At 38.9% G+C, this 144,179-nt stretch overlaps 4 protein-coding genes, 2 long non-coding RNA genes and 1 pseudogene across 6 annotated transcripts; 6 read left to right on the top strand and 1 right to left on the bottom strand.

Annotated features, from left to right (window-relative positions):
• The first annotated feature begins 8,270 nt into the window (after positions 1–8,270).
• Positions 8,271–10,099, top strand: LOC141631759 (uncharacterized). Its single transcript, XR_012537704.1, has 2 exons — positions 8,271–8,357; positions 9,794–10,099. It is a non-coding gene; the product is annotated as an uncharacterized LOC141631759 (long non-coding RNA).
• Positions 10,100–14,364: 4,265 nt separating this feature from the next.
• LOC141631765 (uncharacterized) lies at positions 14,365–16,195 on the top strand. The gene is made up of 2 exons (XR_012537705.1): positions 14,365–14,451; positions 15,890–16,195. It is a non-coding gene; the product is annotated as an uncharacterized LOC141631765 (long non-coding RNA).
• A 33,994-nt stretch (positions 16,196–50,189) lies between these two features.
• LOC141643835 (NADPH-dependent pterin aldehyde reductase-like) lies at positions 50,190–55,402 on the top strand. The gene is made up of 5 exons (XM_074453155.1): positions 50,190–50,689; positions 50,785–50,854; positions 52,098–52,291; positions 54,131–54,303; positions 55,117–55,402. The coding sequence occupies exons 1-5, from the start codon at positions 50,444–50,446 to the stop codon at positions 55,184–55,186; spliced, it is 753 nt and encodes a 250-aa protein (XP_074309256.1). The 5' UTR covers positions 50,190–50,443; the 3' UTR covers positions 55,187–55,402.
• On the top strand, positions 55,402–58,090 carry LOC141641798 (pentatricopeptide repeat-containing protein At3g26630, chloroplastic-like; annotated as a pseudogene).
• Positions 58,091–62,219: 4,129 nt separating this feature from the next.
• Positions 62,220–62,963, bottom strand: LOC141641799 (uncharacterized). The gene has a single exon (XM_074450446.1). The coding sequence runs from the start codon at positions 62,961–62,963 to the stop codon at positions 62,220–62,222; it is 744 nt and encodes a 247-aa protein (XP_074306547.1).
• Positions 62,964–93,709: 30,746 nt separating this feature from the next.
• On the top strand, positions 93,710–97,222 carry LOC141643836 (NADPH-dependent pterin aldehyde reductase-like). The gene is made up of 5 exons (XM_074453157.1): positions 93,710–94,098; positions 94,193–94,262; positions 95,179–95,372; positions 96,307–96,479; positions 96,907–97,222. The coding sequence occupies exons 1-5, from the start codon at positions 93,853–93,855 to the stop codon at positions 96,974–96,976; spliced, it is 753 nt and encodes a 250-aa protein (XP_074309258.1). The 5' UTR covers positions 93,710–93,852; the 3' UTR covers positions 96,977–97,222.
• Positions 97,223–97,945: 723 nt separating this feature from the next.
• Positions 97,946–103,271, top strand: LOC141643837 (uncharacterized). The gene is made up of 13 exons (XM_074453158.1): positions 97,946–98,025; positions 98,095–98,177; positions 98,889–99,038; positions 99,138–99,320; positions 99,778–99,860; positions 99,959–100,157; positions 100,504–100,625; positions 100,740–100,806; positions 101,059–101,109; positions 101,719–101,771; positions 101,906–102,116; positions 102,777–102,947; positions 103,059–103,271. The coding sequence occupies exons 2-13, from the start codon at positions 98,100–98,102 to the stop codon at positions 103,125–103,127; spliced, it is 1,437 nt and encodes a 478-aa protein (XP_074309259.1). The 5' UTR covers positions 97,946–98,025; positions 98,095–98,099; the 3' UTR covers positions 103,128–103,271.
• The last annotated feature ends 40,908 nt before the right edge of the window (positions 103,272–144,179 follow it).

Here is a 144,179-nt window from a genome sequence, read left to right on the forward strand (position 1 = left end):
AAGCCTTTCAGCTGCTGATCCATGAGATCATTCGGCGACGTTCTGCGATCACGGGTTAGAGCCTTAGGATGCAAATTAGCAACGGTCTTATCCTTGTGCAGCCCCATTCTCCGGAGGATATCCTCAGACAGGTCCGGTCCAAAGTGGTCTGCAAAGGAAACAAAGCAAGAGTTAAGTAGAAGAAATAAATCAAAGTTCAAGAAACAGAAACATGGAGAGCAGAGATGGGCCTCACACCGACCCCACTCACCCTGTGCTAGGGCCGGTATGAGGCCGACATGGCAGAGCAGCTCATCCTGAAGAATGATCTGCGTCGGGGGAATCCATCTTTTCGGCACCCCACTCTTGTCCGCCTCAAAAAGCCTCATCGCCGACTTTCTCATCCGCATTAAGAGGGACCTTGTCAAGGCGTCCATCTTAAGCTTACTCCGGTGACCCATTTGTCATGCTCCGCCTTAGTCTCGCACCGCAAATTAACTTAGTGCTGGAAGGACCGGGGGCGTGCGGATAGTCATCCGGCAGACTCAACATACACCCACCGATCTTTCCAGTCCTTGCAGGAGGAAAGCTTATCAACGGAGACGTAACCCGGCTCCATTTGCACGTTGTACCATCCGACGCGGCCAGGAAATGACGGCCGAAGGTGGTGAAGCCGACGGAATAAATTAACCGTTGGGACCTCCCCTTGAAGAGACAGAGCGGACAAAGCCGACTATGGTTCTAATAGCCAACGGGTGCAGTTGGGCCACGACGACGTTCATGGCTCTAATGATGGCCATAACGTAATCATTCAGCGGAAACCGGAGCCCGTACTCGGGTGTCGGATGTATACGCCGGTGCAACCCGGGGAGGGCAACAGACGGCTGACCCTCCTCGGGGATAACAATTTTGTATCCCCGCCCAAGTAGAAATGGCCCTCGAAAAATGTTTCACCGGAACAACTGGCGAACTTATGGGTCCAGGCACGGTCAGGGCAGACCTTACAAGGTTCGCCGTGATCCATGATGTACTGCCTCCCCTCATTAGGACGAGCCCTTTCAGCATCATCATCGTCATCATCAACATCATCATCATCCTCCCAACCCTCCAAAGCTTTTGGATCAACTTCGGGAGAAGGAGACCTAGGGCCCCCAAACCTTATCGGGACGGCGTCTAGTATCTCCTCCTCATCAAGACGCAACGGGGAACCCCCCGGCGCACGGTTACTAGGTCCGACATCAGCAGAAGACATGGTAGCAACAATTACTTAACAAAATAAGTGAGAAAATTTGTTTGTTTACCTTGAAGAAAAGCACTAGCCGAAGTAACGACTCTGAAGATTAGAAGAGAAAGAAGTCCTTGAAAGTTTAGAGAGAAGAAAATTTTAGAGAATGAAATTGGTGGCCAATTTCAGGGACTAACTGCCCTATTTATAAGGTAAAGCCCATGAAGAAGGACCAATCAGGGCACAGCCCATGAAACGTCAGCCAATCAGCGAACAGAAACGTATCAGACATGCAACCACGGAATGTCAATCGTTGCAACAGTTGAACATCAATCAATGCAACAGTGACCAAGCGTCTTCAACACGCCCCTTCATATCTCTCTGCCTATCCATCTTCCTCAACAAATTCCTAAGTATCTGTTCTCCGCCGGCCACGTGATCAACCAAGCTAGGTACCACCGGCCAGGGGCAATAAAAAACAACCGGCACTCTCAACCCTGGTCTCGGCCAGCGTCACTCTCTTTTCCACATCGGATGCCCTTTACACATCCATGTGGAGGGGGGATATGGTACGGCCTAAGCAGAACCAAGCCGAGGTAGAAGAGGCCGAGAAAGAAGATTTTTACTTACGCAGAATATACGCTCAGCATACATCGGAGCCCATACCACGGCATAGACTACGCTGGGGGCAAATTGATGGGGCATATTCTGCACCCGCTGACCGAGTCAACATACTGAGCAAGGTCAAAGATATCCACAAGCAAGTCAACGACTTAGACAGCCTAGCCGACGCAGCATGTCGGCCTGTCTCTTGTGCCTCGGTTGGGACAACTAGCCAGCCGGGGCACATATCCGCGAACTCATATCCAAGACCCCTCGGCGGCGAGTCAACAGGGCCCGCCGGCCTGCCATGGGTCCCTCGGCCGAGGGTAGATCAGTCTTTCCACCTGCTAGTCACTTGGCCACTTGGCCACTACGTGACAAAAGGTGAAAGTCTATAAATACTCCTCAACCCTCATTGAGGAGAGGATCCACAATTTAACCTAAGAATCACTATTCATCTGGTAATATCTTCCTTATCTCTCTACAATATATACTTCGCCAAGTAACAACAACTTCTCTCTTTAAGTTTACTGACTTGAGCGTCGGAGTGAGTTCGCTCGGTCCAAAGTCGAGCCCTCAGTTTGTTCATTATTTCAGGAGACCGAGAGGAGGATTCAACCAAGGACGTCATTCTACAAGCACGGGTGGTAACAAATAACTGCTCTGGAATTACACCCGGAACACCTTAAATATTCAACGTAAATCTGCAAATTTTACAAATTATCATTAATCAGTATAATTCCTACCGGGAAACAATATTTTCCATAATCTAATCATGTGAAACCCTTCAGTATTAATACGCAAATCTGCAAATTTTACAAATTCCTTATTATATACTAAAATATTAACACAACTAAAAAAACGCTCAAAATTCCCGCTCACATTTTTCATGCTGACTAATTGTTCTAACTAATTGAATGACAAGTAGTGGAGAGCTCGTGCGAATACACGGTATTTTAGATTGATATGTGTAGAGAACTTAATAATTAGAGTTAATAATAATATATAAATGAACTTTGAATTTTATTTTTAATTATCTACAATTATTAATGTGTAAAAATATTAAAAATTAAAATAGAGCGATTTTATATTTTTACTCGGAATAAGTTTATGATTAAAAAAAAATAAGATTGTTAGCATTTCAAAAATATGCTTATTTTTAAAGCATATAACTATTTTTGTAATTTTTGTTACAATATACGGAGTAAAAAAATTAAAGAATAAAAAAAGTGAAAAGCACACAGTGATTTTAATAATATGAATAAAATCTGCATACGTTTTAAATATAATATTTACGACATTTAAGTAGTCATATAGGACTAATGAGATAATAACGAATAAAACACATTTGGTCCAACTATAAAAGTGTGTTGTTTGATTAGATATTGTGATACATAAATGGCATACATGAGGTCCAATACGTATCTAGATAAAGTTAGACACTTAGGCCCGATTTCTAGCTAAAAACATTTAGGCGGGAAAATTTTCAGTTTTCTTATTCTTTTAGTATAAGGGGGATTGAAGAAAGTGGGCCCACTATTAATTTGGTCCATTATTAGGATTTTAGTGAATCCCCCTACTACTAAGAGAATAAAAATTCTCTTAGTTTTCCCTCCAAAAAGCATCTACCTAAATTAGGAAATAAGTATCATAAAATTATATTTTCAATAAATATGTTTTAATAAGGATTATTTCACAGGAATAATCCAACCTATGGCTGTTCCACCTATATTAATCCATCCTTTACAATAATCCATAATAATCCCACCTATTACACGACTTACCCTGTTTGCACCAATGTGAAGGGCTACCTGTTAAACAGGTAAACCCTAATACTAATGAATTAAACCTGTCTTTTTTTTTGTTTTACATTCAATCTTCCACAACACACTTCACTCCGTCTCTCTCACTTCCCTTCTTTGACGCCATTAATCTCTTCACTGTCAAGCTTCTAAAAGACGCCATTGATCATCCTCATCTGCGTCATACGCCATTGATCATCTTCAATGGCTCCCAAAGTAAGTTTTCCATCAAATTTAATAAGTGTTAGGTTAATTTGAAATTAACTCGCGAAATTAACTGTAATGTTGATGTTAATTGGGCAATTTTTTCATCAAATTTATTTTTAATCTTGTTAATGTTGATGTTAATTTTCAATTGAAATTAATTTTGACAAATCATTTTGTTTGTTTAACATTGAATTAAATTAGAAAGCCTAATGTGTATATAATGCTGTTTTAATTTAGGAAAATCATTGGCAAACTGTAACCTTGAAATTGTGGTATGGAAGTTCTTTTGTTAAGAATGATAAGGGTTTGAGTTATAAGGGTAGGAGTTTTAGGACTGTTAGTGTAGACCCGGATGAATTATGTTGGTTTACTATACTAGAGGAGGCTGAGAAATGTGGGGATTTTAAGAGAAATGTTGATGGTATCTTCTATATGAACCCGGGTGTTGGCTTGCAAAAAGCTCAAGATGATAAGGATGCTGGAATAATTTGTAAACTGGCAGCAATTAGTAGGATGGCTGAGTGTTGGTTAGTTGTTGAAAGTGATGTGGAAGAGGTAATGAATTTAATAGTGTCACAGAGGACACCTGCAAGTATAGTCAACCCTCCCCAAAAATTGACTCCTAGAAGGAAAACAGTGGCTTACAAAAAAAATGCAAATGCTTCTCATAAAGGGGGACCACCTAAGCCTTCTCCCATTTCTGAAACCCTAAGGGAATCTAATGACATAGCCTCCAGAAAAGCTACCACTCATAATGAAATAGCCTTAAAAAAAGCTACCACCCCTTCTCTCACATCTTTGAATACATTTACTTCTGAGACTTCTGAGGCAGTAAATGAACCACCTCCAAAAATCACTCACAATACTACCCAAGACACTTCAATAAGCAAAAACAGTGGTTTAGATTTCACTCAACCTTCTCATGATTTCACTGAAAACTCTTTTGATTTCAATGACATAAGAATATCAGATCTCTTTGACTCTTATGAAGAAAATGCAGATAAAGCTGGTTTGTCTTATAACTTTGATGAGGAGTGGGATGACTTGAGTGAGGGGGAGGATCCTGGTTTTGAACCTGATTTTGAGGAAGGTGTAAGTGATGAAGAGGATGATTTGAGTGAGGTTGAGTTAGTTGATGAGGAAGTTCCCATAATTGAGCATGAGGATTTATATGAGGCAGTTGAGAACTTTATTGAGAAGGAGGATATTTTGTTGAGTGATAACTCAGATGAAGAGTTGAACCAAGCAAGGGAGAAAGTGAAGGCTTGGAATGCTAAGGCTCTAAAAATAGCAAAACAATTAGAACTTGAAGCTGGATCTACACTCTTACCTGGTCAAGAAAAAGAAGTTGTGAAAGAAAAAGTGGTGCAGGGTAAAAACAGTGGACCTAGTGGAAGAGTAAGTGACTATGATGATAGTGGTGATGAAATACACACACCTGTAGAAAGTGAAGAAGATCCTGTGCCAGGTAAGAGGAGAAGGTCAACTCTCCCAGAAGTGAATGAGAAAACAGACTTTAGTAAGTTGAAGTGGTGTGTGGGGATAAAATTTCCAAATAGAGATCAGTTCAGAGACTGTGTTACTAGATATGCAGTAGCTCAAGGGAGAAACCTAACATTTGATGTCAGTGACAAAGGAAGAGGCCAAAGACTTGGGGTGAGGTGTTTACCAGGCTGCCCATTCAAGTTATATGGTAGCTGGGATAACACACTAGCTTGTATACTGGTGAAGACTGTAGATCCAAATCACACCTGTCACAGAAATATGGAAAGTAACAGGCAGTTGAAGTCCACATGGGTAGCTTAGCAATTCTTAGAAGTCTTTAAAGCAAGGCCTCACTGGCCAGCTAAGGATATCATTGAAACTGTGAGAAGGGCTTACAAGGTTCTAATTAAAAAAAAATTTGCTTACAAGGTCAAGTATCATGCTCATAAAATGCTACATGGTTCAATGAAGGAGCATTATAGTAAGCTTGGTAGTTATTTGCAAGCTCTGTCAGAAGGAAATCCAGAAAGTGTTTTCAAATTGGAAACAAATCCTAATGTGACAAGTAGCATACCTGTTTTTCAGAGATTGTTTATCTGTTTTGATGCTCTCAAAAAAGGATGGCTTGAAGGATCTAGGAAGATCTTATGTATATATGCTTGCTTTTTGAAAACATTTTTGGGAGGGCAGTTGATTGGGGCAATTGGTAGAGATGCCAATGAACAAATGTACCCTCTAGCATGGGCTGTAGTTGAAGGAGAAAACAATGACTCCTATGAGTGGTTTTTTCAGCAACTTAAGGAAACACTTGGAGAGAGAGATGGAAATGGGTGGACAATCATTTCAGATCAACACCAGGTATATTTCCATCCTACAAATGTTCTTCAATGTTCTAATTATACTTACTTAAAACAGCATGCCTCTACTTTGTATAATGGTGGTGTGTTTATGTTTTTAATGATGCAGAGCATATTGACTGTGGTTGCCAACGAGCTCCCCAAAGCTGAACATAGACATTGTGCCAGGCACATTTTTGCAAACTGGCACAAGTCTTATAAGGGAGATGAAATGAAGCTGTTATTCTGGTCTTGTGCAAAGGCATACAACAAGGCAGATTTCAATGATGCCTTAAATGAAATGAGGGAAGTAGATCACAAAGCTGCTGATGCATTCATGGCCTGTAATCCCAACCTATTCTGCAGAGCATTTATATCTGAGATACAAAGACTGATGTGATTGTAAAAAATATGGCTGAAACTTTCAATGCATACATCATAGAAGCTAGGGCAAAGCACTTGATCTACATGCTTGAAGATATAAGGTGTTCCATGATGGAGAGTGTAACACCCCGTATTTTTTTTAAGTTGGATAAAATTCTTTTAATTGCTATTTTGAATTTAATTACATCATTTGACGATTTATATATATATGCTTATCTAATTAATTAATTTCATCATAGGTCGATACGTTAATTTTAGTAATCATTCATAAGTTTATTTAAAGTTAGTTCGAGTTTATTGAAATTAGTTCGAGTTTATTTATTTAATAATTTCCGTTTCTTTACGAGTCCTTATGAAAGTTGTTTTAAGTGAACCCGAGATGGATTTTGGGAACAAAACCGTCCAATTAGCTATTTTGAGCTTATTTCACTAAAATAGCAATTTTTATTAATATCCGTTAGTTTCGTAAAAATCGCTAATAATTCCGATTCAAGCTGATATCGTATTATTTCCGTTAACTAGCTGAGTTTATTTTATTTTCACTCATTAAATTTATTTATTATTGATTCCGTTTTATTACTGAAACTTTTACTTAAATCGGTTAAATTTAACTCGAAACGATTTTAATAACGATCGAAGTTTCTTAACGACGAAGAAACGTACGTATAATAAATAGCAGGCAGGCAGGCTGCTCCCTCATTTCTCACGTATCATTTCTTCTTCTCCCTTCCTTTTTCTTCTTTTACGCCTGTTTCAATTTTTTTTGTTTTTAAATTGATCATGCCACTCCGTTTGTCATCCGTTTTCAACTATTTTTGTTCCATAGCGCTCCTTTCGTCGTTCTCGTCAATCCGTTGTAAGTAAAATTCATTTTCGTTATGTATTTTTACAAACCCAATTTATATTTTTAGCTTTGTTTATTATAAGACGGTTGTATGTACTAAAATAGACGGTCTGGTAGAATATTTGTTAGTCATAAATGATTAGTTCAATCGGAAAAAGGTAATAATGATAGGTTACTCAGTATTACTTGTTAAATTTGTGTATTTTGAAAGCTGGTTAGTCTGTTTTATAGTTGAGACGGTGTATAATTATATATAGGGATCATTATGGATGTTAATTAGTCAGTTGTATAGTTGAGACGGTGTATACTGATATGTGGAGATGATTGAGACGGTGTATACCGACCTCTAGGGATCATTTGGGATGCTAGCTAGTAAGTGGTATATTTGAGACGGTGTATCCGACATGTAGGGATTGTTTTGGGATGCTATTTGGGATCTTGTTTAGTTGTGGTATTGTGCAAGAAATTAGGATTGTTTTTAAGTCCGTCTTTGCGGAAGTACTTTGGGACATTTTTGGGACTGCATTTTGACTCGGTTTAGGACTGGTTTAGGATTGATTGAACTCTGTTTTGGTACCGATTTTTGTAGCCTTCCGATTTGTTTTGGGGATGATCGAAATGGAGGCCGTGTGGGCTGTTTTGGCCTCGGTTTTGGGAGCCGTGACAGGCTGAGTTGGGCTCAGTTTTGGGACGGATAAAATGGTGCTTTATGGGACTATTTCTAGGGCGTAAAAGTTGTGACAATTTTCTGGGTATGCCTGTCAAAAGGGAGGGTCATAATGGTTTATGAACATAAGACAGTAGCTAATGAATATGATTTACATGTTTTGATTTAAATTAATTTCCGTCTCATATTTTATATAACGATAAGTCGTTAATATCGTCCCTTCACATAATTATTTTAGGTGACTCATATGTGGTTGAAGATGAAGAGTAATTTTGGGTTTTAGAAGCTTTCTCAAGTTTATTGCTTGTCTCTTTGCTAGTTTAAGGTAACTATTCCGAGTTACTCGGCGAATTAATGTCACATTAGTAGTAAATGTGGTGCTTGTTGTTTGTTAAGTGTTTAGGTGATTGATAATGTTTTACTTTCATTTTTCACATGATAGAAATTGGAAATAGCGTGAGATTAATATAGCGATAAAATTTGTAATTTGGGCCAAAGTAGGCCAAGACTCTGAGCTGGGCCAGATTGACCAAACGAGTTTGGTCAAACTAGGTTTAAACCAGTCAGCCTCGATTTGACCGATGACCCGTCGCGGGACTCGGGTCGAGGGTTTGTCTTTGAGGTAAGATTAGTTGTTATTTGAGGTTTTATGTTATGCCTTGATATTCGTAATTATCATTTCACATGTTGGTTGTTGGATGAATTGGTTGCCTTATACTTCAGTCTTCTTGTCTTTGCCATTTTAGCTTGTTCTCATAGATTTTGGTATTGTCGGTTAGCTGGAATTTGGATTATTATTGATATTGAGGATTCTGTTGGGATTGTATGCTGTAAATAGACATTTATATAGCCTTTCACATGATAGAATATTAGATTTTATGTTGGTAAGTAGGACTTTTTGCCCTCTTAAGGTTAAGTGGGTGTCTTACTTGACTTGTGTGGTGAGTCTTGTGTGGTGTGGGCTAAAGTATTCAAGTTGGGACTAGCTGGGACTAGGTCCTAGGTGAGTATTTCGGCCTTCATCATAGATAGGTCTTTATAGTCTCTGACGAGTATATGTTCACCGCTTGATAGCCTTTTGTGTTCCGACTAGTGGATTTATATCCAAGTTGGGGCATGACCTCGTTACTTATTTTGATAGTATGGGGTCACTTAAGTACTAGCCAACCCTTCGGTGGTGTCCTTAGGGTACTCACTTCACTTTGTTTAAAAAAAAGTTGTGGGTCTTGGGTGCGGTGGTGTGTATCCGCATGTCTAGGTCTGCGCAGATTTTAGGCTAGGGTTGTGTTGTCTCTTGGCCATGTTTTCTTAATAGTAACCGCCGAGCCAAGATACCGGTTCGATTACCTTCCCTACCTCGTGGTATAGACTCGAGTTACAAAGTGACTATTGACGGGACTAAGAACTTATGCCTGTCTTTGATATATTGCCCTTTCTTGTTTGATGATTCTATGAATCATAGAAGGTGAGATGCAAGCGGCTATGGTTGATAGAGTTTGGATTCCTGGATGTTATGTGATTCACATGATAGTGTAGTATGAGTCGGTCTAGTATTCACATGCTAGGACTATGTGGCGTTATATTGTTGTTCACATGATAAGCACGATTGCCTTAGCATCTATATGCTAAGGCAGTGTGTGATTCGTATTCATATTCTTATGTTTACATGTTATATTAATTATGACATTTCGTGGCTGGGAGAACTCGGAGTTACTCCCCACTGACTGTGGCTTTCGTATTTGTATAAAATGCGAATGACAGGTAGGTGATGCATATATGGGGTACATGGACGAGCTAGCGAGCAAAGTAACCTTGGGACCTAGACTGGTTTTATTTCATTGTGACCCTTAAACCCTTTTTTGGTCACATACATTTTAGGGACATATGTCTCCCTTTCTCATATTTGGTTTGTATAACTTCTCTTATTTTGGACCTTGCATGTTTGACACCTTCCCTTTTGGATATCTTTATAACAGGTTCAGGTTTTAAAAATTACAGGTTTTTACCCAATTGAACCTATTACAAACATATCCATGCAGTTTTATTCTAGAATTACGTGTTTACTTTTCCGCGATAAGTGAGGGTGTCACAGTTGGTATCAGAGCATATTTGCTCCCGACGCACGTTGTGCACCCCCAATATAAATAACTTGACCTTAAAATAATAAACTTGAGAGATGGGTAAGATGGGTAGACTTAGGACCTTATGTTGTAGTCTCTTTGTGTTTGCTCTTTGTTAGGTACTAACCTGTTTGTTGATTGTCATTTAATAATTGTTGCGTTCTTGGATCAATGACCGTGAGCTTATCTATAGCTAATGGAGTTATTACCCTTATTATAAAGTAATTTTGAACTAAAGGTTTTGAAAATATTTTAATGTTTTTCACTGGTTTTAACGTCAATTAGTGTTAAAGCTTGTTATTGGAGACGTCTGATAATTAGTTTTATCATTTGTTGGCGCAAAAATGTATTTTTATGTCTTTGAATTGGAATATTGATGTTCTTGAGTGATCGCCAAGAGTATCTCCGTTCCATTGAAAGGACACTTATATTTTACGAAGATCAAGATTTAGTGCCGATTGCTGAGGATTGAAGATTTGTTCAACCTTTGAAGAATGCTTTTACTTCCTTGAATATGTTTCTCGTTCTTTTTGTATCTCGCCTTATTCTTAATCTCTTGGTGCTTATCCTCCTTCTAAACTCCCTTCAGTTTTACTTTAAAAGCTACGCTTGTACTCCTAACTTGTCTTTTGTTCCTTGCTTATCCTCCCTTAACGCCATTTGATAGTACTCTTTCTTGTGAGGAATGTTGACCTGGGTTGGAAAATTCGACTTTTGAGGAGATTGTTTGTGTCTGACCCTTAACCCTGGCTTTGAGAAGTCGTGATGTTAGAAAGACTTAGGTAAGGTGATGAGACATACTTAGTGATTCTTATACCTAGTTCATTGACTAAGTAAGTCGAGTTGTGATTGGCTTCCATAATCACTTTGGACATGAGAGTTTGATAATGGGTATGACCATATGAGAAAAGCTAATGTGGGATTATTAGTTGGCTCTTTAGAGTTCTTGAGTTGAGAGAGACTTAGTATTGAGAAGAATTTGTTAACCCTATAGTTGTATAGACCTTGAGGTCGCATTGAGTACTTGAGATGATGGGATGATGTCGTAGCTGAGTGTAGTTCCGCTTTTGGGAATCCTTGATAAGTAAAAGGATAGAGAAACTTGAGATCCTATTGATTTTTCAGATTTTGGGATTGATATGATACTACCTTGTTTTGAAATGAGAGCCTTGTGGAATATTAGAGAAACCTTCTCTTGGAGTTTAGAGCTTGGTATTGGGATTCTTGATTGAAGGTTTACCTTTTTGGAGGAATCCATAGTTGACACTAGTTGGATACGAATATAGCTTTGTTGGAAGCCTTGACCTTAGGCTTGTGAAAGTTGTTTCTGGATGTTTGAGGATTTGGAGCGATGAGATCACACTTATAATGGAGTACCTTGTTTCAGGGAATAGATTAGGATGAGGTAACATAAGCGATTGAGGAAACCCTTGGGAGTGATGTGGTTATGAGTTTTGTTGTTAGGAAGTTTTCGGAACCGTTTTGAGTGATGTTGTTGTTTGAGATAAGAGTGTCTGGCGTTTCCTTGTGTCTAAATTCCCTTTCTCCTTGATCATAAGTGTTACCGTTCATACCTCATTTCCTCACTTCATCTTGCTCCTCCTTTAAGTTTGACACTCGTAGCTTGTGAAACTCTATCTTTGACATCCTTATAATTTTAACTTCAATTTTTACCCTATGAAAGTCATTATAGCTCTCTTGTGGCTTAAGTTTGAGCTCTCTTAACATATTTTGTTTTTTTATGCTATCTAAGTTACTTTCCTTTTTGTACAATTTCTAAATATTTCAAGCTACCATTTTTGGTTCGTTGCTAAAATTTTATGTTACTATTACAAAATTTTCCCTACTTGTAAAGATTTGGAAAAATGAAAATTCGATTTAATTCTCTAATTGCTCTTTGAGTATAGACTTCTTTATCATAGTTTTGAGTTGCTAAACCTGAGATTTTTGTAAATTTTATCCAATTTCTATTCACTTTGATCTAATTATGATGCTTTTGTCAAAGTTTAATGTTACACTTTCAGGGATTTGACCCCCAATTGGGTTTAAAAGTGAAACCTTTATTTCTATTTTGGCTTTTTGCAAAAGAAAATTTGGGTAAATTACCTTTTCTTTTGATTTTAACGTTGATCGGATGTTAGAACTCGTTATTAGAAACGTTTAGTAACTTGTTCTACTCTTGTCGACGAGTGATTTTCGGTTTTAAATTTGTCTTTGACTTGGAAGGTTAGCGTTCTTGTGTGCACGACAAGGGCAATTTCGTTCCATGAATGAGACTTATACATTTGAAAACTTTTCATTAAAGTTTCTGAAAGTATTTTGATTTTCGATTTATACAAATGATTTGCCTTTGACCTTATCTTGGATTTGGAATGTGATGTTCTTGAATGCGCAACGAGAGCACTTCCGTTCCTTTGATGAGAATCGGTTTTTCGGAAAATTTTATTTGAAACTTTTGAAAGAATTTTGATTCTTACGATAAATAACCTTTAAAATGTTTTGGTTACCGATTCCAATTCCAGTTTTATTTTTATAACCTTTCATTTATACTTTCAAGTTTCGAGGACGAAACTTTTTAAAAGATGGGGTGATTGTAACACCCCGTATTTTTTTTAAGTTGGATAAAATTCTTTTAATTGCTATTTTGAATTTAATTACATCATTTGACGATTTATATATATATGCTTAGCTAATTAATTAATTTCATCATAAGTCGATACGTTAATTTTAGTAATTATTCATAAGTTTATTTAAAGTTAGTTCGAGTTTATTGAAATTAGTTCGAGTTTATTTATTTAATAATTTCCGTTTCTTTACGAGTCCTTATGAAAGTTGTTTTAAGTGAACCCGAGATGGATTTTGGGAACAAAACCGTCCAATTAGCTATTTTGAGCTTATTTCACTAAAATAGCATTTTTTATTAATATCCGTTAGTTTCGTAAAAATCGCTAATAATTCCGATTCAAGCTGATATCGTATTATTTCCGTTAACTAGCTGAGTTTATTTTATTTTCACTCATTAAATTTATTTATTATTGATTCCGTTTTATTACTGAAACTTTTACTTAAATCGGTTAAATTTAACTCGAAACGATTTTAATAACGATCGAAGTTTCTTAACGACGAAGAAACGTACGTATAATAAATAGCAGGCAGGCAGGCTGCTCCCTCATTTCTCACGTATCATTTCTTCTTCTCCCTTCCTTTTTCTTCTTTTACGCCTGTTTCAATTTTTTTTGTTTTTAAATTGATCATGCCACTCCGTTTGTCATCCGTTTTCAACTATTTTTGTTCCATAGCGCTCCTTTCGTCGTTCTCGTCAATCCGTTGTAAGTAAAATTCATTTTCGTTATGTATTTTTACAAACCCAATTTATATTTTTAGCTTTGTTTATTATAAGACGGTTGTATGTACTAAAATAGACGGTCTGGTAGAATATTTGTTAGTCATAAATGATTAGTTCAATCGGAAAAAGGTAATAATGATAGGTTACTCATTATTACTTGTTAAATTTGTGTATTTTGAAAGCTGGTTAGTCTGTTTTATAGTTGAGACGGTGTATAATTATATATAGGGATCATTATGGATGTTAATTAGTCAGTTGTATAGTTGAGACGGTGTATACTGATATGTGGAGATGATTGAGACGGTGTATACCGACCTCTAGGGATCATTTGGGATGCTAGCTAGTAAGTGGTATATTTGAGACGGTGTATACTGACATGTAGGGATTGTTTTGGGATGCTATTTGGGATCTTGTTTAGTTGTGGTATTGTGCAAGAAATTAGGATCATTTTTAAGTCCGCTGCAGTACTTTGGGACATTTTGGGACTGTTTTGACTCGGTTTAGACTGGTTTAGGATTGATTGAACTGTTTTGGTACCGTTTTTTGTGCGACCTTCCGATTGTTTTGGGACGATCGAAATGGAGGCCGTGTGGGCTGTTTTGGCCTCGGTTTTGGAGCCGTGACAGGCTGAGTTGGGCTCGATTTTTGGGACGGATAAAATGGTGCTTTATGGGACTATTTCTAGGGCGTAAAAGTTGTGACAATTTTCGGGTATGCTGTCATCAAAAGGGAGGGTCATAATGGTTTATGAACATAAGACAGTAGCTAATGAATATGATTTACATGTTTTGATTTAAATTAATTTCCGTCTCATATTTTATATAACGATAAGTCGTTAATATCGTCCCTTCACATAATTATTTTAGGTGACTCATATGTGGTTGAAGATGAAGAGTAATTTTGGGTTTTAGAAGCTTTCTCAAGTTTATTGCTTGTCTCTTTGCTAGTTTAAGGTAACTATTCCGAGTTACTCGGCGAATTAATGTCACATTAGTAGTAAATGTGGTGCTTGTTGTTTGTTAAGTGTTTAGGTGATTGATAATGTTTTACTTTCATTTTTCACATGATAGAAATTGGAAATAGCGTGAGATTAATATAGCGATAAAATTTGTAATTTGGGCCAAAGTAGGCCAAGACTCTGAGCTGGGCCAGATTGACCAAACGAGTTTGGTCAAACTAGGTTTAAACCAGTCAGCCTCGATTTGACCGATGACCCGTCGCGGGACTCGGGTCGAGGGTTTGTCTTTGAGGTAAGATTAGTTGTTATTTGAGGTTTTATGTTATGCCTTGATATTCGTAATTATCATTTCACATGTTGGTTGTTGGATGAATTGGTTGCCTTATACTTCAGTCTTCTTGTCTTTGCCATTTTAGCTTGTTCTCATAGATTTTGGTATTGTCGGTTAGCTGGAATTTGGATTATTATTGATATTGAGGATTCATGTTGGGATTGTATCTTTGTAAATAGACATTTATATAGCCTTTCACATGATAGAATATTAGATTTTATGTTGGTAAGTAGGACTTTTGCCCTCTTAAGGTTAAGTGGGTGTCTTACTTGACTTGTGTGGTGAGTCTTGTGTGGTGTGGGCTAAAGTATTCAAGTTGGGACTAGCTGGGACTAGGTCCTAGGTGAGTATTTCGGCCTTCATCATAGATAGGTCTTTATAGTCTCTGACGAGTATATGTTCACTTCTTGATAGCCTTTGTGTTTCGACTAGTGGATTTATATCCAAGTTGGGGCATGACCTCGTTACTTATTTTGATAGTATGGGGTCAGCTTAAGTACTAGCCAACCCTTCGGTGGTGTCCTTAGGGTACTCACTTCACTTTGTTTTAAAAAAAGTTGTGGGTCTTGGGTGCGGTGGTGTGTATCCGCATGTCTAGGTCTGCGCAGATTTTAGGCTAGGGTTGTGTTGTCTCTTGGCCATGTTTTCTTAATAGTAACCGCTGAGCCAAGATACCGGTTCGATTACCTTCCCTACCTCGTGGTATAGACTCGAGTTACAAAGTGACTATTGACGGGACTAAGAACTTATGCCTGTCTTTGATATATTGCCCTTTCTTGTTTGATGATTCTATGAATCATAGAAGGTGAGATGCAAGCCGGCTATGGTTGATAGAGTTTGGATTCCTGGATGTTATGTGATTCACATGATAGTGTAGTATGAGTCGGTCTAGTATTCACATGCTAGGACTATGTGGCGTTATATTGTTGTTCACATGATAAGCACGATTGCCTTAGCATCTATATGCTAAGGCAGTGTGTGATTCGTATTCATATTCTTATGTTTACATGTTATATTAATTATGACATTTCGTGGCTGGGAGAACTCGGAGTTACTCCCCACTGACTGTGGCTTTCGTATTTGTATAAAATGCGAATGACAGGTAGGTGATGCATATATGGGGTACATGGACGAGCTAGCGAGCAAAGTAACCTTGGGACCTAGACTGGTTTTATTTCATTGTGACCCTTAAACCCTTTTTTGGTCACATACATTTTAGGGACATATGTCTCCCTTTCTCATATTTGGTTTGTATAACTTCTCTTATTTTGGACCTTGCATGTTTGACACCTTCCCTTTTGGATATCTTTATAACAGGTTCAGGTTTTAAAAATTACAGGTTTTTACCCAATTGAACCTATTACAAACATATCCATGCAGTTTTATTCTAGAATTACGTGTTTACTTTTCCGCGATAAGTGAGGGTGTCACAGAGAGACTAGTGTTGAAGAAAACAGAAATGCAAAAAAAGTCAGGGACAGTGTGCCCTAGAGTTCAAGAGAGGCTTGAGTTAGAAAAGGAGAAATCTGCAATGTATGAAGTCCTGCCTGCATCTGACAGAAAATTCCAAGTGAAACTTGGAATTGATGAGGTAAGTGTTGATATTATTGACAGAACTTGTACCTGCAAGAAATGGGACTTGACAGGTATCCCTTGTAGTCATGGGGTGGCTGCCATCTTTTACATACATGGACAAGCAGAGGATTTTGTCCATGATATGTACAAAAAAGATGCATATTTTGCTGCATACAATGGTTGTATCAGTCCATGTCCAGGTGAAAGACATTGGACTAAGATTGATCTCTCCTTGAACCCTCCACCAATTAAAGTAGGGCCAGGTAGGCCAAGGAAAAAGAGAAGGAGGGATCCACATGAGGATCCCAAAAGAAGTGGAAAGTTGACCAAACATGGTTTACAAATGACTGGTTCAATTTGCAAGTCCACAACTCACAACAAGATAAAATGTCCTGACAAGGACAAGGTCATGTCACCACCACCTAAGAGAGGTAGAGGAAGACCTAGGACAAATCCTTGTGTCAGGCAAGATGTTGCAACTGCCTCTACCACCCATCATGAAGCTACTGCACAACCAACTAGACTGGGGAGAAGTGGCAGGACAATAAGAACAGGAAGAGGTGGTGGTAGGGGTGGAACAGGCAGTGCTGGAGCAGGTAGAGGTAGAGGAAGGGTAAGACATGTACTTCAGTTTATGTTTAAGTTTCAATTTCAGTTCAATTGTCATGTTAACTGGCTGTTTAAGTTTCTAATTAATTGTTCTCCTAATTTCAGGTACCACAAGGGATGGGTGTTTTGTTTGATGATCAAAGAAATCCTTTCACCAATCCTCCAAGAACTCAGAGAGGCAGAGGCAGAGGACAGAGAGGCAGAGGAAGAGGAAGAGGTATATTTAACTGGTTAAGCTCAGGTGATCAAGCTTCAACAAGTCAGCCTACACAATCTTCAGTGAACCAGCCATGAAGTGTCCTGAAGTGTAGTATTTTGGAACCTGTTGTGCTATGTATTTTGGAACCTGGTTGTGGCAGAAACTTTTGTGCAATGTTTTGGTTTGATGCATTCAAAGACTGAGTGTTGTGTACCCAGTTTATGTAAACTTCAGAATTCTTGTAACATGTATCAGACAAGTTTATTTTGCCAAGGTTATGTAGTACTCATTTTCTGCAAAGACAAGATCTTTTGAAGCAATGCCAACATTTTCATTAATTTTCCTTCTTCAAAATACAACATTGAATGACAATACAAGCTAATTCAAACACTGGTTTTCCACACCCAACATAATGCATATAAAATCCAAGAGACTAACAACATATTCTGACTCTTTTCTCGCTTTTTCGATGTTTTGATATTTCAATTGTTAATTCCATGATATCCTTCTTCAACCTCGCTTTCTTCATCTCCAGTTTCTTCACTTTCTCTACCAAGTTCTTCTTTTCTATGTCTTCATTGTAATAACCCGTGGACATGCTTGAACTTCCCAACATAGCGTCTTCCACCAATTGAAAAAACCCGCAAGGATTATCCTACAAACAAACAACGAAAAAGAACAATTTCTTAACATAAATTACAAGGAACACATTCAATTACACCAATTAATTAGAAGGAACAAATTCAATTACTTACCGGCCAAAGGGGACACCCATAAAACTTTTTCCCTAAGTGTACTCGCCCCTTACCCACGATCTTCACCACTGCTTCCACATTATGATTACATAAAACCCTATTTTTGCCTTTGACAGATTGGGAATTAGATGAACTTATGTATGAGGAGTTCATTGTACAATTGAAGCAAGTTTCTTTGAAATTAAAAAAGGGGATTAAATTAATGTTGAAGAAAAAGGCAAATGAAGAAGAGGATGAAGAAATAAGAGAATGGAGAAAAAAGGGGATGAAGAAGATGAACTGAATTTGAAAGGGGAAAGGGAGGTTATAAGCTTAAAAGGAGGTTACCGGTTTTATCAGGTAACATAAGTAGGTAAGTGCAAACAGGGTAAGTCGTGTAATAGGTGGGATTATTATGGATTATTGTAAAGGATGGATTAATATAGGTGGAACAGCCATAGGTTGGATTATTCCTGTGAAATAATCCTTTTAATAATTATAACTCTAATCTTTTTATTAAATTCATAATTATTATTTTTTCATTAAAATTAAATAAAGTTAGTATTAAATTATAAATTAAAAGTTGTTAAATTTTTCAATAATGCAATAATTATTATTTTAGAGAATCACTTGACATCCTCTTTTTACTAAAAAAAATAACAAATCTCAAACTTTTTCCGCCTACGTCGCTAACTACTACTTACAGTACTTAGTATATTTCTCTAATTAACTACTCCCCTAATTCATTTTAATGATATTCTGATTTTGTACACAATAAATATATGATGTATAATTGAAAATAGAAAAATATCAATAGTTTAATTGTTAATTTTTCTTACATTTTCATCTAGAAAAACCGTGCTATAGCACGGGAGCTACACTAGTAACATATTATACAAGTATAATAAATAGGGTGATTACGGTAATATGGTAACATCTACACTAGCATATTAATATTAATACTGTTAGTTCTCGTTGATTTATAAACGATCACATCTAATATTCCCATTCAACATATAGCCCGTTTTTGTTGTAAAAATTTAAGGATAAGATTACATATTTGTTTTTTGTTTGAGTAATATGGAGTATGGAGTATTTTTTTTAAAGAATGTAACAATATTTATGTATTTTCTTATTACAAGTAAACTAACTTAACTTAAAGTATCGTTTGATAGTAGTAAAGCTTCTTTTCTGCCTCTTACTAATATTGTATTTAGTACATTATAACATTACATTAAAGATAAAATTAATCTATACAAATAATTTTATTGAGAATGCCCCTTTATAAATCGAATCTAAAAAATACCGTCTAATCGTAATAATACAAAACTTTATAAATAGTAGATTTACTAAATGTAAAATGATTAATGGTAATATTTTAATTAGAATTTTCTTTAACACAGTCTTCTACAAATACCGTATTGTAATACGGGACCTATACTAGTTTAACTTTAATAGATCTACTTTTCCGTAAAAAAAAAAGTTGGAGATGATGATTACCAATTTGACTATATTCATTAATGTCTGGTTGAAATAAATTACGCTACCGTAAAAATAAATACGACGTGAGAATGAAAATGAAGTCGTTGGTCCTAGACTGGCTTGAGTGCAACAATAGAGTGAAACGATATAGTGAAACAGGAGAATATTTGAACCAGCAGAGGCAGAGGCAAATGAATATTTGAAACAACATGGCTACCTGTTAGAGATATATTAGAAAGAATATATTGATTAGGTGAATATTTTCACAGATCAATAATTTCATATAACTAATAGGACTAACATTTTCTTAATTTATGTACAACATCCTAAAACGATTAATAAAAAAAAACGGGAAAATCGTTAATTTTTCAAGTTATAATATTTTTTTATGTGGAAGAAAGAACGATAAAATGGCCAGTATTAATTAAATTTTTACTTATTATAATGATATAATTAATTAAATGTTTGATTTGAAAAGAGGGAAATATCCGTACCAATAACATGTTACTCCGTATATGTAATTTATATGATAACATGATTCCAAATTATCAGTAAACTAATTCAATGTTAAGTATCAACAAAATATTTTTTACCATATTCATCCCATGTATTTATCTTTTACTCCCTCTACACACCTATTTTCACCTTATTTGCTTTATTGCGGTTTCCAAAACGGCACTTTGACCGTATTTTTAGACGTCTATATATTACTTTGTTTTCTTGAAAAAAAAAATCGTAAAAGATGTGATGAATATAAGTGTAAATGTTTTTGTTTTATACTCTAATAACTTTTTTTTCTCCAACTTATTTACTATCGAAGTTCCTGAGACCTCCTAAAAGCAAATGGGGTGAAAAAAGGTGTGTAGAGGGTCGTATTTTCTTTGAAAGAGATTTTAAACATACTCCGTATGTAAACAAATGAAGACATAGGATGTGAACATTAAAGCCTAATAACCTAATAACCTAACATTAAAGCCTAATTATAATTATAACTAAGTTAATTACCCTGTTGTAACGCACGGGTTTTCAACCTAGTATTATAAGGTATCATGATATTATATAAGATACTTAGAAATATTGTTAGAGTGGTCCCCAAAACACTCTAGTATATTGTAACCTGTATTTTCAATAATATGATCAAATCATTCAGTCATTATATAGTCTTACCGCCTCATAATATTGAATGTTCAACATCACATGAAAAAGACAATTACCAATCATACTATAAAATAACACCAGCTTATACAAGGTTGGTTGCAAGAGCGTCGAGAGGATTAACCACCCTCTTAACACACACATTCTTTCTCTATCTCTATCTCTTTCTCTCTTCTAAGAGAATGTCATCTCTATTGTGGAATTAATGTAGAGTATCCTCTTAAAAGGAGAATGTATAGTATTTCATCTAATTTTAGATAATTTTAGAGGAATGTGCACATTAGCCCTTGTGTTATTCAACCAAGAATATTTGCTATATTATATCTAATTTTTTTTTTAAAAAAATCTTGTATTGATAGGTAGGGTGTATTCACGGTAGTGTAGTGGACTAGTGGGTAATGCAACAGGAAGAGGAAAAATTTCCTTTTTGTTGTGAGAAAATATAGGAGGAAAACAAATGAAGAGAATAGAGATAATATAAAATGAGTTGGACGAAAAATGTCTATAAGGTGTCAAAAACGTAAATGGAAAGAGGAAAATTAGAAGGATGAAATGATCCTCTCTATTTTACATGCTCTAAGCGCCATTCAATTTTATTAAATGGTTAATGTGTGGGCCATGTGATCATCAATGAACTTTATAATGATGCACCCTCATATCCAATTGATTGGTAACATACCCTTTTGCACAAGTTTTAAGGTAAAAGAGTCAATAAAAGGTAAAATTAGCCGGATAAAAGAGCATGTGAAAAATAAGTAAGGAAGTAAGAGAATCAGTAATTATACCAATCTATGAGGGTAAAGTAGTCAATTTTTTTACCAAATGAGAAAAGTTACTGATGGGGCATATTCTGCACCGTTGACCAAGTCAGCACACTGAGCAAGGTCAAAGATATCCACAGCAAAGACAACAACTCAGACAGCCTAGCCGATGCATCCCATCGGCTGTTTGTCACTGGTCTCGGCCGACAACTGCGCCAGGGGCACATATCCGCGTACTCATATCCAAGACCCTCGGCCAGGCCGCCACAGGTCCATCGGCCGAGGGTACAATGGTCTTTCCACCTGATAGCCACTTGGCCACTACGTGACAAAAGGTGAAAGTCTATAAATACTCCTCAACCTTCATTGAGGAAAGGATCCAACAACTTAACCTAAATACACTATTCATCTGGTAATATCCTCTTTATCTCCCTACAATACATACCTAGCCAAGTAACACAACTTAATCCTTTAAGTTTACTGACTTGAGCGTCGGAGTGAGTACGCTCGGCCAAAGCCGAGCCCTCAGTTTGGTCATCGTTTCAGGAGACCGCAAGGAGGATTCAAGCAAAGACGACATCCTACGAGCTACGAGTGGTAACAAATATCTGCTCTGGAATTACACCCGGAACAATTGGCGCCGTCTGTGGGGAAAGACACTAGAAACTAGTCACATTCATTCCCAAACAAAAACACAAATCAACAAAAACCCACCCAAAAGCTAAGAAGATGTCGAAACAACAAAACGCGGTCGTGACCGACGAAGCCGCATTCTACCAAGATGATGCTTTCAACAACTCTGGAGTCGTGCAGCCCTCCACCGGCGGAGTAATCCAACCAGAGTTCGGGATGCCAATAATACCCGACACGCCGCCGCCCCAACCAGGTCACCATCATGGGACAGGTGGTTGACGTAGCGAAACTGAAAATGCTCCTGGACCTAATCAGTAATACGCCCGCTCACACTGTCACGCCAACAAGAGAGGCGGAAACCGTCCAGGAGACTGGGGCCCTAAACGTGACTCCAAGAAATTTGAACGGAGCACTAGGAGAAGCTGACCCAGCCGAGACGCCGGGGGAGCCCAAAGTGGGCGCGGTAGACCTAAGTCCTTCCCGCACTCGTGGGAGGACAGCGTCCCCGCCACACGAACGAGGCTCACCCCGAAGGAGCTAGAGGAGTCCGACTCAGCAGAGTTGGAGAAGAAGCCCGAGTCGAACAAGGAGCCCCTCCCGCTACGGGGGGAGGAGCCAGGTTAGGGATGCGAGGAGCCGATCGCCGCGTGTCGTTCGACACGTGGTTAGGCAGCCCCTCAACGCCTACGTCCTAGAAGTCCCGGTGCCAACTAAGCTCAAGTTGCCACCTATTTCATACAAAGGAGATAGTGATCCATCCGACCACGCTGAGGCTTTCGAGTCTTACATGTCGGTATGGGAACAAACTGATGAGGTGCAGTGCCGAGTTTTCCCAACAACTTTGCATGGGATGGCTCGGAGGTAGCCGGTACAAAGGGCTTCCCGACGGCTCGGTGTATTATTACGCTGACCTGAAGGACGCTTTCCTAGCCCAGTATTCCTGCAACAAGAGAAGGGCCGTAGAGACATCTAACCTCCTGACTATCAGACAGGAGGGAGGCGAGTCTCTCCGGAGCTATGTGAAGAGGTTTGATGGAAAGGTCCAGCAGATTCGAGAAATTAATCCGAATCGCGGCCTTCGTGATCGATGAAGGGCCTCCCAAGGGGAGCCTTAAAAATGAGCTCATCAAGAGCGGAGGCACGGGCTTGACGCCGCCGGGGAAGTTGGCCGACCAAGCCATCAAGGTGGAGGACTATCACAAGAGCTGGGTAGATCCCAGCGAGGCCGAGTACTCGTAAAAGAAGAGTCGCGGGAGGACACCAGACGAAAAACGCCGTGACAACAACGGGTCGCAGTCCGATGAAAGACGCCGTGAGAATAATAGGTCACGGTCGGACAGATCCGACCGGAAACAAGACTCGGCGGGCGCCGGGTGGAATTCAGGAACGTACCACCAGAGGCGGTATAGTGAAAAAACCCCTCTCGTCGTATCGGCCGCCGAGGTCTTCGCCCGAGCAAAACGAGGGCCGAAGTGGGAGAGACCCCAAGCCAAAAAGTGACGGTGACACGAGAAGATCGTGAGTACCACGGCCACACCGGCCATCTAACCAACGACGCCGGCATCTAAAGAATGCCATCGAAGAGCCGATCCGGAAGGGGAGCCTCGGCAAGTACGTTGCCAAAAGCCAAAAAGATGACGCCTAGCGGATTCGGATAGGAAATCCGTCTTCGAGCAGATAGGGGTGATCCATGTTGTCATCGGGGGCAACGAGAACGGAGGGTCCGCTCACGGGCACAAACGACACCTAAACGAGCTATATCAGGCCATCAACTTTGTGCCCAACGTAGGGATCCCCTCTACCAGCGTCCCCGACATGACTATTGGAAGGAAGGACTATGAAGGAGTCATCGCTCCTCACAGCGACCCACTTGTAGTCAATTTAGACATATCCAACCACCTAGTCAAGAGGTGCCTGATCGACACAGGCGCATACACGAACATCATGTTCAGGGAATGCTTCCTCGGCCTCAGCCTAAAAATAAAAGACTTAAGCCCCCGCACCAACCCGCTATCTGACTTCTGGGGGCGGCCTGGTGCCACTGGGATCAATCAGACTCCCGGTGACGTTCGGCGAAAAGACGGCGGCCAAGAACATCCTAGCTGAATTTGTGGTCATCGACGGCTCGTCCGCATACAACGTTCTCATAGGCCGGGTTACCCTGAGCGAGGCCGACGCAGTGATGTCCATCCGGGCCCTAACCTAACAACGATGTACGTCTCGGACGGGGGAAGCGCATAAGCTCGTCTCCAAAGACGAGAAGGATGAAGTGATCAACATCCAGATAGCTGCCCGAGGATGCAATATGCAATCCCTCAAAGAGGCAAGGAAGTCCGAAAAAGGAAAAGGTTCGTCCTTACAGCAGGAGGGCGACCTCATGGAGACAACTAGTGGCTGACTGGGGAGGGGTGCCTGTGATGAGCCATTAGGGGGTTGGTAGTCTTGTAAAAATCGATGTAGCGGCGGAGGTGTCCAAAACAGCTGTGGACACCCCGACGCATGTCTTTACCTAATGAAAAATCATCCAAACCTTCCATCAAAGTGTAAATTTTTCCCATCAGTTATCTATCAAGAACCAGACGCCGGCTCACACTGTCATACCGACAAGAGCGGCAGTCTCCATCAAGAAATAAAGCGCCGTCGCAGTCACCCCAAGTAGTAGACGCCACGGCAATCACCCCAAGAGGTAGACGCCGTCGCAGTCACTCCAAGTGGTAGACGCCACGTAACACGCTATCAAGAACAGACGCGGCTCACGCTGTCATACCGACAAGAGCGGCGGTCTCCATCAAGAAATAAAGCGCCGTCGCAGTCACCCCAAGTAGTAGACGCCACGGCAATCACCCCAAGAGGTAGACGCCGTCGCAGTCACTCCAAGTGGTAGACGCCACGTAACACGCTATCAAGAACTGACGCCGCTCACGCTCGTCATACCGACAAGAGCGGCAGTCTCCATCAAGAAATAAAGCGCCGTCGCAGTCACCCCAAGTAGTAGACGCCACGGCAATCACCCCAAGAGGTAGACGCCGTCGCAGTCACTCCAAGTGGTAGACGCCACGTAACACGCTATCAAGAACCAGACGCCGGCTCACACTGTCATACCGACAAGAGCGGCAGTCTCCATCAAGAAATAAAGCGCCGTCGCAGTCACCCCAAGTAGTAGACGCCACGGCAATCACCCCAAGAGGTAGACGCCGTCGTGATCACTCCAAGTGGTAGACGCCACGTAACACGCTATCAAGAACCGGACGCGGCTCACGCCGTCATACCGACAAGAGCGGCAGTCTCCATCAAGAAATAAAGCGCCGTCGCAGTCACCCCAAGTAGTAGACGCCACGGCAATCACCCCAAGAGGTAGACGCCGCAGCAGTCACTCCAAGTGGTAGACGCCACGTAACACGCTATCAAGAACCAGACGCCGGCTCACGCTGTCATACCGACAAGAGCGGCAGTCTCCATCAAGAAATAAAGCGCCGTCGCAGTCACCCCAAGTAGTAGACGCCACGGCAATCACCCCAAGAGGTAGACGCCGTCGCAGTCACTCCAAGTGGTAGACGCCACGTAACACGCTATCAAGAACCAGACACCGGCTCACACTGTCATACCGACAAGAGCGGCAGTCTCCATCAAGAAATAAGCGCCGTCGCAGTCACCCCCAGTAGTAGACGCCACGGCAATCACCCCAAGAGGTAGACGCCGCCGCAGTCACCCAAGTGGTAGACGCCACGTAACACGCTATCAAGAACCAGACGCGGCTCACACTGTCATACCGACAAGAGCGGCAGTCTCCATCAAGAAATAAGCGCCGTCGCAGTCACCCCCAGTAGTAGACGCCACGGCAATCACCCCAAGAGGTAGACGCCGTCGCAGTCACTCCAAGTGGTAGACGCCACGTAACACGCTATCAAGAACCAGACGCCGGCTCACACTGTCATACCGACAAGAGCGGCAGTCTCCATCAAGAAATAAGCGCCGTCGCAGTCACCCCAAGTAGTAGACGCCACGGCAGTCACCCCAAGAGGTAGACGCCGTCGCAGTCACTCCAAGTGGTAGACGCCACGTAACACGCTATCAAGAAACAGACACCGGCTCACACTGTCATACCGACAAGAGCGGAAGTCAGTATCAAGAAGTAGACACCGGCTCACACTGTCACACCGACAAGAGCGGCAGTCAGTAACATGGAGCACTTGCCGGCTGATACCGTCACACCGGCAAGAATGGCAATCACCCTCAGGAAATGAATACCTCGACGGTCACGACCAGCACAGCTGATACTCGCAAAGTGACCAAAACGCCTTAGAAGCATTGCACAGTTGAGATACGCACTCTAAAACTGCCCCGGCCAAGCCGAGGCGGAAACAAAAGGGGCGCTCAATTAGGAATACAGGAAGACAACTCTGACAAAGATGAGATAAAGACCTCGGCCAGGCCGAAGGCGAAAGAGACGAACTATTATTAGAAGATAAGTTACAAGTAAGATTACAAGTGAAAAGAATACAGACGACGGCCGTCCCCACAGGGATAAGCCGAAACACAACCTACCAAGGTTGTACAAAATACAAAAAAAAAAGCAAAAGCTACAATTATGTTCGTGTACCAAAAGATAGCGGGGAGGAAGGGCTGAGTAATTGGCCCCCGAACAGCTGAAACAGATCTGCTGTAAACTTGCTCCCCTAAGCTTTGTTCTTTTGTCGTCGCCGTCGCCGGTAGCCGCATCTTCTTCAGTAGGCAACCCAGCAGCTTTTCTAGCAGCCTCAGCCTTGGCCTCGGCAGCGTCAGCCGCCCTCATCCTTTCGGCTTCCTCCTTAGCCGCCTTAGCCTTCTCAGCAAGAGCTGCTTTCTCCGCGGCCGCCTCCCTCTCCATCTTCGCCCTCGCCGCCTCCTTGGCCTTCTCCGCCACGGCTTTCTCCTTAGCCTCGAGCTTGTCATCGAGCAGCTCGTCAAACCTGACCCACGGGAAGGAACCATCAAGAGGGAAAAGCTCCCCGATCACTTCCCTAGAGGCTCCTTCGGCCAAGTCCCGGAACTCAGCGCACAGTTTGGGGAGCATGACGGTTTGGAGCATCTCAATGTCCTCCTCCTTCTGCTTGATGATGGCCTCTTTGCTCCGGATCACCTCCGCCTGGGCCTTAAACAGGCCCCTGGACTCGTTCCTCTGCTGAAGATAGAGGTCGGCACGCCCCTGAACAAGGTCACATTTCCTCAGCAGCTTCGCAGCTTCGGCCGCCGCAGCCTCGGCCTTAGCCCTCTCAGCAAGTACCTCCTTTTCAGCGTCCTCCCTAAGTTTTCTCTCAGCCAAGAGCGCCTTCTCGGCAACTCCCCTAAGCCTCTGCTCGTTGAGGAGATCCAGCTTCGTCGACGCAGCCACCTGCTTAGTGGCGTTACGCTCATGAACAGCCCGAGCCACGACCTTCTCTTGCTCCATGAGACGAGCACCGGTAACCACGTTCCACCTCGCCAGCTCCCTAATTAGCTTCGTGCCTTCCTCTATAAGCTCGGAGACGGAAGCCTTCTGGGACGAAGGGACGGTGGTGACAATTTGACCACCGCACTGCGGGGCCGGGGACGAAAGCCTTCTGGGATGAAGGGTTGACGGTGGCGCCTTGATCACCAACCTGCGCAGAGGACCCTTCCGCCTGCTGCCCAACGAGAGCAAAAGCCGACTGCGGCTGGTCTGCAGAAATTCAATTAAAACATCAGTATCAACATTGACTTATCAGAAGCACCTAATGGCACGGCTAAATTTAAGCCACAAGCTAGATAAGTACCATGCTTGGCCTTCTTGGCCGAAGGAGGCATTTCCTTGCCAGCAGTAGAGGCTGTCCCTTTCCTCTTACGGATAAGGGCAGATTCCTCCTCATCGGAGTCCCCATCAAGAATATCAACAATCTCCACCGTCTCCTTCTTAGGGGGGGATGGGAGGTGGAACCAGTGTCGACGCGGTCGCCGCCGAAGGTCTTGTTTTCCGCGTTCGACGCACTACACCGCTAACAACCTTCGCCTGGGCCTCCTCCCTGCTCAAACCCTTCAGCCGCTGCTCCATGAGATCATTCGGCGACGTCCTGCGGTCATGGGCCAGAGCCTTGGGATGCAGGTCAGCAACGGTTTTGTCTTTGTGCAGCCCCATTCTCCGGAGGATACCCTCAGAAAGGTCCGGTCCAAAGTGGTCTGCGAAAGAAACAAAACAAGGGTTAAGAAGAAGAAATAAATCGTAGTTCGAAAAACAGGAACATTGAGAGTGGTGATGGGCCTCACGCCGACCCCACTCACCCTGTGCCAGGGCCGGTATGAGGCCGACATAGCAAAGCGGCTCATCCTGAAGAATGATCTGCGTCGGGGGAATCCATCTCTTCGGCATCCCACTCTTGTCCACCTCAAAGAGCCTCATTGCCAGCCTCTCATCCTCCTTGAGATGGACCTTGCTGGCATCCATTTTCAGATGCTTCCGGGTGACCCATCTGTCATGCTCCGCCCTAGTCTCACACCGCAAGTTAACTTGGTCTTTGGAAGGAGCGGGGCGTGGATAGTCATCCAAGCACTTTAACGTACACCCACCGACCTTGCCGGTCCTTGCAAGAAGAAAGTTTGTCAACAGAGACATAACCCTGCTCCGTTTGCACACATCGTACCATCCGACGCGCCGAGATCGATGGTTTAAGATGATGAAGTCGACGGAATAAATTCACCGTCGGAGCCTCTCCCTTAAAGAGACAAAGCCAGACAAAACCGATTATGGTTCTCACAGCCAGCGGGTGCAGTTGGGCAACGGCAACGTTCATGGCTCTAATTATGGCCATAACGTACCCATTCAGCGGAAACCGGAGCCCGTACTCCAAATGCCGCATGTATACGCCGGTGTGGCCCGGTGGAGGACAACAGACGGACTGACCCTCCCCAGGGATAACAATTTCGTATCCCCTACCAAAGAAAAAATGGCCCTCGAAAAATCTCTCGCCGGAACAACTGGCAAGCTTATGGGACCAAGCACGATCCAGGGGAACCTTACAGGCATCGCCGTGATCCATGACGTACTGTCTCCCCTCACTAGGACGAGACCTCTCCTCCTCCTCACCGAAATCATCACCAAAATCACCATAAAAATCATCATCCTCCCATTCCTCCAGAATTTGAGGATCGACTTCAGGAGAAGGAGACCTAGGGCCCCCCAACGAAGGTTTACTGGGTCCAGCATCGGCAGAAGACATGTTCATAACAAATTACTAACGAAATAAGAGATGAAAGAATTCGTTCGTTTACCTTAAAAGAAAAACACTCGCCGGATCAAAGACTCTGAAGATTGGAAGAAAAAGGGAAGCCCTTGAGAGTTTCGAAAGATGAAAATTTTGGAGAAAATTTGAGAAAATGGAATTAGCGTCCAAAATCACGGAAAAACTGCCCTATTTATAGGAAAAAGCCCATGAAGAAGGACCAATCAGGGCACAGCCCATGAAGCGTCAACCAATCAGCGAACATACACGTGTCAGACATGCAACCGCGGAATGTCAATCGTTGCAACAGTTGAATGTCAATCGTTGCAACAGTTGAATGTCAATCAATGCAACAGTGACCAAGCGTCTTCAACACGCCCATTCACATCTCTTCACCTGTTCATCTTCCTCAACAAATTCCTATGTAACTGCTCTCCGCCGGCCACATGGTCAACCAAGCTAGGAAGCACCGGCCTGGGGACAATCAAAAACAACCGGCACTCTCAACCCTGGTCTCGGCCAGCGTCACTTTCTTTTCCACATCGGATGCCCTTTACACATCCATGTGGAGGGGGGATATGGTACGGCCTACGAATGATTATGCATCAGAAGAATCAGGAGAAGCCGATGCAGAAAAATTTTGCAAATTACTTGCGCAGAATATACGCTCAACATACATCGGAGCCCATACCACGGCATAGACTACGCTGGGGGCAAATTGATGGGGCATATTCTGCACCGTTGATCAAGTCAGCACACTGAGCAAGGTCAAAGATATCCACAGCAAAGACAACAACTCAGACAGCCTAGCCGATGCATCCCATCGGCTGTCACACTGGTCTCGGCCGACAACCCGCCCGGGGGCACATATCCGCGTACTCATATCCAAGACCCTCGGCCAGGCCGCCACAGGTCCATCGGCCGAGGGTACAATGGTCTTTCCACCTGATAGCCACTTGGCCACTACGTGACAAAAGGTGAAAGTCTATAAATACTCCTCAACCTTCATTGAGGAAAGGATCCAACAACTTAACCTAAATACACTATTCATCTGGTAATATCCTCTTTATCTCCCTACAATACATACCTAGCCAAGTAACACAACTTAATCCTTTAAGTTTACTGACTTGAGCGTCGGAGTGAGTACGCTCGGCCAAAGCCGAGCCCTCAGTTTGTTCATCGTTTCAGGAGACCGCAAGGAGGATTCAAGCAAAGACGACATCCTACGAGCTACGAGTGGTAACAAATATCTGCTCTGGAATTACACCCGGAACAGTTACCATTGGACTTAATTGCACAAAAATGGAAGGTGTTACCGATGGATTGGATAGTATTTCTTAGAAGGATAACATATGTAGTCCGTATACATGGCAAAAGCATCCCGACCTGATTGACCCAACCCGGAAAGGCTAACTCGAAATTGACCCTCACTACATCATCCGAATGTGATCCGAAACCCGAATGTGATCCGAAACCCGAATTGACCCGACCCGAACATGACATGGGTTTTCTTGACCCGTAACTGACCCGACACAAAAATGAGCCGATCTGAAACCATCCAACCCGAAAATGATCCGACAAAACATAACTTTAATTGAACTAAAACGACTTGAAATGACTTTTTTGTTCTCTTATTCATTGACCAAACACGAAATAACCCGCCCCGCTTGAACAGAAAATGACCTGAAACTCGAAATGACCCGGCCCGACCCGAAATAATCTGAAAACAATGAGAGACCCTAACTAAACCATCCCAAACTGGTCGATCCAAATCCCACCTAATTGACCCTTTGCGCCTTGGCGGGAAAAAAAATGAATTGATTTTTGTTTTATTAGTTTAAAAAATAAATATATCACACATTTGTCGAAAATATATAAACATAATAATAGTGTGTTACAAAAACAACAACTTTTGATTCCCTTTTATCCTTTAAATTCAACCACCACTTAATAAAAATCATTCGTAAATCGTATTTTTCAATCTTCAACTTTCAAAATTATTGCATAGAAACGACGATAATCGAACTACTGCATTTTGATCTCAATTCGAATCTAACAGGTAATGCGATTAATTTTTCTGTAATTTGTTATAGCATTGATGTTCAATCGATGATTTGTAGTTCATGATATATTCAAATTTTTTCTGAATTTTTTGAGTTATTATTTGTTTTGTTGATAGGTTATCGCACACCTATGCAAAGATAAATTTCCTAAATACAAATAAATGTAGTTGATGGGGCATATTCTGCACCACTGACCAAGTCAACACACTGAGCAAGGTCAAAGATATCCACAGCAAAGTCAACGACTCAGACAACCTAGCCGATGCATCCCATCGGCCTGTCACCTAGGTCTCGGCCTGACAACCTGCCAGCCGGGACACATATCCGCGTACTCATATCCAAGACCCTCGGCCGGCCTGCCATGGGTCCATCGGCCGAGGGCACAACGGTCTTTCCACCTGCTAGCCACTTGGCCACTATGTGACAAAAGGTGAAAGTCTATAAATACTCCTCAACCTTCATTGAGGAAAGGATCCAACAACTTAACCTAAATACACTATTCATCTGGTAATATCCTCTTTATCTCTCTACAATACATACCTAGCCAAGTAACACAACTTAATCCTTTAAGTTTACTGACTTGAGCGTCGGAGTGAGTACGCTCGGCCAAAGCCGAGCCCTCAGTTTGTTCATCGTTTCAGGAGACCGCAAGAAGGATTCAAGCAAAGACGACATCCTACGAGCTACGAGTGGTAACAAATATCCGCTCTCCGGAATTACACGGAACAATTGGCGCCTCGTGGGGAAAGACACTAGAAGCTAGTCACATTCATTCCCAAACAAAAACACAAATCAACAAAAACCCACCCAAAAAGCTAAGAAAATGTCGAAACAACAAGACGCAGTCGTGACCGACGAAACCGCGTTCTACCAAGATGATGCTTTCAACAACTCTGGAGTTGTGCAGCCCTCCACCGGCGGAGTAATCCAACCGAGTTCGGGATGCCAATAATACCCGACACGCGCTGCCGCCACCAATCAAAGTCACCATCGTGGGGAATGGTGGTTGACGTAGCGAAACCGAAAATGCTCCGGACCTAATCGAAAAACGCCCGCTCACATTGTCACGCCGACAAGAGCGGCGGAAACTGTCCAGGAGACTAGGGCCCTAAACGTGACTCCAAGAAATTTGAACGGAGCACTAGGAGAAGCTGACCAAGCCAAGACGCCGGGGGAGCCCAAAGTGGGCGCGGTAGACCTAAGTCCTTCCCGCACTCGTGGGAGGACAGGCGTCCGCCACACGAACGAGGCTCACCCCGAAGGAGCCAGAGGAGTCCGACTCAGCAGAGTTGGAGAAGAAGTCCGAGTCGAAGAAGGAGTCCTTCCCGATACGAGGGGAGGAGCCGGACTAGGAATGCGAGGAGCCGATCGCCTCGTGTCGTTCGACATATGGTCAGACAGCCTCTCAGCGCCTACGTCCTAGAAGTCCAGGTGCCGACTAAGCTCAAGTTGCCACCCCTATCATACAAAGGAGACAGTGATCCGGCCCGACCACGCCGAGGCTTTCGAGTCTTACATGTCGGTATGGGAGCAGCCCGATGAGGTCTGGTGCCGAGTTTTCCCAACAACTCTGCATGGGATGGCTCAAAGTTGGTACAAGGGGCTTCCCGACGGCTCGGTATACTACTACGCCGACCTAAGGGACGCCCTTCTAGCCCAATACTCTTGCAACAAGAGAAAGGCCGTGGAGACATTGGACCTCCTAGCTATCAAACAGGAGGGGGCGAGTCTCTACGAAGCTATGTGAAGAGGTTCGATGGAAAGGTCCAGCAGATTCGAGAGATTAATCCCGAACTGGCGGCCTTCGCGCTGATGAAAGGCCTCCCAAGGGGAGACTTAAAAAATGAGCTCATCAAGTACGGAGGCCTGGGCTGGGACGCCGCCAGGAGGATGGCCGACCAGGCCATCAAGGTAGAGGACTATCACAAGACCTGGGTAGGCCCTAGCGAGGTCGAGCACTCAGAAAAGAAGAGCCACCGGGAGGACAACCCGGATGAAAGACGCCGTGACAACAACGGGTCTCGGTCCGATGAAAGACACCGTGAGAATAATAGGTCACGGTCGGACAGATCCGCCCGGAAACAGGACTCGGCGGGCGCCGGGTGGAATTCAGGAACGTACCACCAGAGGCGGTATAGTGAAAAAACCCCTCTCGTCGTATCAGCCGCCGAGGTCTTCGCCCTGAGCAAAAACGAGGGCCAAAAGTGGGAGAGACCCCCCAAGCCAAAAAGCGACGGCGACACGAGCCAGTACTGTGAATATCACGGCCACACCGGCCATCTAACCAACGACTGCCGGCATCTAAAGAATGCCATCGAAGAGCTGATCCGGAAGGGGAGCCTCGGCAAGTACGTTGCCAAAGGCCAAAAAGATGACGCCGGCAGTTCAGATAGGAAATCCGTCTTCGAACGGATAGGGGTGATCCATGTTGTCATCGGGGGCAACGAGAACGGAGGGTCCGCTCACGGGCACAAACGACACCTGAACGAGCTATATCAGGCCATCAACTTTGTGCCCAACGCAGGGACCCCCTCTACCAGCGTCCCCGACATGACTATCGGAAGGAAGTGAAGGAAATGTAGATTCATATACATATTTAACATACTCATATATGTCTAATTAATTTTGTCATAAAATTAAAACGGATTTTATGCATGCAAACATTAATATAAAAGAAGAGAAATAATGTCCTTACATTCAATATTTCGGCTATATTGGGCACAAGAGAGATCACCTTTCTCTTCTTGTTCTTGAGCTATTCCAATGGATGAACAAGATCTAAGAATAAGATCTCTCCCCAAGCTTTATACCCAAGGCTTAACACTTAATCTAATTAATATTATAAGTACTAGTATAATATTAATGTAGTGAAAATTGAACCAAAAACTTTATAAAACCCTTATGTGTTTTCGGTTTTAGAGAGAAGAAGAGAGGATTTTATTTCTCTAGAAAATCTCTATATTTGATGATAGAATTGGAATGAGTAAAATAATACACTAGCTTTAGTATATTATTTGGTAAAATTATAGAGAAAAACAATGACAAATTCTCTTCCCCAAAACCGTGTAAGAGGGGCTTTATGGGTGAGCCAATGCATGGAGAAATTGTTCTTCACAAGGAACAATAGGCTTGCATGGCTAGGTTCCTTTTTCATCATTGTGTTTATCCACTAATTACAAACAACTTATAATTAGTTCAAACCCTTCTAATTTTCGGCCTATTCAATAATATGGATTCCATATTATTTTTGTCAATTGTCTATATGTTACATGTTACATGTCACATATATTTGTTATGTATTTTTAACATATTAAAAATCAACGTATTAATAAAAATACGTCACATACAAAAATTGACTTAGTAATTTCATAATTACTTGTGCCAAAATATTTTACCAATTTATAAATCGTATTTACAATAATTCATTCAATTTCGATTGTTTCTTTAAACAATAATTTCATCCGAGTAATGATACAATTCGATTACTCAGACCGTATCTCATTTAATCACATTTCAATTTGATACGTAAATTTTACTTCCAAAATCGTCCGTCAATTTTCAAGTAATTCAATTAACTCGCAACGTTATACGATTAATTAAATAATCAATTAAGTGTATTGCCCTTTAGGTATGACCTAGGGGGTCAACTGATCACCACCGTCTCACGACAGTAATGTCAAACTCTAGTCAGCCAATCATTACCGATATATGTTGACCAGTTGACAGTAACAATATTACTTCCCAATTGTATTCTTTGAAATGAGATTTAATAATGATATTTAAATCACGTGATCGCACTATTGTTGAGGACACATTTCCCAACAGGAAGGACTATGAAGGAGTCATCGCTCCTCACAGCGACCCACTTGTAGTCAATTTAGACATATCCAACCACCTAGTCAAGAGGTGCCTGATCGACACAGGCGCATACACGAACATCATGTTCAGGGAATGCTTCCTCGGCCTCGGCCTAAAAATAAAAGACTTAAGCCCCTGCACCAACCCACTATACAGCTTCTCTGGGGCCGGCCTGGTACCACTGGGATCAATCAGACTCCCGGTGACGTTCGGCGAAAAGACGGCGGCCAAGAACATCCTAGCTGAATTTGTGGTCATCGACGGCTCCTCCGCATACAACGTTCTCATAGGCCGGGTTACCCTGAGCGAGGCCGACGCAGTGATGTCCATCCGGGCCCTAACACTGATGTACGTCTCGGACCGGGGGGAAGCGCATAAGCTCGTCTCCAAAGACGAGAAGGATGAGGTGATCAACATCCAGATAGCTGCCCGAGGATGCAATATGCAATCCCTCAAAGAGGCAAGGAAGTCCGAAAAAGGAAAAGGTCCGTCCTTACAGCAGGAGGGCGACCTCATGGAGACAACTAGTGGCCGATCGGGAGTGTGTGCTGTGATGAGCCATTAGGGGGTTGGTAGTCTTGTAAAAATCGATGTAGCGGCGGAGGTGTCCAAAACAGCTGTGGACACCCCGACGCATGTCTTTACCTAATGAAAAATCATCCAAACCTTCCATCAAAGTGTAAATTTTTCCCATCAGTTATCTATCAAAAAAAGCGACGCCGGCTCACACTGTCATACCGACAAGAGCGGCAGTCGTTGTGAAGAAATACAGCGCCGCATCATCCCAAGTAGTAGACGCTTGGCAGTCACTTCAAGTGGTAGACGCCACGTAACACGCTATCAAAAAAAAAAAAAAAAAACGACGCCGGCTCACACCGTCATACCGACAAGAGCGGCGATCGTTGTGAAGAAATACAGCCATTGTCGCAGTCACCCCAAGTAGTAGACGCTTCGGCAGTCACTCCAAGTGGTAGACGCCACGTAACACGCTATCAAAAAAAGCGACGCCGGCTCACACTGTCATACCGACAAGAGCGGCAGTCGTTGTGAAGAAATACAGCGCCGTCGCAGTCACCCCAAGTAGTAGACGCTTCGGCAGTCACTCCAAGTGGTAGACGCCACGTAACACGCTATAAAAAAAAACGACGCCTCACACTGTCATACCGACAAGAGCGGCAGTCGTTGTGAAGAAATACAGCGCCGTCGCAGTCACCCCAAGTAGTAGACGCTTCGGCAGTCACTCCAAGTGGTAGACGCCACGTAACACGCTATCAAAAAAAAAACGACGCCGACTCACACTGTCATACCGACAAGAGCGGCAGTCGTTGTGAAGAAATACAGCGCCGTCGCAGTCACCCCAAGTAGTAGACGCTTCGGCAGTCACTCCAAGTGGTAGACGCCACGTAACACGCTATCAAGAAAACGACGCCGGCTCACACTGTCATACCGACAAGAGCGGCAGTCAATAACGAGGAGCACTCACCGGCTGATACCGTCACACCGGCAAGAATGGCAATCATCCTCAAGAAATAAATACCTCGACGGTCTCTACCAACGCAGTCGATACTCGCAAAGTGATCAAAACGCCTTAGAAGCGTCGCACAGTTGAGGAACACACCCTAAGACCGCCTCGGCCAAGCCAAGGCGGAAACAGAGGCAAAAGAAAAAATAACAATAATAAAACAAAAAACGCTATGCTCAACTATTAGCACAAGGGAAAGGAGAATGAGGTAAAAACCTCGGCCAAGCCGGAGGCAGAAGAAACGAGCTCTTATTAAATATGTTCAACAAAATTACAAAAAGATTACAAAGACAAAAGGCAAAATGGTAGACACAATATCCCTATGTCTGTTGCCGCTCGCCACCAGCGGCGGTAGTAGCGTCTTCTTCGTCGGGCAACCCAGCAGCTTTCCGAGCAGCCTCATTTTCAGCAGCCTCGGCCTTGGCCTCGGCATCATCAGCTGCCCTCATCCTATCGGCCTCCTCCTTGGCCGCCTTAGCCTTCTCAGCAAGGGCTACTTTCGCAGCGGCCGCCTCCTTCTCCATTTTCGCTCTCACCGCCTCCTTGGCCTTCTCCGCCACGGCTTTCTCCTTAGCCTCGAGCTTGTCATCAAGCAGCTTGTCAAATTGGCCCCACGGAAAGGAGCCGGCAAGAGGGAAAAGCTCCCCGATCACTTCCCTAGCAGCATCTTCGGACAAATCCCGGAATTCAGCGCACAGTTTGGGGAGCATAATGGTTTGGAGCATCTCAATGTCCTTCTCCTTTTGCCTAATGATGGCCTCTTTACCCCGAACCACCTCCGCCTGGGCCTTAAACAGCTCCCTGGATTCATTCCTCTGCTGGAGATAGAGGTCGGCACGCCCCTGAACAAGGTTACATTTCTCCAACAGCTTCGCAGCTTCGGCCGCCGCAGCCTCGACCTTGGCTCTCTCAGCAAGGACCTCCTTTTCAGCGGCCTCCCTGAGCTTTCTCTCAGCCAAGAGCGCCTTCTCAACGTCTCCCCTAAGCCTCCGCTCATTAAGGAGATCCAGCTTCGCCGACGCAGCCACCTGCTTAGTGGCATTACGCTCAGAAACAGCTCGAGCCACGGCCTTCTCCTGCTCCATGAGGCGAGCGCCGGTAACCACGTTCCACCTCGCCAGCTCCTTAATCAGCTTCGTGCCTTCCTCTATAAGCTGGGCGACGGAAGCCTTTTGGGAGAGGGAGACGGTGGTGACACTTTGATCACCGACTGCAACATGTGCGGTGAGAGAAGGAAACCTTCTGGGATGAAGAATTGACGGTGACGCCTTGATCACCGACCTGCGCGGGGATCCCCTCCGCTTGCTGCCCAATGGGAGCGGAAGCCGGCAGTGGTTGGTCTACAAAATTTAATAAAGGCATCAGCATTAACATATTTCGACTAAATTTGAGCCACAGGATAGATAGGTACCATGTTTGGCCTTCTTGACCGGAGAAGGCACTTCCTTGCCAGCGGCAGAAGCTGTCCCTTTCCTCTTACGGATAAAGGGAGATCCCTCTGCATCAGAGTCCCCCTCATCGGGAATATCGACAATCTCCACCTTCTTAAGGGAGGGGATGGGAGTTGGAACCGGTGTCGACGCCGTTGCCGCCGAAGACTTTGTTTTCCGCGTCCGACGCACTACGCCGCTAACAACCCTCGCCGCGCTTCCTCCTTGCTCAAGACCTTCAGCCGCTGTTCCATAAGATCATTCGGCGACGTCCTGCGGTCATGGGCTAGAGCCTTGGGATGCAAGTTAGCAACGGTTTTATCTTTGTGCAGCCCCATTCTCCGAAGGATATCCTCAGATAGGTCCGGTCCAAAGTGATCTGCAAAAGAAACAAAGAGTCAAGTAGAGGAAATAAATCGAGGTTCGAAAAGCAGGAACATTGAGAGCGGTGATGGGCCTCACACCGACCCCACTCACCCCGTGCTAGGGCCGGTATGAGGCCGACATAGCAAAGCGGCTCATCCTGAAGAACGATCTGCGTCGGGGGAATCCATCTCTTCGGCATCCCATTCTTGTCCACCTCAAAAAGCCTCATTGCCAGCCTCTCATCCTCCTTGAGATGGACCTTGCTGGCATCCATTTTCAGATGCTTCCGAGTGACCCACCTGTCATGCTCCGCCCTAGTCTCACACCGCAAATTAACTTGGTGCTGGAAGGAGCGGGGCAGCGGATAGTCATCCGGCACTTTAACGTACACCCACCGACCTTGCCAGTCCTTGCAAGAAGAAAGTTTGTCAACAGAGACATAACCCTGCTCCGTTTGCACACTATACCATCCGACGCAGCCAGAGATCGATGGTTTAAGATGATGAAGTCGGCGGAATAAATTCACCGTCGGAGCCTCCCCCTTAAAGAGACAAAGCCAGACAAAACCGATTAGGGTTCTCATAGCCAGCGGGTGCAGTTGGGCGACGGCAACGTTCATGGCTCTGATTATGGCCATAACGTACCCATTCAGCGGAAACCGGAGCCCGTACTCCAAATGCCGCATGTATACGCCGGTGTGGCCCGGTGGAGGACAACAGACGGACTGACCCTCCCCAGGGATAACAATTTCGTATCCCCTACCAAAGAAAAAATGGCCCTCGAAAAATTTCTCGCCGGAACAACTGGCAAGCTTATGGGACCAAGCACGATCAAGGCGAACCTTACAGGCATCGCCGTGATCCATGACGTACTGTCTCCCCTCACTAGGACGAGAACTTTCCTCCTCCTCACCGAAATCATCACCAAAATCACCATAAGAATCATCATCCTCCCATTCCTCCAGAATTTGAGGATCGACTTCAGGAGAAGAAGACCTAGGGCTCCCCAACGAAGGTTTACTGGGTCCAGCATCGGCAGAAGACATGTTCACAACAAATTACTAACGAAATAAGAGATGAAAGAACTCGTTCGTTTACCTTAAAAGAAAAACACTCGCCGGATCAAAGACTCGGAAGATTGGGAAGACAAAGGCAGTCCTTGAAAGTTTAAAAGAGATGAAGATTTTGGAGAAAATTTGAGAAAATAAAATGGAGGCCAAAATCACGGAATAACTGCCCTATTTATAGAGAAAAGCCCATGAAGAAGGACCAATCAGGGCACAACCCATGAAGCGTCAACCAATCAGCGAACATACACGTGTCAGACATGCAACCGCGGAATGTCAATCGTTGCAACAGTTGAATGTCAATCAATGCAATAGTGACCAAGCGTCTTCAACACGCCCATTCACATCTCTTCACCTGTTCATCTTCCTCAACAAATTCCTATGTAAATGCTCTCCGCCGGCCACATGGTCAACCAAGCTAGGAAGCACCGGCCTGGGGGCAATCAAAAACAACCGGCACTCTCAACCCTGGTCTCGGCCAGCGTCACTTTCTTTTCCACATCGGATGCCCTTTACACATCCATGTGGAGGGGGGATATGGTACGGCCTACGAATGATTATGCCGACGGAGAAGAAGCCGATGCATCAGAAGAATCAGGAGAAGCCGATGCAGAAAATTTTGCAAATTACTTGCGCAGAATATACGCTCAACATACATCGGAGCCCATACCACGGCATAGACTACGCTGGGGGCAAATTGATGGGGCATATTCTGCACCGCTGACCAAGTCAACACACTGAGCAAGGTCAAAGATATCCACAGCAAAGTCAACGACTCAGACAACCTAGCCGATGCATCCCATCGGCCTGTCACCTAGGTCTCGGCCTGACAACCTGCCAGCCGGGACACATATCCGCGTACTCATATCCAAGACCCTCGGCCGGCCTGCCATGGGTCCATCGGCCGAGGGCACAACGGTCTTTCCACCTGCTAGCCACTTGGCTACTTGGCCACTATGTGACAAAAGGTGAAAGTCTATAAATACTCCTCAACCTTCATTGAGGAAAGGATCCAACAACTTAACCTAAATACACTATTCATCTGGTAATATCCTCTTTATCTCTCTACAATACATACCTAGCCAAGTAACACAACTTAATCCTTTAAGTTTACTGACTTGAGCGTCGGAGTGAGTACGCTCGGCCAAAGCCGAGCCCTCAGTTTGTTCATCGTTTCAGGAGACCGCAAGAAGGATTCAAGCAAAGACGACATCCTACGAGCTACGAGTGGTAACAAATATCTGCTCTGGAATTACACCCGGAACAGTAGTAATAGGAGTCGAACACAAGGAGACGGGAATTGCGTTGTGAAATGCTATGGGAAGATTTCTATCAAGATCGATTTCGTTTTGTTTGTTTGTAGTTTGGTTGATGACTAGCAAATATTAATATAAAAATTATATGATAAAAGAGAGTTTAGGGGAGTCGGGTCACACATGCAAAGGTAAATATATGATCATGATAAACTCAGTAATAATAACATTGTCAATTGTTTAGGCTTAGAGACACCCACCTTACGGTATTAGTGTCAACCATAGACCGAGTCCTAGAGAAACTCTCATCAATGACTAGGTCGTCCTACTACACATGCTTAGTCTAATTCAATTCCGTGCCTCTCGACTTTTAGAACGAATGAACAAACTTAATCAATGAATAAGGCCTTTAAACATAGATTAAACGTGACGATGCAAACATGTGATAGAAACAATTAGACAATATTATATCAACCTAATTTACCATTTTACATATTTGATTTTGCATGGCTTCCCTAGCCCCTAGACTAAGGAATTTACCTACTCATATTAAAGTGTAAACTACAAACTCTGTTGTAAGAAATATTAAACATAATTATAGAAATGATGTAAACTAAATGGTGAAACATATAATATAAAACTAAACTATGTGATATAAAAGTACTAATGATGAAAATTATGCGATTACTAATAATGGAAATGTAAACTAAACAAAGTAGAATTAGAATTACCGAATTGGAAATGAACTTGTATTGAAAACAAGAAAGTAGAACCAAATGCTTGTATAAATAACCAAATGTTTAACCAACCAAATGCTTAACAATCTTTAGACTAAATATGAAAACTAAATGAGAGAAATATTGCTTAAAGCTATTGTAGAGAATACAAGACGTAAGAATAAAATATGCCCCTAATGACGGATTAAGGCCCCTATTTACAAGAAAATAGGGGCATAACGTAAAATAGCAAGAAAGGGTCAACCCCGATCAAGGGCGTGGTTATCCGGGTTCTTTCTCTTCAATTCTTGGTTTAATGCTCAAATAATCCAATGGTAATGTTTTAATGCTCCTTTAATCACCCGGCTAAATGCAATGCTTGGCATCTTAGAAAGGATCTCTATGTGACTTTATCATCCTAGACATTTGTTGACTTGTGAATTATGGGCTTGACTTTGCATTTGTAATTCTTCAAATTAATCCATCATTTTATCCATGCAAGTCCATGCACATCTTCCATGTTGGTCCATCATCTCTTCTATAGCTTAGCTCATGCTTCTAGTATTTGTACTTGAGTAAAATTGGGCTCATTTTAGCTCATTTTTCTACAAAACATGAGAAAACATACAAATGGAACTAGAAAGCAAATATTAGCTCATAAACACTAAAAGTAGTGCATAATACATATAAAATTGAGCTAAATAATAGGGTAAATATGTATAAAATATGCACTTATCATTTGTGAAGTAATTTGAAACATAAGAGATCATAAATATAGTATTATTTGTCGAAAATGCTAATAATTAAGTTGAATTGATTGATTTTAGTGTGGAAAAAGTTGATTCGAGTGTGATATGGATATAAAGGCGTTATGTGAGATGTTATATACTTCGCAGGATTCTGTGCAGAGAGATTACGCTGAGCATAAGTTGAGACGTTATGAGAAAATTCAGCTATGCCTTTACTATTTAGATACTAAAGATACGCCTTATGAGTTGATTTTCGCCAGTTCTACCTTGTTGAATAAAGCTACTGAGCATTCACTATCGTTGGAGTTTTCAATTCATATCAGTAATCATTTGCTCTTTTACATTAGCGTTATTCATTAATGTTTGTTGAAATTAATCTCGTTAAATTGATCCATATTCTAGTAATGGTTGTTTCATGTTAACATCATTATGCTAGATGAAATTGTATAGCTAACCTTTTTGCTTTCTTGTGCTTGCTAAATTGAATAATACTCAGTTAAATAAATATTTTATCATTCATGCGATGATATTCCTGATAATCTATGAACGGCTTGTTTTTGAGTTTCTCAAATAAATCTACAGCATTACCATCCTTGAGAAGTGTTAGCAGATAATCAAACGATGGTGTATACTGTTCTACGAGACTCTCACGAAAACCGATTAGTTTTATCTGGAAAAGAAAAAGTGAATAGGTCGCATAAACTATGCAGTTTGACGTATGTCTCTGTCCCTGATCAAGGGGTTTAGGAATAGCAGGCTTATCTTTAGACCTAAAACTTCTCCAACTAAAATGCCCCTTAGTAGTTAAGGAGGGCTCTGAAAATACCAGCAGCTCTCGGATACTCTTACTCAGTTGAGAATCAACCAAATCATTCATATTGGTGGAGAGAGAGAGGAAGCTCTTAAGAATGAGATTTAGGATTGATAAGAGAAAGTTCTACTAATTAGTAAAGTTTTTGGAAAGGTTTTTTGTGTTTTGATGGAGAAAGTTCAGAGTTTTGGGGGTGTTTAGAGAGAGAAAGGAGAAGATAAAATGGAAGGAAGGAGCCAGAAAAGGTGACGATTGAAATTTAGGTGCTAGCAAATCCTTCCTATCCAACTCCTTCATCCTACCTCAATCAACAAAGAAAAGCACGCACACACTCACACTCACCACACTACTTGCGACTACTGGTTTTGCCGTGACCAATCCCCACCTACGACACCTAGCCACCAGGAGCTAGCTTACGAACAACAGATATATACCAAAAATCCACCCTGCAATGACTGTATTCAACTGTATTCAGAGCTTGAGTCAATCCATCCGACATGAAATAAGATCAAAAACCAACAATCAATTGATTTCGCATCTTCTCAACTCGTATTTCTAATTCATACCCAACTAAATAATAGCATAACCTAAAATATTACGAACAATAGATATATACCGAAAATCCACCCTGGAATGACTGTATTCAACTGTATTCAGAGCTTGAGTCAATCCATCCGACATGAAATAAGACCAAAAACCAACAATCAATTGATTTCGCATCTTCTCAACTCGTATTTCTAATTCATACCCAACTAAATAATAACATAACCTAAAATATTGAATGTATTTTCCATATAATACAGAGTTACCCAAATCAATATAAGCTATGATAATAATCAAATAAGCAAAAACAGAAATAAAAATGCAAAAAGAAACAACATAAAAGATAATTATGTAAGTGGTTAAAATAATTAAGCGGAATGAGGAGGAAAGAAACCCTAAAATGGAAGTGTAGTTGAAAAAGGGGAAATGAGTTTTGGTGAAATTCATTTATTCCTTTATTTAGCTTCTTCTTTCTCCCTCTAAACACCCCCAATACTCCCAACTTTCTCCATTAAAACACCAAAAACCTTTCCAAAAACTTCACTAATTAGTAGATCTGGAGTCCTATAGTCTATCTATCCTAGTAAATCGTCCAAGTTAAGTTTGTGGGTGCAAAATCCTCATTTATTTCATCAACCCTAAATCTCATTCTTATCTCTCTCCATCAATATGAGTTATTTGGCTGATTCTCAACTGAGTAAGAGTATCCGAGAGCTACTGGTATTTTCAGAGCCCTCCTTAACTACTAAGGGCCATTTTAGTTGGAGAAATTTTAGGTTAGAAGATAAGCTTGCTATTCCTAAACCCCTTGATCAGGACAGGGACATACGTCAAACTGCATAGTTTATGCGACCTATTCACTTCTTCTTTTCCAGATAAAACTAATCGGTTTTTATGAGAGTCTCGTAGAACAATATACACCATCGTTTGATTATCTGCTAACACTTCTCAAGGATGGTAATGCTGTAGATTTCTTTGAGAAACTCAAAAACAAGTCGTTCATAGATTATCAGGAATATCATCGCATGAATGATAAGGTATTTATTTAACTGATTGTATTATTCAATTTAGTGTAGTTGTTGTAGTTAGTGATTTATTATCAATTAACTTGATATTATTATAGTATTGTAATAAATTGATGGGTTCAAGTTCTGGTATATTTAGGGCTGTTCACCGTTCCGGAACTGGTATAGATCGGAACCCGAAAAGTCCCAAAAGCATAAACCGGCAGTTCCTAATTTGCATTATTATAGTATTGTAATAAATTGATGGCTTCACCGTTCCTAATTTGCATAGAGGCGGCGTACCGCCGATAGGTCCTGTCATCTGAGCATAGTAAAATAGTTAATACATTAAATCTTTAGCGTTTAACTAATTTCTCTCTCCCGTGAAATATTTTTGAGCTTCAGTTGTTCTGCTTTATTATTCTCACGGTATATTTGCATTTACCATAATTTACCACAATTTTACCACAACTATTGTTATGTTTATTTGTATTTTGCCACGACTGTAGTTATTATTATTGGTATTGTCATTGTTTTTTCATTCTTTTTTTATTGTTACGAAGCTCCTAGTAGGCTAGTAGGATCATCATTAATAATTTAAATGTTGCATGTGCAAACAGTTTGTTGAGCAACAAAATAACATTATTTTACATACGTCATGGTTTGGTAAAAAAAAGTTACTCGTAGTTAAGATGATTAAAAAAAGGGTTATTTGACAGAAATAATCCAAACTATTGATGATCTTCTCGTAATAATCCAAACTCCATTTTAACTCAAAATAAACCGCGCTAATACCTTCCTCTTCTCGAAAAGAACCAAGTAACCGACTACCATCTAATCAGGTCACCCCTTTCAAAAAATATATATATATAGATCACTATAACAATAATAATATAACTTCATCTTCTTCAACTCCTCTCCTTCATCACCAGAATATAAAAACTAAAAATTTTGTCATTTACAATGAACAAATCAATACCCAAAAATCCAGTCAATTCAATTTAACCATCAATTCATTTCAACTAATTTTTAAAAACTGGGATCCATTTCAAGCATGAATCGATGGAAAAAGTAATTACTTTTTCGATTTTGATTTTGCGGTATTTTTATTTATTTTGTTCTCCCTTATTAATTGTTTTATTTATTCATTTATTTGGTAAACGAATTTGGGTGTTTTGAACCAATTTGGTAAATGAATTCAGATTAGAGACCATGGTTATAATGTCGGAGCAATATTTCTAGGGTTTACCTCAAAAATTGAATTGTTATTACTATTACTATTAGAATTAAGCAAAGTGATTGATTTATTGAAATTTGAAATGATGATTTTTTTTTTTTTTGAGGGGGAGGAACAATCTCAGATATACCAAATTTTGAAGCTTCATTTTCAGTCTTAAAAATGTAAGAAATTGGATCTTGAAATAGGGGAGATAGATAATCTATGTGGCCTGGTTGTGTTAACAACAAGTTTTACTCGTCTCTATATTCTCGCGCTTCTCCCAAACCCACCACTATATTCATTTACCATATTTGGGGGAAATTGAGTTTTTCAAAGATCGACTCATGTATGAAATTGATGGAATTTGAGGAAATATTTCTGGGTTTTGTACATTAAAGAAGATTATGAAAGGGTATGATTAGATTTGGGGGAAACAGATTTAGGGGAAAATAATGTGGGTTCTGTACATTGAAGAAAATAGATGATGAATGGTGAATGCTTGGTGTCACAAATTTAAAGGTAACCTGCAAAAAATAAAATTTAACTGGTAATAACCAGTCACACCTAAGGCCGGTGCAGTAGAAGAAAAATGATTGTTAAAATCAGATTATTATGAGTTAAACTATAGTTGAGATTATTTTGAGAAGATCAGTGATAGTTTGGATTATTCTTATCAATTAACCCTTAAAAAAATTGTCCAATTTTTTAAAAATTTAGAGCAAACAAAATTTCGTGATTGATTATTAAAAAGTAACATGTCATAAGTTGTTCATAATTAGTTATTAAACACATATTAATATGAATTAAAAACTAACGATCTAAACTAATTAACAAAAACACATTAAAAATCATGGTTATGAAATATAAACAAGAGAAAAATTAATCAAACAAACATATGACAAAAATAATTACATAAAAAAACTAAACAATGTTAATATTAATAAACGAAACGGGAATAAAAACGATAAACAAATGGAATTAAAAAAGATGAAAAACACGAGAAAGAGATGAGTATTATTGCACCCTCAACTTACAAGTAAATCGTTAACACCGTCTTAGGTCGTAATCGATCGTAGATTAATCTCGAGGGTCGTCGTCGACGAAAGTTGAATACTTGAACACGGTTTTGCAAAGTTGATAATAACGATTTCCAAACACGATTTTTTCTTTCGTTTCTCAACGAATTTTAGATTCGTAAGATGTTATGGACTCTGGGAAAACTTAGTTTCTGAAAGTGTAAACAAACAGAAGTCGTTTTGATGTAGTAGCCACGAAAATCGAGGGTGAACAAGGAGGATCTGCGCGGGAAACAGAACGAAAGTAGAATGTGTATCACTGTTTTTCGTGCCATATTCAAGAGATTTTCTTAGGGTTTTTTCTGGGTATTGAAGCTTGGGGTTGTGTGAGAATGTTAGGAGAGCTTAGAAGATCAAAAGTGTCGAAGATATGAGGTATCTTTAGAGGAATTTCGAAGGGTTTACATAGGGTTTAGAAGGGGATGACAGTGTTCCTCTGTTTCGGTATAACTGCTAGTTCGTGGGTTTCCAGGGCTCGTATAAGGGAATTGATTGGAGGCTAAGACAAGGAAATATGACGTAGGATAGTCGGGTTTGGTTGGTAGTTTATGAGCACGAGATTGATTGAAATCACGAGTATTAAACTTCAGATTTTGAACCTCAATTATTAAAGCTCGATTATTTGATCCTAAGATATCAACTTAAAAGGTGGAGATTTTAGCTTAAAAATGTAACGTTTTTGGGTTGATGCTTTTAAGTTAAATCCATGAGTTTTAAAGTTAAATTGCAAACAATGAAAATTATAGCTCTCACGCATCATCTGAATCTAAGACTTTCGAGTTTAGACGTAAATTAGTTAACATAAATCTCGAAGTTTTAAAACTAAAGTTCTAAATCTATTGAGGTTTCAAATTAAAATATACTTGGGAGCATTTCATGCTAATAACCAATCGTTTCTATCTTAAACCTAAACGACAAGTCTACAACATCGTTTCAAAGCTTTAACGCCAAATATTTTACTTAAAATACCCATATCTCGGCTTGAAAGTTCTTAAATATTGACGATAATAATGCTAATCACCACTGTCAATTATCTCACTCTTTTCGAATCTCTAACTAATCATTGGATATAATGAGGAAATTTTATTAGAGTTAATATGGGATTCGAACCCATATCTCGTGCATTGCATATGTTCTCCCATTTGAACTAATTAGCTTTTGACAATAATGTATTACTACATCTCTTAGCTTTTAGTTTTTAGGGTTTTTATTGATAGAAAAATAAAATAAAAACCTCATATTTTTAATTAAAATCTAAGCTTAACAATTGAATCAAGGAATTTAGTTTAAGAAATCAAAACTAAATTCAACATGAAGTTTTGAAGTTAAGACAACAAGTTTTCAAACTAAAATATAAAGTCCAACTTAAAGCCTCAAATCTTGACATTAAAACATATGGTGTTGGTTTAAAAGATTTTATGGCCATACTAGGGATACTATCTACCATATCCGTGATAATATATTTCAAAACAATTACTTCGCACTTTGTAAATTGATTAAATCAATAAAACATACACCAACATACCATTAAGAAATTAACAAACGTATGTAAGAACGAAACTCATACCGATCATTCATTTGAAAAGAGATCACAACTTAAATTATTGTGAAATATAAAAGTTAAGGCATGAATTTCAAACTGAGCATACAACTAACAAATATACTATGTGGATGATAAAAAAATTATCACGCAAGTTACAAGCAGAAAAAATTAGGGTTATTTCATGAGAATAATCCAACTTAAAACTCCTCTTCTCATATTAATTCATCCTAATGTTTAACTGAGAATAATCTTACCTATTGCGTCATTTAACTTGCACTGAACCTACTCCTTATTTGACTTGTTATAACCGGTTTTCTAACAGGTCACATGTGGATCCAATTTTTTTTATTTCTTCTTCCCCCTTGTTGCTGAAACTCCCATATCTCAAGAAAAAGAAAGAAAGAAAAGGACGAACATTCATCCCCAAAGCAATCAAAATCCTTCCTCTTCTCCATTATCATCATCTTCCAAAATCAAAATCCCCAAATAGAAATGGACACATTGATTTGGAGAGGAAGAACAGATTGCACATCATTCGACGTATTCATCGCCAATGTTTTCACTGTCATTTCCCTTAATTACATTCAAAGATGCATTAAATCTCACATATCAAACTTCTCAAATCTCCCTTTGTACAACAATAACAATCAAATCAACAACAATAATCAAAACTCTAATCCCCCAAATACTCCATTATCAGAAGACAATCCACTCAACCGTTTTGCCCTCAAAACAATGCCCACAATCCCATACGAACCCAATCCCGAAAACGGTAATTCGACAATATAGTAGCAGGAAAATGAGAGTTGTGCGATTTGTTTGGGGGAATTTGAAAAGAGGGAAATAATTAGGGTTTTAACGAAAATGTAAACATGTTTATCATGAAGAATGTATTGATCAATGGTTACTAAGGGCATTACTGTCCAATTTGTAGAACTAGGGTTGTTGATTTCCAACATCATCCTAAAATTTTGAATGCTACTGCTGTTCAAATTTTCAATCATTATTTTCCTGCCGCTAATCTTGTGCTTGTTTACAAATGGTGGTATGTGTGGGTTCAGTTGTGGGTGCTGGTTGGCGTGGGGTTGGGTGAGACGATTGCAGTTGGGTGGTGGTTAGATGACAGTTTGTTGGAGACTTAGGATGAGGGTAAGGTTGACTATTTTTCTCGCCCGCTACCCGTTTTTTTATAAATATTTTTATGACCAAACCCGCTTAAATAGCGGGCTAAGTGGGATTGGCCAAACAGGCCGGCACACACTTGATCAGTTTTAATTGTGTGCAATCAAACCTAATTGACGATAAATTGTCAATTGCTCACCGAAAAAAGGGAGATTTGACACAATAATTAATTGTGATTAACTAAAACACATTATTCAATTTTATATCGACGATTATCCATCTTCGCTGTATTTTTCTATGAACGAATTGTAATTGGTGATTATCTTGATCACATTTCTTCTCTGATACATTTTTATCAATGTGACAACATTTTTTTTCTAGGTAATTAATGACATGTCTTGCATAGTTTTAGTAAGAAACAGTTTTTCAAAAGACATAATCTCACCATTCAACTACACAATCCACACCACACATCTCTATTTCCACCACACCACACATCTCTATTTTTGTAAGACCATCTCTAAGCATAAGGTCGAGTTAATCAGGTCACTAATAATTTTCACATACTGGGATTTGAACCCAGGGCGCTAGGTTGGAAACCAAGGCCTTTACCATTGAACCACAATGTCTATTGTACACTTAATGAGATAACATTTACTCTTATAAGCTATTCAGCAATATTTAGGGTAGCAAAAATCCATTTTCTAAACCAATTTTTTAAAGTTTGGGGTAGCGACCGCCACCCCTTACTAATAGGTGACTTCGCCCCTAATTGTAACATGTACCTATTTAACACATTTTAGAAAAACCCATTAAAATAAACAAATCTCATTTAACACCGTCTCAAGCTTCTCTGTGTCTACGTGGCACGGGTCCACCACTCGAACCTAAGCGGTTCACTTAATGCTTCAAATTTAGCGCACTCAGAAACGCAGTGTACACCAGACACCACTGAAATGCCGACAATGGCGACGAACGCCATGGCTGCTGCAACAGCAGCGGTAGGAGGCCAAAGAACAGTCCTAATCACAGGCGTAACCCGAGGTTTAGGTCGAGCTTTAGCTTTAGAAATGGCGAAACGAGGTCACCGTGTTGTCGGTTGCGGTCGCTCTCAAGATAAACTCGATTCTCTTCTTTCCGATCTCAATCAATCATCTTCTTCTACTTCCGATTCTCCTCATCTTCTCTTCAATGTCGATGTGGTATGGTAGAATTCATATTATATGATGTTTTGTTACCTGCTTATTCTGTGGAATTGGTAATTAGGGTTTGAGGTTTATTGTTTTTTTTTTTGTAGAAATTGAATGCGAGTGTGGAAGAATTGGCGAAGGGTTTGGTCGAAAAGAAGCGGATTCCGGATGTTATTGGTAATTATGTTTTGTTGAATTTGTTTGAATATTATTTAAATTGTTGAAATTATGTGTAGAGAAATTAGGGTTTATGTGTAAGTATTTGCAATGAGGATACCTTAGTTCTTGAAATAGGGTGAAAGAGATGAATATCGTGTCGAAAATTAGGGGGTGTGAATGATTGAGGATATTGGGCAGCAGACATGTGTAATACAGTAGAATTTACAAACAAGGAGTTAATCATAGGGTGAATGCTAAATGTCAATTGATAATTTCGACGCGATGAATTTGGGAGAGGGTAATGCACAAGAATCTCTCTGAGATGAACTGTGAATTATCTTATACTCGTATGTAGAATTTTCGGAGGACGAAATGGGTAAGAAATGTTGTAGTGACTTGCTTGTTTGATTTCTTGCACCCATTAGCCACTGGTATGTTATAAGTTTGGGTAATTGAAACCCTAGCTTTTTATCTAGGGTTCAATCATTAAGTTATGGGTGCTTCCACTGTCAACCAGGGTATTTAGGGGCGTTAGGGATTACTTTTTGTGGATGTCCCTAACCATCATGGTTTGAAGATGGGCCTGTCCAGCCAGTGTATGAGTGGAGCCTGAGGCTAATTCTGTTTCCCTTTCCCCACCTTGGTGGTCAGGGATATAGGTTTCAATGTTTCTGATAGATGAACCAACTCAACCAAAACCTTAAGGTGATGGTTGAGGCCCAACTATTATAAATATTCCTATTACGCTCCCTCACTCAAATGCCCGTCGGGCTTCAAGAGTGTTTAGTTGTGCACCGGCTCTCCCGTACCATGTGCTAGAATTCCACTTCGAAAGTTTTTGAGGGGTTTTGAGGTTGCCAGGATTCGAACCCGTGACCTTCGGTCACACTGGCTTTGATACCATGATAGATGAACGATCTCAACCAAAACCTTAAGGTGATGGTTGAGGCCCAACTATTATAAATATTCCTATTAGTTTCATCATGAACATTTATTGGTAAGGATGGCCGATGGGCGATATTTTAAGTATTGTTTATCATGGTTGAAATACTGTATTTTTTTGGAGGGACTTATATGACTGAATATAATGTAACGGCAGTACGAAATTCTGTAGCGTAAGGAAAAGTAACGGCGGCGAATGTGTATCATGTTCTCAATTGCTCTCATCATTTAATCTTCTCTGTGAAATGTTCTTTCTTCGCACCTGAATCTATCAAACTATCAATGTGCGTAAAAGACTTAGCACCGTTTTTGCTTGCAGTAAATAATGCGGGTACTATTAACAAAAACAACGCTATTTGGGATGTTCCAGCAGAAGATTTCGATAACGTCATTGATACTAATGTGAAGGGCATTGCAAACATGCTCCGTCACTTCATCCCTCTTATGATTGCGAGAAAGCACGGAATGATTGTCAATATGTCATCTGGTTGGGGTCGATCGGCTGCTGCACAGGTAAAGAGAATTATGATGTTCATATTGTGCTCAAAGTTAATTTGTGGCTATATATTTACCCTAGTTATTTGTCGAAATGGACATTATAATTTTTTTCTCTTTTAGTTATTCAACTTCAAACTTGAGACAATTTGCACCATTTGGAATTGTTGGAACAAGAAAACTTAAGAAGTTTAATGGGCTGGCTAAAATGAACCAGAATATCAAGGACTGAGCATTTTTTACAGTTGTATTGGTGGTTGATAAAGACTTCCCGGAAGCAGGATATGTATTATTATGACCACGTCATGTTTTGACACTATCCAGATGGGTGTTTCGTGAATTAGATTTTGGGGATTTTTGTATCAAATTTTGATGGAATGTGGATAAGCTCAATAGAGGCAGTATATCAGTATGGCTAGATTCAGCTTATTTATCCTCTAGCAGTTTGTTCTCTGCCATTCTTACTGACAGAAGAATGTGCATACTAACTCAATTTGTCATTGTCACTCATTGATTGACATGATTTTCAACCTAAGCTGAAATGGAGGCTTAAGGAAAGTGACTTATTGACTTAGCATTGGCCTACTAAGTTGCTTAAAGGATTTGAGTTTCTTGGTGTATTGCTAGCCTTGAGGAAGTAAATGCAAATGGAAAGTCATGATTCATGATGATTCTTATAATTCTATGACTTTATTTAATCCCCTACGGACAAATCACAAATACTACTATACATCCAGTTGTATAATAAGCATTATACAACCACTATTCATTTATCCGAGCTCATGTGTAGTTTTTCTGAGCTTTTTAAAAGTTTATTTTCTTTTATGTTTAAGTGTGTGAGTTCAGAAAATTTACCGTATAGCTCAGATACTTTAAAACAAAACTCGAAAACTTTATTATAGAGCTCGAATTCTAAACCATACAACTGGTGGTATAGTCTATTAATTGCGGACAAATATCTGTGTGAGTGTGACACTAGAAGTAGAAGTTTAGTCTTTGTAGATTGCAGGATTTAGCAGAATAGTTTTCTATTCGGGGAAGTAGCAAATTACCCCCATAAATTTATCATTACGTGCAATTCACCCCCTTAAGTTTTGACGGAAGCAAATTAGCCCCATAACTTTGCTTTCATGTGCAATCAACTACTATCCATAAGTTAATTAAATAATATGCATTATATAAAATAAGAAAAAAATATTATTGTCAATTCTACTTGCAAAATGTCTTAATTACCCTCACCTTCTCTAACCCATTATCAGCTCAACAGTCAACCATAGCCAATGGCTTCATGATTTTGAATGTTGTATTCTGGGGAAAAATAACAACCTCTTTCAATCTTGCCAGAAATTATATTTAAAGGCGTAAAACCCGCAAAGAAATTAAGAATTTTCTTTTTGATAATTTGATTCCATCAAAAGTTCCCAAAAATTCCTAGTGACTAAAATATTTACTCCATACTTTAGATTACCGGACAATGTGTATATTCTATGTTGGAATAATTTTTGTACAGATCATTGATAGGTTCTGATTTAATGAGCACTCAGCGAAAGCGGATGAAGGTTGAGGATGAATGTTGAAGAGAAGGGTAAAAATGACTTTTCCAAATCTAAAAATTGCTAATAACATTTTTGTATGATTTTATAAGTAATTTTGTCATCGGAATAAAGGCTAGTAGTCAATTGCACCTAAATGAAAACTTTTGGGGCTAATTTGCTACAACAAAAACATAAGGGGGTCAATTGCACATACAATCAAACCTAATGGGGTAATTTGCCACTTTCCCGGTTTTCTATGTGTCTACAAGTGTTTGCTTACAGAATCAAATCTCGGTTAATTTGTTTATACTATTTCTGGTAGGTTGCTCCATATTGTGCATCAAAATGGGCCGTTGAAGGTTTGACGAGATCAGTAGCTAAGGAGCTGAGTGGTGGTGTGGCAATAGTCGCTCTTAGTCCTGGAGTTATACATACGGAGATGCTTGAGTCATGCTTTGGCAGTTCAGCCAGTGTCTACCCTACTCCTGATCAGTGGTATTGTGCTTTCTCCTTTATTGTGCAATGAGCAAGTAATTCTTCGTTGTCACAATCGATCGAAACTTGGAAGATATAAGAAAAAAAATATGCTAATAAGCTAACCTGATAATGAACCGATCTGACCCTGACATGGCCTGTCACCCAATTATAAACCCACCTCGAGTTGTTCTGACATGAACCCAACTTGACTCGAAAGATAATACTGACCCGGCAAAACCTGAATCCAATATGACCCAATCTGTAACTGATCCAAAGAACCTGATTGCCTCCGACCTCACGGCATGAACACAAATGGAGTATCAGATGAGGCTGACTAAAAAATGAAAAACTAAGTGATGAATGGTGGTTCTACTGTGACCTAAGTTTGGATCCCTTAAAACATCAAAATTGCATAGTTTGTACTTCCAATATTAATTTCTTAAAAAGATAAATATTCGTCACGAACTATTTTTGTGAAAAATATACTATCGTGACTCCACAAGCCCCTTGGTGCAAGCACAAATCACAAGTCGGCTCATGCATGATGGGACTCCCCCAATTTATGGGAGTACACAACATTTGAAAGTGCTAGTAGTCCCTTTCTTGTCTTCATATTTCTTTGAAAATCCTTGTGTGCTTCAAAGCCTCTTGCCATTTGTGGCGGTAAGGTGGAGTGTGAGTGTGACGTACAGAGCCCCACCCCTATGTTAATAGCAAAATGAGGCCCGTTATCAAATCACCTATTGTGAAAAACTGCTTTCTAATAAAAAGAAGCGCAACCAATTACTTCCCCAAACATGATTATTGATAGAACTCCTTTCTTGCATGCAGGGCTCCAAGGGCAGCAACCTTGATACTCAATCTATCAGCTGCAGACAATGGTGCATCTCTCACCGTGTAAAGACGAACTGTCTGTGAACCAATTTAGTAGTACATTTTAGAGGAGTTTTATGTTAGTTACTCTGTTCAAAATATGCATGATTGTGTAATATAATGCATCAGATTTGTAGTAGTATGATGTGGTGCGTCTGCCTCAATCGGCCATTATGATAGGGCCACATAACACTGCTGACCAACATTTCTAACCGTGTCAAAAGAATCTGTTGCTGTTCTGAAATGGTAAGATTGCCTGGGTCAGCACCGTCTAACATGGCTGATCAACAGACACAACTGCCTGATCAAGCACCATGTGAAACACGCAAGCTGGCCGTATGCAAAGGCAAATCTTATAAGAAGAAATAGATACGAAGTATACCTTCATAGTTTCATACAAGAACCTACCATGGTCCATGGATGAAAAAGGTGAAATAAAAGGGAGAAGTAGCCTGTCAAAGGGGTCGGTCGGTCGGGTTATATGGTCGGGTCATAGTGTTATACAGGTCTCAGGCCAGTGTCAGTTTTATATTTATTATTTCAATAATATTTTTAATTTATCTTTGACCTAGGTCGAACAGGTTGGGTTGTGTTTTGACCCTAAAATAGTGGCTGGTCAAGATTTACGTGTCCGTGACCCAAACAAATTGGGTCGGATTGGGTTTGCGGGTCCATGTTTTGACAAGTCTACCGTGCTCTTGTCCTTCCTCACCAAGGAAACCTCACTCCTTTGCCTACATATTCCACCAAATACATCGCTTTCAGCCTATAAGATGTATTATTGTACTCTCCGAGAGAGCGAAACAAAGTGCACTAAAGAGAGACTCTGATAAACATAACTTACAAACAAGTAGAGTGATTAACGCGAGGAAGACAAGATGATGGTCGATTTGGGGGCCGGTAGTGGTGGCAGTCGGGTTATTGTTTCAACTTCCTGCAAGAACGAGGGTGGTCGAGTTTGGGAACATGTATACCAGTGCCACCTCTATTCTGGTCCATGCTGTCATTTTGTTTTGCATCCTTACTATACTCACTGTTGCTATTGGTTTTCATTTACGTAGTGGCACTGATTAAGTGATTAGTACCCGTATAACCAAAACGGGTTGTTTCTGGATTTCTCCATCTTCTTCTTCTTCTTCTTCCAGTCTTTTAACATGCAATTTATTTTCTTGGTAATACAACTGTAATTTCTTTTGCTTTTATTAGAGTGCTTAGATACTGTTGTAAAGTTTTCCTTTTCGAATCCTATTTACTGAATTACAGCTGAATGATTGAATAAGCTACTTGGTATTTTACTCTGATCAATCAGTCGCGGTTTCTTTATTCATTAATAATTCTGTTCATAGCAACTCAAATGCTTCAAGCTCTGTATCCTGCACACTGATAAACTTATCACCCAAATTATATTCATCTTATGGTAATCTAAATTACCCAACTTCCATCATCAATCAAATGCAATCTCCTCCTACTTTTGCTTGGAATTTTATCATTACAGCTCATACTATTAATGGCCAATCTGTGATTTTGCATAATCTTATGATTGTAATGGTGTTACACCTGATAAATTCACGTTTCCTTTTGTTTTTAAGGCGTGTGTCGAAAAGGGGATGGAGGTTCATGGGTTTTATAGTAGGGATTTGTTTGTTAAGAATACTGTTATGGATATGTGTATTTGAAATGTGGGGAATTGGGGTTTGCACGTAAGGTGTTTGATGAAATGTCTGTGAGAAATGTTGTGTCTTGGACTACGATGGTTTTTGGGTTTGTTGCGGTTGGGGAGGTGGATTGTGCTAGGGGATTGTTTCATCGAATGTCAGAGAGAAATGTGGTTTCTTGTAGTGTTGTGATTAATGGGTATGCTACACATGGGAAGCCGCTGGAGGTGTTTGAGTTGTTTACGGAAATGCAGGAGGAAGGAGTGACGCCGACTGAGTTTACCTTAGTTAGCTTGCTTAGACCTTGTACATAGTTGGGGAGTCTTAGGTTGGGTTCTTGGGTGCATGATTTTGCGTTAAAGAATGGGTTTGAGTTGTTGATATGTATAGTAAGTGCGGTAGCTTAGAAGAGGCGCAAAAAGTGTTTAGTTTGATGGAAGAGAGGAGTTTAGCTACTTGGAATTCGATGATTTCTAGCTTGTGTGTGCATGATCGAGGGGAAGAGGCATTGTCACTTTTTGAGCAGATGATTAAACAAAATGTAATGCCTGATGCAATCACATTTATTGGGGTATTAGGTGCTTGTGTTCGTACAAATCGGGTGCATGAAGGTTCGAGATTCTTCAGTTATATGACTGACAAATGCGGTATTGTGCCTATTGTGGAATATCATGTTTACATGTTTGAGTGTTTGACCTGTGGAGTCGGGCGAAGGTGATGGCAGATATTAGGTATTATGAAGGAGACTGGACAGGAGGCATAACTAAGGTTGATGAAGCACTGATGTAAACTTGAGCTTATCAAACTGAAATCATGAAGGAAACTCTGAGGAAGGCTATTGCTGTGACTTATAAGCAAGGGGACAAATTTAAAGCTCCGTGAATCGGTGATATAAGGGCAGTGGACCTATGGACTATGGTAGCTGCAAGGGATGCTGTTTTTGCCACACATTTAGTGGTTGTGACCCAATGAGCTCTTACTGTGATGGAACTCCGTGTGAAAATAAATCGCCAGGTATATTCTTTCATTTTTAATACACAAATTGAATCATGAACCTGTAGCTCAAGCTCCTGTATTATGTTCTTGCAAGTACTTTGATGGAACAAATAAAGGATCATAGAATCATAAAAGGAGTCGGATGATGATCAACTTTATTGTTTGTCTAATTTGTGTAGGAACATCCTAACATGTACAATTGTAACCCATCACTGCCCAATTTGAGCATGAATATTCTGAATACTCCGTATATGAATAATACTATGTGAAAATCATGACGAGAATATCCCACCTTAATTCTTATGTTCCGTGGATTGTCTAATTAGCCATGTTATTTTGACACTTAGGGTTACCAGCATTTCAACACAGCTTCTTCCCACGAGTCACATACTAATAAAGCCCTTATAGAAAGCTACTCACATGACTACATGAGAACTGTGGTCAGCTCCCCATCCTTCACGTCGTTATAGAATTTTGGTCCCATGCACTGATTAATCTCATCTGTAATACACACATTGAGGATTGACAGTGAATAATGTACCCTGAAAACCCTGCATTGAAACATGTATGATGCAAGTTCCCAATTCAGACAAAAGGAATGGATATAAAACGACCATCTTTACCCTCATTAGCCGATTGCATTAAGACAGTCGTAACATCTCGTCTTTGCTTAGTTATGCCTTTTCTTTAACCATATCAATTGTAGACACTAGGACCTTTATATTTGACTGCTGCTTTATGAATTCGGTCATGGGAGTATTCTTTAATCAGTAGTCGTAGCTTTATCTGCTATGGGTCTCCTTTAATCACCGGACCCAATAACCTATTAAGGTAGTTGGACAAGTTGGTTGAGAATTGGTTTAGTTGAGAATAATTACGATATTGAGCTAAGCACAAGCCTACCGGGTCATGGCCCAGGCGAGCGTTGCGGGAAAAAAAACATAAAAGGGGGAAATGTTTGTAAATGATATCTTAAAAAGACACTCAAGGATATTAGACTATGGATTCCATACTCAATTGCGATCAGATTGAGATTTTTTATGAAACAAAATTGTGTTTTCTTTTTTCACGATTTCAACCATTTGTTAGTAAATTTCTTTACCTTGAATTTAGAATTGGGCAACTGTTTTAAACTCACAAGGGAAGTTTAGCTATGATGTGTGTCCTCGTACTCATCTCAAAAATTGATTTATTAATTGTATACACTTGGATATGTACTCGTATCGACACGCCTATTTTAACATTCTTACACTTAGTAGATGATGTAATTGTGAGTTTGTGACTGAAGTTGTGAAGCAACTTCAACATGGTTGGTGACTTGGTGTGTTCATGCAAGGCGGAATTTAAGCAGTATGTGAAAATGAACAACTATCACGACTCTAAATATTCGTATACTTAGGCCTCGTTTTGTTGCCCTTGTAGGGGTTAGGAGGGGACGGGTATGTAAGCGCTTAACCAGGGTTCGAATCCCCCAAAATCCGATCTTACGTGGACCCGTTTTGGATAAATACTTTGAATATTTCAAATCATCTCACCAAGGAAACCACATCTCTACATTCTTTAGTAGCAAGAGCGAGAATATCAGCACAATGCCAGGACAAACAACTTCCATTGCTTCCTTAGCCTTGATCACTTTGTCGAATCCGTCTCTAGCCAGTGACAGATTATCTGGTGCATCTCTGTTCGGAGAGACAATTATAATCGATGTATCACAACTTTTTTCAACAATATTATTAAATCATTAGCAACAAGCTGTCAAGCAAAAAAGAAAATCATGAAGGTAGTTAACAAATCTCGCTTGTGACGTCTCATAATCTGCTTTATTGGGTGTGAGTCACTAAAAGCTACTTGTGACCGTCACAAGTAAGAATTTGTGTGTAGTTAATTACCTCAACAAAGCAATTATGAAAGAAATTCGATCCAGACAACTTAGTGAACACCCCTTAAACATGAATGCGTGTGGGTTTACCCCCGTATACACCAAAAAGAGTGACGACGAGTTCCCTTATCATTTTGAAAAAAAATGTCACGCACAAACTTCAACCGAATAGTTGAAGTAGTGTTGAACATGGGTGAAGTTCGTGTAGTTAGGCTCTGTTTAGTAAAATGACCTGAAAAGGTAGCTGAAAACTGAAAAGTTAACCGAAAGCTGTAGCTGAAAATTAGTAACCGATAAACTAACTCATTATATAAAAAAAGTTTGACAAACTAGCTGAAAAGGTAGTTGAATTTTGGTGAAATGACGTAAAAGGATAATTATTTAATATTATAGATTGAAGGAGTAAAAAAGAAAAATTAAAACAAATCAGTTATCTTATTTCTCAAATGCTACCCCATTTAGCATTTCATTTCAGATAACTTATTTGATTAAATAAGCTAATTGACAAACACTTGCAAAGAAATAAAGTAATTGAAATTTTTAGTCAAAAACTACTTTGATCAAATAAGTTACCTGAAAAGCTACCGGCGTTCGCACAACTCTAACTCAATTATTTCCTAATAGTTGAGACCTCTATTTTGGTACAACGAGAAGGGTGATGAAATAAGTAAATACAACGCCTTGCCTTTTATGTTTTTCACTTCTCTTTTTTCTTCAATTTCTCCATTGTTATCAAGGGCGGATTTGCGGGGGAAAAGGGCGGGCATGTGCTATTAGGGATGACAATTGTGGCCTAAACCGAATCGAAACCGGACCGAATCGTAGTAAAAAGTTCGATGCAAACTCATCATTTAAAAACCCACACCCGATCCATTATTTGAAAACCTCTATCCAAATCCACCGCTAGAAAACCCGAACCAAAGCCAACCCGATCCATTCATACCCGAACCCGATCCATTCAAATATTTTTAAAAAGTTAGGCGTTTTTAAGCCCGAAATTTCAATTTTGTCATATTAGATGAATTTTTTACATGGTTAAAGCAAGCTTTGGACCGGGATTTGGATTATGTGGTGGATCGAGTATGGATTTTTAGTGGATATGGATTTAAAAAAAAAAGTATAATGGATCTGGTATAGATTTTAAAGTTTTGGATATGTATCGATGATCAAATAAGTAAATGAATCGGGTTTGGATATCGCAAAACCCGATCCAACCCAATCCCTACGTGCTATCACGTGACCCAATTAAAATTTTGAAACTGAGAAGTCTTTAAAGAAACGCGCGACATGAGGAAAAGAAAGGCAGCTAACTAACTAACTACACACAAACAAAACAAATTAACAAGAAAACCCAGTTAGTCAGTTACTCTCTCCAAATACCATACTGCCTGCCACCTCACGGCCACCGCCGACCGCCGTCTGCCGTACTCCTCCTCGCCGCCGTCTGTCGTCTTCCTACTCGACGCCGACTTCCGTCGCCCCTGCTCTCTCCCAATTCTTTGTAAGTTATTTATTCTCCTCTAGAATTAATTCATTGCCTTTACATTTTGGATACAAATCTCTCCCTCAATTAGCCCTAAAAAGTAAATATATAACACATTTGTCGAAAATATATAAACATAATTGTTGCAAAAACTTTTAACTTTGATTGATTGATTGATTGATTTCAGTGTGGAATATGGATTTGAAGGCTTTATGTGGGAATATTCAGCATTGCCTTTACATTTTGGATACTGAAGTTACATCTGATGCGTTGATGCTTGCGAGTTCAAGCTTGTTGAAGCTAGCTACCGAGCATAAACTGGCGTTGGGTGTTTCACTTAATATCAGTAATAAATTGATGAATGAATGTTTGTTATACATTTTGGATGATGCATTAGCTTGTTGAAGTTGATGAATGAATGAATGTTATGTATAGGCAATTAGGCATATAGCTTGTTAACAAAGTTTGTCTTTGATGATGAGGACTCGAGGTGCTCTTAGCACGACTTAGGGTTTTGTCGTAGTTTATTGAGTGATTTCTGTAAATTGCAAATTTTCTTTTGTTAATGTGTGCATATCATTTATTTTAAGATCACGATGGCTTGAGGCGGGCTACTTAGGATGTTTAGAACTTCGGGAACGATTGATTGTAAAATGTCATCGGATGATAGTACTAGTTTCTTGTATAATCAACTTATAGCAAATTAGGCGTAGTTGCACATTTCTTCGGCGTTGACTAGGATCAGACATGTCATCATAGTGCCTTCTTCTATTCACTCACAGTCAATTAATTTCCCAACAATTTGGAAGGTTTGTAGATCTTTTCACACTGCCATGGTTTGTTGCTACATATTTTAGATTTATGGCATAAAATTGTGAACTAGGTGGCGAGGAGAACTTCGTTTAATGGGTTAGCATATCTCAGGCGCCGGGAAACATCTATAGACGAGTGTTCATTAAATCAATCCATATTCTAGTAATGCCTGTTCATGCTAATATTCTCTATTTTTTTTTTTTTTTTTTTTTTTGAGGGGAAACCCGAAGGCTTACTATAATAACGAAATATCAAACAGTACAGCATCGTTCGCAGCTGGTGGTAAAGCACACAACCACTCCGTTCTACCAGAAATCCTAGGAAAAATATGAGCTAGAGCGTGGGCAACCGATTTGTTCACCCGACTAGAAAACGACCAAACAACTGAAGAAAAAGATACACTTAAACTTAAAATCTCGTCTATAACTAACATAAAAGAACTCCGTCCAGTTTGCTTCTTCTTGAGCGCTTCCACGACTTGAGCACAGTCACTTTCGATTACAATGTCCCTGTGTCCCAGCCGCAATGCTTCCTTGACACCCTCCAACGCAGCTACAGCTTCCGCAACATGTGGCTCCCAAACTTGATCCTGCACAATAGAGATACCCCACAACACCGCACCCCTGTCATCTCGACACACAAGGCCTAAGCTCACCCCTTCCCCTTCTTTAACTCCCGCATCCACTTTAATTTTAACACACCCCGACGGTGCTGGCCGCCATCCTCCCTCATCCTCAGACCTCCTCTCGTCATCCCTCCTCCTTCTCTCCCGCCTCACCTCATACTCTGTCCCTTCAATCTCAGCTACCACATCCCCCACCCGTCTAATCACAACCATAGGATCAACCTCCTTTGCGTCGAAAATGACTTTGTTACGATGTTCCCATATCGCCCAACAACCTATCATGAAAAGACTATGCTCCCTCACTCCGAGCTCCCTCCATCTTTCTTCCACCCAGTCACGAATTCCACCCTCCATATCGCCCCTCCTCTCCCCCAATCCCGAGCCCCTCCCAGACTTTTTGAGCAACCGTACAATTCTTAAAAAGATGAATACTCGTCTCATAAAAAGAATTACATAAAGAACAAAAAGAGATGTCACCTCGGATCCGAGTCGCGATGTTCGCTCTCGTTGCCAGCGCTTCACTGCACAGTTGCCAAAAGAACAGCTTCACTCGGGGCCAAGCCGGGACGTTCCAGAGCCTCTTCCACAGCCACATCTCCCTCTCCCTATTCGAGGACTCACTAACATCCACCCCCTCTCCTCCTGCAAGAGCTCTATAGGCCGATATAACGGAGTACATCCCGTCCTTCTCTCCTTGCCAATACCATATATCCATAGGTCGGTGACGGCTAACCCGAATATAAACAATCCGCTCCACCTCAAAAGGCAGAAATAAGCTCGAAATCCGTTCCAAATTCCAGCCGCCATGCTCATCGAGGAGATCACAGACTTTCATGTTCTCATTTCCCTCCGCACAAGGCGATAAAACCCGACCCGTTTGCGTCCCTGGCAACCACGCATCTCGCCACACCCGTGTCAAATTCCCATCCCCAATCCTCCGTCTCATCCCAGTCTCCAAAACAGCCCGAGCTTCAATCAGCCCTCTCCAGACGTAGCTCGGATTTGGACCCAATTGCGCTGACATAAACTCATCATTGGGGTAGTATTTGGCTCGTAATATTCTCTATTTTTCGTTTATCTGTTTATGACACATTGCTTATGTGGACAGCGGGCCGCCCACGGGGGCGCTTGGTGAGAAAGCGAAAACAAGCGTTTGCATTTTTGTATGGAGTCGCCACCAATTTTTATGGGAAATTGGAACCGTTCTAATACCTCATGTCATGTCAAGACATAAAGTAGTGACATGAACACTAAGCAATCGTTACCCTTAGCATTCTATGTCTAGAATGACTCTCTGGATGCCAATGAACACGGGTGTTCACAGAGATTTGGAGTAAGGGGTGAGGGTACGTATTAGGAAGCTCTTTTGATCGAACAACTAATCCCGCCCGCCTCGATAGCGGCCTCTACTAATGATTAGGGAAGTTATTCGTACTTGATATATTGTCGGTTGTATGCATGCAATGCAACATCCATTGATTAATCCTAACATGTGAAGATTAGACTAAGTCGGTGAACAATTAGTTAGGCACACAATTTGGGTCGAAGTAGGATTTAATGCTCAATTACATGTGAAAACATTCAAGCAATAAAAGAAATACAATAGCGATAAATTACAATAATGAGAATTACAATAATTACATTGGATTAGGCGATTTATGTCGAAAATACCTTTAAAACGGATAATTTGATAAAAAAAAGAATAAAAGAATAAAAGGATAAACAAAACAGAAGGTGATAATACGGATAATAGTTAGTTAATACGTAAGCTAATTAATTATGTCAAGGCAAAGACGGATTTCAGGGACAGAAGTCAGCCAGGAACAGGCGCAGCAGAGCTGCGTCTTTTGGAATAGGCGCAGCAGACGCTGCGTCTGTTCTTGGCTCAGTTCTGGTTGTGAAGCCGTATTTGCGAGCCGTTAATGTTAATTGATAATTTTAAGGATTGATTGATAATATTTACTCGGATGAAAGTGATTAGCAGGTTATTTACATGTGATTGGGTCATAAAAACAGTAAAACATGGATGAGACGGATGCAATCGAATTAATTACATGGATGAATGATTAATGAATTATAAACAAACTAATCTAATTAATTAGGTTAAATATGATGAATTGATGACGAATATATGATGAAAGACAGATTAGAATGTATCAATAATCGAATTCTAGAAACTCAATACGAACAAATTGAATCTCTACAACCCGGAATTGAATTGAATGACGAAAACCCGCAAATATGGATTATTAGGGATTTAGGTCGAATTTAAATGATGAATTAAACATGTGAATGAATGATGAATTATATACATGCGAATTAATAAGCTATTGTGAAGAAATTAAAGAACAAACAAAATAAATAAGAAAGACGAAATCTACAGAGGACGAAGAAGAAGAAAAGAAGCAGGAACTGCGGCAGCCTCACGAAGAGGCGCAGCAGGAACTGCGCTCCTTCGAAGAGGCGCAGCAGTTGCTGCATCTTTTCTCGACTGTCAGTCTTCTGAAACCCGTAAAAAAGGTTTCTTTAAAGACGGTTTTAGAAATCGGTTTTAATTAGATGTTTTCGACATAAACCTTACAATGATGATTACAATAAATAAAATACAATAAATAAACAAGGATTATACACCCTCAGACTTACATGTTGACGAAACGAGAAGGACTAAGAAGATCGATTAGTGATGCTCGACGCGAAAGCAAAAAGAGTGCCCTCGTAAGAGGAAAACGATTGATTAATTAAGTTGATTATTGGTGTAGTTGGTCAAATTGGTCGGTCATGCAACGGAGAGGCTGGTACCCGGAAGGATCCGAGCTTACGTGGTCGAATGTTCAAGCACGTAGGCGCCAATTAGTAAGAACGAAGTCTAGAATGCAAAGGGAGAAGAGAAGGGCGGACACTCGCGTGAGAAATATGAGGAGCGAAGGCTCCTATTTATACTAATCACGTGACGGAGTTAGGGTTTCGGAGACTCTTTGGAAGTGAATCTCGGAAAGATATAAAAAAGATACGTGAAACATGCAGAGAAGGGCCTGGGAAGAGGCGCAGCAGCCACTGCGTCTCTTGGAAGAGGCGCAGCACCTGCTGCGTCTATTCCCAGGAGGTTTCCTCCTGCTGAAGAAAGATTTCCGCTTTTGAGTTATGGTAGGACGGAAATAATTCGATCTTCCTTAATATTTAATATGAATATTACGGGATATTATTTGCCAAAATATAAAACTTGTAAAATATGGAATAGAAATATCCGGAACATTCCAGAACATTCCGACTCGGGATTTAACAGTTATCAGAAAATGGAGACGGTTTTTGACCCGGACTCCGAATGTACTCTAATTACTGCCAAAACGACCGTATCAGGACGTAGATGACAACTAAGAGGTCGACATTAATATTTGAGCAATCACTTGACGATAATCTTACGAACTGTCACAAATCGTTCCGCGAATCCAACATGCGGCCCAATCATCACCGGGTGGTTCGCGGGAGGTGCAGAAACGAGGTGTCTACAGAGCCCCCACTTTGACTGAGGCTTGGACAAGGCGAAAGTCAAAGTATAGCCATCAGGTCAATCGAAGATTACAACCTGACGACTATGGCGACGCGAGGCGGCTCAAGGGGTCTGAACCAAGGACCTGTCGTCGGGAACATTTTAGAGTCTGTCGACTATCGGGGAGGGTCGTTTAAAGTCCATTAGACTACGTAAGGAAGCTCGCCAGCCATAAGAAGACTCCTCCTGGGAACGGCACCCTAGTCGAACTTCGCGGGGAAACAAGAAATATTGAAAGCAGCAGGACGTCGGTAGAAACTGTTGGGGAATCCGCTTGCGTCGGTCTCAGGCGAACTCTGGCAAAACTTGAGGTTGAATCTGCTTGCGTCGGTCTCAAGCGAACTCTTGCTGGGGAATATATTGACGACTAGGAACATCTTGATCGTCGTGGGAAAAAATCTTGAATGAGCAGTACTGCAAAATACTACTGCGCTGGACAAAAGGGATATGAGCAGTACTGCAAAATACTACTGCGCCGGATAGAATGAATTGAGCAATACTGCAAAATACTGCTGCACTGGATAAAATGCGGGCCGGAACGAAAGAAAATCGTCGAAACGGACCAGAAGAATATAACAGCGTCAAGGAAGAGGCGCACCAAAGATGGGCCTACAAATAACGAACTCGTAACGAATTTTTGAAAATCCGTATGGAGGGAACACAAGGAAGAGGCGCAGCAAGAGCTGCGTCTCTTGGAAGAGGCGCAGCACCTGCTGCGTCTTTTCCCCCAATTGGCTATCCTGCGTAAAAACGCGAAATCAGACGGGATTGTGTTCATTATTTCGAAACACAATTCTTGCAATTTCTCTCTCAAATCTTCACCATATCCGTCGAGGTTTGATCCAAAAGCTTGCTTTAAACATGACTAATCGAGGTATGTATTCCCATCTTGCATTAATCATCTACATTTGTTGAATTTTGAGCCGCGAGATTTAGGGTTTTCGACCCTTTTGATCGAAAATTTGGGGCTTTTCCCCCAAATGGATTTGCTATGCCAAATTGATGTTAGAAATGGATAGTAGGCAATGTTAGGAACATAACCATGTATTTGTCTCGAATTTTTGTCGAGTTTTGAGCCCTTGAGTGAAATTTGAGACGGTTTTACAGCTAAACCCCAAATTGCTTCGAAAATAGCCTTAGGATTACCCATTTGCGATGAAATTTGATATTTTGAATCCTTGAATGATGGGTAAACTTTCTACCATTTCGGAATTTTGGTTTGCAACGACTTTTTCAGGACACCTTTAGGGCATAATCGTCGTTATAGCGGAATGCTGCCGAATTTTCGACTCGAACCCGGAACTAGGCTTCGAATTGGACTTGACTTGACCCAATTTATCACATGAGTGATTGGGTTGGCGGGAATATGGCCAAAGATGGCAAGGAAAGGGCGTTTTCAGGGCTTTGAAGGCTCGAAAAAACTCCTTAACAAAGGCTTGTCGTCACGTGACGAGGCCTGAATTTACCTTGATGTTGTAGGTGATGATGCTTCTTCTTCTGGGAGGACTCCCATGGAGATAGACGCCGCTACTGTTGAGGAGGCTTTAGGGGCAGGCCTTCACCGCCGCGGTGATGGCTGCTGAGTTTCGCGAGGAGGAGGCCGCCGAGGAGGAGGAGATCCCGAGACGAGCCAACGTTGGGAGAGGAGGTCGTCAGCTGAGGGGAGCTCCCACGTGGGCCGAGACCTGGGAGAGTAGGCACCTTGTGTGGGCTGCAGAGGGTCACCTGTCCTACAGGACGGTGAAGAGTCTGGTAAATAGGAATTTACTACTTATTATTCATCCTCTTTCATTCTTTTTGTCCAAATTTCTTTCACATTTCATTTCAAAACTAAAGATAGCTTTATTTCAAATCATTATAGGAGGCCGGGAACATCAGGTCGTTCTCGGGTTACACGACAGCGATGGAGCACTACGAGCGGCTGTCGGCGGAGGAGAGGGCCATGATCGAGCGTGGAGCGTTCGGTCCTCTGGTTCAGGTCTGGAGGGATATCGTGAAGAGGAAGTTGCGGGCTAACCTTAGCCTGGTCCGTGCTTTCTTGGACCGATTCTGGGATACGACTTCCACGTTTCACCTGCCTTTTGGTGAGGTGGGAGTCACTCTGGAGGATTATGGCATGATTTCTGGTCTGCCTTGTGGGACCGAGGAGATGGTGTGGCCGGAGACTGCCATGAGGGTGGACTCGGCCGAGGCGAGGAGGTTGATCGGCTGGAACTTGTCGCCGAAGCATTGCGATCGGGTTTGGTACCCAGTACTTACGTTCGAGACTACTTTGCGGGGAAGACCCCGGCGCTGGTGACGATTGAGGGGAGGGAGACGGCTCCTCCTCCTTGTACAGCTGAGCAGAGGGCTCGCTTGTGGCTGTGGTGGTTTCTGTCTTCGATTTATCTCGGAGACAAGGGCGAGAGGCTGTCGACGAAGCTTCTTCCCTTTCTTTCTGACCTGAGTTCCCTAGGGCGTTGGGACTGGGTCACTGCTGGTTTTGCGGTCCTCATCCACTTCATGAGGGCCATAGTTCGTCCAGAGCTGATGGAGAAGGGGACTTCTCCAGGTGCTGTCGGTCCTGGACTACAGTTGGAGGTATGAACCTTCCTTCTTTAGATTAATGCAAATTCCTTTCTTTATTGAGTCACGAAAGATCGTTATTGTTTATTCTGCTTTACAGGCGTGGGTGTACTCCTACTTCCCGAGTCTCGCGCCGAAGAGGACGGAGCCACTAGAGAAGGCTTATCCCGTGGTGAGGGATTGGGTGATGTGTCAGGCGAAGAGCAAGCGTTCTTCTCACAACGTCTACCGGCGGGACGTGAACGCCCTTCAGCTGAGCAGCGTGAGTATCCCATTTATATTCACTTGCTTCTTATATTGTCTTTATTTGATCATAGGAATGATCTTTGCCTTATCTTGTCGCAGTGGGTGCCCAGACCTTGGACGGAGTACGCTGAGGCGCCTCCTTTCGTCGCCGAGGTCCTTCGACCTAGGAGCTCGAGTCGGCTGCTATTGTGGACGTCGATGGGTCATGTGTGGTACCTGGGCGAGCGTTTGGCTCGTCAGTGCTCTCGGGACGCGTTGACGGTTCCCGTTGATCCTCCCAGGACGATGTTTAGGGAGCCTTCTGATGCTGAGAGGGAGGCGGACCTGGCTGGTGCCAGTGGCGACGACCTTCTTCTCCCTGGTGAGGATTACTCGGCGTTCCTTTACGGGAGGTTGGCGTACTGGCCGGTAGTGGTGAGTATTTTATGCTTATTCTTGATTGAGATTTTACGACGAAAGATCATCGATTAATGAGAGCTTATTTGTCTTTGCAGGAGGTCGAGGCGGCGGGCGTCGAGCCCCCAGTGTACCCCGAGACCCTTGAGTACACCGACGCGACCGGGAGGACGACGATCTCCGAGCTGCGTGATTTTGACGTAGCTGTGACGGATGCTGGCCTAGACGACTGGCAGCATCTGATTCGGAGGGTGAGCCTACAGCTTATATACCTTTCGTGTAAGAACACATTTGATTAAGCTTGTTCAATTTGCTGAGAATTTCCTTTGAAATACAGGTCGCGCCATCTCGGTTTGTGGCACTATGGAGGGTGGCCAACCGGCTACGAGCTACCGCCATCGAGGCACTCGTCGGTGGTCGAGGTCGTCAGGTATGAATTTCATTTGATTTATTTTGATTTTTTTTTTGACTTCCAATTTTTTTGCTTGAACTGATTGACATGAGCCAATTTATTGTTGTTTATAGGGTGGCCGCGAGCTGGAGCGAGAGCTGACCCAGTCTCGGGAGGAGACAGTTCGCTTGCTGAGGGAGCTCGAGTTTCGGGATGCCGAGATTGCCGCTCTCACGGCGAGAGTTACTGAGTTGGAGGGCGCCCAGCGGTAGTTTTGTGTAGTTTTGTAGACTTGTACATTTGGACATCTGATTTTGAACATTTTTTTTGGACCTTGTTTGGGGCGCCAGCCCCCAGTTTGCTTGTACATTTGCTTTATTTGGTGTATATACGCCGGCCTGAGTGCCTTTGCTGCTGGGTTGCTTTGCTTGTATCTGCAGGTTAGTTCGTGAACAGGTTTGGTAGATAACGGTTTACGCCGTCATGCTGCCGAAATTTACATAGAAATCACGCAAAACATACATTTTATACACATGGCCTTAATTAGCGCAAAAAAAAAAGACTCAAAAGAACACAGAAAATGCAAAATTTTGCTGGAAATGACCGGACGGTAGGGAGGGTTACCCCCTAAAAAAAGAAAAAAAGAGGAATCTATAAGTGTAGAAATGTAGAAATGAAATGTTGAAATTTGTTAAAGATGAAAATAAAAGAAAATTATTTCCCAAAAAGAAAATGAAATTTATTTCCTAAAAAGAGAAAGGAATTAAGTGTGATGAAATGGCGAAGGTGTCGACGTCGCCTCGAAATGCGTGCCCGCGAATTTAGAGAACTTGAATTTATGGTAATCTTCCCGTATTTACCAAAATAAAACCCTGCAGGAATAGGAAATCATGCGCTATAGGATTAGGAAAGATCCAACGCGGAAATCACAGAAGTGAGACTGGGGAAGAGGCGCAGCACGAGCTGCGTCCCTTTGAAGAGGCGCAGCAGGTGCTGCGCCTGTTCCCAAGCTGGTCCGTTCTGGCGGATTTTTGGAAACAGCAATTAGTATAAATAGAAGCGTCGATGGAGTTTTAATTCACATAGATCTTCCGTCTTTTCTTCGTCTATTCATATATAAAAAAACTCCCAAGACAAATCTTTCAAAATAAAATTATCATCATGAATACTTTGGAGATCCGCTTGAAGGAATGGACTAATGAATTTTCGAATATGGAGAAGCATGACATGGGTGCTTATAACCTTGGATCTTTACTGAGTTTGAAACTCATTAAGATTGTAAAACCATTCTTGGATGCTTGCCTTGACTATTGGGACCCGAATTATCATGTTTTCGCGTTCCCAGGAGGGGACATTTGCCCATTTCCTGAAGAAATAGCTACCATTGGTGGGTGGGATCCCGAACATTTACCTGCCATTCCTTCCACTTCTCAAGGGTATAAGAGCAAATTCAGAGACTTGCTTGGACTGACCAGACTTGAGGTGGATCGTCTAGTTACCCCGAAAGGCGTGAGAATGTTGGACTTTATAGATCGATTCATCAACAGGGCTGACCCTACTGTCTCTCATGTTGCTAGGAGGAGAGCGTTTGGCTTTTGTTTGTTGCATGTATATGTCTTCCAAGGGCATGTTGATGAAGATTTGAGAGGTGATCCCCGTCTTTTGTGCCTTATTGAGCAAATGGAGCTGCGCAGGAGCCCAGTTTGCTTATGCTTAGGGGAGATTATTTTGGGTTTGGATAATAGGAAATCCAACCGCGATTTGCCGTTTTTGGGGAGTCCCGTCATCCTACAGGTAAAAGACACCTTTTCTTTTTTTCTGGTTTTTTTTTTTTTTTTTTTTTTTTTTTCGTTTTCTCTTTTCGTTTTTTTCTCTTTTCGTTTTTTTTTTCTTTCTTTTTTTTTCTCTTTTTTTTCGTTGGGTGTCTAATACCTGCTTTTGGTAGGTTTGGCTTATGAAACGGCTCCGATTGATCGAGTCCCCAGTTCATGCACTTTCCTATCATTCCCGTATGATTGCGATGAGGACGCGGTTGTACATGGTGGACTTCACTCGGGTCTGCGATTATTGGAAGAACAAACTAAAGAGTGATGATGGCCCGTTGATTAGGTGGATTCTACCGTGGTGGCACCTCAAGTCTGTCACTGGAGTATGTTCTTTGGATCCCACTAGGTCCGTGCGCATTCCGGGATTGGAGTTCATGGTGTGCATCTTTCCGGAAAGATTGATGAGGCAAGTTGGGCTGAAGCAGGCGATCCCGAGGCTTGACACCGTCCCCATGATCGCTATGGCGCTTACTACAGAGAGAGCCGAAGAGAGTGGGCTATTAAATGGGCCGAGAGAAACATGTGGTTCTTGAACTTTCTCGCCAATGCTTTGTGGGTGTCGGATTCCTATCCGAGGTGGAGAAAGGGCAACTCCGGAAGAGCGAGAGAGGCTGAGGAAACGCGAACCTGTTGACTACAAGGTGCGCGAGGGAGAGAAAGAGAAAGAGAAGCATCTGACAGAGGGAGAAGAAGAAGCCGGGTTTCAGGTCATTCATCCTTCAAAGAAATCAAAGACTACTCCTGTTGCAGAGATGGTGGTTGGCAAAAATGGAAAGGCTAGGCCTCGAGAAAGACCGTTGGTGATTAGGTCTGAAGTGGTGCAAGAGCGCCCAGCTCGAGGTCGTGACAAGAAATATGACAAGAATGACATGGGCAAAGGGAAAATGGAAGAATAGCCCGAGTCTTTATTTATTATTTGATTATTATTATTGTTGTAATAAAAAAGGCGGGGTTTTTAGAATCCTAGCCTATTCTATTTTCATTATGTAACGTACTATTATTATTAGAAAACAAATGGAATAAAAAAGGTTAAATGGTTATGAAACCGTTGTGATTTTCTTTTATTATTCTTGTCGAATTTCAAATGCAATGCAAATGTCCTTCTATTTATATTTTAGATATAATGGGTTGAATCCTGTGAAGGATTGCCTACGTATTCACTTAAAAAAAGTGAAATCAAACCCTTGCGCGTAGTTCGAGTAAATGTAAAAGAATAATTGTTCGAAGCAAGAGCTTTTAATGAACATAGAAAATAAGCATGAGCTTTTACTTGTTCTCAAGGTGCGAATTTAGTTTATTTGATGATATGAGGATGATAAATTCGTCAGAACGCAAGAGCACAGTGACGTTAGTTTATTTCAGTTTTGGCCAGGGGCCGTTTATTTAGTGCCACAAGAGCGACACATGGGTTTACGCGAGGCGCGTGTTTGGTCCTATTCTAGGCATAGTACCGTTTCAATTGGTCAAGGTTTGTGGGGTTGGAAAACTCATTCCCATCTAGGTCTGTGATTCTAACCGCACCCCCTGGGAGTATGGATTTGACTAGAAATGGTCCGGCCCAATTAGGTTTGAATTTTCCCCTTGGGTCGACGGGTAAAAGAACTCTAACCGATTTGAGTACTAAGTCTCCTTCTTTGATGTTTCTTGGCCTAACCCTTTTGTTGAAAGCTCGTTTGATACGTGCTTGATATGTTTGGACATTATGCAAGGCGCGCAGCCTACGTTCATCCAGGAGGATGAGTTCTTCATATCTATCCTTCTTCCAATTTGCCTCCGGGATTTGACTCTCTAGTAGAATACGCAAGGATGGTATTTCTAGTTCGACTGGTTGTACAGCTTCCATGTCGTAGGTCAAATAGAAAGGATTAGCCCCAGTGGGTGTCCTAACAGATGGGCGATATCCCCATAAGGCAAAGGGTATTTTGCTTGGCCAATCTCTGTAGTTGTCGGTCATTTTCTTGAGAATTGTGACAACATTCTTATTTGCCGCCTCTACCGCGCCGTTAGTCTGTGGTCTATAGGGCGAAGAGTGGTGATGCTTAATCTTGTATTTGGCTAGCAATTGCTCGGTTTCAGCTTGGAAGTGTGATCCATTATCGCTAATGATCTCATGTGGGCAACCATATCGACAGATGATGTTGTTTTGTATGAACTTTGCCACATTTTTAGCTGTAAGACCAGTGTAGGAAGCCGCTTCTACCCATTTGGTGAAATAGTCAATTGCCACTAGAATGAAACAGTGACCTCCTGTTCCGGCTGGGGTTATCTTTCCGATTATGTTAATTCCCCATGCAGAAAAAGGCCAAGGAGATGTCATTGTATAGAGCAATGAAGGAGGGACATGTTGTACATTCCCGAAGATTTGGCAGTTATGGCAATGTCTTACGTATTTGATGCTTTCAGATTCCATTGTGGTCCAATAATATCTCAAACGTGTGATTTTCTTTGCCATCATAGGCCCACTCATGTGGGGACCGCATTCTCCATCGTGGACTTCTTCCATCACCTTTCGCGCCTGTGACTGATCAAGGCAACATAGGACTACACCAAGAGGTGTTCTTTTGTATAATTCTCCTTGCATCAGAATGTATTGGGAAGCTAATAGGCGTATAGCACGTTGTCCCCTCTTGTCCATATCCGGTGGATAGGTACCATTGAGCTTAAAATTCAAGATTGCTTGGAACCAGGGTTCCTGCGTGATTTCCTCTTCATCGGCGATTTGGTGGACATAAGCCGGTTCTGACCGTCGTTCGATGCACAAAGGCATGTCTATCATGTGATCTGGCATGTTTATCAAAGATGCGAGTTTCGCAAGAGCGTCTGCAAATTGATTTTCTTCCCGAGGTAGGTGTAGGTAGGTTACGTGATCAAAGAATTGAACCACTTGGTCTATTCTAGCCTGGTAGGGTGCGAGGCTTTCACTTCGGATTTTCCAAGATCCTGTGACTTGGTTGATGATTAGTGATGAATCCCCATGTACTCGGAGGTTTTTGATGCCTAAGCTTACTGCCGCTTGTAGTCCAATGAGACAAGCTTCATACTCTGCAGCGTTGTTTGTCACCTCGAAGTCGAGTTTGACAGCAATCGGTGTATGCTCACCTTCAGGAGAAATGAGCAACACTCCTATTCTGAATCCTCTTAAGTTGGATGCTCCATCAAAGTATAGATCCCAGGAGTCTACATCTGTTTGAAGTATATCCTCGTCGGGAAATGACCAAGTATTTATGGTTTGTGCGTCGTTGATAGGATTTTCTGCGAAGAATTCGGCGACGGCGCGACCTTTTATGACTTTCAGTGGCACATATTTAAGGTCGAATTCTGAGAGTATCAGAGTCCACCTTGCCAGACGTCCGTTGAGGACGGGTTTCTCGAAGAGGTATTTGACTGGATCCATTTTGGAGTATATCTTGACGGAGTAGCTAAGCATGTAATGACGTAGCTTCTTCGTTGCCCACACAAGAGCGAGGCATGTCTTTTCGAGCTGTGAGTATTTGCACTCATATTCCAAGAACTTCTTACTTAGATAGTAAATAGCTCTTTCTTCACTTCCTACAGTTTGAGCCAGCATAGCACCCATGGCGGTTTCAGTTACTGTGAGATATAAACCAAGAGGTTGATCTTGTTGTGGCGGCATGAGCACTGGTGGTTTAGCCAATATCTCCTTGATTCGATCAAATGCCTTTTGACAATCATCGTCCCACATGGTGTGGTCTGTTTTCTTGAGTTTCTTGAAGATAGGCTCACAAATCATCGTAAGTTTCGATATGAATCGACTTATGTATTGTACTTTTCCCAGGAACCCTCTGACTTCTTTTTCCGTTTGGAGTTGTGGCATTTCGATCAGAGCTTTGATTTTAGAAGGATCTATTTCTATACCCCTTTGGCTAACCACGTATCCCAGGAGTTTGCCAGATGTCACCCCAAATGTGCATTTCTGAGGATTGAGTCTCATGTTGTACTTTCGTAGCCTTGCGAAGAACTTGCGAAGGTTTGCAATATGTCCCTCTCTTTCCTTGGATTTGACGATCATGTCATCTACATATACCTCAACTTCTTTGTGCATCATGTCATGTAGGAGTGTCGTTGCGGTGCGTTGGTATGTAGCTCCGGCGTTGATCAATCCGAACGGCATTACTGTATAGCAATAGGTTCCCCATTGGGTGACGAATGCGGTCTTATGCATATCTTCCATGGCCATCTTGATTTGGTTATAACCCGCATATCCATCCATGAAGGATAGTAATGCGTGGTCTGCAGTATTGTCCACTAATATGTCGATGTGAGGTAGAGGAAAGTCATCTTTTGGACTCGCTTTGTTCAAGTCTCTAAAGTCAACACAAACACGGATTCTCCCATCCTTTTTGGGTACGGGTACTATGTTAGCTACCCAGTCAGAATACTCGGAAACTTTGATGAACCCGGCTTTGAATTGCTTGTCAACTTCTTCCTTAATCTTTAGAGCCCATTCTGTTCTCATTCGTCGAAGCTTCTGTTTCACAGGTTTGAAACCTGGCTTAATCGGAATCCTATGTTCGGCAATATCCCTGTCGATTCCTGGCATGTCTTTGTAGGACCAAGCGAAAATATCTTTGAATTCATTTAGGAGGTCTATGAAATCGGCCCTTTCGGTAGAGCTCAAGGTAGTCCCTATCCTGAGTTCTTGGGGTTCTAGTTCGGTTCCTACGTTGATGGATTCGGTGTCCTCTATTACTGGTCCCCCTTCCCCTTCCTGTAATATTTCTTTGGCTACGTAGGGAGGTATTTCGGTTAAGTCTGGGTCTTGGTCATCCTCAGTATCATCATAAACAGAATTGCACTCGAAAGAACACAGAGAGTAAGCAGAACCTGATTTATTCATATTAAGATTTGAGTAAAGTTGAAACAAAGAAGCCAACTGATCCATGGTCAGTGGCGGCAAAGGGACAGTGGTTGGGGCATTTCCCGAACTACTGTGACTACTCGAGGCTAAACTAGGAGAAACAAAGGGAGTGGGGATGACGACAGGAGTAGACTCTCTAATGACTTCTCTAGACTCCGACTCCGACTCGAACTCGTCGTCTTCTGGTTCTCCTTTGAACATATCTCCTTCTCCAGTGGTGAGCTTGAAGAGCCTTCCTTGATTGTTGGTCCATTTGATCGACTTTCTCCATCCTTTCTGCTGCTCTGTGTTGGTTTCTGTGATCAACGCGGTAGGGTTGAAGCGATCGTCCTGAATTATCATAGTAATGATCTCATCCTGCGCGGCCTTAATGAATCGGTCTTCTCCAAACAATAGGCTAACAACTTGTTCGTCTAAGCAAGGTGCTTGACGGGTTTTGACGGTAGGAACCGTTTCTGGAGGAATGAAGTAGCAATCGTGAAAGATCTCGATTCCGGCTAACTTCCTCTCAAGATAATGCCAAGGTTCGGGGAATCCATGAAAGAGCTCCGAACTTCCTTCTTGAACAAAGTATCCATTTAAGGTAGGGAGATAGGGCCTCATTTGGACTCCCACGTGCTTGCGGTTTTGGACTTGGGCCAGCATTTCGAGGACTTCCTCTTTTGTAGGTTTGTACCCTAGTCCAAGTGGTATCCTTGTTGAGTTGCCTTTCTTGTGTGGTGCGAAGGTATTCTTCCGAATTGGGTTCAAAGGCATTCCAGGGAAGTATCCCTGAGACTTGAGTATGTGGTTGACCACCAAGTTGGAGTAGGGATTATAGTATAGGGGTGCCAACTCACTTTCTATGACGTTCCCACTTTGGAAGCCCCCAAGTTCGTATACGGGATCCGCAAGGACTTGATTGTTCGATTGTTTCTCGATTATTGCCTTGATGGGTGACGAAGTGATCGTCACTACTTTGCCATTTAGTGGGATCTTGATCTTTTGATGAAGGGTGGATGTTACCGCTTTGGAAGCGTGAATCCAAGGCCTTCCCAGAAGTATATTGAATGAAGCTTCGATGTCCACTATTTGGAAGTTAACCTTTCGTTCGATTGGTCCCGTGGCTATGGTTAGGCTAGCAAGTCCAACCACTTTTCGTCGTGTACCGTCATATACACGTACACCTTGATTGGTGGGAGTCCAATCTGACTCTTTCATGCCTAGCTTGTATGCCGTTTTGAGGGGTATGACGTTGACTGCGGAGCCATCATCTACCAAGGTCATTGGCACATTCTTTTTTAGACAAATGACAGTGATGTATAGAGCAAGGTTGTGACTAGCGCCAAAAGGTGGCAAGTCTTCGTCTGAGAAAGTAATAGGATTACTTAGCTTAGGTGATTCTTGGAAGACCAAGTTGACTACATCTTCAGGGGTGGAGTTATGGGCTACACTTAGCTTGGCCAAAGCTTGTAGTAAAGCTTGGCGATGTGGGAATGAGCTTGCTATTAATTGCCAGACTGAAAGATCAGCCTTGGTCTTCTGTAATTGCTTGAGCAAAAGATCAGTGGGGTCATCTTCGTTGTCATTTGGTGTGATGACGTTGGCTGGGCCGTTTTGAGTAGTATTTTGATATGGGCGACCCGAACGAGTTAGGTGATCCACATCTTGGTCTTCACCATTTTGGACTATTTCCTTGACTACGGAGTTTTCGATGAGATATTCGTCCTCATCATTATCGGCCCAAACTCCATTGATTGCAGCTAATTCCCTCATTCTCATGATATCACTTTCTAGTTGTATGATTTGATCGACTAGTTTATCAACCACGGTGACTACTTCTTGCATAGTGGCATTTTGAGAGAAGATTAATGGCGCATGTTCTTCGGGTATTGCATTGGGATTGCGTAAGATTGTTACCATGCTTTCTAGTTCCCAAACTTGTCTGTCCACACTCCTTGCCCATGTGATAAAGTCGGAGATGGTAGGGGAGATGGTAGAGTAGAATCCCTCTTTCTCGATCGCATGAATTTCATTTTCGGTGGGAGAAATGAGGTGTGAGCAATCTAAGGTAGATTCATCACTTGTAATCACTAGAACTCCAAGAGGATTCTGAGTGTTGTTGGGTTTACCTCCTGGTGGTATTGGGAGTCGACCATCTTCAATCATATCTTGAAGCACGTGTTTCAACTTGTAGCATTTTTCTGTGTCGTGCCCTTTGCCCCTATGGTATTCATAGTATGAATTTTCATCCCAGAACTTGGACTTCCTTTCGGGTTCGGGAGTAGGTCCAATGGGTTGGAGTTTACCTTGCTTCATTAGCCTTTTTAGGGCGTTGGAGTAAGTATCCCCAAGGTTTGTGAACTTCCTTGGTGGGCTAGTTTTCTTGGATGGCTCGAGAAGGTTAACCTCATCGGTCTTGCTAGTAGAGCCGTATGAACGACTTGTGGACCCTTGATATCCTATACCTACCGTTTTGGACAAGAGTCCTTTACGGATGTCATCTTCAATTCGTGTCCCTAGTACGGTTAAGTCCTTGAAAGTCTTAATGTTTTGGTATCTCAAATGATTGGCATATATGGGTTTGAGATTATCCACAAACTTTTCCACAAGAGTAGCCTCATCCGGGCGTTCAACTAGTTGAGTACTAGTCCTTCTCCACCTACTTAGGAAGTCGGTGAATCCTTCTTTGTCATTTTGGGTAAGAACCTCTAGAGTACGCATGTTGACTTGGATCTCGGCATTATCCGCATATTGTTTAGAGAACTCGATTGCGGCGTCTTCCCAAGTAACGACCTTCTTGTGATCTAAAGTGTAGAACCATTGCTTCGGGATGGTGTCAAGAGATGAAGGAAAGATCCTTAAGAACATCTCGGGTTTGATGCCTTTGATAGACATGTAATCCTTGAAGGCACGGATGTGGTTCAAAGGGTTCTCATGTCCCTTGAATTTAGGGATATCCGTCATGCTAAAGTTAGTTGGCAATTTGGAATTGACGGCTTCATACTTGCGATTGTTTTCCCTATGAATGTCATCCCCCTTAAGGTACATCAATTGCTCCTCTAAGTATTGGAGTCTTTTCTCAGCTGCAGTCGTTCCTATGATAGGATTCTCATCTTTAGACTCGTCATCGGAAAAACGTAGTACTTCATTTTTAGGGGAAGGCAACTTTCCCTCTACATCAAAGATACGGCCTTCGATAAGTTCAAGGCGGTCATGGGTTTGCTCTTGAGTAATTTGCATTTGGGCTAGCGCGGCTAGGATTCGATCATTACTATCTTGAATTTGCTGGAGATTTGTTTCATCACTTGATCCGGGCATCTTGGAAACTGGATAAGAGATCGGCGACGAATCAAAACACGATCGACCATTCTATCACACTTGCTAAAAGAGGAAAAGTTTTGACTCGTGAAGTGGGTGTGTGCCACTTGTGTTGAGTGAGTTTTGAAGAAAGACAAGGTCTTTGAAAATGTGTGTCCTAATCAACTGTAGTGTAGTTGTAGGAGTGGACTCGAAGTGAGGTTTTGAAATGGGCTTGTGGCCCGAATTTTGACACGACAAACGGACAGAGTTTTGACCGGATTTTGCGCTAATTTGAAGGCCTTTTTTCGAAATTCTTATTTGAAAAAGGATTTTTTTGATTTTTTTTTTTTTTTGAAAATTGTCATGGTTTTGTTTGAAAAATGGTGATCACGTAAGTTACAAACATTTATACAAGCATTATAACGGGATGCTGAGTGCATTTAAAAGGGTTTTGGTTTAAAGGGTGGGTTGCCATACCGAACCATCAAACCCGAAGTCTGTGGAGAGGCTCGTGCCAAACAAGAGTAAGGCCGATTCCTAGTCCATTTCCTCAAGTAGTGAAGGCCCTTGATACAAACAAGAGTAAGTATCATGGTATGGATGACGTCAATCGCTATTCATCCTTAGGCCCAAATAAGAATTAGGACCGTTTAGACGGGACGATTGGTCGAATGGTTTGGGTTGGGCCTAGGAAGGCCGAATAAACGGTCTAGGAAGACCGAGTTATGAAAACCGACAATTGTCTTGTACAAATTATTCCCTAACCTTGTTCAAGTTTCACCCTTGCTACACGTAAGTGTATTCCCAATGAGTCGCCAAAGCGTGGATGGACGGGGCCCACGGGGGCGCTTGGTGAGAAAGCGAAAACAAGCGTTTGCATTTTTGTATGGAGTCGCCACCAATTTTTATGGGAAATTGGAACCGTTCGAATACCTCATGTCATGTCAAGACATAAAGTAGTGACATGAACACTAAGCAATCGTTACCCTTAGCATTCTATGTCTAGAATGACTCTCGTGGATGCCAATGAACACGGGTGTTCACAGAGATCTGGAGTAAGGGGTGAGGGTACGTATTAGGAAGCTCTTTTGATCGAACACCTAATCCCGCCCGCCTCGATAGCGGCCTCTACTAATGATTAGGGAAGTTATTCTTACTTGATATATTGTCGGTTGTATGCATGCAATGCAACATCCATTGATTAATCCTAACATGTGAAGATTAGACTAAGTCGGTGAACAATTAGTTAGGCACACAATTTGGGTCGAAGTAGGATTTAATGCTCAATTACATGTGAAAACATTCAAGCAATAAAAGAAATACAATAGCGATAAATTACAATAATGAGAATTACAATAATTACATTGGATTAGGCGATTTATGTCGAAAATACCTTTAAAACGGATAATTTGATAAAAAAAAGAATAAAAGAATAAAAGGATAAACAAAACAGAAGGTGATAATACGGATAATAGTTAGTTAATACGTAAGCTAATTAATTATGTCAAGGCAAAGACGGAGTTCAGGGACAGAAGTCAGCCAGGAACAGGCGCAGCAGAGCTGCGTCTTTTGGAATAGGCGCAGCAGACGCTGCGTCTGTTCTTGGCTCAGTTCTGGTTGTGAAGCCGTATTTGCGAGCCGTTAATGTTAATTGATAATTTTAAGGATTGATTGATAATATTTACTCGGATGAAAGTGATTAGCAGGTTATTTACATGTGATTGGGTCATAAAAACAGTAAAACATGGATGAGACGGATGCAAACGAATTAATTACATGGATGAATGATTAATGAATTATAAACAAACTAATCTAATTAATTAGGTTAAATATGATGAATTGATGACGAATATATGATGAAAGACAGATTAGAATGTATCAATAATCGAATTCTAGAAACTCAATACGAACAAATTGAATCTCTACAACCCGGAATTGAATTGAATGACGAAAACCCGCAAATATGGATTATTAGGGATTTAGGTCGAATTTAAATGATGAATTAAACATGTGAATGAATGATGAATTATATACATGCGAATTAATAAGCTATTGTGAAGAAATTACAGAACAAACAAAATAAATAAGAAAGACGAAATCTACAGAGGACGAAGAAGAAGGAAAGAAGCAGGAACTGTGGCAGCCTCACGAAGAGGCGCAGCAGGAACTGCGCTCCTTCGAAGAGGCGCAGCAGTTGCTGCGTCTTTTCTCGACTGTCAGTCTTCTGAAATCCGTAAAAAAGGTTTCTTTAAAGACGGTTTTAGAAATCGGTTTTAATTAGATGTTTTCGACATAAACCTTACAATGATGATTACAATAAATAAAATACAATAAATAAACAAGGATTATACACCCTCAAACTTACATGTTGACGAAACGAGAAGGACTAAGAAGATCGATTAGTGATGCTCGACGCGAATGCAAAAAGAGTGCCCTCGTAAGAGGAAAACGATTGATTAATTAAGTTGATTATTGGTGTAGTTGGTCAAATTGGTCGGTCATGCAACGGAGAGGCTGGTACCCGGAAGGATCTGAGCTTACGTGGTCGAATGTTCAAGCACGTAGGCGCCAATTAGTAAGAACGAAGTCTAGAATGCAAAGGGAGAAGAGAAGGGCGGACACTCGCGTGAGAAATATGAGGAGCGAAGGCTCCTATTTATACTAATCACGTGACGGAGTTAGGGTTTCGGAGACTCTTTGGAAGTGAATCTCGGAAAGATATAAAAAAGATACGTGAAACATGCAGAGAAGGGCCTGGGAAGAGGCGCAGCAGCCACTGCGTCTCTTGGAAGAGGCGCAAAGACTGCTGCGTCTATTCCAGGAGGTTTCCTCTATTTGAAGAAAGATTTCCGCGTTTGAGTTATGGTAGGACGGAAATAATTCGATCTTCCTTAATATTTAATATGAATATTACGGGATATTATTTGCCAAAAGATAAAACTTGTAAAATATGGAATAGAAATATCCGGAACATTCCGACTCGGGATTTAACAGTTATCAGAAAATGGAGACGGTTTTTGACCCGGACTCCGAATGTACTCTAATTACTGCCAAAACGACCGTATCAGGACGTAGATGACAACTAAGAGGTCGACATTAATATTTGAGCAATCACTTGACGATAATCTTACGAACTGTCATAAATCGTTCCGCGAATCCAACATGCGGCCCAATCATCACCGGGTGGTTTGCGGGAGGTGCAAAAACGAGGTGTCTACAGCTTATCCACTTCTATTTTATATTAGGGGATTACCTCGTCAAGTATTTTGCCGGACCTGATTTGCCAGATATTGTGATCCAGCCACTGATTCAGGTGTTGTGCCGACTTACAAAGTCTGGTTGGTTTGAGGATGCTAAATTCAAAGGTTTAGTTAAAGAATCCAGGACCTTGTTAGCACGGGTGAGTGCTTTTGTAAAATTCTTATGGTTAGCCTCAATGCGTGGGATGATGTCAAGCAGGGCGCTTTTATTATTCGGTATTTGTTTGTTGAGATGCCTGGCTTGGCAAATTACTGCTGTTAATCCTTGTGGTTATAATCAGCGGTTTTTCCCTGATGATCATCAAATGCCGGTTTTAATTTTTTTGTTGGATTGAGCCAAACTGTATCTCTATCTATTGCTTGGTTATAGTTATTTGCTTATTTTAAAGTGTTTCATGAAGAAACCACAGAGATAAGCTTGTTGTCCAATTCCGTATATCAGCTAATTTTTACCCTGTTTGTGAACATGTAGCCAACTCCACAACACCGAGCAGTTGGGTTAATGATATTAATTCAGTTTGTCTCTGAAATGAATCAGGTTTGTGTTTTATTCGCATGTAAATTTTTCCAAGGTGTTCTCCATACACAACTATTGTGATAGCAGGAGAAGGGGGAAAGGGATTGATAAATCGTTAGAAATAATTGTAAATATGGAATATGGAATATGGATATATGTTACATTTTGATTACTTTTATTGCTTTCTAATATTGTTCTACTTGTAACGTCTAGGTTCATCCAGGATTGCCACCTCCAACACTTCAGCCAAGGGTGCTTTGTTCATTCAGGGAAGAGTCGTTGGTCCAAATCTTCGAAATATCTCTGGAATATTTGGAGTACTATAAAAATGACGGTACACTCCAATTTATGACACAATTCTAAATTTGTAGGGTTTGGGGTATTGTATTTCCTGAGCCAGACGAGAACAGCAATCCACACTAATCGTAAGATGTAACACCTGAAAAACAGTTGAGCACCAAGTTTTTGTCAGGATATCAACATTCCCTTTATTCCCCAACGTCAAAGGGTTAGAGCTCGAAAAGGCTAATTTAGTATGCCTAGCGACTGGACTTTTAAAGGAATGGAAGTACAAGTCAATAATTTATATATCACACATTTGTCGAAAATATATAAACATAATAATGAGAGACCCTAACTAAACCATCCCAAACCGGTCGACCCAAATCCCACCTAATTGACCCTTTTCGCCTTGGCGGGAAAAAAATGAATTGGTTTTTGTTTTATTAGTTTAAAAAATAAATATATCACACATTTGTCGAAAATATATAAACATAATAATAGTGTGTTACAAAAACATCAACTTTTGTTATGTCTGCTACTTACAATGTCTAGTTGGGTTGATGATGCTAAATTCAAAGATGTAGTTGAAAAAGCCACGAGGTTTTAGGTCAGGTGAGTGCAGGGCATGCTTATTATTGTTACGCTGTTTCATTTATAATCTACTTGTTGAAGTTTACGCTGCCTAATTTTGATGGTTTACTTGTAACTTTTGCATAGAGGCGGCGTACCGCCGACAGGTTCTGTCATCTGAGCATAGTAAAATAGTTAATAAATCAAATCTTTAGCGTTTAACTAATTTCTCTCTCCCATGAAATATTTTTGAGCTTCAGTGGTTCTGCTTTATTATCGTCACGGTATATTTGTATTTACCATAATTTACCACAATTTTACCACAACTATTGTTATGTTTATTTGTATTTTGCCACGACTGTAGTTATTATTATTGGTATTGTCATTGTTTTTTCATTCTTTTTTTATTATAGTTACTCGTTGGAAATTCTGTGCGATGCACGAAGCTCCTAGTAGGCTAGTAGGATCATCATTAATAATTTAAATGTTGCATGTGCAAACAGTTTGTTGAGCAACAAAATAACATTATTTTACATACGTCATGGTTTGGTAAAAAAAAGTTACTCGTAGTTAAGATGATTAAAAAAATTATCCAATTTTTTAAAAATTTAGAGCAAACAAAATTTCGTGATTGATTATTAAAAAGTAACATGTCATAAGTTGTTCATAATTAATTATTAAACACATGTTAATATGAATTAAAAACTAACGATCTAAACTAATTAACAAAAACACATTAAAAATCATGGTTAGGAAATATAAACAAGAGGAAAATTAATCAAACAAACATATGACAAAAATAATTACATAAAAAAACTAAACAATGTTAATATTAATAAATGAAACGGGAATAAAAACGATAAACAAATGGAATTAAAAAAGATGAAAAACACGAGAAAGAGATGAGTATTATTGCACCCTCAACTTACAAGTAAATCGTTGACACCGTCTTGGGTCGTAATCGATCGTAGATTAATCTCGAGGGGTCGTCGTCGACGAAAGTAGAATACTTGAACACGGTTTTGCAAAGTCGATAATAACGATTTTCAAACACGATTTTTTCTTTCGTTTCTCAACGAATTTTAGATCCATAAGATGTTATGGAATCTGGGAAAACTTAGTTTCTGAAAGTGTAAACAAACAGAAGTCGTTTTGATGTAATGGCCACGAAAATCGAGGGTGAACAAGGAGGATCTGCGCGGGAAACAGAACGAAAGTAGAATGTGTATCACTGTTTTTCGTGCCATATTCAAGAGATTTTCTTAGGGTTTTTTCTGGGTATTGAAGCTTGGGGTTGTGTGAGAATGTTAGGAGAGCTTAGAAGATCAAAAGTGTCGAAGATATAAGGTATCTTTAGAGGAATTTCGAAGGGTTTACATACGGTTTAGAAGGGGATGACAGTCTTCCTCTGTTTCGGTATAACTGCTAGTTCGTGGGTTTCCAGGGCTCGTATAAGGGAATTGATTGGAGGCTAAGACAAGGAAATATGATGTAGGATAGTCGGGTTTGGTTGGTAGTTTATGAGCACGAGATTGATTGAAATCACGAGTATTAAACTTCAGATTTTGAACCTCAAGTATTAAAGCTCGATCATTTGATCCTAAGATATCAACTTAAAAGGTGGAGATTTTACCTTAAAAATGTAACGTTTCTGGGTTGATGCTTTTAAGTTAAATCCATGAGTTTTAAAGTTAAATTGCAAACAATGAAAATTATAGCTCTCCCACATCATCTGAATCTAAGACTTTCGAGTTTAGACGTAAATTAGTTAACATAAATCTCGAAGTTTTAAAACTAAAGTTCTAAATCTATTGAGGTTTCAAATTAAAATCTACTTGGGAGCATTTCATGCTAATAACCAATCGTTTCTATCTTAAACCTAAACGACAAGTCTACAACATCGTTTCAAAGCTTTAACGCCAAATATTTTACTTAAAATACCCATATCTCGGCTTGAAAGTTCTTAAATATTGACGATAATAATGCTAATCATCACTGTCAATTATCTCACTCTTTCGAATCTCTAACTAATCATTGGATATAATGAGAAAATTTTATTAGAGTTAATATGGGATTTGAACCCATATCTTGTGCATTGCATATGTTCTCCCATTTGAACTAATTAGCTTTTGACAATAATGTATTACTACATCTCTTAGCTTTTAGTTTTTAGGGTTTTTATTGATTGAAAAATAAAATAAAAACCTCATATTTTTAATTAAAATCTAAGCTTAACAATTGAATCAAGGAATTTAGTTTAAGAAATCAAAACTAAATTCAAAATGAAGTTTTGAAGTTAAGACAACAAGTTTTCAAACTAAAATCTAAAGTCCAACTTAAAGCCTCAAATCTTGACATTAAAACATATGGTGTTGGTTTAAAAGATTTTATGGCCATACTAGGGATACTATCTACCATATCCGTGATAATATTTTTCAAAACAATTACTTCGCACTTTGTAAATTGATTAAATCAATAAAACATATACACCAACATACCATTAAGAAATTAAGAAACGTATGTAAGAACGAAACTCATACCGATCATTAATTAGTTTGAAAAGAGATCACAACTTAAATTATTGTGAAATATAAAAGTTAAGGCATGAATTTCAAACTGAGCATACAACTAACAAATATACTATATGTGGATGTGTAAAAAAATTATCACGCAAGTTACAAGCAGAAAAAATTAGGGTTATTTCATGAGAATAATCCAACTTAAAACTCCTTTTCTCATATTAATTCATCCTAATGTTTAACGTAGAATAATCTTACCTATTGCGTCATTTAACTTGCACTAAACCTACTCCTTATTTGACTTGTTATAACCGGTTTTCTAACAGGTCACATGTGGATCCAATTTTTTTTATTTCTTCTTCCCCCTTGTTGCTGAAACTCCCATATCTCAAGAAAAAGAAAGAAAGAAAAGGACGAACATTCATCCCCAAATCAATCAAAATCCTTCCTCTTCTCCATTATCATCATCTTCCAAAATCAAAATCCCAAAATAGAAATGGACACATTGATTTGGAGAGGAAGACCAGATTGCACATCATTCGGCGTATTCATCGCCAATGTTTTCACTGTCATTTCCCTTAATTACATTCAAAGATGCATTCAATCTCACATATCAAACTTCTCAAATCTCCGTTTGTACAACAATAACAATCAAATCAACAACAATAATCAAAACTCTAATCCCCCAAATACTCCATTATCAGAAGACAATCCACTCAACCGTTTTGCCCTCAAAACAATGCCCACAATCCCATACGAACCCAATCCCCAAAACGGTAATTCGACAATATAGCAGCAGGAAAATGAGAGTTGTGCGATTTGTTTGGGCGAATTTGAAAAGAGGGAAATAATTAGGGTTTTAACGAAAATGTAAACATGTTTATCATGAAGAATGTATTGATCAATGGTTACTAAGGGCATTACTGTCCAATTTGTAGAACTAGGGTTGTTGATTTCCAACATCATCCTAAGATTTTGAATGCTACTGCTGTTCAAATTTTCAATCATTATTTTCCTGCTGCTAATCTTGTGCTTGTTTACAAATGGTGGTATGTGTGGGTTCAGTTGTGGGTGTTGGTTGGCGTGGGGTTGAATGAGACGATTGCAGTTGGGTGGTGGTTAGATGACAGTTTGTTGGAGACTTGGGATGAGGTAAGGTTGACTATTTTTGTCGTCCGTTACCCGTTTTTTTATAAATATTTTTATGACCAAACCCGCTTAAATAGCGGGCTAAGTGGGGCTGGCCAAACAGGCCTGCACACACTTGATCAGTTTTAATTGTGTGCAATCAAACCTAATTGACGATAAATTGTTAATTGCTCACCGGAAAAAGGGAGATTTGACACAATAATTAATTGTGATTAACTAAAACACATTATTCAATTTTATATCGATGATTATCCATCTTGGCTGTATTTTTCTATGAACGAATTGTAATTGGTGATTATCTTGATCACATTTCTTCTCTCATACTCCCTCTCAGTCACTATAATGTTCCCTCTTTCCCGAAACGGATTATTCAACTAATGTTCCCCTTTTTATTTTTAGAAACTTTTACTCTTATTTTATTCATTTCTCTCTCCTATCACCAAACCCCACACAACTCTTTTACTCCTATTTTATTACTTTCTTTTATGTTTTGGCCCCACAATTCTTTATTTAACTACTAATAATTCATCCCTCTCTGCTATCACCAACCCCACACAACTCTTTTACTCGTATTTTAATACTTTTCCTTAAGTATTGTGCCCATATCAAATGGAACAATATAGCGACTGGGAGGGAGTACATTTTTATCAATGTGACAACATTTTTTTTCTAGGTAATTAATGACATGTCTTGCATAGTTTTAGTAAGAAACAGTTTTTCAAAAGACATAATCTCACCATTCAACTACACAATCCACACCACACATCTCTATTTTTGTAAGACCATCCCCAAGCATAAGGTCGAGTTAATCGGGTCACTAATAATTTTCCTCTTAATCCTACTTTATTAATCTTAATCTACTTCTACCCTCTCAAACAAAAAGTCACGACCTATGTCATCAATCTAGCTATTTCTCACTTTTTCCACTTTCTCACTCATTTTTTACATTTTCTATCCCATCAAACTCTCTCCTGTTTATTCAATTAATAACAAACTAGTTTTAGAGCCCGTGAAAATCACGGGATCGTTAATAACTATCCGTGTTTAAGTGTTTAATTTGTGAATAGCTTATATGGAGTAGTCCCTCTCTCTCAATCATTTGTTTAATTTTAATTAAAAAACTACTCACAAATAATTTTAAAAAAAATGTAAATAAATGAACACGATTGAGGGAGCGGTATTTTAAAACAAAAGTTTAATACACTCCAAATTTTTTATTCGGGATGATAGGCAAACCAAAATGTGAATAGCTTGGTTGTTTTGAAGCGAGGACACAGTCCGTCAAATTGAACTTTCGGGTATGTACTTGTGGTCTTATGGACAATCTTGACGCCATAGAAGTATTGGAACATGAATTTGCGCTCCATTGTCGTCCCCTGTTTTCAAAGGATTTAAAAATACGAGTACAAGTTGCTAGCAATAAAACAAAATATTAAAAGAAGTCGCCCTTATATGAACAAATTGCATTGAAATTTATTTTCTACTCCATATACAGTTAAAAACCTCATAATTTTGAAATATATAGCGTGATTACTTTTCATTCATTATCCTTTCTTTCTCAACAAAAATATAACCTTATTATTACTTCACTTATAGTAATAAGTACACATACAGATATCGAATTTAAATAAATACTCCCGTCGAAATCCTAAAACTCGTACAATATGGATAATTATGCTAGTCTCGTAAAAAATATTTCTTATTGGGTATGCAAATAATTACGCGAAGTTCAAAACACATCCATGTTAGGATTGCATTAACATATACATACCTCCTACAATAACATCATTAATTAAATTATCAATTTAATTAATTGAATTGACACCTCCAATTAAGACTATTAAATATAAAAACATGAACAAAAAAAAGGAGACACAAAATTCCAATAAAATACTCTAAATTACAGAGAGAACAAAAAAAACTGACTTTTGTAAGGACGGGTAATGTTGGTTTGGACAACCCGGTATCAAATAAGACAATATGAATTGGTATTTGGATGAGATTTTATAGAAAGAAAATCAATGACTCTCAATTTTCTCGTTTGAATTGCTAATGATTCTTCAATTGTCACTTTAATTAATGATTATTCAATTCCCTCTTTAATTAATGATTATTCAATTGTCTCTTTATTATTTGACCATTGCTTTGATCGGTTTAAAGATTATAGAATATGAATGGTTTTCTTTACCAACAAACATTGCAACTTGCTTCTTTATTGCTTGAATGGATATATTATTTTTATCGTCGTTTTGGTGCATTAAAAAGTACTTGGCCCTATGTTTATCTTGCAAATAAACGATCGTGAACTTTTATGTGAGCAACTTTAACAACTATTTCGAATAATTTCAAGGAAATGCTACATATATTTAAAATATCACATTTTGTGTTCTAATAATATACTCCGTAGTATATATATAAGATTAGATTTGGGACAAAAAGTAAGAGAGTAAAGTAAGGATCAAAACATTATAGGTGAACTCTAATAATTACTATTAGTAGTATAAGGAGTCGTTTGGTTGATCAAGGAATTTAATTTTCCTAGGAACTTCAATTTCATGGGAATTAAGTTCCTGCATCCAATTCAGGTGAATTTGACAAAAGTGTTTGGTTGCTCATGTAGGAATTAAACTCCATGGGAACTTCCAATGACCAAGGGGGGAGTAAGTAAGCCAATTCCTACATCATGTAGGCATTGAAAGTTCCTGAGAACTTCTAATTCCCCCATTTTTCATAAAATATGGCAACCAAACAACCCATAAGATGAGCAAAACTAATTACACATTTCTCGGAATCACGCAATTAATAGAGATTTATTCATATACGATTCCAAACATAGCTTCTTCATATTCGATCATTCATAAAAAATTATAATCAAAACAATACTACTACACTTCATACGAAATATTAGCCTTTCCTAATTCATGAGAAAATAAAATATAAACAAATCATTCCAAAAAAAATATTTATCCAAAAAATACTGTGAGTTACGAAATAGTATATTTGATGGAAAACAAAAAAAAATGATTTAAAAGCTTGGAAGCATTGGAATTGGAACAACGAATTGGAGAATAAGAATCGATTTATAACTAATTACTAATCATGCATAATATTTACTATGCATATTATAACATTATGATAAGATCAAATTGACATATGTGCATCGTACTTTACAGTTTGGCTAAGTAATTTGATTTGTAACCTGTTTGACAAAATAAAAATAGAATATAAGTGTTACAAAGGAGACTAAAGTGTAGGAAAGAGTGAAAGACAATAATGTAACAACATGTCAACAACTTATGAAGATTTTTGCTACCATTCGATATTTCAAATACACCATTATAGAAAAAAAAAAAGAAAACCCAACAAAAGTAAAAGAGTCATCGAAACAAAGAAAAAATCTATAAAGAAGATCCATAGCCATTATTTCCAATATCGTGCATTGTTATTGATATGTGAGTATGTCATCCTCCTATAATATTAATACAAACACACAAAAAAAATAACTAATAAAATTCTAATTAATTCAAAATATAATAAAAAGTAAAAGTAAAACAATTAATTTAGTTCTCTATGTATACTTTACCTACCAATTTTTTGAATAAAGTTGAAAATTCATTCTCCTGCAATATTAATATAAACACAAAAAAATAACTAATAAGATTCTAATTAGTTCAAAACATAATAAAAATAAAAAGCGAAATAATTAATTTAGTTCTTTAGCTATACCTTACCTACCAATTTTTTGAATAAAGTTGGAAATTCATTCTCCTGCAATATTAATACAAACACAAAAAATAATAAAAAAATAATACAAAACATAAGAATAATAAAAAACGAAATAATTAATTTACTTTTCTATGTATACTTTAGGTGCTATTTTTTTGAATAAAATTGAAAATTAGGGTGAATATGATAGTAATATATATGAAATTTTTTATTGCTAATTCTCTCAAATTTTATGAATAAAAGGAAAATAAAAAATATGGTACATAACTACTGAGTATATATAGTAATGATGAAAGGAAAGTTAAAAGGTTATTTCATTAAATAAAGGATATAATGGTTAAATAAATAAGTTAAATAAATAACAAACATTATGAGAGGAGATCAATAGTTTACAATATCTTTTTCTTTCTTTTTTGTGTTTATACCTTAATTTTGAATAAAATTGGAAATTCATTCTCCTGCAATATTAATACAAACACAAAAAATAATAAAAAATAATACAAAACATAAGAATAATAAAAAACGAAACAATTAATTTACTTTTCTACATTTACTTTAGATGCTATGTTTTTGAATAAAATGGAAAATTAGGGTGAATATAATAGTTATATATATGAAAAATTCTATTACTAATTCTCTCAAATTTTTTGAATGAAAGGAAAATAAAAAATATGGTACTTAACTACTAAGTATATATAGTAATGATGAAAGGAAAGTTAAAAGGTCATTTAATTAAATAAAGGAAACAATGGTTAAATAAATAAGGTAAATAAATAAGGTAAATAAATAACAAAAATTATGAGAGTAGATCAATAGTTTACAATATTTTTTTCTTTCTTTTATGTGTTTATACCTTAATTTTTTTAACTTATAGTCACTTTTTTTTGCCATGTCACATTAAAAGTTGCCACGTCACAATTAAACTTGCCATGTCACATTTTTTAGGTTAGCCTTTTAATAAGATTTTATAGATAATTTAAAATTAGAGTGATGTAAATTTTTATTTTTCGTTTAACCAACTGTAGTTTTAAAATTAAAATGTCAATGTTTAATGTTAAATATGATATTATTTGCCCTTATATTTAGAATTACATATTATTTCATAAACGACGTAAAATTAGAATTATGTGATATTTATTTGTTACTTAAAATATTCTAAGAATAAACGTAGAATTTAAAATTTAGTATGAATTTTGATTTTTAATTGGTTTTTAATTTATCTAGAAATTAAAAAGGGCAAAATTTAATGTTTGTTATGCTAATTTATTTTTTATGTAAATATTTTTTAATTTGTGTATCGTTTTAAATGGATCATTATACGAGCATGAATTACCCTCTTAATGAAACACGTCATACTACATGGAGGATTGATGACGTGAAATTTTGGTAATGCAAGGTGACATTTAATAATGCGAGGTGACATTGTCTACGTGGTTTTTAAGGTTTACCCTTTTAATAATATTTATAGATTTACTAAAAGATTATGCCATTAATCACCTACCATAGCTATAATATATGCTAAAAATACTACACTTTATTTTAGGAAATATAATTTAGGTGGAAAAAAATAAGAATTTCACCTATTCATTTAGTAAATAGGGGATTATAGTTTTAACCAATCTGAGGGTGTCACATACTGGGTCACCATGCTCAACCATTTCTTATCCAAGGTCATCCTAAGTTCCTAACTGCCTTTTTAATCCTAATTTAATGTGTATCATTAGCATGACCTAACAAGGTTATCATTGAACCACAATGTCTATTGTACACTTAATGAGATAATATTTACTCTTATAAGCTATTCAGCAATATTTGAGGTAGCAAAAATCCATCTTCTAAACCAATTTTTTAAAGTTTGGGGTAGCGACCGCCACCCCTTAATACTGGGTGGCTTCGCCCCTAATTATAACATGTACCTATTTAACACATTTTAGAAAAACCCATTAAAATAAACAAAATCTCATTTAACACCGTCTCAAGCTTCTCTGTGTCTACGTGCCACGAGTCCACGACTCGAACCTATGCGGTTCACTAAATGCTTCAAATTTAGCGCACTCAGAAACGCAGTGTACACCAGACACCACTGAAATGCCGACAATGGCGACGAACGCCATGGCTGCTGCAACAGCAGCGGTAGGAGGCCAAAGAACAGTCCTAATCACAGGCGTAACCCGAGGTTTAGGTCGAGCTTTAGCTTTAGAAATGGCGAAACGAGGTCACCGTGTTATCGGTTGCGGACGTTCTCAAGATAAACTCGATTCTCTTCTTTCCGATCTCAATCAATCACCTTCTTCTACTTCCGATTCTCCTCATCTTCTCTTCAATGTCGATGTGGTATGGTAGAATTCATATTATATGATGTTTTGTTACCTGCTTATTCTGTGGAATTGGTAATTAGGGTTTGAGGTTTATTGTTTTTTTTTTGTAGAAATTGAATGCGAGTGTGGAAGAATTGGCTAAGGGTTTGGTCGAAAAGAAGCGGATTCCGGATGTTATTGGTAATTATGTTTTGTTCAATTTGTTTGAATATTATTTAAATTGTTGAAATTATGTGTAGAGAAATTAGGGTTTATGTGTAAGTGTTTGCAAAGTGGATACCATAGCTCTTGAAATAGGGTGTAAGAGACGAACATTGTGTCGAAAATTAGGGAGTGTGAATGATTTGAGGATATTGGGCAGCACTACTTGATTAGAATTTACAAAGAAGAAGCTAATCATAGGCTGAATGCTAAATCTAAATTGGTAATTTCAACGCGATGAATCTGGGAGAGGGTAATGCACTAGAATCTCTCTGAGATGAACTGTGAATTATCGTATGCCTCTTATGTAGAATTTTTGGAGGAAGAAACGTGTAAAAATGTTGTAGTAACTTGATTGTATGATAGCTTGCTCCCATTAGCCACTGGTATGTTTTAAATTTGGGTAATTGAAACCCTAGTTTCTTATCTAGGGTTCAATCATTAAGTTATGGGTGCTTCCACTGTCAACCAGGGTACTTAGGGGTGTTAGGGCTTACTTTTTGTGGATGTCCCTAACCATCATGGTTTGAAGATGGGTCTGTCCAGCCAGTGTATGAGTGGAGTCTGAGCCTAATGCGGTTTCCCTTTCCCCATCTTGATGCTTTCATCATGAACATTTATTGGTAAAGGTCTAAAGGATGGCCGATGGGCGATATTTTAAGTATTGTTTATCATGGTTGAAATACTGTATTTTTTTGGAGGGAGTTATATGACTGAATATAATGTAAGGCAGTACAAAATTCTGTAGCATAAGGAAAAGTAACGGCGGCAAATGTGTATCATGTTCTCAATTGCTCTCATCATTTTATACTCTCTGTGAAATGTTCTTTCTTCGCACCTGAATCTATCAAACTATCAATGTGTGTAAAAGACTTAGCACCGTTTTTGCTTGCAGTAAATAATGCGGGTACTATTAACAAAAACAACGCTATTTGGGATGTTCCAGCAGAAGATTTCGATAACGTCATTGATACTAATGTTAAGGGCATTGCAAACATGCTCCGTCACTTCATCCCTCTTATGATTGCAAGAAAGCATGGAATGATTGTTAATATGTCATCTGGTTGGGGTCGATCGGCTGCTGCACAGGTAAAGAGAATTATGATGTTCATATTGTGCTCAAAGTTAATTTGTGGCTATATATTTACCCTAGTTATTTGTCGAAATGGACATTATAATTTTTTCTCTTCTAGTTATTTAACTTCAAACTTGAGACAATTTGCACCATTTGGAATTGTTGGAACAAGAAAACTTAAGAAGTTTAATGGGCTGGCTAAAATGAACCAGAATATTAAGGACTGAGCATTTTTGACAGTTGTATTGGTGGTTGATAAAGACTTCCCGGAAGCAGGATATGTATTATTATGACCACGTCATGTTTTGACACTATCCAGATGGATGTTTCGTGAATTAGATTTTGGGGATTTTTGTATCAAGTTTTGATGGAATGTGGATAAGCTCAATAGAGGCAGTACATCAGTATGGCTAGATTCAGCTTGGTTATCCTCTAGCAGTTTGTTCTCTGCCATTCTTACTGACAGAAGAATGTACATACTAACTCAATTTGTCATTGTCACTCATTGATTGACATGATTTTCAACCTAAGCTGAAATGGAGGCTCAAGGAAAGTGACTTATTGACTTAGCATTGGCCTACTAAGTTGCTTAAAGGATTTGAGTTTCTTGGTGTAATGCTAGCCTTGAGGAAGTAAATGCAAATGGAAAGTCATGATTCATGATGATTCTTATAATTCTATGATTTTATTATATCCCCTATGGACAAATATCTGTGTGAGCGTGACCCTTGAGGAAGTAAATGCAAATGGAAAGTCATGATTCATGATGATTCTTATAATTCTATGATTTTATTATATCCCCTATGGACAAATATCTGTGTGAGCGTGACACTAGAAGAATTTAGTCTTTGTAGATTGCGGGATTTAGAGGAATAGTTTTCTACGTGTCTACAAGTGTTAGCTTACAGAATCAAATCTCGGTTAATTCGTTTATACTATTTCTGGTAGGTTGCTCCATATTGTGCATCAAAATGGGCCGTTGAAGGTTTGACGAGATCAGTAGCTAAGGAGCTGAGTGGTGGTGTGGCAATAGTCGCTCTTAGTCCTGGAGTTATACATACGGAGATGCTTGAGTCGTGCTTTGGCAGTTCAGCCAGTGTCTACCCTACTCCTGATCAGTGGTATTGTGCTTTCTCCTTGACTATTTTTATGAAAAATATACTATCGTGACTCCACAAGCCCCTTGGGGCAAGCACCAATCACAAGCCGGCTCATACATGATGGGACTCCCCCAATTTATGGGAGTACACAAACATTTGAAAGTGCTAGTAGTCCCTTTCTTGTCTTCATATTTCTTTGAAAATCCTTGTGTACTTATGTAAAGTTCAACTACAAGAACAACAATACATGAGTGCTTCAAAGCCTCTTGCCATTTGTGGCGGTAAGGTGGAGTGTGAGTGTGACGTACAGAGCCCCACCCCTATGTTAATAGCAAAATGAGGCCCGTTATCGAATCACCTATTGTGAAAACTGCTTTCTAATAAAAAGAAGCGCAACCAATTACTTCCCCAAACATGATTATTGATAGAACTCCTTTCTTGCATGCAGGGCTCCAAGGGCAGCAACCTTGATACTCAATCTATCAGCTGCAGACAATGGTGCATCTCTCACTGTGTAAAGAGGAACTGTCCGTTGAAGCAATTTAGGAGTATACTGTATTTTAGAGGAGTTTTGTGTTGGATACTCGGTTCAAAATCTGCATGATTGTGTAATTTAATGTGTTAGATTTGTAGTAGTATGTAGTGCATCTGCCTCAATCGTCCGTTTTGATAGGACCACATAACACGGCTGACAATGAATTTTACTGCATGTCAAAAGAATCTGTTGCTGTTATGGAATGGTAAGATCGACTGTGTCAGCACCATCTTACATGGCTCATCAACTGACATAAGTACACAACTGCCTCATGCAAATCTTATAAGCAACTCTTTGATACAACCACCTACCTTCGATGAAAAAGGTAAGATAAAAAAGAGAAGTATAAATTGCAACGTTTTTGTAAACCCGCAAAAATATTGGAAGATTCTACTGCAAACCAATGTACATAAGAGAAAAAGGATTACGCATCGGATGTATTACCTCATATCCTTCTAGTTTTTGAGTTTATATGTAGTTTTTTTGAGCATTTAAAATTTATAAGTGCTATAATATTATTTTAATGACAAAAGTCAAAATTAATTTAATTTATAAGTATAGTTTTTGAGCAATGTTGTATTTTTTTGTTTAATGTTTAAATGAATGAGTTTAAAAACTTTATACTAAAAACTCATATTTTTTTAAATAAAACTCAAAAAATTTATCATAAAACTTAGAAAGTACAAAATCAGATGTACTACGTCTAATGTATAATCTACGAACTGATGTACATAATCGTGAAATCAATTTGGGTAATGATTAACAATAAAATGGATAAAAAACAAACGGAAAAATGGGTAATTTAATAAATAAGACGGTTTTATCCTGTACGGTTAAATATTAGTAGTTTTTGTGTTGGAACGGAGTAATTTAAACACTAATCCTTTTCATTTAACAAAACGCGGAACCAAATCCAACCCGACCCGCAATGTGATGGATCTTGAATCTTGATGGCTGACTTGTAAATTGTAATTGTCATAAGTAAGCATATGGCATAGAAATTGCCACATGCGACGATAATCAAATACTCAGGTACATTTTTGTATCTAATTTGTTTGTTCCTTGATTAGTTCAGTAACTAAATTCCAGGTAATACTGTAGGAGAGATGGCAGTAGTGTGCAGCTACTGCCCACCTGACCTTATTCAATCATCTCCATTTCTGGGTCATTCCCCATCTTTACTGGTATGCTGTTCCACTCTACTCTTATTCTTCTGCTTTCATTATTCTGGTATTATCTGGTCTTGTTTGGATGGCGGGTTTTGGAGGGAAATGAAGGGTGATTAAGGGACGGGGACAATTTCCATTGTTTGGTTGGCAAGTTTTTTTAGGAGGGAATTAGAGAATAACCCGGTTTCGCCTCCCTCTTTTGTTGCCCAAACAAAGTTTTTGTCTTTGTTGTTATTTTGAGAATTCTGTGTGGTTCTGTATCATCAGTAATTCAGTATATGTGGTCTTATCTTACCAGTAAGTGGATTGAGTGGTTAGACCTTAACTATTACTGATAAGCCGGTCTTTTCCTGGTCGCGCCATTGTTTATTGTATATTTCAACAGTTTACAAATGCATGTGGGTTTGGGTTTGGAGGTGTAGAATTGGGTGATAGTGGGGTTGCACTCTTGGTTTTTATTTCTAGGAATTCGGTTGATGCATAGAGGACTGAGTTTGGTTGATAGATTTCGTGGTGAATCCGGGTATTCTGAATGCGTGCTAATTTAATTAGTAATTTAGATGGAACACTGTGTAATGGAGTCCACTGGTTGGAATTGAGGCAAGTAATTTGTCTTTAAAAGGAGAGATATTCAGTTATTCACTATAGTTGGCATCTCGTGGAGTATCTCTGGACTAAGCTTTTGTTTTGCACCGGAGTTTTATCCTGTCTTTAATATGAATGCAGGTGAAAGTACCATATCGACATATTGTTTGGAATTACAAATACAAATCCAAGATCAACGCAATATTTTGGGGACCTAAGAAGACTGTGGAACAACAGCCTGAAACAATACTTTCACTGGGGGAATTTCCTTTGAAAGGGTCAGACTTAGAGGTCTTTCTTTATTAATATTCGTTATTATGTTTCATCAAGTTTGACTAGTTTTAGGGAGACAAGCTTTATTCACTCGTCTCATATTCTTATTGTTGACAGGGTCCCGAAGCTAATTCATTTTTGCCTAAGAAGGTTTCACTCACAGTTATTCCATCAATCTCAGACGTTCCATCTGATGTTTGGGATGCATGCGCTTTAGATGCCGTCGGTGCTGATAAGTTCAATCCGTTTCTGACTCATGCTTTTCTTTCAAGCTTGGAGGAGTCTAATTGCTCTGTGAAGGTTTGACCATGGCTCCTCTTCGATATGTCAATTTTTATATGTAGTCATAAGCAGATAGCCTGAATCACGATTTATCACGAATATGTTCTTTTGCCTTGCTACTAGTTTTTTGCATTGATGGTGGGAGCAACTTATAAATGAAACGAATTCAAATTCACAAGCTAAGAATCAAAGCTGACCCTTCATATGTAGTTTTTATCATTGCTAGTTTTTATCATTGTTATGGATGGATGTTTGCCAAGAAGCAACTATGTGTACAACTCTCACGAATCAGAATGCATCTACGATGGTAAATTCACACTGTATTCCATTATTTGCATCCCATTATTTTCTTTCACGGACGTGGAGAAGTAAGTCACCTCTTGGAACTGCACATTAGCAAATTGTATATATGCACTGCCCTTGCATTTTGTATATATCCTTGATCGCTAGGCTTCTCTATCTGAAATTGCTTCAGGAAACTGGATGGGTACCTAGGCACATCGTAGCAAAAGATGAAATGGACAATGTTATTGGTGTAGTTCCTCTCTATCTCAAAAGGTGCACTTCTATAGCTTTTAACAGAAAATTAGTTGTCTCAAGTGCGTTCTTTGGCAAATGTAACCTTACATTGTCCTGTACACTTAAACTGGATGCAGTCATTCATACGGAGAGTACGTTTTTGATAATTCATGGGCCAATGCCTATTATAATTATGGGGCAAGGTATTATCCGAAGTTACAAAGTTGTGTGCCTTTCACTCCTGTAACTGGTCCAAGAATCTTACTTCGAAATATGGCCTGCAAAGACGAGGTTTCCGATATCATAGTTACAGCTCTGAAAGATCTGGCAATCAAGGTACTGGTTTTTTAAGTTTGCTATACTCCTGCAACTGTCTTTCTTAATCAGTCAGCAGCCTAATTAGCTGATCTATGTATAAATTGCTTTATGCCGGTTTGTAGATGAGAAAGTCAAAATTTTAAACTTGCCCTAAGCATTCCACAGTAATCTGTGACACTGAAAGTGTCACTACATTGTAGTACACTATTCTGATTCGCGACCGCTACTGCAATCATTTGATAGTAGGGGTCGTACTTCTCGTGTCTCCTTTCATCTTTTTCCTTAAATCACTCACTCAGAGCATTGAAGACATTAGTTGCAGTGTGATACAGGGACAATAAGTTGGTTTATATGTCTTGTGCAGCTCCAGGTGTCGTCACTGCATGTTACATTTCCAATTGAAAGCGAGTGGCGTGGAATGAAAGAGAAGGGTTTCCTCCAGAGAATAGGCATGCAGTACCACTGGAAAAATAGGAATTACAAAAAGTAATCGCTGTTACCTATTTATACTATCAATAATACGATGGAATTGAAGTGCATTTTCCTCTACTTGATCTTTAGATTATGCATATTCCTGTATTTTGTATTTTTGTTTTCCAGTTTTGATGACTTCTTGATGGATATGAAGCAAAGTAAGAGGAAAAATGTTCGCCAAGAACGCAAAAAGGTCAGCCTTTGATATGCTTTTGAGTGTGTGATATACGAGTCTCAAGTCAGAAATTTTGTTGTACTATTCTGGTTGCTGCTCTAACTTCTATTCTGATGTCTTCGTTTGCATACTAAAATCATTTGAGCTTAACAAGCTTCGACTGAGCTCAGTCTTTTGTGTCCAGATTGTTTAATTATTAAATGAAAGACTGATGATCAGCGGGGTCATTCAGATTGGAAATTTCTGAATTTTTGCTACTTTCGTACACAGATCGGTACTCAAAACCTGAACATGAAGCGTCTTAGAGGATATGAGATTAAGGTACTAACAATGTTATCAGTTATCAAATTTGTTCTTTATGTGCTATGTTTTGCAATCATGGTATTGAATCTCGGTTTGAGGCATGGTTCTGAAATCACTTTTCTTTGCCTGATCGCAGTCGTTGCACTATAAGTGCATGTGACGCCAGGGGTAACCATCAAAGCCTTGATAATTTGGTCGTGATATGGTGTCACGGGCAATATTTATTGTTAAGAGTTAACATATACGACTTCCACTTCAGTCAAACACAAAACTTCGCAACAGTTAGCAGCTCCTAAGAAACACCACAGTGATCCTACATTTCTGGGACTTATTATTATAATCATATATATATTTACCTCAGTTCCTTGATAAAGGTTCTTGCCCTTACTGTAAGCGGCATTTCTTCCGCAATTATATAGAAGCTTTTTCTTTATTGATCATTAACTGAACGTGAAAACAGGATCCTGGAACAGCCATTTTGATTTAACAGTCTTTTGCTCCTTAACTGAACAGATGGAACTTCCCTTTTTTCTTGTGAAAAAAGAAGTCTGCATAATGTCTTTATGTTTATTTCCGCGTCACTTTAAGGGATGGAATTCTAATTATACTCGAATTTGCATGTGGCAGGCTCATCACTGGGATACTTTTTATCAGTTCTACCGGAATACCACTGACAACAAGTAGAGTTGGTCTCCTACTTCTAAATAAACAGAGGATTCCCTTGTAGTTTTTTATTGACATGAGCAATGTCTTTCATTTATCTGACCTTCAGTGGCATAGTTATGAGCTAAACAATGTCGTATTTGGTTCGTAGGTGGGGTACTCCGTACTTGACAAGAGATTTCTTTCACAACATGGCATCAAAGATGGGAGATCAAGTTTTGCTAGTGATTGCTGAAGATCAGGATGAACTTGTCGCTGGTGCCCTTAATTTTATTGGCGGTGATACGATATATGGTCGTCTGTGGGGGTGTCTTCCAGATTCTTACTATCCAAGTTTGCACTTTGAAGCTTGTTATTATCAGGTTTGTTCAAAATTAGTCTGGCATCTGTAATAGAGACCTGTTTTCAGTTGGGCTGCTACTGATTAATACACCTGACTAAGTCTGAAACTCGTACGGACATGTACTATGTTATTCAAACTCGTTCAGAAGCAGCTGACATGAGTGCGTGTCCAGGTGTCAGACTCGGTTGTTTTATACTTTTATGAAACATACACCATTACACCTGTTCTTGGCTTAAAATGAAATATCCAAGTATCCCAGAACAGTGCGTCTTGCTTCAGACGGGCCTTTTTGGTCTAAGACGAGATTTTGTAACCATTTTACTGTTAAATGTGACCACTATTGAAAAACCAGTTACCATAAGCTGTAACACGGCTATACCATTGTGATTACATTTAACTATAAAATGGTCACATATGCCCGTCTGAAAAATAAGACGAAAATTGTCCGTCTGAAACAAGAATTTGTGATCCCCGAAACATAAAAGCACTCTTATTTTGCTTTAAGTGAAAAAAAAAAAAAGCATAGAAGCTTGAAATCGTAAATGCTAGAAATGCATATATAATGTTGTGGATTCATTTATGATTTTGCTATCTTTGTTCTAGAAGTTGTTTGTATTGGCTCGAATATACTCACTTACTCCGTAAAATGCGTTGCTCAGTAGTAACTCTTTCTTATTAGGCTATAGAAGCTGCAATAGAGTACAATTTGGACACAGTGGAAGCAGGAGCTCAAGGGGAGCACAAAATCCAGCGGGGTTACCTTCCTGTGACAACTTACAGCTACCATTACATTGTCAACGAAGAATTTGGCAAAGCTATAGAAAATTTTGTAGCACGAGAAGCGGATCAGGTATTTATTATTGCCTTTTATTGAACCACTTCCTTATGAAGAATTGCACAATTAATTAGCTATTTTTTGTTAATTTGTCTTCCGATTTCTGATACATTGTCATCATCACAGGTCAGGCTTGTAATGAAGGTCTTACACGACTCGGGTCCTTTCAAGGACGATATAAAGTGGGACGCTTAGTATAAAACCCGCTGCTGATCAAACTACCATGTACATAGTCAAATTCCTAACCTTTGTGAAAATAGATCAGATTAATTCATTCTTGGACTGTTGTATTTCTACAACTTTGTTATATTCGGTGTTATGTATCTCGTTGAACGGTAGTACAAATGTACAGTAACATCGTTTATGCATGCAACAGTCGTATTAAAGGGTAAAAGGGTAACTGAAGAATCAGTTGTTCCTTTTGTCTACGAAGTCAGGTGGTTACTAGCTATTCTGGGCTGGGTCACAGTTCCGTTGGCTATAGGTCCTTAAAAAATATGTAGACCCAGTAGAAGAATCAAATGCAACTGTTTACTACTACCCCTCCACATAGGAATCCTACTTTATTATTGATGGTGATTCAAAGCCATTTTTATTGCAGAGCGTCTTGCTTGTGACGGGTACATTTCGTCACAAGCTGAAGACGCGGTAAAATGTGATTCATTTAAGACGAAAATGTAACCATTATATATCATATTATATCATATATTATATTAAAGCAATAACCGTCAACCCCTTTGATCGCCACGTGTCACAGCCCCTTTAGATGCCACGTGTTACTCTCCACTTTATTAAAAAAAATTAATAAGAAGAAAGAAAGGCAATCACGTAAACATTGCTAAAAAAAACTGAAAGTTGCTGATTTTTTAACATGTTTTTTAACATATTTTCGGTATAATCTTATTAGGAGATATTTGCGCAATTTTTAAGGAGATATATTCATTAGAAGTTACCCAAAGGTATCAACAAATATATTATATTATGATACAAAGATTATAGGAAAAAAATTATATTTGTTATAAAGTATAAAACTGATTGAAAGATAATATATGCTATATGATTCTGTATAAGCACACAAAAAATGCCGAATTTTCCTCCAAAAATCTCGCCTTACTCTGATACACTGGAAATCATTTTTATAGAAAGATTATAGGAAAACGATTTTATTTGTTACCGAATTTTTAATTATTGATTGTAACCTTAATTAGTTAGAAAGATTATAGGAAAAACACAAATCTTGCCAATTTCAGTCCGCCAAAACTCTCACCCAAAAAAGAAAAATAATAAGAAAGAAAGGCAATCACGTAAACATATGCAAGGCGGCTTCTTGTATATGATGTAATTTAGTTAAGTGACAAATCATTGGGTACCCCAAATCATTGCGCTCTCCATATTCTGTTTTTATTTAAATCTAGTTTGATTAATTAATAGTACCATTTAGATGATATAGGATATGATACAGTATGGTAATTTTCGAAAAAAATTCCTACTTCGTACACTACAATCAATTTTGCAATATAATAATCTAATAATCTAAGTTATTTTTGTTAATTAAGGATGAGATTTTAGAATTTTGGTGTGTTATATTTGTATAATGCGACTCCTATAATTTTGCCTGAATTGTTGCAGATATAATTATGATATACATAAACATAAGATGCCTTAATAAAATTGCCTCTTACTTAATTGTAAAATACTTATTTTAATATGGATCTAATGTAACCTAAACAATTTACTTATTTTTACGTGTCACATATGAGTATGCTTCCAAGACACCAATATGCTACATGAAAGATTGTTATAAAAAAAGGTTTTTTATACGAAGTACCCCGTGTTTATTCGAATTTTACGACATATCTTCGGATTTTCAGAAACACACAAGATAGCCCTAAACTTTATAAAATACTCTAAAAATACCCGAAATGCCCAAACTTTACAATTTTATATATTATATTTGGTCCGTTTTAGTTGATTACTCATCCGAAATATGTTGAGTCATCAACATAATCAACAATAGTGTGATTTGCGTTAAATTTGGCAGGTGTAATTTGAATATGAACCTCATTAACTTCAAACAACAGCATCTCCCACAAAATTAAGAAAAAAAGGGATTTCTTTCCAATTAATATTCCAATTAGAAAATTAACATATTAATTTGGCCAAATTCATTCAAAATGATTTGGATTATTACTATTTCAATTATGATTATCCTCATTAACGTAAAAAAGGGATTCCTTTCCGATTAATATTCCAATAAGTAGATTGGACTGGAGTACTCCATATTATTCCCTATGTCACAATCATTTGTTTATCTTTAATATCCTTTGTGAGAGGTCTTTTAATCAAAGGTACATAAATAAATTAATTGGAAGAAAGTATCTTTCAAGAAATGTAACTAACACAATTAATTGAACAATTTACTGGAGACGAGTTAGATAGAGGTTAATATTGGATTGTTATAAATTGATATGTTAAATAAATCATCCTTTAATTCATTTTTTTTTTTTTGTGCTCTAATCTACTCTTCACAATACTTCTTTTAACTTGCAGTTATTCTAATTAAGGTTGATTTAAAAATATATATCTAACATATAATTTTATACAAGTGACAATACAACTACACTAACCAACGACCTAGAAATTCACAATGGCTATGGTTGTATTTACCACCATTTTTATATTTCACATTATAAATGTATAGTTGGTATTTCTTAAGATGGGTTTAAATAACACCGTACTTGGATGGATCAGACAGGCTTATTATTATTCCCTAGATATTACGCTTTTGTTCTATATAGGTATTTTATTTGATCCGTTTTAATTTTAAGACGAGTTATTATAATTTAGAACGTAAATATTTATATGCTAACGGGGTAAAAAAAATTATTTTATACATCTCTACTTAAATGCGTATTAGAACGTAAACATTGATATGTCAACGGGGTAGGAATATAACATGTGTCGTATTGCAATAGTTCCAGTTTGTGTAATAACAATTGGGTAAATAAAATATGAAGTTTCATACTCCTTTGAGTCATTTCGTCCCGATCATTCGTTTGACTTTGGTTTGGACACAAATGCTAAGAAAAGAGGAGGAGGTCAATTATTAAATAACAAGTGAATCAAATTAATAAGTGTGGAGTATCAAATTGCTTATCAAAGGCATTCCTAAAATATAAAGGCACCCAAGACACCAAAAAATGGAATAATCAAACAAATGTGTGGGACAAAGGGTGTTTCATATAAGGATTTACTTAGCCATTGTTTTAAACAATTGGGGTTCAGATCAAGCTTGGGTCCTGAATTTGGGTGTCGGGTATAGGGTTATTTGGATCAGCTCAATTTTGACAAGTCTAAGTTACCTCAGCCGCCTACTTCGACTATTTGCCAATAACTTATCAAAAGTCGAGAAAAAAAATCATAGTGTTTCAAATAAAATTAAGCAACACAAATTTATCAAAAGTGTATGTGTACTAGACAAAAAAATCAAAGTATTTCGAATAAAATTAAGCAACACAAGCTTATCAAAAGTGTATGGGTAGTAGACAAAGTGAAATTTTCTAAAATTTAGTAATTTAGTAAATAAAAAAATATGTAAGTTTTTACTTTTAATAATACTTTTCGTTTCCACCCGTGCAGTGCATGGGTTCAAAAACTAGTTTTAATTAAAAAGTTACCAGAACAATTTCCTAAGCTATAATAATTTGTCATTAAAATGGTCATATTTTGTCGTTAAATTGGTGATATTTAGCGCGTCTTCAGCTTGTGACGAAAAGTGACCGTCTTCAATGAGAATTGATGTTTTTATTGGTACGTATTTTAATAATGAGTTTATTTTTTCCTGTACTCTGGCCAATTTAATGATAACCCAAGGTTATATATACATACCAAATTTATTTCTCCGTATGTACTCTATGTAGTACCGTATGACTTTAGATTTACATATCGTGACTTGTGAGATCATCGCTTTGAGGAGATTTGCTCAAATGTAGTGGTCTCTTAAGTCTTAATAGACCAATTATTTTTGTCCAATTAAACTTCATTTTATTTAAACTAAAGTTAACTAAGCTTTCTTTTTTACCACCGGCATGAAAAGAAAAAGAAAAGGTAAATTAAGCTTAAGTTAACTTAAATCAACTAAATTTAACTTAAGTGAACTTATGTGGCTTTTCAACTACCTTTTCAGTTGCATCCCCGTTTCAGCTAGTTTTACAAATATAACACTACTAGTTGAAATGCACAGGGTTTTCATTAGGATCATTTTTAACTATATGTATATTGAATGTCTTAAGTATATGTAGAACAACATATTGTAAACTTTGTTTTACATTACACCATAGTATGGTAGTAGAAGTCAGCTATGTTAAATGATGATGATGATGATGATGATGATGATGATGATGATGATGATGATGATGATGATGATGATGATGATGACTGGAACAAACAAAATTTTGAGATTGATTTAGTTGATTATTGATGGATCATCAGTGTAACACTACGGATTTTATAGGCCGGTACTTGACCGAGTATGGCCTACTCGGTCGAGTAAAATGTGTTGGTGTTTTGTTTTGCTTCTGCCTAGGAATACTCGGCTGAGTATGAGTAATACTCGACCGAGTAGAGGGTACTCGGCCGAGTATACTCGACACTCGACCGAGTATCCGGTCTGACGGGTAATATTTCAGCGGTTTGATTTGGAGATGATTAGGGTTATAATAAAACGTAAATCAGTTTCTAATTACACTGTTCCACAATATATCACTCAACGACGCTCTAATCTTCTCCAAATCTCTCCCTATGGTGTGGATCGTTCGTGAGTCTAGTTCATCTTTCCTTGTGTCGATTGTGTCGGTAAGCCTCTAATTTCGTAAGTTTCATTAATTGGTCTTTTAGGGTTTTGCCCTAATTTGTGATTTGGGGGAAAGGGATTTTGTGCGATGTGGTAATTGGAATTATATGTGATTATTGTATGTAGGTGACGGTGTCATGAGGAACTACTATTGATTGCTTATGTGTGCTTGGATTGCGAAAAGGTAGGGTTTCCCTACTCAGTTTACTGTTAATTGATTTAAGATTATGATTGTATTGTAATTGTGGTTATCTGCTGATCATCGGAGTATGGGTGTTGTGGTGACGGTGGTGATGTGATTGTGTTGTGACGGTGGTGTTGTTGTGACAAAATTTGTGTTCTTTGTGGTCTTTGTGATGTGTGTATTGTTTGTGGTGGAGTCACTTGCGGGAGTGGCTTCACACCCTAGTTCGCCCTCCGTGGAACCCGCCACGGGAGGGGATGTGCACATTAAGGGACAGGGATTGTTAGTCGCTCGTTGATGAGCTGGACTTGGTGGGGATGGACTGCGGTCACCCACTGGCGGAGTGGATTACCTGTTGCGATGGGTAATCTGGCAGGGCTACACACTTCGGTGTGTAGTCGGTTACTATAGAGGGTGATCAGTCGGTTACATTGTTTGTTTGTCTTACATTGATTGAATGGTACTGACCTCGTTGTTGTTTTGTAAAACCTGCGGTGATCCATTCGGGGATGGTGAACAGACTTGACAGGTATTGCATTTGGTGAGCTTGGGCGGTTATGGGGGAAGTCGTCATCACCAGTTGTAGTATCACAGTCACGAGTCTTAGCTATGATTTTGTAGTTGTCCTCAGTTGTATTCACTTTATTGGTTTTGGTTTGGATTTGGATTGTTGTAAACATTAATACTTTACAGTATTTCTAATAAATGTGTTTAGGACGGAAGCTTTTGATCTATACTAACCTCGGGCAACCGAGATGGTAACAGCCTTTCATGCTTGGGTAGTCCTGGTAAGGTACCTTGGTATGAGAGGGTGTTACAAAGTGGTATCAGAGCCGAAGATTCTGGCACCTAAAACTAATGAACCCAATGAACTTAGGGAGTCTAAATAAAATGAACCCGGGGAGAGTTGTTTGGAGCTACCGCAAAGACTTGGGAGACGTCCCGAAGTCGCACTATGGCCCTCACAATCTCAAGCCGGTCACCAGGGGGAATTTGTTGTGAGTCTTTTCGATGCGTGTGTGTGGCATGTGGAACTTGAATGGTGGAATCATGTGAAAGGAAGTGAGATGTGTGGAAACATGTGTAAGACATGGTGAAACTTGTTGAAACGGATTTGGTATGAAATATGTTGGCATGTTAAGTGTTTATTATGTGGCTTTCAAAAGAGTAGTGGTACATGGGTACATAATCATGATAATGTTAATGTTTGGTTGTTGGTCATGTGATTAAGGTCATGCGCCTATGCATATGAATGTCGTGTTTAATTTTCATGTGGGTATGATAAAAGTTCACCTCTATACTGGTTTTTAGAAAAATTGAGTCGTTGTTATTTGTTTTATGCATGTTTAAATTGTTTTGTTAAGGAATTTTGATTTGTATACAAACCGATTTTTGGAAGGGTTGTCTTAAAACTGTCATAAGTGGAGTTCTAGAATGATATTGCTGTGATTCCAAGTTGAGGTGATAGCTTGTCCTCTTACGATTCTAACGATAGGTCACACTCTCAGAATGACCAAGTAACGAGTGAGATATGACTGTTTACGAAAAATCGGACGGTCTTAAGAATCTGCTGTAGATACTCGACCGAGTAGTCCCTACTCGGCCGAGTATCTTTTATACTCGACCGAGTATTCCATATTCGGCCGAGTAATATCTCCGTGATAATCTTGTTTAGCGTGCGGAGTCGTGAACTCGGCCGAGTAGTCTCATACTCGACCGAGTAAGGTCTACTCGGCCGAGTATTCCCAATACTCGACCGAGTAATCCTTCTGCGATAATTGAGTTTGCTTCTGGAGTCGAAAACTCGACCGAGTAATATAGTTACTCGACCGAGTACCTTGTACTTGACCTAGTATTTTATGTACTCGACCGAGTACCTCATTGGGCGGTCACTTTGAGTCGGTGGCTATGTTCTTACTTTTGTTTTGAGCCGGTGGCTATGTTCTTACATTGTTTTGAGTCGTAGGGTATATACACATGTATGTTTTGAGTCTTAACGCATTCTTTTATATGTGAGACGGTCTTGATACGTAAGTTACCGGAAGTTATGACATGGAGAATGACGGCTTATGAGGGACATGTGTTGGGTAAGGAAGACATGTGTTAATGTGGTTGTGAAGGATAGTGGAAAAGGAAAAGGGAAGAATGATGAGCTAATCGAGGTAAAGAGCATGTTTTGTGAGATATGATGAGTGATATAGTCGTGTGTTGAGTAGGATAAAAGTAAGTGTATATGGGCAAGGGTGATGTAAGTGTAAAGAAGCATGAGAATGAAAGATTGAGATAAGGGATACGAATGGTGGCATATTTGGATGTGTAAGGATTTATGGAGGAAGACAGCTAGGATAGAGTTGCTTAAGGATATATGTAATGGAAGGTTGTTGTAAGAAGATAGGAAAAAGAGGTATATAGTGAACTTAAAGGAAGTTATATCGCGATGTGGATTTGTAGATAGTGGCTAAGTTTGGGAAGTTGGAATATCAAGGGGTGAGCCTAGTGTGTAATTCTTTGGACAAACGGTATGAAGTGAATTTTGGTTTCTAGAGATGTGAAAGGGAGATACAACTAATTGAAGAGTAACTGTTAGTGCGTGGACTTGATGGTGACAAGGGTGAGTGTGAAGCAAGATGAGAGATGATAAATGATAAGAAGAATGATAAGATATTGATATGAATTAATGGAATTAGAGTTGTGGAGCTGTGGAAAATAAACAAATGACTAAAGAGTTAGGTAGAAAGAGAAAGGGGATGACTTATTATTTGGCATTATTGAGTAAAAGGAGGGAAAGAGGGATGGAAGTAAGTTGAGAGAACGTTGACCGGAGTTAAGGAGCATGAAGGTAGGAAATTATGAAATGTACGATATCCCCACTTGAGGGTGTGAGTTAATGGTTATATAAGAGAGCAGGACGACGTGTTAACCGTGAGTTTCGAGGTATTAAGGGAATAAGAAGCTTGTGGAGTGTTGCAAGATCTGAGATTTTGGTGGAGAGTTAGGTAGCGATATGATAAAGGATAGACTTGGGAATAATGTTGAGGTATGTTTTGTTGATGGATTGGATGTTCGTATTTGGGATGATAACCAAAGAGAGGAAGCAGACTGTTATATTAAGAAGTGATAGTAAGAGAGTAGTCACATGAAGGATGTTGGTGTCATAGTAGTGTCACTAGTGACTGAGGATGATGTTACTTTGGGGAAGTTAGTTGTTCTAATGAGGTTGATTTTGTGGAGGTGGTTAGTATGTTTGGTTGTGAAGAAGTATAAGATGTGGATATACGAGGTGTTCGCTGGAAGTTGGGTACTGATATTATGGCTACATTTGCCGGAGGGGTGATAATTTTGTGTAAGAGAAGATATGTTAGGAAGGGCACTTGAGTTAAGTCCGGATAAGAGATATTCATTGTCAAGTGGTAACTTACGTGATCAGAATTGACTAGTTGGATGTGATTACGGGTCTATGATATGTGTAAATGTTTGTGTGAGGTTCTGACCTCACAAGAAGTGGTATGGTGTGATAATTATAAAGTTGTTATACGAATGTTTTGTAATTTATGTTGGGTGCGGTATACTAATGGAATGAGGTTCAAAAGGTAATAATTTGATTGATCTGGCATGGATAGTTAAAATTGTATGTGTATTGATGATACATGTTTATTCCGTGAAATGGTAAGGATGATGTTCATGAGATTCTTGTCAGTTTATTCCGTATAATATGTTGTGTTATAATCTAGTAGAACGGTTTTGAATGAGTTTTCTTGTTCGAAATGTCATCGAAAGTGTTTATGGGAATTATATGTGATTGTGATGATTATCGATGTGGTTGTTGTGCCTCGAGTGGTGGTCCGGACATGGTACTTCATGTTGTGATGCGGGCATTTTCGCACTGCAGTGCGGCTGTTGGTGGCGGTGTTGCGATGCCGTCACCGGTTGTGGTGGAGTAGGCGGGATGAATATGATTCGAGTTTCGACAGTACATACCAGTTATACATAGATTGTTGTTTTGTTTGATGTTGCTCCCTGCGAGTTTCGGTTTGTGCAGATAGACAGTTGTCTTATTTATTGATGTTTTCTTTACCAGGTTAAGTTTGGGAATGAGGGTAGAGTATGATATGAAATAGAGTTGTATATATGTTTTCGTTGTTGTCAGAGTATAGTGATATTCTGTTGATAGTGTTAACGGTTTGTGTGAGGATGTGTATGTGTGTGGAGTAAACTTCGAGGACGAAGTTCGTTTTAAGGATGGTAGAATGTAACATTCCGTTTTGATGGTTGATCTTGTGTGGTGGATTGTCTTGGTAATTGAGGATGTTAGTGAGCGTTATGAACTAAGATAGAGTTGGCAACATTTAGGTTGTAGGTATCTGATAGTATTAGGGAGTTAGTATTGGGAGGTTATGCTATAGTTGAGACGATATCGTGAGCCATGTTGTGGAAGGAAGAGTGGTTGGTGGAGTTAGTGTTAGGTGTCCATGTTTTATAGGTTGGGTTGGAACTTCGGGGACGAAGTTCTTTTTAAGGGGGGAAGATTGTAACACTACGGATTTTATAGGCCGGTACTTGACCGAGTATGGCCTACTCGGTCGAGTAAAATGTGTTGGTGTTTTGTTTTGCTTCTGCCTAGGAATACTCGGCCGAGTATGAGTAATACTCGACCGAGTAGAGGGTACTCGGCCGAGTATACTCGACACTCGACCGAGTATCCGGTCTGACGGGTAATATTTCAGCGGTTTGATTTGGAGATGATTAGGGTTATAATAAAACGTAAATCAGTTTCTAATTACACTGTTCCACAACATATCACTCAACGACGCTCTAATCTTCTCCAAATCTCTCCCTATGGTGTGGATCGTTCGTGAGTCTAGTTCATCTTTCCTTGTGTCGATTGTGTCGGTAAGCCTCTAATTTCGTAAGTTTCATTAATTGGTCTTTTAGGGTTTTGCCCTAATTTGTGATTTGGGGGAAAGGGATTTTGTGCGATGTGGTAATTGGAATTATATGTGATTATTGTATGTAGGTGACGGTGTCATGAGGAACTACTATTGATTGCTTATGTGTGCTTGGATTGCGAAAAGGTAGGGTTTCCCTACTCAGTTTACTGTTAATTGATTTAAGATTGTGATTGTATTGTAATTGTGGTTATCTGCTGATCATCGGAGTATGGGTGTTGTGGTGACGGTGGTGATGTGATTGTGTTGTGACGGTGGTGTTGTTGTGACAGCTGTGTTGCTGTGGTACTGTGATGTGTGTATTGTTTGTGTTGGGGCTGGTGTCCTCTACAGTTAGTGCAATGACATATAAATCTCTAAAAGGATCAAAGGGTATACTTTTGTATTATTATCAGTTGGTCCACGTTTATCAATAACGGTTGGCTTGCTAGATACGTTTGACGTTATTGTCATACAGATGGCGGTGATCAACTGGTCCCTAAAAGTCACACCTATAGGATACGTTTGAGAGATGTGACAGTATGAAAATACAGTCATGTTGATGCCTATTTTGACTAAGCAGTTAGTCGGAGTTATTGACTAATAATTAGTCAAACGCGATGTTGAGATAATTATTTAATACGGATTAAATAATAATGGCTAAGACGAATTAAGCGGTTAATTCGTAAATTGAATATAAACGATTATATTTAATTGATGTATATTGAATTAATTATACAATATTGTCTTTGTCGGACAAGCATTAATATATCGACTGAGTCATATTACTAGTTGATATTTTAATAACCGATGACGATTTATAATAAAAACCCGTCATATACATTTTAGCATTTTGAGTCGAACCACGAGTTAAAAATAAGGAGAAAGTGGAAGCCCACTCTCTCCCGTGTGAAACCCACGGCCGAACCACATGAACAAAAGGAGAGGGTTTCTCTCCTTTTGACCTAAGCATATTCATTTGCACAAAAATTAGGTTTTGGAGGCATTCTCTCTGAAACCTAGATCTCACATCGAAAACCTCACAAAAACTATCTCAATATTGCAAGGCAATTAGAGAGTACTTTCTAGCACAAGGGGCATAATCTCAGACGGTTTTGGGTGCAACGATTAGGAGGAAATCTATATTGATTTCTGTTCTTAGGCCGTATTTACAAAGGACCCGAAGTTGATTCTTGTTCTTTATCGTTTCTCTATTGTTTTCGTTTATGACCATAAATCGCATGCTAAACTTACGTTATAGTCCTAAAATTTAAGGGTTTTATACGGATATTTCCCTACAAGTGGTATCAGAGCGAGGCCACGTAATTTTTCATGTTGATTTTCATAAAACGATTTGAAACGATGTTGTTTTGTCTAGAAAACCGTGAGGCCGATTGATTTACACGGCTGCTTCAATTTTTTTTTTGAGCATTGAAAACCGTGTCATGCAAAGTACTCGGCCTGTTTTCTGTTTTTTTTGCCTTGAATACCGTGCCATACGGTTTATGTCTGATCAGACGATGTTTTGTTTTTCGATTTGTTCTTTGCATATTGTTATTTTAAACGATAATCATAGCAATATGTTAAAGATTTGTCAATTGTAATTTTGTTTTAATACGGATTATGTTCAAATTGCAATTTGTGTTTTTTTGTTCTATTGTTGTTGCTCACGGTTTGAGCAGCTGAAATTTTTTTTTTTTGCCCTTTTGCTCTCGGCAATGAGCTGCTGGAAAATAAAAAATAAAAAATAAATTTGATGTTTTTTGTCACGGTCCAGCCGTGAAAAAGAAAAAAAAAATTTTCATGTTCTTTGAATTTTTTCGGCCATGATTTATGCATAATACGGATTTTGTGTATTCGCTTGATAGTGAAACGGTTCACTCACGTATCATTTAGTTATTTTAAAGCGATTTAAAGTAACGGATTATCATGAATTAAAATTAAGTTGATAGAAACGGTTTTGTCACATAATTTTAATTGTTAAAAGGTGGTTTGGGTAAATTTAACATAATTACGGAATTATATCACGAATAAATTTTGTTTTAGTTGATGCATTTTTATTTATTTATCGTTACCTTTTGAATGCCATGAATGATTTTTTTTATTACGTATTTAATTTTACAAACGGTTGTAACTTAGTGTGCCTTAGTAGAACGTGTTACCGTAATGATGGAACACGGTCTTGGTTGTATTTTGAGATCTCGCATCTCCGTTTTGTTTTTCCTTTGTAATTACAATTTTTATTTAGAATGTAAATAGGTTTATATTTTGTAAATTTTAAATTGTAATTTTGAGAAGACCAAAGATGGAGATCGGATGCTCACTCCCGCTGCATGGACAAAGATGGAACATCAAGACAAGCTTCTCGGGTCCAACGGTGGATTCCATAGTTGTATTATGTTCTTTTTACTAGGATAGGCTACACTAGGACTTTTATTTACGTTTTGCATTCTTTTATTTATTTTATAGTAACGATAGATTGCATCATATTCCGCCTAAAACCAAACCACCTAACAATTGCATGAAAACTGACTCATATAGAGGTCACGCGTTAGTTTTCTATGATATACAGATATCACACGTTTTTATAAGCCATCACCTAAATTAATTCATTCACGCAATGCTAGTTTTTCGTTCACTTAAAATGAATTAAAACTAAGTTGATGGGATCTTCCTCGTATAAACAAAAATTGAGAATAGTCTTTATAGGTCAAACTCCAATGAATCCCTTCTTCGTCGGTAGGCATAATATGACCCCTTCTACGTCGGGTAAGTTGGAACTGATTGACCTATTTTATCTCAACACTATGGTCACTCGTACGATCCTGTGATTATGGTGGACTATAGATAGGATTTACGGAAATCTATCGACCAAGAGTTCTAACGGTAGAACTAGCTAAACAGTTGGCTTATCAATTTACGGAAATTGAGTCTTGGGATCACTTGTATTATTCTTGAGGGAGATCGATTATACAAGTGCAATGAGTCTACACGTTAAAATGAATTTTAAATAGACTTAAATCACCTCGATGAGTTGCTTATTTCGTTTTGTTTTTCCTTTCTTTTTCAGTGTAGATCACGATCATTTAAACTGCTAATAACAAAATGGTCTGGCCGTCTTTGACGACCCAATGCCAAGTGTCACATTGGACCGTGAGTCCTGGCTTCGGATCTTCATGGATCGGATGAATCGGTCTACTCGATCGAAGAATGATGGATCGAACTTCGCGGATCGGGAGGCGGCATTACGGAATGCTTGCCATTCTTTAAGCTCAAATATCTGATTGAGCCCATCCCGCCAAACCCAGTCCCCACGGCTGGAATTAACGAGATCGACAAGTATAACGATTTTGCCATGGAAGCGGGTGCGATAAAGAACGTACTCATTTTTGCAATGGAACCCAATTTGCAGAAACGCTTCATAGCCCAAGGTGCAAACAATATTTTCACCACGCTCACTAAGGAATTCTCGAAAGCACCGAGAATCGTGACCTATGAGCACACCTGTCGCTTCTTTGAGGCGAAACTCCAGAAGGGCCAACCGGTTAGCCCACACATTCTCAGCATGATTGAGAATGTCGAGAAACTGGAGGCGCTTAATTGTAAAATGAGCGAGAACATTGTGATTGACCGCATGCTTCATTCACTCCACGATGGTTTTGCGCTCTTTAGAGCCAATTACTATATGAATGATTTGAAGAAAAGTCCTCACGCACTACACTCTCTTCTCGTACAGACCGAGAAGGACATGAAGTTTAGTGGGAGCCTGAAACAGGATGTTCTCGTTGTTTCAAACAAGGGCAAGGGTAAGGGCAAAGTTCAGCCAGACCTCGCAGTGGGTAAGCCGAAGTTTAAGAAGTCAGGATCAGGTAAGAGTGGGCCTGGTGAGTCGAGCACCTCATCAGGCGCGACAAAGAGCAAGACCGGTAACATGGAATGCCATCATTGCCACAAGATTGGGCATTGGAGGCGTACATGTCCTGTTTACCATGAGGACATAAAAGCAGGTCGCGTTAAACCTGTTGGTATGTCTTCTTCTTCTTCTTCTACTTTTATTCATATGATTGAGATTAACCACGCAAGTTACGGAACTTGGGTACTAGATACTGGTTGTGGTTCTCATCTGTGTAATCATGTGCAGGGGCTCCGAAACATCGAACCCCTCGTAAAGGGTGAAGTGGACCTGCGTGTCGGGAATGGAGCGCGAGTGGCTGCCGTCTCGAAGGGAACATATGTGATCCAGCTTCCTAGAGGATTTGAGTTATTTTTATATAACTGCTATTATGTACCCAGTCTTTCTAAAAACATTATTTCAGTTTCTGCACTTGACAAACTTGGCTTTTCATTTGTAATAGAGAATAATAGTTGCATTTTCTCATTACACGATATGATTTATGGCAAGGCAGTCTCCATGAACGGAATTTATGTTTTAGATCAGACCACCGAAATATTGCACGTAATGAATAAGAAGTTAAAGGTTGGTGACAAAGATCAAACATATCTATGGCACTGCCATATGGGACACATTAATGAGAAACGCGTTAAACAGCTCATACAGAATGGAGCTATCTCGGCCTTTGATTTTCAATCATTTGGCACGTGTGAATCATGTCTCATTGGCAAGATGACTCGAATTTCCGTCAAAGGTGTTGGAATGCGCGCTGCTGACCTATTAGGACTCATATATACGGATGTGTGTGGACCTATGTCAATCACCGCACGAGAAAGCTATAGGTATTTCATCACTTTCACGGACGATTTAAGCAGATATGTCTATGTCTACTTAATGAAGCACAAAAGTGAATCCTTTGAGAAATTCAAAGAATACCAGAATCGGGTACAGAACCTACTGGGTAGAAAGATTAAAACACAGCGATCAGACCGTGGTGGCGAGTATCTTTCTCACGAGTTTGATCAACACCTTAAGGACTGTGGGATTGCCTTACAGTTAACTCCACCTGGAACACCTCAATTGAATGGCGTGTCCGAACGGAGAAATCGAACACTACTTGATATGGTTCGATCCATGATGAGTCACACCGTGTTGCCTGACTCATTGTGGGGTTATGCTCTTCTGTCAGCTGCTCTAATACTTAACCGAAGTCCGTCTAAAGCTGTTGACAAGAATCCATATAAACTATGGAAGGGAACGGTCCCTAACTTGTCCTTTATACGGGTTTGGGGCTGCGAGGCTTATGTCAAGTGGAGACACGAGGATAAGCTCGGCCCGCGATCGGTCAAGACATACTTTATAGGTTATCCTAAAGGAACACTTGGTCATTACTTCTATTCGCCAACCGAACAACGTGTATTTGTTGCGGCTAGTGCGACATTCTTAGAGAAGGAATTTCTCGAGAATGCAAAGAGTAATAGAACCTTCGAGCTGTCGGAGATTCCAGAACCAAATACCGAGCAACCGTTGGAGGAACCAGTTCCTTCAATCCCGGCTGCGGTGAATATTCCTGAGGAACCTAGGAGGTCGGGAAGAGTCTCTATTCCTCCGGACAGATACATTGGTATGGTCGAGGAACATGACATTCTAATCTTAACGAGTAGTGAACCCGCAACCTATAATGGTGTCATGACTAGTTCCGACTCAAAGCTATGGCTTGAGGTCATGCAATCCGAGATGGACTCCATGTATGAGAACAACGTATGGGATCTTGTTGACTTGCCAGCTAAGGTTCGTCCCCTTCAATGCAAATGGCTTTACAAGATAAAGCATTCTGTGGAAGGTCAACAAGATATCTATAAAGCACGACTAGTTGCTAAAGGTTTCACCCAAGTGCCAGGTTTGCACTACGATGAAATTTTTGCACCCGTGGTTATGCTGCGTTCCATTCGGATTGTCTTAGCGATTGCCGCTTTTCATGACTATGAAATTTGGCAAATGGATGTAAAAACCGCCTTCTTAAACGGTTATTTAGAGGAAGAGTTGTACATGGTACAACCCGAAGGTTTCATCGATCCTGAACATCCTAAGAAAGTGTGCAAGCTTAAGCGTTCCATTTATGGACTTAAGCAAGCTTCTCGGAGTTGGAATCATCGTTTCGACCAAGTGATAAAAGAAAATGGATTTACTCGATCGGTCGAGGAACCATGTCTATATATCAAGTCGAGTGGGAGCAAGATTGTCTTCATAATATTGTATGTCGATGACATACTTCTGATTGGGAATGACATACCTCTCTTAACTTCGGTAAAAGTATGGTTGAAGAACCATTTCCAGATGAAAGATCTGGGTGAGGCACAAAGAATTTTGGGCATCCGTATCTATCGAGATAGATCACGTCAGATGTTATCTCTCGATCAGAGTCTTATATAGACAAGATACTAGAGAGATTCAGCATGACTAACTCCAAAAAGGGGTTTCTTCCTATGGCTCCAGGGGTGCATTTGAGCAAGTCTCAGGCACCAGAGACACCGAAAGAGAAAGAGCGCATGACACGGATTCCTTATGCCTCGGCTATAGGATCAATCATGTATGCCATGATATGCACACGTCCGGACGTGGCATATGCATTGAGTATGACAAGTCGATTCCAACAGCATCCAGGTGAATCACAATGGATGGCTGTCAAGAACATTCTTAAGTACCTACGGAGGACTAAAGATTGGGCATTGACTTATGGAGGCGAACAAAAGCTATGCGCAACCTGTTACGCAGATGCTAGCTTCCAAACGGATCGAGATGACTCGAAATCTCAGTCTGGATTCATTTTTACTCTTAATGGCGCTGCAGTCAGCTGGAAGAGTTCCAAACAAAGTGTTACAGCAGATTCTACGACTATCTGTAGTGCCTAGTTCGAATGACCCGATCACCATCTATTGCGACAATGGAGGTGCCATCTTCCAGGCTAAGGAGCCTAAGTCTAGCAACAAGTCTAGACATGTACAACGGAAAGCTCATCTAATCCGAGATTACGTGGAGCAAAAGGAGGTAGTGATAGAAAAGATTGCTACAGATGATAATATAGCAGATCCTCTCACTAAACCATTACGACAAGATAAGCATGAAGGGCATGTTAATTCCATGGGAATTAAACGTGTTCCTGAGTTGTAGTACTCTTTTATGGATTAGATTCATTTTCTTGTGTACTCTATACGACATCATCGTTTTGATATTTATATATTTTGTTTTTCATGTGGAATTGTACGACAATTTTGAACACCACAAAGTGAACTGAACAAACATTATATTTTTGGTCCTTAATTGCCCACATGAGCTGATAACTCTGGCAATTATTTTGTGACGTTGGTTGATGGTGGGTTCAACGAGCCATAAGTCAAACGGTTGACTGACCAATCACAGAGGCGAGTTATACAGATATCTAGTAGGACACAATTGTGACAACGACGTGGAGTCCTAAATGTTTTATAACATTCGGTGTCAGGTCATGGATAGGACCTCCATGGTGATCCTAAGAGTCGATTCTTTTGACTATCGACTGTCTCTTGAGATTAAGGCAGATTTTGGGTGACTTTGGTTTCTTTCTCACGGTCATCCGTAACAGGGGGCCAAGTAGATTTTTTTTGGGTCATTTCATGCTGTGCTTATATCGGAAGGAGTCGAGTTGAAGGAAATATTCAGCCTTTATCAGGTACTCGATATTTCTCAGGGCCATTCGAGGAGTCAGAATCGAAATGCATGGCCATGCTCGAATACGGATTCGTTTTATCAGTTAAGTTACTCTCTAGTCGGGGAAACCACTCTTGATACAGATCGATTGTAAAATACGACCTTTGCGGATCCATATCTGCAAATTGTTTTACATTGAGTGGGAGAAATTTTAAATGGATATGAGAATCGGTTATCGCACATACACTTGTACGGACAAGTGGGAGTTTGTTGGAGCCGGTGTCCTCCAGTTAGTGCGGATAACGTTATTGCACGTACACTTGTACGGACAAGTGGGAGCTTGTTGGGGCTGGTGTCCTCTACAGTTAGTGCAATGACATATAAATCTCTAAAAGGATCAAAGGGTATACTTTTGTATTATTATCAGTTGGTCCACGTTTATCAATAACGGTTGGCTTGCTAGATACGTTTGACGTTATTGTCATACAGATGGCGGTGATCAACTGGTCCCTAAAAGTCACACCTATAGGATACGTTTGAGAGATGTGACAGTATGAAAATACAGTCATGTTGATGCCTATTTTGACTAAGCAGTTAGTCGGAGTTATTGACTAATAATTAGTCAAACGCGATGTTGAGATAATTATTTAATACGGATTAAATAATAATGGCTAAGACGAATTAAGCGGTTAATTCGTAAATTGAATATAAACGATTATATTTAATTGATGTATATTGAATTAATTATACAATATTGTCTTTGTCGGACAAGCATTAATATATCGACTGAGTCATATTACTAGTTGATATTTTAATAACCGATAACCGATGACGATTTATAATAAAAACCCGTCATATACATTTTAGCATTTTGAGTCGGACCACGAGTTAAAAATAAGGAGAAAGTGGAAGCCCACTCTCTCCCGTGTGAAACCCACGGCCGAACCACATGAACAAAAGGAGAGGGTTTATCTCCTTTTGACCTAAGCATATTCATTTGCACAAAAATTAGGTTTTGGAGGCATTCTCTCTGAAACCTAGATCTCGCATCGAAAACCTCACAAAAACTCTCTCAATATTGCAAGGCAATTAGAGAGTACTTTCTAGCACAAGGGGCATAGTCTCAGACGGTTTTGGGTGCAACGATTAGGAGGAAATCTATATTGATTTCTGTTCTTAGGCCGTATTTACAAAGGACCCGAGGTTGATTCTTGTTCTTTATCGTTTCTCTATTGTTTTCGTTTATGACCATAAATCGCATGCTAAACTTACGTTATAGTCCTAAAATTTAAGGGTTTCATACGGATATTTCCCTACAGTTTGTGGTGGAGTCACTTGCGGGAGTGGCTTCACACTCTAGTTCGCCCTCCGTGGAACCCGCCACGGGAGGGGATATGCACATTAAGGGACAGGGATTGTTAGTCGCTCGTTGATGAGCTGGACTTGGTGGGGATGGGCTGCGGTCAGCCACTGGCGGAGTGGATTACCTGTTGCGATGAGTAATCTGGCAGGGCTACACACTTCGGTGTGTAGTCGGTTACTATGGAGGGTGATCAATCGGTTACATTGTTTGTTTGTCTTACATTGATTGAATGGTACTGACCCCGTTGTTGTTGTTTTGTAAAACCTACGGTGATCCATTCGGGGATGGTGAGCAGACTTGACAGGTATTGCATTTGGTGAGCTTGGGCGGTCATGGGGAAGTCGTCATCACCAGTTGTAGTATCACAGTCACGAGTCTTAACTATGATTTTGTAGTTGTCCTCAGTTGTATTCACTTTATTGGTTTTGGTTTGGATTTGGATTGTTTTAAACATTAATACTTTACAGTACTTCTAATAAATGTGTTTAGGACGGAAGCTTTTGATCTATACTAACCTCGGGCAACCGAGATGCTAACAGCCTTTCATGCTTGGGTAGTCCTGGTAAGGTACCTTGGTATGAGAGGGTGTTACAATCAGTCCCTTTAACATAAAAAGGATACTCACTTTAATATTAACTATATCAGTTGTATAACATCCAAAGACATAATTATATCATGTAGTTATCTATTTTATTATTTTACGCACCACATATTTTTAGTTAATATAAAATGCTATTGCCAAAATGTGGTTTAATTCTCCAAAATGAACACGTGATAACTTAGGCTCACCTTTATGAGATTCGAAAATTAGATTAACCTACAACATCTGTAACATTCCGTATTTGTTATGTTAATTGAGGTGTCAAAAGTGTGTGTTAATCGAGTTAGAATTACGCGACGTCCGTAAGTACGATATGCAATACCCTTCTGAGGTTTGGGTAAGGGAGCGAACTTCGGGACGAAGTTCATTTTAAGGGGGGAAGACTGTAATACTCCGTATTTTTATATAATAAATTAAATGGATATTATTAAATATTATTTATTATACATTTTACATATTAATTAAGTCGGGTAATTGTTGAGTCGATAATTACATTAAGCTGTCGTAAGTTAATTGAGACGGTTTTATATTGAATTCGAAAGGTGAGCTAAACCAGTGAGCTGGCCCATTAACTGTCCAGCCCAATTACCAATTAAACCCTAAAGCCCATTTAGCCCTAATTACCCTAAACTAAACCTAATTAACCTAATAATACCCTACCCTCTACCCGCCTCCCTCCTACCTCTTTTCTTCAGATCCCATCTCGGCTTTCACACAAAACGAGAGAGAGAGAGAGAGTGTCTGGGTTGATGACGGCGGAGCAGGGAAGGGGTAGGGATGTTTGGCGATGACCTAGGGTGGCCGTGGTGGCCGTTGTGGTGGCAGAAAGATGGTAAGAGCAACTCACTTTCTCTGTTTTCGTTTAATGTCGGGTTTTGGTGGGTTGTTTCGTGTCTTATAATGGCGTCTAGGGTAGTTGTTGGAAGGGTATTGGTAATGGGTGGTAAGGGGCGAGTGTATTGGTGGTGTTTAGGGTGGTTGTTGGTGGTGATAATGGCGGAAAAAGGCAGCAGCGACATGGGTGGTAGAAACAGGCTATTACACGGGTTTTCAGGGGAGTTTAGACAGGTGGGTTTTGGGTGGCACCACCGTGGACTAGGGGGAGGTCGAAACGGTGGTCTTTGTGGTGTCGTGTTCGTGGGTTGGCGGCGAGCTGAATGGTGGTGATAGAATAGTTATTGGTTGTTGGTTGTGGCGGTGGTCAGGGGAGAAAAGGAGGTGTTTGGGGATGCGCGGTGGTGAACCGGCCAGGTTGGCAGCCCTGGTTCGACTCGCCGGCGGCAGTCGACCAGGGTGGGGTTGGTTGTTGATGGCTGGGTTGAAGTGGGGGACTGGTATGGTGGTTGACACGGTGGTGAGGTGGTGTGTGGTGGTGCGTGAGTGCGTGTGAAGGGGGGTAGTGCGATGACGGGCTGTTTTTGGTTTAGAAGCGGGTTTTTCATAATGTAATCGCTGTATTCGTAATGAGTCGTATTCATAATTAATTAATTTAATTCCCGTGTCACTAAATAATTTATTTAATTAATTCCCGAGTGTATTAAAATAATTAAAGACGGGTTTGAGTCGGGATTGTTGAATTGTTCAATGTTTGAGTCGGATTCTTTTAATATTATAATTCATTTAATTACCATTTTAGTTATCCAATTTAATTCCCGAGTCGGTTAAATAATTCAAGTCAGGTCTTTGAGTCGGGTTTGTTAAAAGAGAAAAGTTACTATATCGGGAAGGTTTCCATTTTAAGAAATTATACTTTAATAACTTCCTATTTTGGGAAGTGGGTCAAATATTAATCGGGTTATTTTAGTTAACAATTGGGCACAAGTTGGTGTCGGGATTATATTTCGGGAAAGCTTCTATTTTGGGAAATTACTATATTTAGTAGTTAGTAATTATAATTATTATAATTGTTTTAGGTGACGGATTCGTGAAGGATCGATAGTCAAATTCATTGCTTTACTTTGGATCGCTTAATCGCTTAATTGGAATTCTTTGGCACTTTGAGGTAGGGAAATACACTTGTCCTATTATCGTTATTGATCGAATTGTGTTGACTTGTTTCATGGTGGTTGAATTACGTTATCATTTATATTCGGGAAGGTGATTGATTGATTTGATCGTATTGAGTATGATATCTAACTGGCATGACTTTATGATTTATCAGTTCAGTGATTTATATACATATGGCATTGCATTAATTACTGTTGAGCATTTCATATGCATTGGGGTTGGAGGACGATGTGGTGGTGACGATGTTGAGATACGATGTGATGTTGTGATAAGGCCCAGGCGGGTTCTGCAGGACTTGCCCTGGTGTCCTCAGCTGCGAGCTGGCAGATCGGCTACGGTCGATATATATATAGTCTACCGGGGATCGGTATGGCTGGGTTGTCCGGGTTATGAGATATGAGAAATGAGTTATGAGATACGAGTTGAGATGGAGATGGAGGTGACGGAGGATCATGCATATTATATTTTGTTGTTTAATTGTTTTCCCTACTCGACTTCGCGGTGACCCGTGTATTCGTGTACGCTGTGATGATCCAATTATTGGGGAGCAGATTGTGGTATTTGTAGACCGATAGGAGCTGGCGGAAGAGAGCTTGGATGACGGACTTAGTGCCTAGCCCACCTTAGTCTTACTAGTAGTTTTATCAGACTTCATCTTTTGGTCATATTTTGGAGACTTTGTTTTAATTCCAGTTGTAATCTCACTATAAGCATTTAATAAATCTTGTGTTTCTTTCCTTTGTTATCTACTGCCTCGGGTTTCCGAGATGGTAACACCGTCATTTATCTGAGGAGTCCTAGTTCAGGCCCTTAAATAAATGGGGGTGTTACAAAGTGGTATCAGAGCGAACGATCCTCAGGCCTAAACCAATGAGCCCAATGAACATAGGATGTGTCTAATTAAAATGAACCCCGGGATAGAACTGTTAGGAGCACACGAAGGTAAGGTATGAGTTAGGGGCCCCCTCACACCGAACCAGTGGTCCTCTCGGTTGAAGGAAACCATGAGTGTATACGAGAGAAAGGGTAGAAAAGTTGCCTAAGGTTGAACCTGAAATTCAAATATCGTTGCTTAAGTATTAACTGATTGATGCATTGATTATTGCTTAATTGAGTTGATGTATGCCTTGAGATCATATAATCTAACCATTATGCAGGACAACGCTACGGTAAGTATTTTGTATGAATGATGTGCTGATAGTACTATTAGGTCTAGTAATATGCGGTTATGTGATCCCAAAGCCATGCTAGTATAGTATTGTGTTAGTAATAAGAGACACGATAGAATTTCATATCTTTAGTCATCACAATCGTGATTTAGATGTAATGAGTAGATCGAGATGCGAAGGGATTCTATGGGGTGGATGATACGAATTGTACAGTGTTGGATTTAAGTCGGGATGGATTAGTATCGAGAGTCTAGTTATAAGAATTGGGACATAGAAATGAATGACTTAGTGATAAAACTCGTCTTGGTTGGTGTTACTCTTTAATTGACCTTACTGCCATTTCTTCTCTGTTTATTGCCTACGGATAAAAAAAAAAAAAAAAAAAAATTTATGAGAGGTAGCCTTGTGAGTTCGTGCTCATTTGGCGTCGGTTTCATGCTTATATGATATACAGATTAGGAGTAATAAATATTTTAGTGAGCTATGGTTAGAGAGTTCCTGTGCAGTGATGTTTGACCAAAGATTTTATAAAATTCTCATTTAAATTGTATTAATAATTTTTGCATAATTCCAACTCCACCGATCAAAAGAGTCGTATACGTTTTCAAATTAATAAGCCATGAAAAATTTTGATGTCTCAATATTAAATAATAAGTTTTGCAAACTGACCCAAGTTTTGGACCAATAGCTGTCACATGTTTGTTTGGACCAACTGAGTTGTAAAATTCTTTAAAAATGGAATTCTTGTGCTTTAGACCTAATTATTTTTTTTTTCCCATGTGTTTTTAACTCACCGTGTTTTATAAAAATATTATGAATCAAGTATTTAATCAAACGGTTATTTATTCGCGATTTTCGGAAGTTACAACGTAAATCCAAACATTTAAAATGTGCGTTCAATGTTGAATTTTTATACAATTTGTTTGATTAATTCATGAACTTTAACAATGTGAAATTATAATGTTTTACATAACGACAGTAGCACGCATGTTCAGTAGTTATGTATCTTAACAAGTGACAAAAATTTAAAACTTAGTTGATAACATGGTTGGCATGATAGTATGAGTAAAATTGGATAGCTTAATTTGATTTTAATCGAGGGTGAAATATTTTATATGAGTCCAGTTGTTGCATATTTTATATACGTTTGGCATGTTGTAATATCTCTGGCGTATTCATCATAATTGCATAGTGGTCGGATATATATATATAAATATAAAACCATATTGTCATATTCGTGTAAGTTGATGACGTTAAAAGTTAATTTGATTTTTCTAATATACTCGCATGAAAATTATAATAGTGATGTTTAAAAGTTTACACATGGATGGTAGTAATGAGTATGTCTAAATATTCACATATGTAGGATGTCATCTGAGTTCTAAGGTCCATTATGTGAGTCTGTGTGCCTATGGTTATACTTATTGCTTTCATTGCATTAAATGATTTCAGTTGAACCTAAAACCTATAACATGATAATAAACAATGTTGTTAATTCTTAGTGGATATGTTCATCATTTTATCGTCATAAAATACTAAAGGGATTCTTGCAATTGTAGGAGCATGATATAAAGGAAACTGTTTGATATAATACGACATTTAGCATATCTATATTCTCGAGTCATCACTATCAATTATATTCTAATAAGGATTATTTATGATAACTATGTTTGGCAATATTATAATGGGATAACCCTTTTATGATTCACATGATACACGTTGGTTTAAATGATAGTCGTTATAGTTACGTTTAATTGAGCCGTGAATATAACTAAGTAAAGAAGTACAACTAAAATCCTGATGATTGAAGTAATAGACGCTCATTAATAAAGAGAGGACTGAAATGAACAAGATGGAACTGTAAAATTTCGATATATGAGTCGACACCTAAGCTCGTTTTGTTTAAAGGAATTGAATTAAGTTTATCTGATTTCGAGTTTCGTAGTAAGCTGTAAATGGATTCTATGACGACCCTGTTATAAGATTATGTCGAGAAAGTATTCACCAGCCAGTAGGAAAGTAAAAGTTTTTGAAAATAAAGTTAAATTTTGGTCATATGAGTATAAATTCGGAATGAGATTTCCAGCCAGTGTCTGGTGGTATGGTTTCATGATAGTTGCTAAGTCTGGAATAATGAAACTAGAACGGAGTCATAAGTGGTGGGATAATTTAGACATGTTGTTCGTTCATATAGCAAATTGGTGGGTGTGGTTAGTTACGAGTGTCAAAACGGGAAATGTAATGTGGTGATTTAAGTGAATTATGTGTTAACATGGTAAGTTGATATTAGCATAACATATAATGAATATTTGTAAAATTGGTGTAGTTAAATACATCTAATCTTTTCTGTCATTGTGTTGGATACAGGCTAGATATAATTAAAACCAAGAACGAAAATTTTATGCATGATAGTCTTGTACGTTAAATTTCCAATGTCGTTGTTTAATCACTTGTGTGACTCGACCAATAAGTTATAAAATTTACCAAACCTTTGCGATGAGGATTAAAAATATTTCGGGACGATAAATCTTTAAACCTGGTTGTTTTCATTTTATCGGTGATTCTGTGTCTTGACCTAAATCTGTACAATTAAGTAAAGGAAACTCAGACTGGACCTATTAGGTTATCAATTTTCATAAGTCGATTTATCAAAGTTTTGATCCTAATTCTTTCTTAGGAGGATTGATCCCCTATATTTCTAAAGTATGAGATTACAATGAGTGGTGAAATGAATAATTACTAATGATTTCTACGAGTAACGGTAACTTCCTTGAGAGAGCTTGCATATCGTTTGTCTTTGGTAAGGATTAGTTAACTTGAGCATGAGTTGAGAATCTCTTATCCTCTTTCAGTGGTTGGCAGTAGTTTGAGAACTTTAGTTATAATAATGAGGTTACGAGGACGTAACCATGTTTTTAGTTGGGTAGGATTGTAAAATCTTGATGCTTAACTTGTACTTGTTTGTAGATTATAGTTGACCAAGTAGATGTTTCGTGGTGGAGTACATATGCAAATGAGTTCTATATGTTTTGTTCCTACTTCTGGTAGTTGGTTGATGTGTAAAAAGAGTGTAGTTAAACTACTGGTAATGAGTTATGAGTTGGCCTATGAGCAGAGTGATGATTTCGGGAGCTATGTTTACGGTCCAGTACGACCATGGTTATTGAGTTACTTGAGTTTGAGATCAGAATTTAGATGGAAGATGACGGTGTTCTCAGATAATTATATAGTTGTCATATATCTGTGTTCGCATGTAGTTTTAGTTGTAGTTAATTGGGTTGAGTAAAGAAGAGCTAAAACTTCGGGACGAAGTTTATTTTTAGGAGGGCAGAATGTAACATTCCGTATTTGTTATGTTAATTGAGGTGTCAAAAGTGTGTGTTAATCGAGTTAGAATTACGCGACGTCCGTAAGTACGATATGCAATACCCTTCTGAGGTTTGGGTAAGGGAGCGAACTTCGGGACGAAGTTCATTTTAAGGGGGGAAGACTGTAATACTCCGTATTTTTATATAATAAATTAAATGGATATTATTAAATATTATTTATTATACATTTTACATATTAATTAAGTCGGGTAATTGTTGAGTCGATAATTACATTAAGCTGTCGTAAGTTAATTGAGACGGTTTTATATTGAATTCGAAAGGTGAGCTAAACCAGTGAGCTGGCCCATTAACTGTCCAGCCCAATTACCAATTAAACCCTAAAGCCCATTTAGCCCTAATTACCCTAAACTAAACCTAATTAACCTAATAATACCCTACCCTCTACCCGCCTCCCTCCTACCTCTTTTCTTCAGATCCCATCTCGGCTTTCACACAAAACGAGAGAGAGAGAGAGTGTCTGGGTTGATGACGGCGGAGCAGGGAAGGGGTAGGGATGTTTGGCGACGACCTAGGGTGGCCGTGGTGGCCGTTGTGGTGGCAGAAAGATGGTAAGAGCAACTCACTTTCTCTGTTTTCGTTTAATGTCGGGTTTTGGTGGGTTGTTTCGTGTCTTATAATGGCGTCTAGGGTAGTTGTTGGCAGGGTATTGGTAATGGGTGGTAAGGGGCGAGTGTATTGGTGGTGTTTAGGGTGGTTGTTGGTGGTGATAATGGCGGAAAAAGGCAGCAACGACATGGGTGGTAGAAGCGAGGCTATTACACGGGTTTTCGGGGAGTTTAGACAAGGTGGGTTTTGGGTGGCACCACCGTGGACTAGGGGAGGTCGAAACGGTGGTCTTTGTGGTGTCTGTGTTCGTGGGTTGGCGGCGAGCTGAATGGTGGTGATAGAATAGTTATTGGTTGTTGGTTGTGGCGGTGGTCAGGGGAGAAAAGGAGGTGTTTGGGGATGCGCGGTGGTGAACCGGCCGGGTTAGCGACCCTGGTTCGACTCGGCGCGATCGACTGGGTGGGGTTGGTTGTTGATGGTGGGTTGAAGTGGGGGACTGGTATGGTGGTTGACACGGTGGTGAGGTGGTGTGTGGTGGTGCGTGAGTGCGTGTGAAGGGGGTAGTGCGATGACGGTCTGTTTTTGGTTTAGAAGCGGGTTTTTCATAATGTAATGTTTGTATTCGTAATGAGTCGTATTCATAATTAATTAATTTAATTCCCGTGTCACTAAATAATTTATTTAATTAATTCCCGAGTGTATTAAAATAATTAAAGACGGGTTTGAGTCGGGATTGTTGAATTGTTCAATGTTTGAGTCGGATTCTTTTAATATTATAATTCATTTAATTACCATTTTAGTTATCCAATTTAATTCCCGAGTCGGTTAAATAATTCAAGTCAGGTCTTTGAGTCGGGTTTGTTAAAAGAGAAAAGTTACTATATCGGGAAGGTTTCCATTTTAAGAAATTATACTTTAATAACTTCCTATTTTGGGAAGTGGGTCAAATATTAATCGGGTTATTTTAGTTAACAATTGGGCACAAGTTGGTGTCGGGATTATATTTCGGGAAAGCTTCTATTTTGGGAAATTACTATATTTAGTAGTTAGTAATTATAATTATTATAATTGTTTTAGGTGACGGATTCGTGAAGGATCGATAGTCAAATTCATTGCTTTACTTTCTGGACCGCTTAATCGCTTAATTGGAATTCTTTGGCACTTTGAGGTAGGGAAATACACTTGTCCTATTATCGTTATTGATCGAATTGTGTTGACTTGTTTCATGGTGGTTGAATTACGTTATCATTTATATTCGGGAAGGTGATTGATTGATTTGATCGTATTGAGTATGATATCTAACTGGCATGACTTTATGATTTATCAGTTCAGTGATTTATATACATATGGCATTGCATTAATTACTGTTGAGCATTTCATATGCATTGGGGTTGGAGGACGATGTGGTGGTGACGATGTTGAGATACGATGTGATGTTGTGATAAGGCCCAGGCGGGTTCTGCAGGACTTGCCCTGGTGTCCTCAAACAAAGTAGCAGATCGGCTACGGTCGATATATATATAGTCTCGGGGGATCGGTATGGTTTGGGTTGTCCGGGTTATGAGATATGAGAAATGAGTTATGAGATACGAGTTGAGATGGAGATGGAGGTGACGGAGGATCATGCATATTATATTTTGTTGTTTAATTGTTTTCCCTACTAAACCTTGGTGACCACTGTGTATTCGTGTACTGTGATGATCCAATTATTGGGAGCAGATTGACGGGTATTTTAGACCGATAGGAGCTGGCGGGAAGAGAGCTTGGATGACGGACTTAGTGCCTAGCCCACCTTAGTCTTACTAGTAGTTTTATCAGACTTCATCTTTTGGTCATATTTTGGAGACTTTGTTTTAATTCCAGTTGTAATCTCACTATAAGCATTTAATAAAGTACTGTGTTTCTTTCCTTTGTTATCTACTGCCTCGGGTTTCCGAGATGGTAACACCGTCATTTATCTGAGGAGTCCTAGTTCAGGCCCTTAAATAAATGGGGGTGTTACAACATCTACCAATATATTCAGGTCTATAAGCATACAACGGTATAAAAGTTGAATGATGGTACGCAAAACATGTATCTCAATTATATATATAGCCTTTTTCGAGAATTTGTTAGATCCCTAAATAATATAATTTGGTTTTGACTATCTATAATTAAGAATGGATGTTCCCTGTGAACTTCATGCAAAATATATAATGCGACACCTAATTTGGTACATCATACATGTGTGAAAATTTCTTTGTAAATAATATTTTTCATGTGATCCTGTTATATTCCCTTCAATCCTCTATTTTCTTCCCCTTTGATTTGGGCACAGAGATTAAAGAGGGAAATAAAATATGAATATAGTACTTGTGTGAGGCTTGGTGAACGGAGAGAGGGAAGGAAAATTAGAGAGAAAAATAAGGGACCACTCTTTTTAATGGTTCCCTCCAAAAACTAATCTCCATTTTTAATAACTCAACCAACTTAACATAAACAATCAGTCCCAAAATTACACGGTTTAATTAAAATTATCATACAATAACCAAGTTGTTGAACAACCTTTACATATGGAGACATGCCACCATTTGATTAAATTATACGGTTTATCTACCCAAATTACAGCAGTTAGTCTTAATTGCAACAGTAAAAGAAAACTACATACTCCTAATTCTTAGTCTTAACTAGTTGAGATCCTGTGCTAAAGCACGACATTTGTGAGGGTTAGATATATAGAGCTCGTAAAAATTTAAAATATTTATATAAATGAGTTGTACTTATAATGGAAAGTTGTAATGTACTGATTATAATATTAGTAATATTATAAGCCGAAAAATAAAGGGATTAAACTTCATGTTGTAGCATCATTGAACAAACTCAGTATTTACTGATTTACCTAAAATTATTTTTTACTCGTATAATTGCCTAACCCAAATTTTCAAGAAAAATCTTGGTTAAGAAAGGTGAAATTCAGAATCCAGCTAAACGTTGTCACCAAATACTGTATAAAGTACAAAATGTTCTCATTGCAGCTTATGGGTTTTAAGCTATAAATTGTACAAATTAGATGTAACACCAGTACCTTTCAACATGTATTAGATAAACTATAGTCTAGACTCGATAAAATCAACTTTGTAGCAATCTAGCTTCTACAAAGACCATATTCTGGAATTATAATCTTGCAACGAACTCTCATATTACCTAGCTATCTAGAATCTGCACACAAAGGAGAATAGGCCGTTGTTTTAGATTGATCACAGGAGTTGAAAAATGGGTAAAAAATATAAGAAAAAACAGACCAAAATTGTGTATAAAGAAAATATATTATTATACTTCGGGTAAGATCAAAGTTGGACCCATATAAACTTATATTTCAACCCAGAAAGGAAAAAAAGCGCAACTTATAATAAAGGCCACAAAAGACCTACAACTCATCTGTACAACTATATACTTGTAAAAAATCAGAAAATTATACGCAAGAAAGATAAGAGTAGATTCTTTTAGTTAACCAATAGCAGTGAATTAAAGGTTAACACACTCTTATAAAAAGGATTTTTGGAATAAAATAAGGAGTCACGAAATAGTGGAGTTACGGGACTAGCTGGGCGTTCATTCTTTAGTTTAAACTTCCGAAAAAATTTCAATTTTTCTTATGACATTACTCATTTGATTTCCCATATGCCTACACAAATAATCGAATACTAGTCGTCAATATGTGGAAGTCAGAGACTCATAGCATTACCAAAACGCCAGCTACCCTAAAGTTTAATGATATCTATATCGCTGACATTAATCAAATAGAGGCCCTTATTGTTTACGGCCCCGGTTCCTTGCACCGGCTGTTATACGGCCCTGTATAAATATTACACTTCAAAAATTTTGGATTGATGACTTTAACTGATACCTCGAGATAATGAACCACAATCAAATAATCAATCATTGATATTGAATGTTTTTTGCAGGCCGCTATCAATCGTTTTTCGGTTGATTGCGATTTTCTAGATCCTAGGTGGCGTTCTTCCTTGGCCAATGCCAGGGCCACAGCTAAAGGAGTGGGTGCAGTATTTATTATATACTCGTATTATCTCGACAAAACAACTGGTGATGTGTTGTATGTCGGCAACATTAGACTTCGCGCGGTTCATACTTTCAAGACCCCCGGTGATGATATTACTAACTTTGCAAATCATGCCGTTTTTGTCTATGGATCAGAACAAAGCCCGGATGGGACGCGTTTTCAATATGTTAATTCGTATGGTAAGACTTTTGGTGATGAAGGACACGATTCCGTCGAGTGGAGCGACGTACTTGCGGTGTATATCCCTCGATTATCTTTCAAATCGGATGGATTTTAAGGCATACTCATATCCATTTTGCCCTCAAATCATGAATAACAAATATCCATTTTGCCGAATCCCTCGGAGCATGAACAACAAATGTAGAAGTTGACCTATTTTTTGGTGTTGGAAAATGATATGGTGTCTTTTTTTGTAAAGCTAAGTGCTACTTGTGTAGATATCTTGTGTTTTTGAGTGTATTGTGCTTATCATTTCTATCTTGTGTTGTTAAGCTAACAAAACCGTGTAGTCCGTTTGTTCTGTATCTATTCACATAGTTTTATGTTATGTATGTGTATTGCCAAGGTATATATATATATACATTTATGATTTACCACAATTTAATCACAACTACTGTTATGTTTATTTGTATTTTGCCACGATTATAATTATTTTGCCATGATTATAATTATTATTGTTGGTATCGTCATCGTTTTTTTTCTTCTTTTTTATTATAGTTATTATTAAAAACTAGTATAGATCCCGTGCGTGCATGCACGGTATTTATAGATCCTTTATTTTATAGTGTATTATTTATAGATTTTAAATTGACAAATCATTAATTTTTTATGTTTTATTATGAGAATAAAAATTTTTAATGAAAACTAATCAAAAAAATGGAATAAAGTCATGAATTGTGTATTTTAATGAATATTTTTACCATAAAATTAATGATTTCAATTTATAAATTTTCTTAAATAATTTTAATGGATTTTCTTGACATGAAATTAATAATAATAATAGTAATAGTAATAGTAGTAGTAGTAGTAATAGTAATAGTAATAGTAATAGTAATAGTAGTGATGATGATGATGATGATGATGATGATGATGAAAATTGGAATAAACAAAATTTTGAAATTGATTTACTTGATTATTGATGAATCATCAGTCCTTTTAACATAAAAGATACTCACTTTGATATTAATTATATCAATTGTATAACATCCAAAGACATAATTGTATCATGTAGTTATCTATTTTTATTATTTTACTCATCACATATTTTTAGTTAATATAAAATGTTATTGCAAAAAATGTGGTTTAATGTCCCAAAATGAACACGTGATAAATTAGGCTCACCTTTATGAGATTCGAAAATTAGATTAACCTACAACATCTACAAATATATTCAAGTCTATAATCATACAACGGTATAAAAGTTGAATGGTGGTACGCAAAACATGTATCTCAATTATATATATATAGCCTTTTTCGAGAATTTGTTATATACCTAAGTAATATAATTTGGTTTTGACTATCTACAATTAAGAATGGATGTTTCTATGAACTTTATGCAAAATATATAATACGACACCTAATTTGGTACATCATACATGCGTGAAAATTTTCTTTGTAGAAAATATTTTTTGTGTGATCCTGTTATATTCCCTTCAATCCTCCATTTTCTTCCCCTTTGGTTTGGGCACAAGGATTAAAGAGGGAGATAAAATATGAATATAGTACTTGTGCGAGGCTTGGTGAACGAAGATAGGGAAAGAAGATTAGAGAGGAAAACAATAGACCACTCTTTCTAATAGCTCCCTCCAAAAATTAATCTCCATTTTTAATAACTCAGCCAACTTAACATAAATAATCAGTCCCAAAATTACACGGTTTAATTAAAATTATCATACAATTACCAAGTTGTTGAACAACCATTACATATGGAGACATGTCTCCATTTTATAAAATTATACAGTTTATCTACCCAAATTACAGCAGTTAGTCTTAATTGCAACAGTAAAAGAAAATTACATACTCCTAATACTTAGTCTTAACTAGTTGAGATACCGTGCTAAAGCACGACATTTGTGAGGGTTAGATATATAGAGCTCGTAAAACTTTAAAATATTTACATAAATGTGTTGTATTTATAATAGAATATTGTAATGTACTGATTATAATGTTAGTAATATTATAAAAAAAAGTTTTATATTCAAAGAACTTTTAGATTAAGTTATTTTTGTGTGAATCTATTTTTATTATTAAAAATAATGGTAGCTTACTATTATGGAATAACATAATCTAACATAGAGTCACTACTTTGTTATTGCATTGATCGGAAAATTTATAGATGACTTAATCTTTTAGTTTTAGTTATAGGAGGATTGAGCTAGATACAAAATGTAAGTAAAGCACATATTGACCTTATAACGAAAATATATAAACAGTATAAGACAAATCTAGAAGGACGATTTAGAGACAATTAAAAATACTATTTATCTCCATATTCTTTTTTCTTTTATTTTTAATAAGAAAAATTAGAATTATTGAATCTTACTCCATATTCTTTAGTAAGACCTATCCATAGTAATAAGGATGAGTTAACTTTAAAAAAAAAGGACAATTTATTTTAGAAAAAAAAATGCAAATAAATTGAAACCATGCAAATTTATTTATTCAGTATAGGTGCATCTTGTATGTCAATCAATTAAAAGATTATTTTTTATATGGGCCCACTTTTTTTGGTCAATCAATTGAGCGTTGAGAAATGGCAGTGTTAAGCATATTTTTATTTGGCGTTTGCTTTGATTGACATATTTTATTCGGTGGGTGCAATTTGTTAGTCAATCAATTAAAAGTTACTCCCTCTTATTCTATATTTTCTTCCATATTCCTTATTCGGTTATTCGGGTTTTCTTTCCTATTTTTTTTTTTGGGATTATTCGTGTGGCCCAATTCAATGGCATATGGGGTAGTGTGGTTTGTGTGGTCCAAATTCACTTTCTTATTCCTTGTGCAAAAAGGAAAGGGGAAGAAAATATAGAATATGAGAGAATATATTTTTAACATGGGCTCACATTTTTATCAATTAATTGAGCGGGAGAATTATGAGCAACTCTTAGGAGTTGTTTGGTTGCATATAGGAATTTGTATTGCCTAGGAAGTCATAAAACACATTAATTTAGAATTTATGTGAATTGCAAAATATTGTTTGGTTGCATTGAAGGAATTGTAATTCATGTAGGCATTCTCACTTAGTCACTTACCTAGGGGGGCTAGGTAAGTAACTTCCTCCATCCCCCTTAAACTAAAAGAATAAGAGATCTTTAAAGTTTTCCCGCCTAAATGAATTAGGCTATAAATGGGCTTCATACCCATCCTGATTAATTTCGACTTAAGCTATAAATGAGCTTCATAATATCATATCTACAACTGGATCATACTGATTAATTTCATACAATAAATAATTCTATGCCATTTAAAAAAGGGAATAATATTCTTTTAATTTGCATAGACATATTAACGGGATATTCTTATTTTGTTACATACATGAAATTTCAGTAATTATATGTACAATGTGATATAAATATTTTACTATTATTATTTTTAAAACTAAACATTATGACCAAGAACAATTTTTTAGGAAATATTTTCTAATTAATTCTATTATTCTATCTTTTGATACAAACGTACTACGGGTTGAGAGTATCATAAATTGTTATTACTTCTAAAAAAGAAAAACTTACTTATGATATTTTTTCTTACACTTTAACTTAATATCCATCTTTGCTCCATACTATATGAAAATTTAAATTTTGGTTTCTTTTTTTTTTTTAATTGTTTATATAACGCATTCAGTGGATATAGTGATATAATTAGAAACAATGTTTTCTTAAAACAAAGCTAATAAAATAATTTCAGTAAAACCAACAATCTTATACGAAGTAAAAGTGTTGAACAATCTCTTTTCTACCTCTTAATACAAAATTACTAATAGTAAATTTTATAATTAAATTTCAAATGGAGTTAAATAGCAACTAGTTTTTGTACCCGTGCACTGCACGGATGGCTATGAAATGTGTTGATCGAAGTAGAGATTGCGTATGGTTTTTTTTGTTGTGAAAGTCAAAGTTTAGTTCATTAGGAGATTTTAAATAAACTTCTAAAAGTTATTTTGTTTATGCATATATTTGTGAAGTTATATTTCGTAAGTTTATTTATAGCAATAGTATAATTATTAAATTTCAAATGGAGTTAAATAGCAATAGTATAATTATTAAATTCTCTAATATTCTTATCTAAAAACCGCGCATTTGCGCGGGATCAATACTAGTTATAGATGAATTGGAATTCATGGAAACTTCCAATTCAAGTGAATTGGGGTATCCAAACAACATACCCATTTTGCAATTCACATGAACTTAAGTTCCTGTGTTGTTTAATGGGTAGCCAAACGACCCCTTAATCTTTTAGTTAAGTGGGGATTACATAATCTCCCTTATACTAAAAGAATAAGAGATCTCCCAGATTTTCCCGCCCAAATGAATTTTGCTATAATTGGGCTTTCATTATATCATATCTGTAATTGGACTTTTATTATATCATATCTGTAACTGGGCTTTCAATATATTATATCTACAACTGGATCATACTGAACTTTTCCTTTTCCACCGATTAATAAAAAAACATTAAACATAAATTTTACAATTAAATTTCAAATTGAGTTAAAATATCAGTTGTATAATTGTTATTTTCTTTAATATTTCTATCTAAAAAACCGCGCATTCGCGCGGAATCTATACTAGTTTAGAATAGGGGATTAGTGGACTTCAGATTTATGGCTGGGATATCGTTAGTGGACTTCAGATTTATGGTCACTGCGTCTGTTCTTGAATAGTGATGCTGATAATTTGCATTGTTTTTGCATTTGAATCCCAATAAGTTATCCATGTACATTGTTTGACATGTTATCTTTGAAAATAAAGCTCAATGAATAAGTCTTTACCGTTTTTTTACTTACCTTATGCTAAGTATATTTGACTATTTATGTCGGTAAACCACTTAAATTATGAGGTGTATAGAGCTTCCTAGGCCAAGAACATCAATAAACCGTTCTCATTGTCATTAGGTCTGAGTGTGGTTTTTCTTGTGGAATATATGTTATATCAAACTGCATAAGTGTGATATTATTTTCTTGATACTTTTACTCGTTCACTTAATAAAGTATATGGGGAAAGGTGATTCTTTTTGTTCAAATAAGCCTTACATATCCGTTTGTTTAGCCCGTTTGAACCCTTGTAACCGTTTTATATTCCATTTGATAGCTACATTCTTGAAATTTGTCTACCTTATCGGGACAGTCACAGTTGCTTGTTTTCCATGTCTACGTAGCTACTTTGGTTGGGGCGGCACTATTTTGTCATGTGGGTGAACAAGTTTGTTAACAATTGTGTTGTATATATCCCTTATGTTGGAAAACAGAGAAAAATATGAAGCAAAAGGAAAAGAAAATGAAAGGGAAAAAAAAAACTAGAAAGAGTTGCTTCATTTTGGTTTGTTTAAGGGATTATAAAAGGGTATGTAATTTGCTAGAGTTTAATGCATATTTAGAGAGTACTTTCGTTGTCTCTCTTGTGTTGTCAAAGTATAAGTTGATTTCTCTAGCGGATGTTAGTTTGTGCTTAAATTGGCTTGGTTAGTAAGTGTCGCTGCGACTACCGGTCTTAGCACCACATATCCATACGTGCCTTGGCACAATCCACTTCTATACCTTCACCAATTCGCCGCCCTTGTTGTCCTTGATACAAGTACTTTTATCTATATTGCGAATGCCTATTTAGTTAGGAAAACTATTATCACATTAGATTGCATGTATGTTTCATAAGTTGAGTGAGTGTTCTTATTTCCTTTTTATCTTTACATATAACTCGCCCTTACATACTTATGAGAGCATGAATGAATTCGCGAGAATACGACTAATTTGTCTTGCAAGATCGAAAGGAATTTGGTTTTTGTCTATACTACGGTATCATGTTACATCTTGGGATTTGAGCTGGTTTTCTCTTTCTCGTGCCTTTGAATTTGTTTTATTGGCATATTTAGTCATTACTTTGTTGTAGATATGGATAGTTTAGGATTTGTATGTGCATTGACATTAACTCTGAGTTATCCATTCACCATTTATATGATTATCTCTTGTATTGTGTTAGTGTTTTGCTTGGGGACAAACAAAGAGATGATTTGGAGGAGTTTGATGAGTCATAGTTATATACACATTTACGCCTCCCCTTAATTCCTTTTGAGACGATTTTGTGCTTATATATGTCATTTATATGTCGTTTATGTTAGAATGTTGATACTTCCGCCGTTTGGTGCTTTAAAGCATGATTAATGTATCTGTGGAGCAATTGGATAATAATGAGCACCGCAGAGTCAGCAAAACGAAGTACTAGATAGATGGTACGAAATTCGAGGAAGAATGCTATGGAAAAGAAAAGAAGAGCAAAACGCGAAGAAATGAGCTGAAGACTGAAGTCCCTCGATCGAGTGAAGCTTGCCTCGACCGATCAGGATGAGGTGTAGTCGATCAAGTAATGGAAGAACTCGATCGAGGAACCTAGTCTTTCGTAATTTCTTTAAAATTTCACGTGCAATTGACATTGGATCTGAGTTATTCATTGACCATTTATATGATTGTCTCTTGTATTGTGTTAGTGCTTTGCTTAAGGACAAGCAAAGAGATGGTTTGGGGGAGTTTGACAAGTTATAGTTATATACACATTTATGCCTTTCCTTAGTTTCTTTTGAGACGGTTTTTGTGCTTATATATGTTATTTATATGCCGTTTATGTTAGAATGTCGATACTTTCGTCGTTTAATGCTTTAAGGCATGATGAATGTATTTGTGGAGTAATTTGATAATAATAAGCACCCAGGAGTCGACAAGACGGAGTACTATAAAAATGGCACGAGAATCGAGTGTAACAGTCCTGGATTTTTCGACCACAAACTAATAAAATAAATATTGAAAATCCAACACTGTCACTTCGCTCTTAGTTGCTAAACTAAGCGCAAGGTAGATATAGAGGCATACTTAAAACAATAGAGTACATGTCTCAATCAAAGTATATAAGATGTTGCAGCGGAAGACTTCAGCCTTACAAAACCCAAAACACTAATTAAAATTAAAATCCAAGAAAACATATAAGAATGTGTAAATAAATTAGGACAGAGTTCTTTATTCAAAATCCTTCCACGCTCGTACTACTCCTCAGATCCATTATGCATCCATGCAGCATCTCAAGTGTACCTATCAACTGTACCCAAAATCACAGACAGGTATAGGTTCCAGAGGGGAAACGACCCAAAACATAAGGACATCAACAAAGCTGAGTTTCAAAAAAATAAGAAATAGTGACAAATCTATAAAACAATATTATAAATTAACAGAGCTTCAAAACCAAAGTAAAAACAGAATTATTTTCCAAAAACTAGTGTTACCGTAAATCCAATAATAATTATCAAACCATTAAAAGTCCATAACTTTCACCACCTGTGTGCCAAGGTCTTACCCTTGACACGGTCTAGAGGTATCACCTGTGATTGATCAGACTTATAATAATGCGCACCTCTCACATTTGGACAGTCAATAGGATAAGGCTGCCAAAGGAAAAGTCTAACCTCCTAGCGAGTGGGGCCGGTCAAACCCCATCCAAAATGGAGCTCGGGCCAAGAGTTCAGTTTTCGGGACGTAATACTAATCCCAGAGACGTCTCGGACGCACCTTAAAACCTTCTAGACCAGCAGAACTTCTAGAGCCTGCTACATAATTTCAAAGACGGCTTGCGCCAAATAATTCCAACGGGTGAGCCATGGTCACATATAACAATATTCAAAAACTCGCAAAAGATAGTAGAAATTCATCGCTACCAAAGTATGTAAAATTTGTCTAAATATCAAACCGAACATGCTCTTAATTTCGAAACGGGTAAAAGTCCTTACCTCTAGAGACAGTCAATCCAAGCTACATTTAGTCCAAAATTCCTTTACTTCAAAACCACAAGCTACAAGTATAGAAAGTATCTGATTAGTATACGATACGATAATGAAAGTAATCTTGACTTGTTATATAAACCTCATGCCGAATCATTTTAATTAAGACTCACTATGTAAGCTAAGTAAATAGTCATGTTTTTCATATTTTTAAGCGTCCCTCGGCCCTAAAGGTATGATTATTAGTCAGACTGACCAAAGTCTTAAGCTCTGCCACATCAACTTTTCACTAACTTTTATTATTATTTTATTGTTCAAACTCACCTCAAACTTTATACATTATCCCTCAGACTTACCTCATGCTCTACTTTTCCACTACACTTTTTCTTATTGGGTTTTATATTAGATAAAAAAGAAAACAAAAATGCTTTAACACATGTTAGACCCTGTTCTTTTGGACTTAAAGTTGCTGAACTTAACTTAATTTTTTTGAACTTAACTTAATTTTGCTGAACTTAATTTTACTGAACTTAACTTATAATAACTTAACTTTTTTGAATTAAAATAATATTACTTAAATTAATTTAATTCACTTAATACTACTACTACTACTATACTACTACTACTACTACTACTACTACTACTACTACTACTACTACTAATAATAATAATAATAATAATAATAATAATAATAATAATAATAATAACTAAATAAAGAAATATAACTTAAAACACAAGTAAAGATAATAAAATACTTTCTTTATATAAATTAATATGTTCGTACACATTACCTAATACATAAAAATAAAAAGTAAATCACATATTACGTTTTTTTTTTTTTTTCTAATCATCTAGTTTCATATTATCATCTTTCTCGTCACTTTCTTCATCTTCATTTGAGCTCACCCCGTCAAATTCATTGCCTCGCCAAATGTTTTTGACTATGTTATTTCGCACCTTGTACATAGCTTTTTTCCGCTTCTTATCAAACATGCCTTAGAACGTTCTCATGTTGTATAACATGTATCCCAAGAGTGTGCATCCGTATAAAACTATGAAGTGTGAAAGTAGAAATAATAATGGACATTTGATACTTATGTGACATTTGAGGAATAACTTTTAACACCTTCCACCTTTTTTTCAATTGAGCAAATGCCATTTCAACTTTCATTCTCAATGACGAATTTAAGTTAACTTATAGGAGCTGAATTTTTCTGAACTTAACTTAATTTTGTTAAACTTAACTTAAAAAGAGTGATTTTAAGTCCAAAAGAACAGTGCCTTAGCCATTTATTTGTTGTCATTATAAAAATGTGGGATTAAGACTCTATAAAGCCTTAAATTAAGTCTTGAATTTTCAAGATTCAACTTAAAACTTTATCAAGACTTGAGTACATTATTGGGGGTCTTGAGTGAGTTTTGTCTCAAGACCCACCAATAATCTTACCCTAAATAAGTGCTCAATGTACCTGCAAAGTCAAGGTCGGAGAAAACCGCGACACAAGTTTTGATACCATAATCCAAAGTCACGATTCCCATTACAACCATAATCTCACCCTACCAACCAAGTACAATACTCTCAATACACCAGTGTCTAATATAATCATTCGAATAAAATCCATTGACACAACGGGTGTCTAATATACCAGTGTTTAATACTTTTCCCTATTCATAATAACTCTCCCCTTTTAAAAGGACACGCAAATTAAGGGGAAGATTATGTCTAATTAGAATTTGATGTCCTTGTCCCCTCTTATGCACCAAAAAAGAATTTGATTCCTTGACGTCTCAAAATTTAAGTCAAATATATAGTAGTCCTTGACGTCTCAAAATTTAAACTTCCTCAAGATTATGTCTAATTAGAATTTGATGCAATATACACTTAATCAAGAAAAATGGTATGGCTTCCACTATTTAAAAAGCAAGAACAGTTTCCTATATTTGATCGAATTTTTATTTTATTTTCTTAGTTGAGTGTCCACATCACTTATTTCGTTTCTTGCTGAAAAATTAGGGATGACAACGGTCACAAGAGCCGAATTAATGGCACTAAAACGTGGCTTGATTATGGCTAGGGAAAGGCTCTTTACCCGAGTGGCCGAGTCATTATTCAGATGGACTCTAAAGTGATCATCAATTTAATGGAATCGAACGACGACATCCCTTGAGTCCATGCTCATCTTGTGAATATCTGCAAAGGCTTCCTTAGTGACCACCTATGAAAGGTGGAAGTCCATCATATCTATAGAGAAGCGAATGAGAATGTAGATTGGTGACGGAGGGGCTCGGTCACAGCAACTTGTCATTTGGAATCGGGAGATACTCCAAACCATTTGTTTCAACTAATGCAATAAGATGTCGATTGTGTGTCGTGACTCGTGACATAGAATCGTTCCTTTCAATGCTTTCTAGTTATTTACGTATTTATCTTTTTCTCGTTTAGGGACTCTTCCCGCTCCTTGTAACAAAAAAAAAAAAAATTACTTACTTCGTTTCTTGTTCTACGTATCAACGTATGTATGTGAAATTGTGAAGCTTCTTGTCTACGTATTGTCATTTATCCCCCCTTTTTTTTATTGGAGTCAAAAGCAAACT

Source organism: Silene latifolia, chromosome 2 (assembly GCF_048544455.1).
Source record: "Silene latifolia isolate original U9 population chromosome 2, ASM4854445v1, whole genome shotgun sequence".
Classification (NCBI taxonomy): Eukaryota; Viridiplantae; Streptophyta; class Magnoliopsida; order Caryophyllales; family Caryophyllaceae; genus Silene; species Silene latifolia.

What these genes read in the sequence shown, in the direction of transcription:
- LOC141643835 (XM_074453155.1), top strand. Translation starts at nt 50,444, where the DNA reads ATGCCGACAATGGCGACGAACGCCATGGCTGCTGCAACAGCAGCGGTA. An exon ending in GCGGATTCCGGATGTTATTG is followed by an intron (nt 50,855 to 52,097) that starts GTAATTATGTTT and finishes TTTTGCTTGCAG; the next exon opens with TAAATAATGCGGGTACTATT. An exon ending in GTCGATCGGCTGCTGCACAG is followed by an intron (nt 52,292 to 54,130) that starts GTAAAGAGAATT and finishes TATTTCTGGTAG; the next exon opens with GTTGCTCCATATTGTGCATC.
- LOC141641799 (XM_074450446.1), bottom strand. Translation starts at nt 62,963, where the DNA reads ATGGAGGGTGGAATTCGTGACTGGGTGGAAGAAAGATGGAGGGAGCTC.
- LOC141643836 (XM_074453157.1), top strand. Translation starts at nt 93,853, where the DNA reads ATGCCGACAATGGCGACGAACGCCATGGCTGCTGCAACAGCAGCGGTA. An exon ending in GCGGATTCCGGATGTTATTG is followed by an intron (nt 94,263 to 95,178) that starts GTAATTATGTTT and finishes TTTTGCTTGCAG; the next exon opens with TAAATAATGCGGGTACTATT. An exon ending in GTCGATCGGCTGCTGCACAG is followed by an intron (nt 95,373 to 96,306) that starts GTAAAGAGAATT and finishes TATTTCTGGTAG; the next exon opens with GTTGCTCCATATTGTGCATC.
- LOC141643837 (XM_074453158.1), top strand. Translation starts at nt 98,100, where the DNA reads ATGGCAGTAGTGTGCAGCTACTGCCCACCTGACCTTATTCAATCATCT. An exon ending in AGTCTAATTGCTCTGTGAAG is followed by an intron (nt 99,321 to 99,777) that starts GTTTGACCATGG and finishes AAATTGCTTCAG; the next exon opens with GAAACTGGATGGGTACCTAG. An exon ending in CGGAATACCACTGACAACAA is followed by an intron (nt 101,772 to 101,905) that starts GTAGAGTTGGTC and finishes TTTGGTTCGTAG; the next exon opens with GTGGGGTACTCCGTACTTGA.